This window comes from Rhodnius prolixus, unplaced genomic scaffold, assembly GCF_049639745.1.
Source record: "Rhodnius prolixus isolate KJV_2025 unplaced genomic scaffold, Rpr scaffold_3, whole genome shotgun sequence".
In the NCBI taxonomy this organism is placed as follows: Eukaryota; Metazoa; Arthropoda; class Insecta; order Hemiptera; family Reduviidae; genus Rhodnius; species Rhodnius prolixus.
The window spans coordinates 25,338,090-25,482,268 of NW_027411603.1; the positions used below are offsets into that span (position 1 = coordinate 25,338,090).

The 144,179-nt window shown below is 34.4% G+C and overlaps 2 protein-coding genes and 2 long non-coding RNA genes across 8 annotated transcripts in view; 3 read left to right on the forward strand and 1 right to left on the reverse strand.

Moving 5' to 3' along the window:
* Positions 1 to 8,513, forward strand: part of LOC141453154 (homeotic protein antennapedia-like) — a 1,160,806-nt gene extending 1,152,293 nt beyond the window's left edge. For all 4 annotated transcript variants that reach the window (XM_074125977.1, XM_074125975.1, XM_074125978.1 and 1 more), the window contains one exon: positions 6,679 to 8,513. In XM_074125977.1, coding sequence (XP_073982078.1) covers positions 6,679 to 6,926 — 248 coding nt within the window. In that variant the 3' untranslated portion in view covers positions 6,927 to 8,513. The remainder of the gene's footprint in view (positions 1 to 6,678) is intronic.
* A 6,214-nt stretch (positions 8,514 to 14,727) lies between these two features.
* On the forward strand, positions 14,728 to 115,231 carry LOC141452199 (uncharacterized). The gene is made up of 3 exons (XR_012457269.1): positions 14,728 to 16,880; positions 16,959 to 17,189; positions 113,951 to 115,231. It is a non-coding gene; the product is annotated as an uncharacterized lncRNA (long non-coding RNA).
* On the forward strand, positions 26,540 to 29,085 carry LOC141453223 (uncharacterized). Its single transcript, XM_074126168.1, has one exon. It carries the CDS (start codon positions 26,877 to 26,879, stop codon positions 28,920 to 28,922), a length of 2,046 nt encoding a protein of 681 aa, XP_073982269.1. The 5' UTR covers positions 26,540 to 26,876; the 3' UTR covers positions 28,923 to 29,085.
* LOC141452200 (uncharacterized) lies at positions 41,179 to 108,002 on the reverse strand. Of its 2 annotated transcripts, XR_012457271.1 has the most exons (5): positions 107,859 to 108,002; positions 42,982 to 43,069; positions 42,307 to 42,373; positions 42,170 to 42,229; positions 41,179 to 42,056 (listed from the first exon to the last, which is right to left on the reverse strand). It is a non-coding gene; the product is annotated as an uncharacterized lncRNA (long non-coding RNA). The 2 variants fall into 2 exon arrangements; XR_012457270.1 differs by lacking the exon at positions 42,307 to 42,373.
* Positions 115,232 to 144,179: the final 28,948 nt, after the last annotated feature.

The window sequence follows — 144,179 nt, forward strand, 5'->3', positions numbered from 1 at the left end:
ATCAAAGTTCAAAGTATTAGATTATGAATAGTGAAATTTATGAAATTGAATGAATGAATGATATGAATAGTGAAATTTAGTGAATTTATGTAAAAATTATGTAATTCGAAGGGGGCCGCCACGGTAGCCGAGCGGTGCGAGACCTGCGAAGCTAATGTGTATTGTGGTACTGGTTTCGATTCCCGGTCTTAGGCCTTGGATTTTATTTAATGGTTAATATGAGAAATTTACAGTAAAGTACATTTGCTACTCGCCTCCGTTCACGGCACTTAATTGGTAGTTGGACGTTAAGCCCCGCCTGAAAAAATAGGCGATTACTTTACTTTGCTTACTTTACTTATGTAATTCGAAGTCAAATAGATGTAGTTTTTTTTTTTTTTTTTTTTTTTTTTTTTTTATTTCTGCATGCTCCATACAATGTATAATACATGCTGGTATACAACATTTAACAACAATAATAGTTGATAATACTAACAAAATAATAATATTAAATTAAATGATATAATAAAATAATAAAGAATATTAAAATCATAATAATCAAAACAGAAAGAAAGATAATTATAAGAAAGATAAACAGAAAGAAACAGAGAAAAGAAAGATAATTAAATAAAGAAAGATCACTTTTGGGTCGATTGACTTAATTACAATTTATCAAAATTGATGTTATTTACAAATTTCACAAATAACGGTAGAATTTCGTTATGCAGCAGTGACAAGTGACTCAATTCCAAGTTATTTACCAAAATAGCCTGAATTAAATGAAGGCGAAAATTTTCAAGCAGCCTGCAATCAAAAATAATGTAGTAATATAATAAAAAATAGATGTAGTAATATTGAACATATATAATAAAATCGTATCTTTTAATAATTAATTCAATACCCGTAATGATTATTTATTAATAAAGATTTGTCTCGTTTCTCGTGCAGCACTATCCGTAAAATTTTATAAAAAACAAATAGTTTCCGTAGCTGACAAAGTCAAAATCACTTTGAACGGAGCTATAAAAATCCGAAGTAACATTATAAGTAACATGTGAATGAACATAAAATATTGAATGATACAAAATTGCAAAAAGTCTATTTCTTGGATAATCGCCAATGAAAGCGAAAAAGAAAAATGAGGATCAATTCATTGATATTTTCATTTAGATTCCTCTGATATTGTGTGCGGGTATTATATTATTATTATTATTTTTACTTTCAATCTTTTATTGAAAATTACAAACTGCAACAATTGTTGCAACAAGTGAATGCGGTTAATGATAGCACTTATCAGGATAATTTAGGCTGAGAAGGCAGTAAGTGGTGACACCCCATTATAGTGAACACTTTTTAAAAAGTAATCGCCCATTTTTATACTTTACTAAAAACAATTCATTCTGACAAATAAAGAGTAGTCAAACGCGGGATTCGAACTGGCGATCTCGCACTCACTAAACCACGCTCTTGACCACTAGACCAACACCCGCCCCTTGAACATGTATTATTTTCTGCAGTTACGATAAGAGTAGATCTCGAGGCCATCTTTCTCTTCAATCACCTTGGAGGATTATCTCCAGAAAGAAGATATGTGTTCAATTAAAGGATTAGGATGAGATGCTGTAGAGGAATGAAATTTGAGAAGCCGAGTTTTCGCCAGATCTTTGACGAAATGGGACTCACTAAGCCACGCTCTTGATCACTAAACCAACACCCGCCCCTTGAACATGTATTATTTTCTGCTCTTACGATAAGAGTAGATCTCGAGGCCATCTTTCTCTTCAATCACCTTGGAGGATTATCTCCAGAAAGAAGATATGTGTTCAATTAAAGGATGAGATGCTGTAGAGGAATGAAATTTGAGAAGCCGAGTTTTCGCCAGGTCTTGTTCCGCTTGTAGGATTTCCTAGTTTGATTGCTGTCTGTGTGAGGGAGTATGTCCGTGTGTGCGTGTCTAAGTGTGGAGGAGAGCTACATGATTCTCTCTCTCCGACTACCATGAAGTGATGGCCAATATAACGTCCAAACAGCTCACCTCCATAGTTTGGTATCTACCCAAAAACGACGAAGAATTTTGTTGGGTATCTGCATAGTGTCTTCTTTTGGGCCAACAATGCCTAGAATAAGGCCAGTGAGTCTTCATTCACTTGTCAAACAATGCCCATCAAACTTATTTACGATGTATACAAAACAATGTCTGGAAACAGTTTTTCAACTTAACTTTTCTAAAAGTGAAGAGAATGTAAATAATTATTGACCTGACCCCATTATGGCTTTATGTTTAATAAGGAATGTCAACAACATACTTTGGGTATTTTTAAAGCGATGTATAATATTACTTGAATTAGCAAGATTTGTTTTATTAATAAGAGACCGAAATTGTTTAAATCATTTTTAATTTAGATGCCACTTCACTGCTTCGAGTTTTGAAGTTTATGAATATTTCTTCTAAACATTGCACAAACATTTTCCGTAAAAAATGCAGCTCTAAGGGGAAAGTGGAGTTTAGCTGCCCTCTATAAAGTGCATTTAAATGTAATGAACGACTTCATTTCCCTTATAATATTAATAGATAAACAATATATTGTGCAAATAAAATCAAATTTGTCACAATTCTTTCTCACTTCCTTGTTTGAATGATTCGAACAATTTTTGAAGCGATTTTAGGTAGGCACCTTCCTATTGTATTTTATTACTACTGTCTTTTATTGCTACTGTATTTTTTACTTCCGTTTTATTAAATAATAAATGTTCAAACCTAAAATGGTTACATTTCTTTTTGTTCCTTCTCCAAAAATTGACATACGAGTAAATTAATAATTCGATATCAGTGAAAAGTCAGTTAGGCAACATCCCAGTTTTCTGCATTTACACCCCTCTGTTCGGGGTATAGTTTTATTAAAAACAAAAACATCTATATGGTCTTGAAGCTCAATAAATATACCACTTTTCCCTGTAATTGGGTGACTCCTTAATTCATTAATCATTGAAAAAATAAAGTTGAAAATTAAAGAAAAATTTCATTGTTTATTAGAAACGTTTTTAGGCTCTGGGTTAAGCATTTTTATAGGAAATTTAATGCTCTTTCGTTTGGAATAAGCAGATTTGTTGTAGGATAATGGATAGAAAAGTTATGGCCATTTTTATGATGAAAAAGTTTAAAATGCAAATATCTTGGACATTATTGAGAATCGGGTCAGAGTGAATAGAATATTTTTTTGTTGCATTTGTGCTGCTGAATCACCTACCGAAGTTTCGACCTCTCCTCCACGTATACCCTGTATACTCTTGCCATTTGTATGAAGTGAATAGTATTTTTGAAATCATTGAGGTGCGATTTAAGCACCGGTACGACTTAGGCGACCTCTAAGAACGTTTTACGTTCAGAAAAGTTGTAGCGTGTACTACATTTTTTTTCCTTTTCCTCGTCTATTTTTGGATGTTAGAACGTTTGCATGTATGTATACACACACTTTGTGTAGGTATGTGTGAGAATAGCAAGTGTATCAGTGTTGGTGAGAGGCTTCAGGTACTCCAGTGGGAACGTTAGAGTTGCTGCTGTCAGCTCGTACTACAATCCCCTTCTAAAGCAAGTTCATCCACTCTCCAGACTAGTTTCTCCTTTGTTACTCTTCTCTCTCCCTTACACACACCATTACATGTAAACCTACTATCTCTCTTTTCTTTCTGCTGGTCGCCATTTATCTTCTTCACAGATGACGTGACGTCTAGCTAGAGAATAGAGGATAGCTTCACGTTTCTCCGACCTTGCATCATACACACTTATACACGACGAAGCAACTTCCCCAAAAACCTCATCCTATCCTCGTTATGCATATAAATGAATTGCTGTTGCCTCTGAACCACTTTCCCCTCTGTCTATAACCAGACATTGAAGCTATCCTCTACCCAGTAACAACCACCTCACCATGAAAGAAGGTGGAAGATACTTCTCCTGCCTGCTGGCCAACATACCTTCCTCATATTTACATTATTCATTCGCTCAATTAAATTGAAATAAATTGTGATATAATATTCTACATTCTTCGTGGCTACCTCACTCCTAAACTTCTCTTTAAATTCTTTTCCCAATAAATCAATGATTATTCCTGTTATTGCCTATATGTTTAATGAGTTTTTAAGAATTCTTAACTACTTATTTAAATAACAAACAGATCATTGTGATGGTCATCAAATTATATAGCTTAATCTTCATATGAAGGTTATATATTGGGAAGAGAGCTTAACTACTCGCTACTAAACAACTGAACAAAACCACTTATAAATAACTCAGGGCTCAACTTAGGCAGTTCACTAACCTGGACCTCTCAATCAAAACTTAAAAGAAAGAAACCAAAGACTTCCGAACAACCAAGAAGACTCCTTATGCCCTAGATCTACCATAACAGTACAAAACTCACTGACATTCCACAAAGAAAAAACTTCTTAGACTTATATGGACATACAGAGCCGTATTGTGAGGCTAGAACCAAAGTTTCTGGATATAAATCATCAAATAGAATCCTTAGAATGCAATGTCCCTTATTGTATAGTTAACGCCTCCTTTTAGGACTCCAACAACTACAAGACTTCAATTTTGCTAATGAACATTGACTGGGTAAATTTTCACACAAAAACACAGAGTATGTACAGGAAATTGTTTTGTGTAGATTTTTGGATTTGGAACGCCATAAGTTTGGAATGGCAGAAGAAATTGTCGTAGTTAAGTTATAATTAATTTAGTAAAATAGTAACATCCCCTCGTAACATCTGTCAAGGTGTACGTTTCAACACATACTAAATCCGACTGTTCAACTTTAAATTAATCGCAAGTGCACGTTACCAATGGCTAATTTGCGGTGTACAATAAGGCCAAAAAAAAAAAAAAAAAAAAAAAAAAAAAAAAAAAAAAAAAAAAAAAAAAAAAAAAAAAAAAAAAAAAAAAAAAAAAATAGTAACAGTAATTAAAAAACAGTAAAAACTTCAAAAATCTAGAAATGGCAATTACTTTCTGCTTATTTTATTCAATTTGGAAATTTTGGTTTCGCATATTTAATCCTTACTAAGTGCAATGAATTGATTTTCAATCAACTGCAATTCGGAGGCAAAAGTTTCTAGAATTGAAGTAAAATGTGGAGATTATTTTAAGACAGCCTACTTTAAAATTGACTATTGGTCCCATCTAAAAGAGTTTTCAATGAATTAAACAACTTGATAAACTAACACTGTTGAGTGCTCGTGAACACGTTTTCTTGCAAATCAAACGTAAATTTCTCATACGAAGATAAAAGGAATCCTGGAAAATGATATACCGTTAGAAAACCCATTAGACAAGGAAACTTTTATAAAAAGTGCCAGCACACCTAGGTCTGATAATGATCACGTAAAGGCCTAATGAGTTTCCTTCAAAAATTTCGATTACTTTTATTTTTCCAGCATTCGGAGGAAGATTGAAGCTGTTTGAAGGAATAACTTATGCTTCGAAATGGTATCAATTTTTAGAAAATTTATCTGTCTTTCTAACCGTGTCAACAAGAATCGAATTCGGTCTAAAACTTTCTGAGTAATAACATTTTAATTGCAAAAAAGTAATGATTTAAAAAAAAAAAAATTAAAGTGACGTCACTCAAGAACAATGGAAAATACGAAGTAAGCCAATACGTCATTGAGCTCCACTTTAGACGTACTATACCACGGTAGGCCTATGGACATTAGTTACTGGTTCACCCTGTATATAATTTAAAGTAAAAAGAACAACTACTTAGATACCGCTTACTCTGATAAAATAAACTAGTCATTTTCAACACCTGAAATTAACACTGCAGACAAAGAACATTTAGTAAACTTCTAATTTATTGAATATATAGATATTCAAAGAGCACACGTTTTCACCTACTATTCTAGCTATAGCTTCTGTTATTATAATAAGAATAATTTACAATAATATCGAGTGCGATTAATGATTTATTTATCTGAATAAAAGACTGATGAAGTTGTTCAAAAGGTATACGAATCTATTTTAAAATAGATTCTACATTGGCGATTAATACGAAGTGGGCGAGTTGTGACTGTGCCCAATGTTGGCCACCTGCTAATGCTGGCACTGGATACCAATCGCCGGCACTCCATCTCTCCATAGAGCCACTTTCTCAATCTTTTTTTTTTTTTTTTTTTTTAGGGGCGGTCCCCGAGCGCTAGCTCATACCCGCCCCACGTATACACTCCACCGTTCAACCAAACAACCACAAAATGAGCTCTCAACACTCACAAATCCCGGCCAACAAAGCAACAAAGCCAACAGGCACAGACAATCACAACAACTACAATAACAACACAACACAACACAACAACAACAACAACAACAACAACAACAAATCATCAACAACAATCACACAATTACAATTAAATAAAACAAATAAAATCACACACACACACCCAACACAAACTCGAAAAACACGCACCAAATCAAACTCCCAACAACACCCTCCAGCCAACCAACCAGATCTACTTCATCTACCAACCACCGGAAAGCCACATAAGCAGACGCGTTCTCCAGTAACAAGGGGAAAACGTCTCCAGCCAAGCAGAACGGAAATTTATATTAAATTTATTTAAATTAAAGAATTTATATTATTAACTTTTTTCGCCATCTAGTCTTTATTTTTATATTGTATTTTATTTTGTTCAACTTTTGTTTAGAAAGAAAAAGAGGCCGACAAACCTATACCAGGTATCAAACATTGGAACTGGAGAAGGAGTTCCATTTCAACAGGTACCTGACCAGGCGGCGAAGGATAGAAATAGCGCACGCTTTATGTTTAACCGAAAGGCAAATTAAAATTTGGTTTCAAAATAGGCGAATGAAATGGAAAAAGGAGAATAAAACAAAAGGCGATATTGGCGCGAATGACGGTAGTGACCTTTCGCCGCAGACTTCGCCTCAATGAAACGAAATGTCCACTCCAAACCCCTTCAATTAAATTTGGTCGGTTCTATACAAGAAAATAATAAAATTAAAATAAACATTTACAAACTATACCAACACCGTCCACACATTTTTGAACATAAATAAAACATTTGAAGTCAGTACCGTAAATAGATTGTAATATTTCCGTGCCAACTAATTTATTTTCAATTACTTTTGTTGCTAAAGTAAAATTTTTTTAATTAATTATTATTTTTAGCGAATTTTTACTACAAGTTAATTCGTTTTGTGTTTTTATACATAGTGTATAAATTATTTCATAGGTGTACATTATAGTTTTTAAATATAATTTCTTCTCTTATTTCGTTCAACCAAAGGTTAATTTAAGAGATAAAAGACTCTATATTTTGGTGCTGTCACAGTGAAAAAATAAAAAAAAATTGTGCGCATGTGCAATTCAAATAAAAAAACAAATTGTGTGGTGGATCGACCAGATAAACAATCGATGTTGAAAACATGGGGATTGTGAGTGGTGGGGACAATTAAGTTTTGCTAAACAAAAATTTAAAAATTAAAAAGTAATTTAATAAGAGAAATAATTATTTTGCAATACATTTGCTACCTGTACTTTTTTTTTTCTTTTTTTTTGTATTTTTTAACATGTGTACGTATTTGTTGTAAAAAAAGATGAAGTAAAAAGAGAAAAGTAAACTATTAAAACTGAAAAAAAACCACATTTTTTTAAAGGTTTTGTTTAAGATTTAAACGAGAATTAACGGGTAAAAAGCCCTTAAAATTAATTTATGTATTTCTTTATTTTATATATATTGGCAAAGTTACCAAATAGCTAACAAAACAAGGAGAACAGAAAGTAAAAGAAAAAACAAAATTATGTCTTTATTTTAGGGGCTTAAAAGACAATAGTCGGCTTAGTTATACAGTCTTAAATTTCATTAAAAAAGTAAATATTTCTATTAATGCACATAGTCTGTACAACTGGGCCAAAAAAAATTTTTAAATTAAAATAAATAATATTATTATTCAAGCAGTATGTTGTGTTGATATTTTTCTGATGGTAATCTGGCGTTTAAGATGTGGTGTAAAACTCGATGTTTAACTTTGAGACTGATTTTCAACGAGATTCGAAAGTAGTTTCGTGGACCGTCATCAAAGCTGAGCTTGGGAGGTTAAAGTAACCTTCTTTGATGTGCAATCTCAGTGTTCATTCCAATTAGAAATAACTTCTTTTTTTAAAAGTGAACTCAATTTAAAATTTCTAAAAAAAAGAAGAAAAATCAGTCTTTAAATTTAATGTGATGATTTTTTAAAACATAAAGACACGTTTAAATTAATCTTTTGTGAAAGAGGTTAGTTTAAAGTAGAGAATGTTACTTCAACTAAGTCTCTTAATACTCTTGCTAGGAATGCGCGAGCGAGGAAAATTTATTGCTTCACCTCCAACGCATCACTGCGTATTGCCAGCGCTTCGCGTCAGAGCTGGCTAACCTTCGCGGAGTTGCAACAAGCGCTTCATCAGGCCATTCGGATCGTCCAAACCCGACACCTCGCTAAGTAGCTGCAGGAAGCGTGGAACTCTCAATCCCGGGCTGCGTTTAGTTCGCCAACTGAATCTTTTCCTCGATTCCGAAGGTTTTTTTTGCGGGTTGGCGGGCGCTTAAACGCTGCCTCCCTGCCATACAGGTTCCGTCATCCGATTCTGTTGCCCAAGGATCATCATCTCATCGATGATTCTCATTTCGCTTGCTTCACGCTGGCACCTTAGCCACTCATGCTTTCATCCGTTGCCATCTCATGGTAATAAGTACCTGTATACGCTTCAACAGCGATCCAAGTGGCTTCTCCCTGCTTTTGACATCAAGCTTGGTACCATTGTCATCATCAATGCCAGTGGCCGCTTGGGCGCATTGTTGCCCTCCATCCTGGACGGGATTCGATCAACCGCGTTGCTGACGTGCAAACCCCTTTCTGGCGTCATCCGCCGACCCTTAGTAAAGATGTGTCCCTTGCCCACGCAGTAATCACTGAAGTTGAGGCTTCAGGGCGGGCGGGATGTTAAGCCGCGTGCCGCCCTTTCTTGGCGGTACCGTTTGACAGTTTTCCCTCTATTTCTTTTTCTGTCTCTGCCTCTCTCTCTCTCATTTTTTCCTTTCTCGCACTATGCGTCTTTCGCGCTAATCTTTTCCTTTCTCGTCGCCGCTAAATATTTTATTTTCTACTCTTTTGTAGTTATGTTTATTCTTAGGGTTCCCACGCTATCGAATCCTTCTCTACTTTCTCTTAACCGTAGGGTCTTTCCGTCTGCTGCAAAAACAACTTTACAAAATTATAAATATTAGGCAGTTACCTCACATTAGGCCATAAAATAAGAGGCCTTGAAAGATAGTGAAATAGTAGCAATAATACCGAGGTATTCGCATGAGTGAATAACTATAGCAACTTATATTGTTTTTACAAAGTATAGAATATTGTAGTCCATTAAATAATTATTTTTTTCTCTACATCATAAAAGCGTGCAGCTCAATAATATTCCTACAATGTCATCAGTATAGTGTAAACCGGGGACAATTTAATAGAAGGGCAACCCCAATCCGCAAGCCAAGAGGTACGCCTGTTCGTTACCAAATATCCTGCATTGAATTACTGTATTACCCCCTGTGTAGGCGGTGTTAGTTCAACTTCCTGACAACAGCTGCGAATGTCTACCAAGCTCTTTGAGCTGTTATTAATTTGTGGAGTTTCTTATCGAAAGTTAATAAGTCTTATTTCGTCTGAAAAGCGCAAAAAAAGAAAAAGCACTAGCAAGAAGTAGCCGGCCTGCCTGTACATTACGTATGAAGCATTCTCAAAAAGGCGGCAAGACGTCGATAACCCTTTAAAAACCATGTTCAACAAGTAATTTATTGTAACACAATTCAAAAACTCCATTTACATAAACCTTAATGCTAAGTTTATAAACGTCGATCCAATTCATTATGAAGTTATGATAACCTCCTACGAAATATTTTATTACCTCAATTACAATTTAAGGCATTTAACAAATGCCTTAAATAATTTCCATCCCTTAAAAGAGTCTATAACTGTTACGTGAACATTAATTTTAAATTGTAAAAAAGTTATAGAATTTAGGAATCACTTTGAACACATCTGTTGTTAATAATCTTATCAAATGCTACTCCAATTTACAAAATGTCCAAAATAAGTTTTTTATAACAGTTTAAAATAACAATGGTTCCTTCCTCGTTAAATTTTTCTATTTATTTGATTTTGTGTGTGTTTATTAGAATACCTAATAGTAGCTACGGATTGTTTCCATAAATAATTACTTTGTGGTTACCCAATTAATTGTTGAAAATTAGTTCAAAGTTCAATAGTAACGGAATTTTACGCCAAATCTAGTAGCCAAATTCACTTTAAAATACTGAGCTTTTCAGTTTTATATGATCTGTACATAAAATAAAAATTAAAAGCAAACTGTAAACTTAAATATAAATAATTTATATATTTAAATTTGAGATACGTAAGAGTGCCGTCTTATTATTTGTTCTTATTCATTTTAAGTGTAAATCAGAAGAACAAAAATAAATAAATATTTTAGAATGCTATATTTAAAAAACGAAAAAAAATTATATATAGATCTCTCGAGGAAATTTTTTTTAAAAAGTGAGCTAGCGATTTATTTTTAATTTTTGTAAGAAAGTTTTGGAAAATATTTGAGAGTGAATGAAAATATTTAAAACAAAATCTTCTTTTTTCTTTTGGATTTAGAGCACGAGAGATTTTTTTAAATTAAACTTTAAGCATGTACCTATTTAGATGTTCGTATTTCTATAAAAAAAAAAAGCATAAAAATTTAAAAAAAAAATTACAAAATTTTAAAAAAATTATCCAAAAAAAATGATAACAAAAACAAAATCAACTAAAAATGCTCGTGTTTCGTGTCATCATAAAATAGAATTTAACTGGAAAAAAAATACGTAATATATAAATTTATAGTATATATAAATTATTGAAGAAAAGATGGAGAGAAGTGAAATAAATTTTGACATAAGGTGTTTTTTGTGTTGAGTAAAATAATAATAAAGACTAGGTTTGGAATACTGAAACAAAACTGCAATACGTAAACGAATGCCTTGCTGATGTATACGTAAAATTATAAATAAAAAAAATTATTTTTGATGAGAAGGTTTTAAATTTAACTGTAAACAATTTAAATTAAATTAATAGTTTAATAACTTTAAATTAAACTATTCCCTCTAAAATTATTTTTTATTAAAAGTCCAATCCTTTTTTTTATGAATATATTTTAAGGAATATTAAGGAATCTAAATTTTTTCAAAGCCACGTTATATTAATAATAAAGTGTGCACCTCTTATGTCATTATTTATAAAATGTAAATTAGTATATTTTTGAAATATTTTCGCATATGTGGTGTTATTCGTATTAATTTTTTTTGAAAAATAATTAATTATAAATAGTACATTTCAAATGAAATTTGCTTTTATTTGATGGTGGGATTTGTATGGCTGTGTCCTCTACGAGTTTTTCGAACAAAATAATTGAATTTTTAGCTTTTCTCTTCAATTTATTTAAAAAAAAAGGATTAATTAAACGAAATCCGTTTACCTGTTTTTTTTTTATTCCCTCCAAAAAATATTTTCAAACTGTTTTGAATCGAATCATAAAGTAAATTTTCCCAAAGAACATGTCAGAGGCATCTATTTCCAAAATTGATCTTGTCAAAACTACCTAATTCAAAATAATTGAAAAACAGAGTAATCCTTATTGTGACAGTAGTTTTAAAATTTTATCTATTGACGAAAATTTTAGATATCTCAGAATGTTTTGAAGAATATTTGGCTCTATTACAGTAGCAATTTTATGCATGTTAATTAGTATTAACAAAAAAACGCTCTAACTAACAAAAAAGCTTCTTATTTGAATCAAATTCTTTTACGATCTGTGGGCAAAGAACTGTTTTGGTACCACAACAGCATAAATATGAATCGTTTATAAAATTTAAAGTTTTTTAGAATGAATATTGCTGGGAAAGTGATACTTTTCTTTCTATTTCAGACCGGAAATTTATGGTCAGCCATGTTCACTTTCAGGGAGAGAACTTTGGTTTGTTGCAGCTCTATACCATCAAATGGTTCTTTTCAAGCGATCTGGGCCGCTTTGGTGCTTGTAAAATCTAGTCTGATGGGCAGCAGATGATTATTCTCTAGCCAGACGTGATAATATCTCAATTCCGATATATTTTGGACAAGAAATCTTTTGGAAACTGGAAGGCCTCATAATTTCTTGATCCATGTTCTTTGCGACCGTATCAATTTATCAGTTAACTCACAATAACTCTTTAAGAACAGTGAAGGATCTGCGAATTACAGTATGAATCCAGAATCTTACCCATTAGCAGCTTATGCTTAAAATACGTGGGACATTCAAGAATTTATGAGACAAATTATTGTAGAAATGAAGCAGTTCGTATTTTACGAGAGTTCACCCATTAGTCCGTGCGATGTTAACCAACCGCATGTCACCGAGTAGTTTAGCTATCATTCGTGCCGTTTACAAGTTCTACTGCGGGTGATGGAGGCGAATTATTTTTACAAATTCTTTGCGTTTTTTTAAAGAAATTATTAATGAAATACTTTTAAAATTAAATTCATCATGTAAATTTATTTAAAAATTAAATTCACGACTAAAAGCAAATGGACACAATCATATTTCTACCACCTTTAATAAAAGAAGAAAATCCATTTTCCCACAAACCGTAGAAAAACCAACTTTTCTAACGGAGTAACAATAATAATTTTTTTTAGTACGAATGTGTTGTCTATAATGGGTCAATATTTAATTATTAAGGCCAAATAACAGTTCCTGGATTTAAAAAAAAGAATAAATGTAAAATAAAAATACTAAGTTATTAAACAAAATAAAATGACTGTTTTTAAAGTTTTATATTTGTTTAGTTTGTCGGGTCCTCAAATCTGAATATCTGTGAGTGAGCGTTAATATGGTATATTTTCCAGTAACACATTTTTTGAAAATTCAAAAAAAAAAAAAAAAGAAAAATGTATAGTAACTGATAGAGATATAAAACACAAAATCAAGAAATCAAATACCAAGTCATGTTTGTAATTCAATACTCAATTAAACTTATTTTGTATGGTATTGAATTATTTATATATATATATATATATATATAAATAAATATATATATAGTGTATAATTGTGTATATGTAGAGAATTCTAATTATAGTAAAATAAAAAAAAAAAGGTTCTGATTATTAATTGCCAGTATTGTTATTTTACGAACCTAAACGTTTTGGCCAATGTACAGTTCGGTTAAATTGATTGGATCTGCTATATTTACAATATTTTGAATTTAAATCCTCAGTTTCTTCTTAGAAAAAAGGAAGAATATCATTTTGAATCAACAACTGAAATGTTTAGGTCTTCAACGTGTTGTGGAACCACCGCCATTCGCCTTGATAACCAAATAAAGTTGGTGCTGATCTGAGGTACGATATCTTAGTTAACCTGTTTTCCTCGGTTATAAAAGAGAATGAATCATTTTCCCACACATCTTATTGTCTAGTTGCCTGGGTATTCAGAAGGTAGGCTAGTCGGGATAGTAAGGTTTTCATGGTATCCTCAAAATACTGGAGCCATATTCTGTCGCTGTAAAAGTGCAACTCACCCTTCGGCCCAGAAAAGTTGTATAGGAGAGTTTATTACTTCAACAAGGCCAGAAAGACTAGACTGTGCAATGGGGAAAGACTTGCATCTCATGTGCCTGAAGTGGTTAGCCTTAATAGGCTAGAAACTAGAAGAAACGGCTCCTACTTGGTGTAATATGGCTGATAAACTCATGGCTTTTTGTAGAAGAATCATTTGCGCCTTTAATTTTTAACCAAGAGTTTTTCTGTTGATACTGAAGAGTAATCGTACAGATTGGAATGGAGATGTGGTTCAATTAGAAGGGTGTCACAACAATTTCGTGAGTCGCAGTAATATAAGTTGACTGGCCAACACGCAGAAATCTAACCTAAACTTACCTCCAACTTTTAGATTAGAGAAGTATGTTTAGAACACAATCTACAGTTGGATTCATGTTTCTACACAGTAGGCTTCATGTTTCTATGCAGATGGATTCATGTTTCTATTCAGTAGGATTCATGTTTCTATGCAGATGGATTCATGTTTCTATTCAGTAGGATTCATGTTTCTATGCAAATGGATTCATGTTTCTACACAGTAGGCTTCATGTTTCTATGCAGATGGATTCATGTTTCTATTCAGTAGGATTCATGTTTCTATGCAGATGGATTCATGTTTCTATTCAGTAGGATTCATGTTTCTATGCAGATGGATTCATGTTTCTATTCAGTAGGATTCATGTTTCTATGCAAATGGATTCATGTTTCTATTCAGTAGGATTCATGTTTCTATGCAGATGGATTCATGTTTCTATTCAGTAGGATTCATGTTTCTATGCAAATGGATTCATGTTTCTACACAGTAGGCTTCATGTTTCTACACAGTAGGCTTCATGTTTCTATGCAAATGGATTCATGTTTCTACACAGTAGGCTTCATGTTTCTATGCAGATGGATTCATGTTTCTACACAGTAGGCTTCATGTTTCTATGCAAATGGATTCATGTTTCTACACAGTAGGCTTCATGTTTCTATGCAGATGGATTCATGTTTCTACACAGTAGGCTTCATGTTTCTACACAGTAGGCTTCATGTTTCTATGCAGATGGATTCATGTTTCTACACAGTAGGCTTCATGTTTCTATGCAGATGGATTCATGTTTCTATTCAGTAGGATTCATGTTTCTATGCAGATGGATTCATGTTTCTATTCAGTAGGATTCATGTTTCTATGCAGATGGATTCATGTTTCTATTCAGTAGGATTCATGTTTCTATGCAAATGGATTCATGTTTCTACACAGTAGGCTTCATGTTTCTACACAGTAGGCTTCATGTTTCTATGCAAATGGATTCTTGTTTCTACACAGTAGGCTTCATGTTTCTATGCAGAAGTTTCTATTTGGGTTTCTACCCAAATGGAGGAAAGTTAAACCTTTTTAATCTTGCCTTCAAGCTGGAATTTCCTAAATAAAGTACTTGTTCTATATAACAATTTATAGTACGTTAGAGGAGTGTACAATTCTTGGACCCCGCTGGGTGTACCACTGAAAATATCCAACACGTTTTCAGTCCTCCAATCCAAAAAAATACTTTGCATCAAACCAAACAACATCTCAATGTTTTCTTTGACGATCTTCACGTTAAAAGTGATTGGTGAGATGTTGCTGATATCTTGAAAGCTCCAGCTGATTTGTAGTCGTAGTCTACACCACCGATCGCCAATCTCGGGCCAATGAGGATAGAGAAAAGGTGTCTAATTTAGCAAGGTTATAGGAAATTTTCACTTCGAATGTTTATAAAACGAGACACCAAAGGATGCTTGTGGAATTGCATCAGTCTTTCTAAAACAGATTCTAGATTCAATTGGCCTTATAAGAACCCATGAAATTCGGTCCTCAATACAGGTTAAAACTTCTATTAAACCGAAATTTAGCAAAATTACTATAATGATGGTTTTAGTTTGGGTAGCATCTCCTCTGTCGAATTAATAATAGCAATGAGTCCTCATTGGAAGGTTTAGCGGTCATTTTTGGAGTAGACTTCATCAGGTTATCCGTGACCAAAGTTCACCGCATCTATAGAGCTTCTTTTCATTTTTGTAGCAATTTGTAGCTATAACAATATATTAAATAATCAGTTAGCAGTATTAAGCACATTAAAATGAAATAACAAAAGAATAAAATTACTAACGGAATGTACTTTTTAAACATTTCGCACTATTTGAAATAACGATAAACATATTGCAATGAAAAGTAGTAGAAGCTTGGGCGCGACCAATTTTTTGAGTCTATAAAGAAGTAGATTAATTCGCTGTCTGTTTTATTTAGGGAAAATTAATTCTTTAATTGTACAAAATTATTGTTCGGAAAATTCTAGTTAATATTTTCTAAGAATCGAAAGAAGGATAAAATTTGAAATTGGTGAACTAGAAGTTTTAGGAAAACACCCCTTTAGAGGCGATGGGTTTCAGTGTGGTTCTGTAAGTAGTTCCATTCTCCTGGGAGACTTTCTCCTCGCTTTTTACACTCCCCTTGTTCTGGTAATCTCGGAGAGCGACGCTTAGTGAGACAAACCTTAATTAGGGACACCACTAACAAACGTGCGATGGGATTTAATACTAATTAATCCTTGCGTGTCAGCCGTCCTACTCACTCCGTAGTACATTGTATTTGCAAGTGTGTAGCCCCAGACATTGGTGGTCTTCACAAGCCGTTTTTACCAGCATCTTTTACTCCATTTAGTAAGAGTAATTTACTATAAATAATTAAATATTTTAAACTCGCTAATAATTTTATTGGTTCGTTTACTGTATAAAGAAGATCTATACAAAAATAATAATAATAATAATAATGATAATAATACAATTTTCAGTGTGACATATGATTGGAGAAGCCATCCAACGATAACACTCCAGCGTTTAGATTGTTCAGTCGCCAAATCTTAGGGCACTCTTCTTCTTGTGTTCGATGGGGACTGTAACTAGCCTGTAAATGGTTTATGTTTCTTATTAAATGTCCAGGATTTCTGGAAAGTCGCAGGAAAAGAAGAGATAGTGTCCGGTAGTGGTAGAAGTGTAAGTTCGTAACCAGAGGGCATAGTCTGGAAATCTTCAGAGAGGCGTTTAAAGAGAAACCATCCAATGCTGGAACTCTCTAGATGGGAATGGGGAGTCAGAAATTTGGGAGGTCGCGGAGGAGAGGGCAATGATGTTTAATTCTTAATTTAAGTGAAAATCTCAGCTGAACACTTTGAAAAAGGAGTGACCAAACAACACTTTCAACAACCCGCTCGTAAGTAAACTTTCAGATAGAATATAAAATAATTTCTACAAACTATTCTAATAAACTCGGAATGTTTTTTTTTTCCAGATCTTTTCAACTAATTTCAGAGGTGGATATATATTACAGATCGGTCCGTGTCGCGAGTGTCGTGAATTCGAGTTAAATTCATGAAGAAATGCCGAGGATCTTACTGTGTTTAATGTATAATCGTGGGTGCGCCGATGGTATTATGTGGTGATAGTGGTATGAACAAACAGAGGTTTGTCTTTTTCAAAACTTCTTTGGATTTCAAAACTGCTGTGCATCTTTTCTGAAGTGGTGAGTTTGATTTAGAATACTATTTTATTTTAGTAAAGAAGTGCAATTACATTTTTTGTGATTTTTGTTTTGTTTTAATCTTTTATTGTAATTTACCACTGCAACGGTTGTTGCAACAAGCAAATATGGTACCTGATAAAAAAGAATTCGTGAAAATCACTAGTGGAGAAGGCACCCAGTGGTGATAAGATAAGAGTAGATCACGAGGCCATCTTCTCTTCAATCTCCTTAGTGGATTACCTGGTAATGTGGAGGAAGATAGGTGTTCTATGGGAGGGTTAGGGTGAGCTGCTGTAGAGGAATGAAATTTGAGAAAACGAGTGTTAGCAAGATCTGTAATGAAAGGGATTTTGAGGCCATTATGGATTACATTAGTGGAACATTAGATACATAGAACGTAACATGGGACATAAGTGATCTTAAAATTTTTTATTGAAATCAGTGTCGCTGTAATAGCAATAATGTCTTTACGAGGCTCCCTCGTATAGCGTGTTGGGCTACTTACACATTGCTACCAGAGAACCAGCCACTGTTCACTCGCTTGGCGCTTCTTTCATGATTTTAAAGAATAATGCATCTGAATGTGTACACATCTGACCTACCAACTGACTCAAACACACTGCTCTGCACTTACGCTGACGATACTGCTATTCTCTCTTCAAACTCAGACGCCACTACAGCCTCCTTTCATCTACAATATCATCTAAACAAACTAGAACCCTGGGCCAAAAAGTGGAGAGTCAAATTCAATACTCAAAAGTGCGAACAGATAACTTTTACTCTGCGTCGTAATTCTTGTCCCACTTTAAATTTTAACTCAATTCCTCTTCCTTCTGCTAATTTAGTTCGCTACCTTGGGATGTACATCGACAAAAGACTAACGTGGAATCCGCACACTAAACTGAAAGACTAGAACTCAACCGACGAAACAAATTACTGTTACGTCTAATTGGCAGACAATCCAAACTACCACTGGAACATAAACGACTAATATATATAACAGTGTACTTAAACCGATCTGGACTTACGGACTTGAGCTGTGGGGTTCAACCAAACATTCCAATTCTCAAAGAATACAGTCCTTCCAATCAAAAATTCTCCGACAGATTACAAATTCTCCATTTTATGTGTCTAACTCTACTCTCCATAACGATCTCAAAATCTCATATATAACTGACGAATCTAAATCTAAGTATAGAAAATTCTTTGACTCTCTTCCATTCTGTACCAATCCTCTTGTTCTAAATCTCGCCTCCACAACGATTCCACATCGTCCTCCACGACGATTGAAACGCTGTTGGCCTCGTGACAATCTCCAGTAAAGTAAGAAACTCCAGCGAGAGTGTTGCCGGTGGGCAGCTTCTCTCCTCATGTTGATCCAGTCAGGAAGACTTCCTTTATCGTATTCACTTATTACGAATTCTATTCTTTGTAGATTGTGAATAGCAAATAAATTAACAAAAAAAAAAAAATGCATCTGAAAAATTATAGAGACATGTGCAACTAATTTATATTAACAAGGTTTTGTTAAAGATATTTTTATGGTGAGGTATAACTGAAGTAGGGGATAAGGACAACCACAAATTTGCCTCTCTTCCCCCCAAAAAGTGGGTTTTTTCCCTTGTATTCTTTTACTAAGGAAAACTCAAGGCAAAAGAAGTTACAACCAAAAATATGAATCTGCTGATTGCATCTACAGAGATTTGGAAAGCATTTATTCGCTAATAATTTCAAAATGTTTTTCGACAAAATTCCATTGTATTGTATGTCTTGACTTTTGTTAATTATTAAACAGAATCAAACTATGGCTTGAATTTTGAAATTTTGTAGAAAATCGGCTGAATAATAGGGGGCCACTTACCAAATAGATTTCCAGGTTTCTCTGAGATATTTTCTCACAAATGGATTCTCCGATTTTATATGAACTTTGTATGGCAAATACAGACAAATAACTACAAATTTAGTGGAAACATTTTTCACTAGAATTTAATTAAAGGCAGTTCTGAGTGAATGGGGGCGAGTAGATTCGGATTTTGATGATAAATTGTGCGTTAGAACCTTGAAATAGTTGTGAGAGAATGTCTTGTGTTTTTGTTTTAAGTTGAGAGATGATAATTTTTTTACAGTTAACAACTCCATTTATTTAATATTGTAAATGAAAGAAAGTAATTCATCAATAACAGTACAGTAGATATTTTTCTTAATATGAACTGAATCAAACTCGTATATTTTAAAATAAAAGCAGTGTCTAAAAAACAAGCCTAACATAATAATCCACATGGCGGAATGACAGTTATGTGGCAGACAAAGTAATCTCTGGACAAAGTTTATAATCCAGTTGGAGCGATAAATCTAAGCTCTATCCCCACTCTTAGTTTAACAAATTGTTTATGATAATAAAAACGGATCCAATAGACACCTGTATATTACCTTCGGACCACTGTAATCCGTTTCTAATTTCGTTTTTTTTTACCGTTCAATTTTATTTTAGATTTAGTCCAATTACAGCTCATCGCATTCTAGTTTAGGGCTTGTTTGAGGGCTCATTTTATATATTCAATTTTGTCGATTTTCATCTCGTTCTTCGAGACGTATATTTTATAAATATAAGAAGTGAGAATTGGGTTGATTGCAAGGTGGACAAAGTGAGGCAGGTTGGACAGAAAGAGACTGTGGAGAGATCTGGTTGGTGCAATGGTAAAAGGAAAGCTGGGGCAGGGTATTGTGTTCGCTTGAAGTTGCATGGGTGGAAGAGGTCACAAAGGTAGCGGTGGACGTGGTTTGCACATAAATCTTGTACCGTGCCGAGTTGTGTCGGCACTGCTGGCTCGGTTGGTGTGCTAGTCGCATGCAGAATGGATGTGAACAGGGTGAGAGGGGGTTAGGCCAGTGTGGCGCGCCGGCAGCACAGGTCGATATTCATTTCGCGATTATTCCGGTCCGGAGGCGGCAGACAGGGTGCGGCATATCTGTGTGTGGACAGGGTTAGTAGATGAGGGTGGCGAACACGTCGGCTTACGTTTGACGATGGAAACGGAAACCAAGTGAGGAAGGTTTGGGTAACTATGGCAGTGTTAGTGGGTGAAGGCAAGAAGGGCGTACTAACCGGGTATGGCTATGGAGGCGGGCTGGAGGCGGAAAGAAGAGAATAGAGAATGCGAGAGAGGATGAGTGGTTCTGAGAGCCGTGCGGAAATTTATGGTAGCACCTCTTTATCACTTCCACATCAAGTGAGCCGTTCTACAAGGTGTTGGTATGAGTAGGAGATGCTGAAGGACTCGGCAGAGAGTAAAACCGTTTTGATGAGCTCATGCTTTCCCATCTTCTTTAAAGGAGAGAGAAGCTACGCTCTTGGTAGACTAGGAGAGCGAACGGACTCTCGGATATGGCGTCACTGTACCTTGGTCCACTATTGCAATATATCAATATAACTGGTGTGGAACTAACTCGCCTTATCAACTATGACGACAGATAATTCTGCTTTCTGCCTTCACCTAAATATTACCATGCAAACCGCCTCCTCAAGGTGATAAAATCAAATGTATTTCCACAATATTTTGCGCAGCACCTGGAAAAAAAAAATCTTGTTTAAATTTAATGGTTTGAGATACAAAATGTTAAAAAGAATACTCGACATAACTTAAAAAATCGTACATCCACCGACTTCAAACCTTACAGTCTAAAATGCTGAGAACAATAGTTAACGCTCTCTTCTACGTCTCCAATCACACAATACACTCTGATCTAAATATTCCTCTCGTTACTGAAATAGCCCAATCTAGGTACATAAAACTCTACTCAAATCTACACAGTTATTACCACGCTATGATCCACTACAACACTTCCTTCAAATCCACAGCGCAGACTAAGGCGGCGGTGGCCACGCGATCATCTCAACACATAACGTCGATCTCCTAGGATGGAAGCTTGCCAACCTGACGGAACTAACGGCTTCCATCAATGGATGGTCGTCGTTCACTCCAATCATTTCTCTGGGTGCACATGCTTATGCGCGTGCATTATTATAAGTATATATGCCTGTCTATAGATGTGCGAATGTTTATGCACAATCTCCTTATCTCTCATCTCTTTTGCTTATTGTAAATTGATTACAGTTGCAAAATAAATAAATAAATGAAAAAATTGTATACCTATATTTAACGTTTTGAAATAATAATTCACTTTAGAATTAAAAATTATGCATACGTAAGGTAAAAGGAACTATATAGATTGTAGTGGTTCTTGACCAGTGGTTAATAGTTATTTTCTATGAATCGTGAGTTCTGTACAGTTTTTAGAAGGAACAACTTTAAATTCGCCCAGATAATAGGTTCGATGTAGTTTTTCAGATCAAAACTCCAGAATCCTGGGTCATTTTAAATGATAATTTCATTGATTTGGAATGGTATAAGCACATCCAAAAAGCAATATTCCCGCGAATTTTTTTTATTTAATTTACAACTATCTGGAGCAATCACCTATTGGTGCCTCTCCAGATGCGATATTTCTTTATTGACAATCAGCGCCGCGGCTATCGCGAGGACAGGGCCGATTTAGACGTCAAATTGGGTCGTTGGGAAGTGATAAAAAAGAGAAATCAGAGGTTTGGTATGATAAGAGAGGTGAATTCTTGGTAACAAGTTGATTCTTTGATGAATGCTATATTTAAGCCTTTAAGAATGGTTCTATTGCAGGGAGAATTTTGAACAGCTGGGTTTGAAAGCGATATAAATTTAGACTGCTTAGACTCCCACAACTCGAGAATTGTTTCTTTACTTTGAAATTTACACCTGCATAAAATAAATATTACTAAAGGTATCATTGCATAATTGTCAGTCTCAATATTTTGAGTTTAGGATGCGAATTCCAGGGCAGCGGTTTATTGCCATAGAATCCAAAATATCCTACTGCATCTTCGCAAAGAAGTGCAGTCTGATTTACAAATACAAAACGGCCGGTGGAAAAACATCTAGCATCTTGCACTTTCTTAATTAACTTTGATTCTTTATTTGACGAACCATTGCTCAAGGGGCCAGTAGGTGTTGTTGAAAGCGATGTGTAGAGTTGCACAAGAACAGATTGTGGTGAAAGGATGGCTTCGTGGTCTGCGTAAGGGAAGGTTGTAGTTTGAGAATGTACGGCATGTCGGCAGAGCATGTGATGATTAATATAGGCCTAAGAATTTGATATATGGTAATAATTAAATACTTTAAATTAATTATTGAAGTATTTGCAATTAAAAAAAATAATTATTATTATAATATATGGACAGTTGATCAACCGAAACAAGATGCTAGAGCCGACCGAATGAAAACTTCTTATCAGAATAGCGGAACTCCTCCGGTGTAAGGGCACCTGTCCAGGAAGTGCTTTCAGGGGCTGGTTAGACAGAACAAAGCAATCCCTTTGTAATATTTTCATGCACTTCCTTTATTAAGGATGAAACTGGAAAAAAAATATGTAGTTCATTTAAAAAATGGCTCAAAATGAATGATTTGAATTAGTTCATAGTTTTGACTCGAGGAGCGCTCTTATTTCATATAAATCAATATTAGCACTGGACTCCGTGTCCGCGTGTACCAACCGATTGGTTAGAGTTCATAGTGGCGTTGCACGATATGAGTGTGGGCCCGTTTGCTCGCTTTTCCTTTTTCCCTCTTCGAGCTCAGCCTCCTCCTCCTCCTAACACGAGTTAAATCGCCTCTTTTGTTTCCATAACCAATACACACTGAATATTATCTCTTACGCAAATATCCATGTTTACGGTCCAACATGTTTTGCAGATGAGATACTCTCATTTCCGCTTTGTGGGGGTGCTGTCAAAATTTTGTTTATTCAATTATTTTTTTTCCTTTATATTACAGTAGATGTTTGAAGGAAGAAGAATTTACTTAAATGTTGTTTAACTATAATGAGTAATTTGCCTGCACTGTGAAAAGGATTGCCTTATTCATTTATTGAAATGATTTAAGGCGCGTCAACATCTGCCGCCAGGACCGTTTTTTCAGTGCGCTGCCGTTATAGACAGTCCATCACCAGGACAGTGAGTTGTAAGAAGCTCCTAAGAGAAAATCTAAGGACCAACAGCTGAGATTCGAACCCGGGACCTCCTCGTGGGAACCCAATACGCTAATCGCACAGCTAATCCCTTCTCCGGCATTGCCTTATTAATACAAAGTAACAGGTGTGGCCATTAAATAACGAGACTATTGCTATAAAACATTTTATTTTAAATTTACACATATGTAGTTATTATCACCTTCAATAAACACCCCTCCCCTATCCCTACAACGCTCCATGCGAATTTACCATTGTTCGGAACAGTGCTGGAAGTCTTTTTCTGTGAGCTCCTGCATGACGCGTGCCGCTTTTTCTTTCACAGTTTCAACGGATTGAAATCGTGTTCCTTTTAATGCAGATTTGACTTTGGGGAACAGATAAAAGTCCCAAGGGGTCAGATCAGGCCCTAAAACTGGGATGTTGTACTTGGCTAGAAACGTCTTGACAGACAATGCAGTGTGAGCCGGCGCGTTGTCTTGATGGAGAACCCATGACTTGTTCTTTTACAAATCGGGTCGTTTTTTTTCCTTACTCTTTCACGGAGTTGAGGAAGCACCTCATGGTAGTAATGTTGTTTAATTATAATCGATATTTTCATCCGTTTTGGACGTGGAAGGGCGACCCGGGCGGTCATCATCTCCGACGTCTTCTCGGCCATCTTGGAAACGCTTGGAACCATTCTAAAACTTGCGCACGTGATAAACATTCATTGCCATAAACTTCTTTTAATAAAAGATAAGTTTCAGTAACGGTTTTACCCAGTTTCATTTGAAATTTCACGACAATTCGTTGCTTTACTAACATGTGTAGGTATAATGTTTTCGGCAAAACGAAACTAACAGCTCTTACATAAACGACGGTTCCGGTCAGACAGATTTCTCTACAAACACGTGAGTCGCTGTAATTGAAATAGAAGGCTTTACACTGCACAGCTGTCGGTCGTTAGGATTTGGCGCATGCATAGTTCTTCTGTAGCAGCATCAGTCTCGTTATTTAATAGCCACACCTCGTATTTGTATTTTTCAATTGTCCGAAAGTGTAATTGACTCTCTGTTTTTCAAAAGAGTCTATAAGAGTTTGTAAGCTGTCATCAGCTTTTATAACCTTTTCTTGGGAGGTACATTAAAATGATAACCTTCCAATGTATTGATGTTAATATGTGTTTATTGTTTTTTTATTTTTTTACAAAGCCTAAAGGTAAAATCCAATATTGCCGAAATGTAAACGCTAATTAACACAAAATAATTGCACGACTTTTTTTATTGATAAATAGACGTTGCATTCTAGAATCTCGAAATTTTATCCTCATATTCAATATAATTGTGTAGGTGGTAGAGAGAAGCCCAAATAAAATACCCTTTCTCGTAAACCCTTCAAAAATCTGTTTTCACAAACAAAAAAATATATTCAAGTGAAACTGGTAAACCCTGAAATGTACATATGTTTAACTTACTTTTCGTACTATTGAGTCTAAAGAATTTATAATGAATGGTTTTCGAAAAATGTATTAGTTTTCTGGTTGTTCAAGCCACTGCAAGTTCTGGTGGTCACAATCATAGTTTTAAATTAACTGCCAAGCATGCTATGAGGTCTAATTTCGAGTTCTAAGTACCTAGTTCCTTTTTTCTATTTCAAAACGCACTGCCATCCTCATAGTAAACTATATCATATTGCTGCAATATTTATGACTTCAGTGACTAAATGTTGATAATACAGATTAGAATTTACCTTCAATATTAATTAATTAGTTAAGGTTGTAACCGAAAAATAGTCGTAGGTGGCAGGAGCTGCTACATAAAATAAATTTGCACTTTGGACTACAAGACCAGGTGCTGTTTACAGCCAAGATTCCAAAATAAAAATAAAAAAATTCATTCTCTACCGTGCGTTCGGCCTGGCCAGTGCCTGCTTATGTTATCTATCATCTGGGAGTTCTATATTTTTATTATTATTTTGTATCTAGTATAAGTTTTCCTTTTGTATGATTACTTTCCTTAATTAAAGGTATTTTGTCGTTCGATTCATTAAGCACAAGAGAGAATTTTATTTTACTCCCTATCGCCCCGGGAATTGTCTCTAGGACCCTCCCTCCTCTCACCAGTGAGCTATCCCGCCAGAGGCACCCTTAAGGGTATTTTTCTTTTGAGGCTGGTTAGGGATATCGTCTCTGATAGCTTCGGCTATCTGGCGCCCGCAAGGATACCGTCCCTTTCCCCTGACCGGTCACAAGGTTAAAACAAAAATGTAGGTTAATGTCAAACAAGACGAAAAATAAATAATGTGTCCAGTTTTGTAAAATTTACTGAGCTCGTTCGCGAATTCATAAAAGCTATGTCCATGAATAAATGCAGTTTTAGATATTTTGTGATCACGATAATCCTCCATTCCGGGAGCTCAGATCTCTGGTATATTGACAAGAAGATTTTTTTCCTTTTTTATAGATATGCAGGGACCACTCTTGTCTTTCAAGGTAGCCCATAATACTTGCTTTGGACAAATTTGAATCGATAGCAATTTCTAGCTGTGTAAAAAAAAACGATTACTTTAGAGTAAGATCAGTTCCATTCATTTCATATCGAGGGATTTTTTCACCATACAGCCAGCAACGTCTAGGTGCTTATCACTAGAATATCACTCACTCTCCATTCTTACTTATAAATACATTCGCTTCACACCTTCATCCCTCTACTATACACAACTATTTACATATATCTACTACAACTAATGGATGGATCAGTACTCTATATTCCTGCCATCCTTATAGCTTAACCGAAATTAAAATCATGTAACCCTTCTCTAATCATTTTCTTCCATTCATTCTATAACTTTTAAATACATTCATATTTCATTGCTAGCTCTGCTACAGATTTAAGCACATAGATGTTGGTGGAGAATATTGTGTCTTCGTAGCGAAATGGTGCATCTAAATTCCTGAATATGTCGTCAATGTAGCCGAAGTCCCTCAAGTCATAAACAAATATAGACAACTAAATTGTGCTTGAAATAACATTGAATTAATTGTTATGAGAGTTAAGTATTTAAGCCATAGTAAAATAAGAAATTAAATTTAAAAAAAAAAACTAAATTTGGTAAGCGAGATTCCTAGTGCTGCACGAGACCGAGACGAGGCGAGACTTTATCGTCGGCCTAATTAGCAAACCTCGTAACTCCAATTTTTGTCAGTTTTTACATTTTTATGCCATCTGTTAGTTGAGATGGTTACTAACTTGGTATGAAAACCTCGTATCTCTAATTCAATTCTAAGTTGCTCTTAAAATTAGAATTAGCATACCTGGTAACTCCATCATTGGATATTCCAGTTGGCAAACCTAGTAACTCCTTCTTGCTTTGAATTAGCATACCTCGTAACTCCATCATTGAATATTTCAGTTGGCAAACCTAGTAACTCCTTCCCGCTCTTTTACTTCTTTTTTTTATGGCGCGATATTTACAGGCGGGCAAGTGATATTGCTATAAGTGTTTTGTAAATTTTTGTTGTTCAGCATTTCTACATTTTATCAAGTAGGTAAGTACTGTATATATTTTGAATAATATGTGATTGAAAAACATGCGTCGCACATCATATTACCGGTAAATACGTTTTGTGTAAGATATATTCATTTCAGAATGTCGAGAGGGAAAAAAATGGTTCAAATGGCTTTGGAGGAGCAATTACTTCCACAAAACCAACACATCATCATTGAAGACTATGTTGTAAATGAAGATGGTTCTTTGATCCCAACAGAAAATGAGCATGAGTCCATACCACAGAACCAAGCAATTCAGGAAAATAATTTGATAACCAATGCCGATGAAGGAGAGCTGTTTGAAGATAACCAGTATGCATTACTAACAAATGATGTAAATAATTCTGAAGATGATCCTGACAATTTAATCTCTGAAGAAGAAGAAGAAGAAGAAAAAGAAGAAGTCATTGATGCTGTTCAGAAGAAAAGGAAGAAGAGACACCAGGTAGACAGTGATTCTTGGAAGATTAATGAATTCAAGAAAGCACGTAAATTGGGTCAGAAATATAAAGGGAAACGTAAAGTTTTGGGAAAGTGGAACTATGATGTTGAGAGAGATGAAAGAAAAATAAAAGAAAGGTGTAAATGTAAGAGAGGTGACAAAAAAGCAATTCAATGTTTTTCATTAACCGAGCCCGACAGAAAACAAATTTTTGAAGAATTCTGGAAATTAGAATGGGGAGAGAAAAAGTATTTTGTAAGATCTCTAACAGAGAAGGCTTGCACTAAAAGACATAGAGACAGAATAGATGAAACATCATCTAGAAGACAATTTAGTTATATGTACTTTTTGAAGAAGGATGGAACAAAGATTAGGGTGTGTAAAACAATGTTCCTTAAAACTCTGAGCATTGGTGAGTGGACTGTTTTAAATTGGCTAAGGGAAAGGGTGCAAGAAAATGTGGAAGATAAAGGTAAATCAACTACCACTAAATCTTTACGGAAACCAGAGGAAACGAAAATTAATATACAAGATTTTTTTGCAAGTTTGCCTAAAATGGAATCTCATTATTGTAGATCCACTTCAAAAAAATTATATCTGGAGCCTACATGGACGTCTAAAATGCAACTGTACAATTGCTATAAAGATGATTGGTGCAAAAATAGAAATATTGAACCACTGTCCTCCTGCACATTTTCACAAGTTTTTGAAGACCTCTCCTTAAGTTTGTACAGGCCAAAGAAAGATGAATGTGACACTTGTGCTTCATTCAAAGCAGGAAATTTGTCAGAGTTTGAGTACCAAGTTCATCAGAAAAGGAAAGAAGAAGCCAGAAAAGAAAAAGATGCTGATAAAAAGAATGAAGAATGTGTATATACAATGGATTTACAATCGTTACTTCTGTGTCCAAGATCCATTGTTTCGAGCTTATATTACAAATCAAAACTTGCGGTTCACAATTTTACATTTTTTAATCTTAAAACTAGTGACGGGTTTTGTTTCTTGTGGAATGAGACTGAAGGAGGATTGTCCTGCAATGAATTTTCCACAATAATTACAAGTTTCATTTCCTCTCAGTTGCCTTTGCCTCATAATGCAAATAAATTGATCATTTTGTATAGTGATGGCTGTTGTTACCAAAACAGAAACGTAACACTGTCCAATGCTCTCTTACATTTAGCTGTTTCTGAAAATATTGTCATTGAGCAGAAGTTTCTTGAGAAGGGACACACACAAATGGAGGCCGATTCTATGCACTCTACTATAGAACGCAAACTGAAGAACAAAGAGATCAGTGTGCCAGCGCAATATGTAGATGTTTGCAAAGCTGCTCGAAAGAATCCACGGCCGTACGTGGTCAAATATTTAGATCATACATTCTTCAAAAGGTTTGACCAGCATCATTTTTATGGCTCCATTAGACCTGGGAGAAATACAGGCGATCCTTGTGTCAATAATGTAAAGGCAATTAGATATTCTCCAGAAGGCAACATACAGTACAAACTGTGCTTCCTTGATGAATGGTCCCAACTTCCCCACAGAAAAAATAAACTCATGTCAGCAGTGTCATTGGATCAGTTCCCTCCATTGCATACTAATAGGCTTCCAGTGAAGAAAACAAAATTTGAACATTTGCAATCGCTAAAATCCACAATGAAAGCAGATTATCACACATTTTATGATAACATTCCTTTTTTCAATTAATTTTTTAAACATGTCTCATTTGGCTTTAGGCTATGTTAATTTTTTCTAGACATTCGTCTCATGACAGAGCAGTAAGGGTTTTGAAATTATCTCTTTGTATTGTATTATCAGTTTGTATTGTAATTACCACTTTGTATATAAATAGTGTGTTTTTATGTTAATCTTATTTAAGTTTGTCGATTAAAACTTATAAAATTAAAGAATATACAAATATTATAAAGAATTGGCAAAACATGTAACTCCAATAAACCCAGGACGAAAACCTCGTAACTCCAAAATTAAAAAGAAAAATAACAAAAGTGGCAATATTACTTCATATGACAGTGCAATGTTATAATTAGAGTAATTTATTATAGTTTCATTCATCATTATTACTAACTACGACGAATTAGAACAAAAAATGTTCCTCTTAGAAAATTTTACAATTTGGAGTTACGAGGATTGCTAATTAGGCCGACGTTATGCAGTCTCGATCTCGGTCTCGGTCTCGGTCGCTCAAGTCTCGGTCTCGGTCTCGTCGAGATCTCGGTCTCGTCGAGATCTCGGTCTCGGTTTTTTGAATTTTTGTTTAAGTATTAAAAGCGGTTTGCTATTAATAATCTTTTCAAAAAATGTTATTATTTTCTAATAATTATTTTAATTTATATATTGGTAATGAAAATGTGTGTAAAAGAAGACAACTACTTACACTTCAATGCCTCATATGTTACTGTTACTGTCATATATCTTTATATAATTTCAAAAAGATGTTAAAAACGCGCCAAATGAAAGGCCCAAATAACATATCTGCCTGCTATAACAAGTCGATTCGTGAAATAAAAAATACACCTCCCAACAAACTTCCCGCTCCATTAGTTATGGCTGTTGGTGAAGATAAAAGATTTTGATGATTCACCTTTTGACGACGACGACGACTGCATCAATATTTTTGCACCATTTGCTCAAAAATCAGCAAATATCACCGAAGCATGGAAGGCAGAAATAATTAATTACACCAAATTAGACCAAGCACCAGTAGAGGTTGACATTTTAGATTGGTGGAAAACACTTGAGAATTCCTTCAAAAATTTGTCTAGAATGGCAAAAGATATTTTTAGTATCTGTGCAACTTCAGTGCCATCGGAAAGATTATTTTCGCAAGCTGCGATGATAAGGACCAATAGAAAATCTTCTCTAACTTCTGACTCAGTAAAAGCTCTTTTATGTATCAATGCTTGGGCAAAGTGTATCTTAAAAACGAAAATTTGTGGCAATATTTTTTAGGTGCATAGATAGTCTTTTTTTTTCAAATTCACTAATTCCAAAATTCTAAAATATAATTCAAATAATATCAAAGTTCAAAGTATTAGATTATTAATAGTGAAATTTATGAAATTGAATGAATGAATGATATGAATAGTGAAATTTAGTGAATTTATGTAAAAATTATGTAATTCGAAGGGGGCCGCCACGGTAGCCGAGCGGTGCGAGACCTGCGAAGCTAATGTGTATTGTGGTACTGGGTTCGATTCCCGGTCTTAGGCCTTGGTTTTATTTAATGGTTAATATGAGAAATTTACAGTAAAGTATGTTTGCTAGTCGCCTCCGTCCGCGACACCTAATTGGTAGTTGGACGTAAAGCCCCGCCTGAAAAAATAGGCGATTACTTTACTTTGCTTACTTTACTTATGTAATTCGAAGTCAAATAGATGTAGTAATGTTGAACATATATAATAAAATCGTATCTTTTAATAATTAATTCAATACCCGTAATGATTATTTATCAATAAAGAACACAATTTTATAATTTTGTAGGTAAAAATTAATATTTGAAAAACCGAGACGAGACCGAGATTTGTCTCGTTTCTCGTGCAGCACTAGAGATTCCAAGACAGTAAATGGATTGGGCCGTTTGAGATCATCACCCCACTACTGTGTGCAGCATGCCAGCAGCTAAACAGTAGCAATACTCTATCAAATTGTAAAATAACTACGGAACACAATTTCTTTTTTTAACCAAAGTACTATATATAACATTAATATTTGATAAAATATTATGTATTATTTATCAAACACACAAATACATGCACATTGAACATTTACAAATACCGATTCAAACATGGCATGGAAAATAAAAATACAACTAGTCTTTATGTACGTTCATTTATTTATTTTTGTTTTTTTCAAAATGATATAAATAAGCGAACATCCATTACTATGGCACGCAGGCCGACCACAGCTTCTAAAACACGTCTGACGTCAGTTAAAATAGTTTACGCCTTCTCAGCATTATATTTTCGTGTTATTATTCATCTGAGTGTTTAATTCAATCTACAAGTCTCTACTGTTAACTTGTACACACACACACATATGTATATAATAAACATCTACATCTTTATTTAAGGTTCATCTTTATTGTAGAATCATTTAGTTTCGCTACATCATCAATCTAATTGTAAAATGCACTGCCTTTTCAATATCTTGTACATGCCAAATCTCCACTTTGTAACCACCTACTTGTTTTCTAATTTATTTATTACACCTTTCTAATGACAAATACATATTTTATTTATTTTATTATTTATCTTTTTGTAACATACTTATTGTTTTGATATTTAGAGTTGAGTTTTTAATTGTCTGTGGATCGTTGAAAGCAAAATTCCCCTAGAATTGGTTTCCGTCTTCTATACCAACTAAAAAATAATTAAAAAATTAATATTAATAATTCGAGAGAAGGGATAGTTAAGTCGTTGTCGTATACTGGATTCCAACGAGGAGATGGTGGATTCGAATCCAGCTGCTGGCCCTTAGATTTACTCTTTCTAGGAGCTTCTTACAGTTCACTGTCTGGCGATGCACGCTGTTGGCTATAACGAAAGAATATTGCCCAAAGATCTGCAGTACACTAAAAAAAATATACAGTCGAACCTCTCAACAACGGACACTGGCGGGGAAAAGCAAAGTGGCCGCTGTTTGGAGGTGGTCGTTAGAAGGAGGTTAGCAAGTTTCATAATGAAAAAATATGTTTTTTTTTCCAAACATCTATTTAAAAATTGTTTATTATTAATAGATTTAAACACGTGCATAATTGCATAATTATTTAGCTATATGATATGCATCAAATTTTTCTTAATTATCCAAAAAAATTATCAAAAAACTACATATTATTGACTACATATCTAATCATTTTTGAAAAATCTTCCAACACATTTATTTTCTCTTCTAGAGTTATCCACTTTCGTTTGAGAGACATATCGGAAAAAATAATATTGTACGTACAAAGTAATATTGAAAAATGATTGTATGAGCTTATATAGGAAACTTTAGGAAAAACCAGAAAAAAAAAAAAAAATTGAGAGGGGGTAATTATTTTGATCACCGCGTCAAACGAACTTTTAATAATAAGGTGGTCGTTGGTGGGAGGTGAAACATATAATGCGTTCCCCAAAATGTCCGCGGTCGCTATGTAGAGTGACCGTTAGACGGAGGTTCTTTTATATAGAAAGTGTCTAGGGGTAAAACGGGGAAATCCAAAAACTGTCCGTAAATGGAGGTGGCCGCTAGTAAGAGTGTCCTTTATGGGAGGGCCGACTGTACTCAGATGTTGAAATCTAAAATTTTAGGAATTTTTTAAATAATTTTGTAATTAATAAGAAGATAATAGATTCTTGTAGATGTGCCATTAGTAATTAACACCTACTAAGTTTTAGAAATAAAATAACATTTTTCTGCAACCATGTAGGGAAGTTCTTATTACTCAATTAGAATCAGCTTTGTCATGCCCAACTTCCCACACTAGTGGGGAAAGATTTCCATTAGTGTCACTTTCCTCACTAGTGAGTGGAAAAACTTTGTTGTGCTTCCTTGATATAAGAAGTTTTGTTATTAACATAAATATTTTCTGTAAAATTTTAATAAGCTTATTTAATGTAACTAAATAATTAAAAAACGAATATTATAAAATAAAAATTGAAAGGAATATAGAAATAAAAATAATACTTTAATAAATAATTAGATATTTTTAATTATAACAGTTAAAAAGGTTATAGTGTTACCTTATAGAAATTTAAAATGGATTCTAGTGATGCCTGTTTAGAAAACACTCCTCCATCAATAAAAGAAACAGCAGAAAATGTAATAAGTAATGTAAATACGTAAGTAATGTAAATAATTGTAATATAACAATAAATGTTTATAATAAATAAATTACTTTTTGTAGACTGTAAAAATGAAATTTTTAATTTTATTAGTTAATAAATTGTTGCAGAAAAAATATAATATTTAACTCTAGTGTAAAGTATTTTCCTCACACTCGGCAATTTGCACTTGCACTCGCCTCGCTTCGCTCGCTCGTGCGTGCAAACCCTGCCTCGCGTGAGGAAAAGTACTACTTTCCACACTTGTTAAATAAATAATTATTGTTTTTATTACAACAGATGTGTTAGGAAAGCTGGCTAGAAAGGCGTTTCATTTCTTAATTAATCATTATTCATTAGAACAATAAAAAAAATTGTTTAAGAATACGCGCTTATTAATAAAAGTTTTAAATTAATATAACTTGTGTTTCAAAAAGTAAAAAAATAAAATTAAAATAATTTAATTTTATTTTAAACATTCTATTTTGTTAGAGATTAATTGGAATAGTGGTTTACGGAACAGAAAGAAGGAGGTGTCGAATACAGAATCTAACCAAAGTTTAGGAGGGAGTGATGTAGCAAGAAGAAGGGGAGATTGGACAGTGTACCAGTGTTACCAACAATCAAAGGCACCACTTCTGGACCAGTTTCAAGCAAGAAAAAAGATGAATCGTAATTCATTAGGTTATGTCAGATTCTGCTTCACGCCACGAGAAACCTCGTAAGCATTTGTCAAAACTTGCCTCTCACTTCTCTAGTTTCCGTCTGGTCTCTTACAGAGACTTATTATTCGCTTTTTATGTAAGTTTCTGTTCCTTTGCTATGGCTTATTTGGGTGACTTAGTGTGACCTGTATATCCTTTCTTTATTAAACTCGCAAATATGTATATCGATGCAGTAGTGACTTTTACAACATAATTAGCAATAGATTTCTTTATAAAAACACTAAATTTATTTAATAACGGAAAAATGGTCTGTCAATCTGTCCAAAAAGTAATTCTCAATATATTTACCCCAAGTACTGCAGCATTTAATACAACTTACCATCATTTCCGGAAGCGTAGCTTCCTTTACGGTAACAAACTTTGGTCTTAAGATGAATAGCCTTGTACATTCTTCTGAATAATGGTTGCTATCTAATAGGTGGCCAGAGAATTCGACTACCAATTCACGGTTCCATTGTTCTGACCCAAATTCAGAAATTCCTTTTTATTTTACTAACATTAAAAAAAAGCGAAACCTTAAATATTGTTACCTTGTAATTTATAAAAGAAATTATTATTTTCAATAAATGGTTTTAAATTAAATCTAAATATCCCACGAGGTGCATATTACTCATTCTGTTTACCCTAATCTCACATCGTACCTAACATCAAAAGCCAATTGATTCCATGCTAACTTTAGAACTAACTACGGTGTGGGTAAGGCACTACCATTAATGGGGCCATAGATTTAAGAGCTTCCAATCAGATTCTTTCATATTTTTAGTTGTTATATTACCTTGTCGAATATTTATTTTAGATATTATTGCTTTGTTCATGCAATTGATGTTATTTGTTAAGTGAATTATTTCAGTTGCGATGTTTAGAGTCTTTGGTCAAGAAGAATTAAAACTGTTTCCCCATTTTCGATACTTTTCGGACTGCTGTTTTCCTATTGGCTTTTAATATGATCATCAATAATTTGTTTCAAACCTTTATCGTTTCGTGAACAATACAAAAGATAGTCTATCTGAACAGTAATCTTACATACAATCAAAGTTAAACTGTTATATAAAAGAAAACTCTGGAATTCTATTTAGATCGCATCAGGAGAAGCATTTCAAATGAAAATTCTTTGCTCATTATCATGTGCATCCAGAGTCGTAGCTTCCCAGACTAGACTGCAAGGATGAGTTTACCCAAGAAAATTAATCGGTAACCTGTTACTAAGAAAGCATTATGGGTAACTCAAAAGTCAATTCAAAAAATAATTACCTATACAATTCTATTAGAAAATTGAAACAAAAAATGTTTTCATGGTCTGTAATTTATGATTACAACGAGATAGATCGAGTCCTAGAACCTTTAGAGGGAGGTTTCATTAAAAGAAAATAGATAGATATACTTCCTAGATAAAAATAATAAATAAATAATCTCGGATGACTATTTAATCACGCTACAACTACTGAGTGCCCAACACTTTACATCAGCAGTAGTCTCTTTGGCTTAAATATGGATTAACATCCATTATGAAACAACTGTAACAGGTTGGGCGAGTTTTTAATCAACAAAAACAACACTAAGGAGTATGCACTTCAATTTAACCTGGATGATCGTAGCTGTTAAAATGCAGCCAATTTTGGTACCTATGATATTTGGTTAAAAGTATAATAATGAAAGAATCTAAGTTTGGTTTCTTTGGTACTTTTTGTTGATTTTATTTTCCATATTAAAATTAAATTAATAGACGAAACATGCGTAGTTCAATTAACAAAGTTGCGTAGAATCTGATCTCCTATTTATTTCAAATTATTAGATTAGTATTTGTTAAAAATCAAGTAAAGATTGGTTGACATTTCTATACAGCATGCAGCTTTGCATTCGACCTATTTATATTTTGCATATACGTATTTTGTGAAGTAGATGAACTAAGTACTTTAAAAGTTATTAGGGAAACCAAATTTCCTTTAAAAAAACCCTCAAATTTTTAGCCAATTTTGGAAAAAATTCACTTTTAAAAAGGAAACTAAATTCGCTGCCTGCACTTCTCTTATACAAAAGTTACTGAGGAATTAAAATGTCAACAAATCTGTCAAAAGTTACTGAGGAAGTCGTCTTCACAATACAATAAACTAATAAAAATAATTTAGATCCGTTCTCTTTAAATAGCTTGAAATAGAAAGGTATTTTTAAAACAGTCTCAAGTAAATGTACTGAGTGAACTGAATTTATTTATAGTTCAAGGTATTGACCGATAGATGGTATCAGCAGCCATTTTTCTTTAATAATATGAAAACACAATCATCAATTTGTTACTTAACACTTTCTTTTTGTTTGTTGTTTATTTGTTAATTATGAAAGATATAAGAGAATTTTATAATCTTAGCATTCGAATTTGACTTCTTTAAGACATTTAATAAGCTATTTAGGTTTTTAACTTCTTTTCTTATTTTTGGCAGACAATTTAAAAAATACAAGGTTATTTATCAAACATAAATTATTAGAAGTAAATAATGTAAACCACTAGCCAACTAACGTAAGGTTTGGTAAAACTACTTCTGAGAGCACTGTATTTTAAGAAGGGCTGCATCAATTGGGATAAATTTCAAATGATAATGGTGATAATATAGCTCTTTAATAATTATTTATTTATTCGCTTTTAATTTGAGCTATTTAGTTTAAAAAAATATATAAGTATATGTATTTTAAATATAACCTATTTCTTTGATTTGGAGATTTTGGGCGTGGCTAACTGCAGGAATGCAGCAGGTCTTACGTGCACAGGCCAGACCCTTTTATTATACCTGCGAGAGAAATCTAGGTGCTCTCCCAAATAATTTATTTGCGAGTAATATGGAAGATCGTAAGTATTTTCATCTGTTTTCTTAATTTAGTTTTTCAAACTAATCTCGCTTTATTCATTCGTGGGCAATGAATTTTTTTCCTCCCTAAGCTAAATCTTTCTTATTTTTCAAGAGGCTATTCTTTCAAATTGCTTGGAAATAATTTGGTAATTTCGCTTCAAAAAATGTTTGATCTATTTTCAGTTACACATCTCTTAAAAGTTGGTCAAAACTCACGTTGATTAATGTTCAGAAAATTAATATTAATTTGGCTTCAAATAAGAGAAACCGGAGGTTCGAATCATTGTAAAAAAAAAGCAAAAAAAACACTATATTCGTCCTATCAATAGCTCTTATTTTAGCAAGCACAGAAACAGGAATTTTTCATGGAGACTTGTTTAAAAAGAAACTGTAGCTTTTACTTTAAAAATTGATATTAATATTTAGATTGTAAATTTTACCATTACCAAAAATCACAGGAAATACAAATGTTTTATACCGTTTGGTAAAGTTATTCAACCAGAAATAGGCTATTAAATGAGTCAACACCTCTGAATTTTCCGGAAGATCTCCCCTCTCCTCAAAAAAAAGAAGAATATTAACCAACTGTACACTAGGGCCAATCAACTTTCAGTCTTTGAATAATATTTACTTGATTTTAAAACAATTTTTTGGCGGTGAGATTGCTGGACGGAATCCATGCAAAGTAGCCATTGTTGCCCAATCCTCCACACTTCCAGAGGGCCGCCAGAGCTTAGATGGAAAATCAATCCATCTAGGAAGAGCTGAAGAATTATAGAGTACCATATACTTAGTGAACCGAGCGGCGGGTAAGCCAGGAGACATGGTGGTTCGATCTGTCCGTGCTTCAACGAGCTGTGATAATCTCACTAAGTGAAATTTTGAATCTTCACATACCCAGAGGCAAGGAATCTGGTTTTAGCATATGTGCAACAATCCTCAGTTAATGGCCATATTGCAACCAATGAAAGGGTTCCTGTAGCGCAATTATCTTAGATTTTTTGTGAACTAAGATTTTTATCTTTAATTTAAAAAATTAACTTAATACTCAGATTCTACTTTACTTATTATAATTATAGTGATTAGGTATACTTTTAAAAAAATATATATATAAACTTAAGATAATCTTAATTGAAGTTATTGCAAGCACAAACAGTAAATAGGACTACTTTTTCTATTGAATGTAATTTAATGTAAATGTAGATTAGGATGGCAATGAAAGAGCTGATTTTGTTGCCCAAAAAAGTGATAAAGGACGCAAACCTGCCTGAAAGTTACGACCGTTTTCCGCATTCCATTTTAAAAAGTATTGTCCGGAAACTAATCCTTCAAATTTGGAATCAACATTAGCAGAATTTAGATGAAAACAGCCTGACAAAAAGCTTCTTTCAAAAATAATAATAATAAACAAAAATCAGATTAAAAATCATAAGCTACATTCTCAAGAGTGGAAGATCCATGATAGATTGAACTCATATCTGCATAAACTCAACATGATAAATATTGGCTGCCCATAAATGTCCAGATAACTCTGCTTAAAGAGTGGTTCACCAGTTCTACGGCTTTCACTATTGCTTAGGACTAGATCCAAAACGCATTTTGAAACGCAAAACTCTCTAGTTTCGGACTTGGCCATTCCCGAAAACAAACAAATAACGATTTCTTTCATAATTTCAACAAACTCATTATAAATGCGCTTAAATTGATTGATAATTAATTTCATCAATAATGAAAATCTCAATCTTATATTTATTTGTAATTAATCTATGTTGTCTATTAAATAGACGAATAAACGAATGTTGATGATATTTAAGATAATAAAACGACTGCCTTGTTTCCAACTTAACTGAACAACTACGCGAAGATAGTTCATGGCATAATTATTAGTTATAAAACTTTAAAAAACTAACTGACTAAATAAAACAATAACTTTATCATTTAGAAGTTAATAATTTGGTATTTCCTTATTGTTACAAGGAGATCTGTGCCGAAGGTTCATGCCAAACATGGTGCTTTTCCACCTTTTAAAGTACTTGTTCAGACATATCCTGGCAATTAACACATTGCTTGTTTGGTTTACTTGTTAATAAGATACGAGTAGTGGTGTGACGGTGTTGTTTCATATTATATATTACATCAAAGTGCATTAAACAGTTCCTCTTTTAGAATTGTGAGTGCAATTTACCTAATTACGCTTCAGCAACCGATAAGCTACCGAATTTGAACAGTATTTACATTTAATTTGGTAATTTCAGCAGTAGTTTCCGATCTTCTTAGAATTGTGCAACCTATTTTACTTGATATTTTTCTAGTGGGACACTAGAATACAAAAAATTAAAGAAACTAGATTTTGGAGTGTTGCCGAGCAGTTTAAGAAGCAAATAAAACTAAGTTGCATTGTTACAGTTGCATGAATCTGTTATTAGATAGTTTGTTTATAACAAAAATATTAAGGAGGTCATCTAGTGAATGCAGTTTTCATTCTTCTTTCAATTTTCGTAGGCAATCAGCGTCTCAAGCAATTTTCACATAGTTCAGAAATCCAAAGAAACATAATCATTTTTAGTATGTTCATTCAACATGTAACAGTATGATGGAAATTAATATGCAGTCTTGCTAGAAATCGATATTTGTTCAAATGACAGCTCTGATTGTAAATATGGAGTCAGATAGATAAGAGATGCACTCATCTGCAGTTTTTGATTTCGATGTCTTTGAATGAATAAAATTTTAACTACATTGTATCTATTTGCTGTTTCTATTACCATTTTTTTCAAAGAATATCCGAGGCTGATTCACCAAAGATCTGCGGCATACACTTTGAAAACCACTTGGTTATAGAATTTTATTGAAACTAACACAAGATAGGCTTTCAAGATTTTCAATCCGATTATTATTGTTAAAATCTTTTTTAATTTTCTTTAGCGATGTTCTAATGTTAGAGGTGTTAAGGACTGTTGGAAGTTTGTCGAACGATGGTATTAATCACTTACTTCTCTGTTTAATTATTTCTGATTACATAATAAAATAATTAAGATAAAGATGCAGATATATTCAAGGTTTTCAACACAAAGCATATTATCAGAAAGGCAATCGTAATTTATAAGAATACATTTTTAAAACAATCACATATCTAGAAACAAAGATTAACTAAAAATTAAGTATAAACAGAAAATTGTTATAGATTAATTTTATAATATAAATGGGCAATGAATAAATTTGTATAAATTAAAGCATGTTATGTTTGCAGAAACAATAGTAGGTAATTATATTATCTCTGGGAAATGAACTGGCCAACAATCCTTAGGACAATCACTCTATACAAATTTATTAGAAATCTATTGAATCAAAAGATTGATTACAATCAACAACTAATAAATATTTATTCTGCGATAAATAAAGTTGTTCTTTAATTTTTTTTTTTTCCTGCTAGAAATTGAACTCGTACATTCGATTCGATGAACACCGGACTTACTTGAAATGTTCCAAATATGGCAAAACTGAAATTCTATTGCATTTTATGATATCGTAAATTTAAAAGAGTTGCTTCAGATATCTGTGATTAATTTGTGAACATACATTTCCGAATAACAAAATTTTTAATTCGCTATTTGAACATTGAAGCTTAACCTTGGGAATTAAATGTTTATTACAGTAATCATTATGAAACTGCAATGTCTGAACTCCACAGACTTGTTTGTGTTTTCTATCTTTAGGACTTACAACAACCTGCGGTTCCTAAATTAGATACTTTTATTTCTTCCGCTCACTTGTATGATCAGCTCCTCCCAAATGCACCTAAAGAATCTCTTCAATAAAAAACAGCTACCCTATAAAAATGTTCATCACCAGTCCAACCTTCTAAACAAATGATCTGCCGTATTGTTTTGTCCTGGACTAACCTCCTAAAGTGCCTGGTACATCTGGTTACGTATTTCTGCCTCTCAGATCTTTACTATGCAAATAGGGCGGAGAAAAACTGTCGATTTTAAGCATTCTTTTCAGGTTGCAGCAGCTCTGATGGATCGAAGGAGACCATAGACGCAGATGAGACTCAATCAGAGAAGGTTTCAGTTAAATTGTTGAATTTTTCTCAGTTTTCTACTAATATAATTATTTGAAAATGTTCTTTATAATTATCGTAACAAAAATTTAATTAAATCTATAAAAGTTTATCGGCACGAGTAATGGTATTAACCTTTAAAGATAATTAGTTACTATTTTATTTAATTTTTCGCAAGAATAATTCTGTTTTAGCTCCTCTTAGCTCCAAATCCGGCGAGATAATGAAGGCACTTTACTCTATTACTTTTAAGCTAAAATAATATAAGATGCTACATTTCATAAAGACAATTGATATTATAACAGTAAGATAATTAAATTGCGAATAGATCCCCCAGTACCAATTAGTATAGAGAAAAGTTATTTATTTATGTTTTGAAGATTTATTCCTTTAGATTTGTGATTTAATTAAGTATTATTCAGTTTCCTACTTTCATGTTTTTGCACAATAACATTTTGCAATCTATCTTTTAAACGAAAAAACAAAAAAACTGAGCTGCATTAATTTATTTTTTTTAAAGAAAACTGAAAACTAATTCTCATTTTTCTCTATTTTAATAATCTTCAAAAAACAAAAACTTATTAGTAAAAATGTAAATTATTTAGAGCATAAAATACGAATAACACAATAAAGGCGGATACGCTAAGAGACAGAATTGAGAATTGTATTTTACTATCGAAATCTTTCAAAATTATTCTGACATCTTAACACATCTGTTTAGTAATTGGATAAAAAAGCGCAACTGAAGAAAATGGGCCAAATTTTCTTTATTGTGTCCAGCTTAATGTTCTAATTAATAATGTGAAAAGGTCGGAAATAAATAAGAAGTTTTAAACTTAACTTTATTGATAGAATTCATGGTGACTTTAACGCCTTTGCTGAGAGAAATTGTATGACTTGGAAGCAAAATTGCCTAAGTATTTTCAAGTATTTATAGGAAATAATATTATTTATTTATTAGAATTGAACCCAGTAGGTGGCTACTATTTGCTTTAGTCTACGGAAACATCCTGCTTTCAAAGTTGGCGGGTAGTAGTAGTTTGACGGGCAGGAGAGTGGTGGAAGCCATGATGAGCAAGGCGTGTCGGGGGCGTGTTCCCGGGACCCCATTGGTCAGCTATATTATAAAGGCGGCTCTTTCATGCACGACAGGTGGCACTCCGAGCGGACAAAAATAACAACTTTTACCATTGATGAACACAATTTCTAACTGAAATAATGTTACAGCTTTTGTATATTTAGTTAAAAAAAAAAAATATATATATATATATTTTCTAGACAAATTATGAAAAATTAGTGAAATTAAAGACTTTGCAGTAGTACATTTATTGGCCTAAATTTATGATCAACCGCAAGGACGTATCTCATCTCAGTCTTCAGCACAACCTGTCCTGCAATAAACAATAAAAGTAAAGTTATTCTTTTTAACTTCAAAAGATGTTTATTATTTTGTGATAAAACAATATCCATTCACAATTTAAAAATGAATAAATAAATCATTTACCTGATTCTTTTGTTCAGTGTTATTAAAATAGTTAATTTCAATAGTGTTCCCAATCAGTGTCTGAAAAATAAATTTTTGATTATTGATTTTTGCAACCAACTAAAAGTTAATCAAAATGTTAAAAATCTTAAATTTACTTGAATAATCGCTAACTATTGTTCATCGAATAACAGTCAGCCGACAAAACCTTTTAGATGATCTATTCTAAAAAAACAGTAGAAAGAAAAGATTTTAGTTTATGCTGAAGTATATTCGTTTAGTTTATGCTGAAATTATTCTAAAGCTCTCCGCGTTTTGATTTTAAAATCAATCGATCGTCTCATTAGCATTACTCAATTGATTGTTTTAAATGAATCATTTTTTTTAAATTACTTAGTTTTAGTTGTGTTTTGGAACATTTTGTGTAAAATTAGTTCTAATTTTAAAAATGAAACTGTTTTTTGATAATATTAGCATGCAACTTCTTTTTGTAGTCTTTAAAGCAATAAAACGCTTGAAAATAGAAATATTTGTCCATATTTAATTATAAATGCTTAAAGAAAAACAATAAAATAAAAAGGGCAATTAAAATAACTGTAATTAGTTTAAATAATAATAATATAATGGAATTTAAATGAAGATTGAACGAATAAAAGTTTTTTGCTTTAGTTTCAGTTAATGAACAGTTTTAAGAATAATTCGTGAGAGAAATCAAACATAAAAACTACAAATAAATTTAGAAATAAAGTTGAAATATTATCTAATAAAAAACTGTCATTAAGAAAACTGTTAAAATTAGTTAAAATAAAGTTAAACTTTAAGAGTTTCATTACGGAAGATTGCCAGGTAGATCGTAGAAAGTCCGTAGTTGGTTACTGCCTAAACGTGCCCTCATAATTTTCCGCTAAGTCCCTGAGATTTCTGTAACAAAAATGTTTAGATTTTAAAATAACTATTATATTATGTAAATAAAATATTACAAATTGTAGTGATTTCTGTTTCGAGTTTAAAAGCAAATTTATTGAATAATTGAAATTATTATATTTAGAATGATCACTCAAGTTTTTTTAATTGAATTATTTCAGTTTTGTTTACAGTTTTTCTCACTTTTTTGATCAGTTAAACTTTTTTTTGGAACGAAATAAGAAAAATTATGTTGAACTTCATCTTTAGTTATATTACGTCAGTCTAAAGAGAAATCAAGTATTATTTTCCTTATTTTTTTACCATAATGCTGAAGATGTCACAACAAATCTATGCAATAAACTTAACTAATACTGTAACAATATTAGTCAATATGATACTAATTTCTTGTAAGTACAGTTTATTGTATTTTAGTGAGATTTAAGTAATAAATGTTCTTTTATATGGAAAAAAGGCCTCATAAACTTACATTAATTGTTTGAATACTAAAATAAAACATTGTGACTAATTTCTAAATATTGAGGCGGCTAGAATATGCAGTATTGTTGAAAAAGATCCATACTACTTTATTATTAAGTAATTTCTAATTTGTTCGTAAATTTAAAAAACTTTTAAATTTAAATTTAATAAAAGAGCTCTCAGAAGGAGTTATTACTTTTTGAAGGTACACTCCTCGGCAGATTAATCATTAAAGATTTTATTTTGGGTAAAAATAACAATTTAATTTAAGAATATTTCTTAAAACAGCACAAATATTTTTAATGATTTTTGCAATATCTTAACCAATTTTATAGGCATTTTTTTGCTCGGAAAGTGTAACATCAGATACTTACTGCAAAGAAATAACAGAAGTACTTCTATCTCCGTCAAATCACTGACAATGTTTCGTAGTTGAGTTTTTTTTACCAAAAATAAGTATTGAGTTGGTAAAGGGCACCTGACAAGAAGTGATATCGAACCGGGCTTTACGACCAACTACCAAATTAAGTGTCGCGTACGGAGGCGACTAGCAAACATACTTTACTGTAAAGTTCTTTTATTAAATCATTAAATAAAATCCAAAGCCTAAGACCGGGAATTGAACTCAGTACCACAGTACATATTAACTTTACAGATCTCTCTTGTAACCGCTCGGATACAGTGGCGTCTAGATAACATTAAATTAAAATCCGTAACCCTGAACTGCATCTGGATTAGGTAGAAAAATGTTACGATGGTGATGAAAGCCTTTGACATAAATTTAGCCCTGCAAAGAACTCCATTGAATTTTTGCTCATTTCAAGCATTTTATCTCCCTGGTTACATGTTACTATTATTAACCACAGACTGATGTTAGGTACTTTGAATAATTTGGAAAGTTTCGGGAATCTTAGTTGTTGTTCTCTTTTTACATAAATAACGCTACTAATAAAGAAAAAAACGAACACAGTATCTACACATTCAGCTGCTCTACATATTCTTCTAATTTACCATTCACCATTAATTCTAAATTGTTGCTGAAAATAATTAAGTTGTGTTAAATAAAAAATGCTTAAAATTTAGGAATTCATTCCGTAAATAGATGAACAAAACCATTGGGTTCTTTAGCTGTTTTACAAAAAATGATTATAATGGTTCTCATAACATAACCTCAGATCTTAAGTTAATGATAAATTCTTAAATTTCTAATTAAACCTGCACAGCTTACACAAAAAAAACCTTAAAACACATTCCTATAAAGAAAGACCCTAAATTTTAAGCAATCATGTGTCAACCCTTGGGTAAGTATAGGATTTCAATTTCTGAATCAAAATTAGCTCAATTCTTTTGTTTATAGGCACTCAATAACATAATCTACAAAGTTCGTAGTTACTATTCTAAAATTTTTAACCCACAGTCAGTTATTTTCATCGTAAAATGAAACTTTGAATATTTCGTTAATAGAATAAAAGAGTTAATAGAATCATTACTCATGCAAAAAAAGAACTTTATTATACTTTTTTTTTGTAACGATTTACTGTTTTATTGAATCAATTTGTCACAATTATTGTGTAATAATTTAGATTAATCGATTAATAATAGCTTTAATATTTTTGTTACTTCCTTACTTGATATAAAACTATTTTTTTATTTCTTTTTTTGCTTAACCCATTACGACCTTCAGTTATGTAATTTTTTGTGTTGTTCTAGCAATAATTACAAACCTACCAGATTAATGTTTTCTTATTTGAATGAATGATATCTCAAGGCTATTTTTATAACCAAAGATTAATTACAACAATCTGAAAATTAATGTATTAATAATTTTGTACAATATATTAAAAACTTTAATTCAGTGAGAAGTTATTTTATATAGTTGATTGTATTGTTGAAAATATGAATGATGTTGAATGAATTGTTGTTTTAATTGTTTAATGAGTTGTGAATTCATTAATGTTGATTGGAATTATTTATATTCATTAGATCATTTTTATTATTTATTAGCTTTTGATTTTTTATTAAATGTCTTATATATTTCATGAACTGTGGTTACGAGGGTCGTTTGAAAAGTCCGTGCAAAAATAAAAACTACTTAATTTTTTGGAGTAAACCTTTTTTATTTTTCAACATAGTCTCCTTTTAGGCTTATACACTTCGTCCAACGCTGCTCTAGTTTGTTGATCCCTTCCGAATAATAGGATTTGTCCAAGTCTGAAAAATAGCCATTCGTTTCTGTAATCACCTCCTCGTTTGAATAAAATCTTTTTCCCACCAGCCATTTCTTCATATTGGGGAACAAATAGTAGTCCGAGGGAGCCAAGTCTGGAGAATAGGGGGGATGTGAAACGAGTTGGAACCCTATTTCCATTAATTTTGCAACCACAACTGCTGAGGTGTGAGCTGGTGCGTTGTCGTAATGGAAAAGGAATTTTTTGTGGGCCAATCGTGGGCGTTTTTCTTGCAGCTCGGTTTTCAAACGGTCCAATAACGATGAATAATATGCACCTGTAAATTTTTACCCTTTTCCAGATAGTCGATGAGGATTATTCCTTGCGAATCCCAAAAGACAGTCGCCGAAGGAACGGTCTTCGCCTTTTTTTTGGCGCAGATTCCCCCTTGGTAACCCATTTTTTAGATTGTTCTTTGGTCTCAGGAGTGTAGTGATGTATCCATGTTTCATCCACAGCGACGAAACGACGCTTAAAGTCATGCGGATTCTTCTGGAACAGCTGCAAACCGTCCTTGCAACACTTCACACGATTTCGTTTTTGGTCAAGCGTGAGAAAATCACTCGACTTCCTCGATTCAAACGAATGCCAAACATAAAGAAATAGACCGATCTGGCTGAAACTTGGTGTGTGTTCTTCCAAGAGATGCTACTAACTAAACATAACCTCGATACGCGCCAGTAGTGCTATCTCTCTGACTTTGCACGGACTTTTCAAACGACCCTCGTATAGTCCTTGTTCGAAGAAGGAGAGCGAAATCGTTAGGTTTACTGTTCGTTTTGAATGTATTTTATCTTAGAGCAGATTTGGCGAATGGCCCGTGTACATGGTGGAATTCGGACATGTGCACCATTTTCATTCATTATAATTTTCATGTTTCTTTTAATTTAGGTTTAAACTAGGTTTTTGAGAACTTTATTGTCACTTTCCCTTAAAGAGCTAGAAATAAAGCTACAGTTCTGTATTTTTCTTAAACAGTTCTCTCAATTATTACTTCTAATCCTTCTGATTTATTTTAAATTAGAAATATTTGTAACAAATTTAATACCTACTAATTTTCTACTTAAATGAAAGGACATTTTTACAAGGAAATCATCCTTTTTTGGAAAAACCATCTCCAATCACTTTCCATGGAAATTAGTTTCAAGCAAGAGTGCTAAGTGAGGGAAGAGATTAGCTCATTAGTTAGCATACTGGATTCCCAGCATCCGACAGACCCCGAGTTCGAGTCCAACAGCCGGCCCTTAGCCCTCTCTGCGAGCCGACAGTGATTGAAACAAGCTTTAGCCACCAATTACCTTGGATGTTGACTCGCCTTAATTGAAAAAACAAAAAAGATAAAGTTTTTGGTACTCACATGAAACGGAAGTTGTCAAAAAAATATGCTGACTTATGCCGCGAAAGCGCAAAGTCATGTTATTAATATTATGTAAGTGGTAAGACTATATTTTTATCCTAAATTGACACCTTAGAGGTAGCTTCTTCATCCATCACCTGCATCAATTGTCATAAAATGAATTTTTCTCGAAAAATCTTTTGAATACAAATTATAAAAAAATGTGAATGTACTTGGCGAGTACATAAGATTTAAAGAGAATTTCAGAAGCTGTGTTTTTTAGTACATATATAAGAAAATTAAAAAATGAAGTGGAACATGATAGATGTTAGAAAAAAGCATATTACGCGACTTCTTGCAACGACAATAAGTGATCTTTTAGGTATAAACGTTTTGGATTTGTTTAGTTCAGTTGTTGCAGACAAGGCACACTTTTAGAGAATCCAGTTCTTCAAAATCTACAAAATTCCAGAAAAAGCTAAAAAAAAAAATAAAATCTGCAGATTGCAAAAAAAGTTTTTTTTGGAGAGAGAAACTACTGCTAAAAGAGTGGCACTTGTCTTGTAAGGGGCTATCCTAATTGAAAGACTTGTTATGGGCAGAGTTGGGATTCTCCATTTCTATCTGGACATTTGGATTCTTTGAATGAGGATAGAGGACAAAAGTGGAGGCCATCAGGCGACAGAATGGCGGAGTTAATCGAACGGAACATGACAACACCAAATAACTGAAATTACACTGGCAAGGCTCATTAAGCAATCTGGTTAATTACTATTTCCTGTAAGTAGTACACAGGTATTGATTACAGGCAATGGCGGTATTTTACTAAAGGAAAAGAAACAGGCCGTATTTAACTGCTTTAAGTATATATATTAAAGTATAGTTAGTAAAAACTCTTGTTAATTACTATAGTACAAAATGTATCCGCACAGAACTAAAGACAAGGTACAACGTCTACTTTGTACACAGCTTGTATTTAGCTGTCAGTTTCGCTTAAGCACAATTTTTTATTTTATCTTTATTTTGTTACTATTAAACCCATCCTTGTTATCTAAACACCCTTGCAATTACTTAGCCTACAATTCGATAATTAGTGGAATCATGCTTACTTGAAAACATCAATTTAACGTTTGTACAAAAGGGCAATTTGTAAAAATGTATGTTTACAATTAGTTTGTTGCAGATAACATTACAATTTGGACTTTTTATAAGTTTTTCCACAACATTGCTGCCGAAACTAGGTATAAAATTGAAAAGGAACGCTGAAGAAGACCTGTAGAAATATAATACGCTGAAAAGTAAACTCAATCAGCGTATTTCCTGATCAGTCAGTGCGGATTAATTTCAAATCAGGCTACGAGTTGTACGTTGGGTTGGAGGATATGATCTGCGCGATTAGACAATTAAGGAGCAGTGCACCTGAATAGTCGGAGGACTAGACGAATTGTGTAAGACTAATAGTCTAAGTACTAGACGAATACTTCCTTATTTAAGGTGAATAATTGTTTTTCTATTTTGTTTTTTTGCTACTGACGAGAGAAGTTATTCACTTAATTCTCACAATTTTATTGAAAATTACTTCTTTTTTTACTTCGTTTAATTTGTTCTTAGACAATAGTTTTGAGAAGATAATGAAGCAGTCGTAAATTTTGGTGTTAGAATTCGTCTACTAGTCGAACTAAATGCGTTCAAAACAGTGCCGCCCGCTGAGCTATTTCTGGGCTCGTCCACCAAATTATACTCGTACTATGCAAGATGAAGTTTTATTTTAATCTGTTCAACTAATGTAAAGCTCCTTCCTTTTGTTTCGAAACTACACTTTTATATCGATAAAATCATTATTTATCGCGTAAAACAAATCCAAAATGAATTAACAATATTACTTTAATAAACACTTCGAATTTAAAGTATTTTTATCCAATATTTAATCACTTTAAATTAAACTATTGATTATTTACAAAATTATGGATATCCGTTTATTCTATTTTTATAATTGAGCATAAAAGTGGGTGATTGATGTGGTAATGTGTTAGCATGGTTACGCGCACAATAGGTCAAAAGGTTAATCACTATAACATGTAGGAATGCAGTGCCTTTATGACTGCAAAAGTATGAGAATTAGTTATATTTCATGAAACAATTAGCGAAAAGTTACTTTCAGATTACTTCCGTGTGGAATTATCTTTTTTTTTTCATCTTGCATTGATCGTTACTAAAGTTTTTTGATTTTTGTGCTTTGTTTAGTTTCATTACAAGGTCCTTTTCAGATTTAAAGTGAACTGAGAAGCATTTACTGAAGTGGGTTTTGATTGATTAAACAAAAATTCTATTACTGATTTCCCTAATGGTTTGTACGACTTATCAAGTTTATTCATCCACGGATTTTAGTTTTATTCTGACCATGGATTGAAAATGGGAAATTAATTTCATTTTGTTTTAATTTTTATTTTTAATATTTCGTTTTATTTTATTCTTACCAGAAATATATCCGTTGAACTTGAGCTTTTACGTTTCACAATATTTTTGAAGAAGTCATTTGAATAATTTTACCTCAAAAAAAACTTTATCCATAAAAGTTCATTAAAAAAATTTATTGTAAAACTTATTCGTAAAAATTTTTAAGGAAAAATAATTTAAGAGACGCCAAAATTAAGGTCTAAGGTAAAATCCCAGGAAAAAAAGCCCTACTTTGTCTTATTAAAAAATACAAAAAAGTTCTGGGCCTAATACGAACTTTTTTTTAAATAAACTTTATCGAGAAAACATTTATTTTATAATTTAATTAATTTGTTTTTTAAATATGTTTTTTTGATCAAAATTAAGGACTTTTTTTGAACTCTGATTTTGATTAACACTCCCAAAATGAGAGAGAATGAAATACAAAGATGTACTAAAAAAGTTACTTTCACTCTAGAAATTTTCTAAATACTTTAGAAATCTTCTAAATAGTTTAGAGATCTTCTAAATCAACCTTTTAAATACTTTAAGGATTTCATTTTTGGATTCTATATAAACATGTGAATCTATGATTATTATACTATTGTTTCTAAATGCTCAAGAGATCTAAATATTTAAGGAACCTACTAAATAACTCTAAAGACGTTCTTAATATTTTGTAGAACTTGTAAATTTATTAGACTCCTTTTAAATGCTCCAGAGACCTTCCAAATACTTTAGATGTTTACTAAATATTCTAGAAAATAGTTCATTATAGAATTTAATTTGTTAGTTTCATTCTAAAAAATCTAGAGTCTTCCAAAGATTTTATATTTCTATTTGTTTTAATGATTCTCTAAATTTGGATTGCTGTGAAATATTTAATTCTTAACTCGATTTGTAATAGTTTTTTAGCAACACTTTCAAAAAGAGCATTTCAAAATACGAGTTTGGAGTTTCTTACGATCTAAAGCGTTTGTGCGGAATCATCTTAATTCTTAATAAGTAACAGAATTTTTTTTTTTTAGAAATACTGAAATGGAATTTCTTTCTTTTTTTTTAATTATCAGCAGCTTGTGTTGACTACACGAAGAAGATGAGGGCAAGTGGTCAAGATGTACAATGTTACCAACCGAAATGAAAGCCCAACCTAACCTGTAATTATATTAATATATTTCCTTCAAGTCCTACAGACAGCTTAATATTATGTTAATATAACAAACATATATGTTATTAATGGATTATTCCCTCACTCTCTTCTCCAACAGAATATATTATTAATGTTATTTCCGTTACACCAACAAAAAATTTAATTTAAATAGTTGCATTAATTGTAGAATCGATACGGGATAGTGAGCGGCTGTAAAGATGATGGTAATGCAACGTAAGAGATCCCTTAAATGGTTCCCTTAGGAATCAGCTTCTTTTTAAGTATATGGACAAGAGTACAGATTGTTTGACTGAGTATGTTTGGGATAAGCGAAAATTTGCTTATCTCAGAAAGCTTAACTCTGCAGCTTATCTACAACAACATTGTGCGAGTGTCGGAGATGCGACTATAAGTGTTCTCTGGTCAGGTATGTTGAAGAAGTGTTGTATTGTGTGGTATACTTCTGGTATAACAGTTAATTTTCAAATTTCTGTTATTTTTTGAAAGGTTAATTCAAATTATACCTAATGAAGTCGAGTCTGACCTCTGTGTACAGAATCCTTGCCTTGTTTGTACAACTCTAGGACCAATACAAACAGAGCATTTTCTCTTGTACTATTCTCAACCCTCTAATTAATATATTTTTTTAACATATTTAATTGTATAGTAAAACAGTAACTAAACTGAAACTTCACTTCAGTGTAAATCCTATCCAGTTATTCCTCCGAAGGCCCCAAAACTAATTATCCTTTAAAAAAAAAAAAAAAAACAAAAAAAAACGAGCTTTCATTCTTAAAGGATGTCCCTTCAAACGGAGGCTTTTCACACACTTAAGGTCATATCTTAGGCGGTTAGAAGCGCGGCCTGCAAAGCTTAATATGTATTGTGGAGTACTGGGTACGATTTCCGGTCTTGGCTTTGGATTTTATTTAAAGCTGAAAGAATGTTTGCAATTATTCTCCGTAGACGAGACACCTTAGCTTAAGGAGTTTCTCAACGAGTTCACCATTTGTATTAATTGTACCCGCTTGCTGCGACTTATATATTAATCGAACTTAGATGTGGGACTTAATAATATTGGTAATCATTAGGTATGACTCAAATTTTTGGAAAGTGAAGAAAATTAGCAATTTAGAATTTTGAGACGTTTAGATTTTTATTTTATTTTTAATCTAGTTTTCACGCCAGTAAAGTAGATGCGTTGCTAAATTCTTATTGGGTAAAACATTGAAATAACTGCTGAAAAAGAATGTTTCGGATTTTTTGTTGTATTTGTAATTTATATTTATTTTTTTTATAAATAAATTCGATTGAAGCAAAAGAAAAATGGAAGGTTTATATTTTGAATAAATAAATATTGAAACGGTTGGGTAAGTTGGTGGGAATGTAAAGAGACAAGAGGCAAGACTGAGCTACGTTGACTGATGTGCACCCATTACTCAGGCATTGAGTGCATGTCAGCATCACATTCACCATGTACCGGAGCTCCCTTGCGAACGGAACCAGGTATTCTGTTTGGAAGCCATTCTATTTACTCCTTGCATTCTTTTCCGCATGCAGTGCTTAGAGAATGATGCAAACTTCTAAAAGAGGCAGACTTACTGAGAAATCAAAAGATTCTTAGGTATCCCTCGAAAATGTAATGTACACCTGGTGACAAATAATTTTTCATTTTTTTTTGGGGGGGGCATTGATTTTTTTTACTGTACCAGCATTTTGTAGTTCTATCTGTAATCTGGAAGATGATTTCACTGAAGAGCAAAGTTCATGTGGATTAGAAGAATAAGAGGAAGTACAAAAGTCCCCAACAGCACCCTGATCCATTCTCTTCGACTGAAGAAGTCCATAGGCCAACCTGTTGTCTTTAAAGAGAGATAGATGAGCGTGAAATAATCGAAGATATGAATTTTTGAATGTTAAATGGTCTGAAAACAAGTTGAGGACCAAGAGGTTGTGGTACGCAGGAGCCCCAGAACTTAACTCAGGATGTTCAAAAGAAAAAAAAATCCAGATGAACTTTGCTCTCTTATAAATATAAAAAAAAGAGATCCTACAGCAGTATAAACTTCCTTTCTAGTATTTGTAGTAAACACAAAAGTCCATTTTTCATCCTTCTTTTTATATTCTTCTCTAATTTAGGTATGAAGCGTATCAGTTCACTCTGGAGCAATATTTAATCCACAATTATTCGTATAATAATTATAATTATTTTTTTAAATAAACCATACTTTTAAAAAATAATATACGAGTATATGTAGACATACAATTAGAAAAAATGCACGAACAGGAGAAAACTTAAAATATAAAACATTTAAAAATATTAACCACATATCAATTTAAAAACATAAAATACTTGTTTCAAACCCATTGTTTCATATAGTTTTGTTTTTGTTTTGGTGGAATACAAAATAGTTCTTGGCATGCATACGTAGTTTCGTAAACTGAAGATGGTTCCAGAGTGTATTTCAACGTTTCATATCTAAACATGATTAACCCTCAAACCACAAGATGAATTTTCCCGACACGAACACCAAGGTAGGGTCGGATCCGACCCGATACTATATTTTCTTGCTTACAGTGAAAAACTCAAATATAACTCAAAATAACACATTTATTTCTATATAAAATGTATAATTTTTTTAATAAATTGTATAATTTTATGGCATTAGTCTATTTAGAATGGACTAATAAGTGAAGAAATGAACTTGAAAAAGGAACCTTGTCTCAATAAAAACAAAACAGTTTACAAAATGCTTGAATGAAAATTAAAGTAAAATAGTGGTGTGGTAACAAAATTATCGCATTGTTAAGGAAAAAAAGATCATTTGATTGTTCGCCATTATCAGTGGGAACAAGTAGGACATATTTTCCAATCGTAAGGAGTAATTCCTTTGGAAAACGCTCGTTTTTCAGTCGTTTTTCTTCTAGAGGAAGCGTCAAGGCAAACGCAAGATTCTTGAGAAACGTCGAACGTGCATCTCCAGAGTAACTTTCTTCATTTTTGTTCCACTTGTGCAGGACAAAACGTATAACGTTAATACCAAGGTCGGGTCGGATGCGACCCAGAATCTGACTTACTGAAAGAAATACAAACCTAGAGAGCGGAGAGACCCTTACCGAATCGGCGGAAACAGTGTGGCCTCTTCCTAAGGACTCACAGAAAGGGTATACCGAGTCTAAAAAGCTAAGAGTTAATTGTGGGGGGAACAATGGAAATATGTTTTCGCCTCGGGTCGGATCCGACCCGCATCTTGTGGTTTGAGGGTTAAAAAAAATAAAATAAAAATAAAATAGAGAGACTGAAAAAGTAAGTTTTGTAGTTACCACAAGTGTAAACATTTTTCATCAGTTGGAAATTAACAAATTATATTTAAAAAAAAAATTATTTCGAATGGATCTTCTTTTTGAGTAAGCAATAAAATATTAGTGACACAATAAAAATCCTGAGTCCCACAAAAAGTGGTTCTTAAAGTTTGGTGTGTAAGTTTGTGAGTTTTGATGTGGCTCAGTTGTCTGAGGAATTGTGAGTTTCTATCAAATCTACGGGTTCGAACTTCGTGAATTTCTTTAAAAAGGAAGTCCTGTAAGTTCATGCCAGAGTTTTCTTTTTATTTCATTAGCTCAAGTGGTGCTATCCCCAATCATATTGATCAGTTTTACAGCTTCAGTGAAGAGCCGTCAGCGGATACTGTTTATCCTCATCGAAGTGCCCTTTATAATTTACAAAAATTTGGAAATCTGGAAATATTATTTGAAAATTTCTACTAAATTAATAGAAACCAATAGCGAGATGGTTGGAATATTACTACAAATAGTTTGAAGAAGGAAGTCTAGTTTTTGGATCACTTCGTCATCATAAAAGCAATAGAGGTCCAAGATGTCGCCTTGCCCGTACCCTCTATTATTAGAGGCTTGTATCTTATAAACGTAAATATTGGAAATATTACCATTTTTACAAGCTGGAGCGCATGTTGACGATCAATTTTCATTATTTTTTAAAAAGTCATTCTCTCTTTGCCCGATATTTTTGAAAAATTACTCTTTTTTTTTTAAATACTGATACTTGGATAAGCTAGAAATTCAGTGTGCAACATCCAATGCCATTAGTATTATCTATATTAACGATTTCTTGGTGGGAAAAGTAGTTGGACGAGACATGCAATGGTGGATAAGTTTGGGTTTACCTCATCCTAAAGCAACCAACAAACTGTAAGAGGTTTGCAGGAACTGCTTTTTTTTTGAAGGATGATCAGCTTGTGAGTAGACTGCACTATCAGGGGGTTTGGCCTGGATTACAACCACTCTATCCAGCCTTGGTCGCAAGGGGGCGGCAGAAGAGGCGGCAGCGCGGTATCATATTGACAGTGCCACAGCGTGCAGCCTTGCCACAGCTCTTCTACTTTCTTTCTTCCATGTTCCCTTCACCAAACCAACCTTCAGCATACAAAGTTGTGCTACCCACCACTGCCGGTATGAGAATGTTCCTAATCCCTAGTGGAGGCGGGTCCGTCTATCTACTAAAGGACATGACCCACCTACTAAGAAGCAGGCCTGGGTAAAGCCTTGTGACGCTCGCTCACTTTCTTTCCTCTTTGCAGACAAACTCACTTCCTCTAAGGGTTACATCTACTCTCCTCTTGATACTGATCGACTTCCCTAATCCCTGCAAACTGTATTGTCATTCTCTTCTCATATTGTAATCCCTTATATTTAGCGTTACTTAAGCCTTGATTTCTTACGAGTACAACTTTAACTAGTGTATCTCTGATTATTGCAGTTTATTTCCTCTACGACATCTTCACTTGTCTTGGCAGTAAAACTTCAAATTAAGTACTTAGTTCCTGATGATTCTCCTCAATTAAAAGGATTGAACAAAAGAAAGGATATTTTGTTTCTGTTCTTTTAATACACCCACATCAATTGTTATTATTTACATTACTGAATTAATGTTACCAAACAATAAGAAACAAATTTAAACCTAAAATCCATCCGCCAGCATACAGTACTCTCTCTTCCTCAAGGAGAGGGTATTGTAATCGTGCCGATTTTTTTTTATTTTGAGTTTTTACCGTAAATATTCATTTTGAAATCTCCTGAGTCTGAAAAAAACAGGGTTTTGGGAGGCAAATTGGTCTCTACATCACCTGAAACTCAAAAATGAAAGACTCCCGGTAAGTTCAAATTTGATATTTTGATCAAGGGACAGAGCACTATCAAGAGATCAGCGCCACTATAATGTAACTATAGTTATGGTTATAGTTTAACTATAATTAAAACCGGTACACCGGTATTTAACCACTTTATTAAATCAATTTTTCAACTTTTTAGATTTTTTTTCCCCAAAAACGACTCCTAAAGTTTCCTTTAAACTATCCTAGTTCCATTATATTTCAATATTAAATTTTTATTGGATACTGTATTCCATAAAAATTCGATTAATGATCGGAGAGAAGTGTGATAGACATCTCTCTATCATGTGCCTTTACTTTTAGATGTACTGTCTTGTTACCTACATAATACAATATTAATAAGTCTCAATTTAGTACATAATTTCCAAATTTAAAAGAAATTAGCTTAACGAAAGTAATACTAAATAGATTTTTATGATATTAGTTTTAGTGATTAGGTTTTCCAGTATTTTGAGATTATTTCTTAAGCGGTACCTACGATTTTATTGAGATATCTTGTTCGTAATGATTAAAACAAATAAATGTACTCTTTGAATAAGAAAACGTCATGTGAATGTTCAACCATCTTTTCTATTAAATCAGGAAATCTTTAAAACAATAAAATATTAATTTTGATCATTATTGATTTTTACTTTCTAAACAGATCATTGCGCCATGTTGAATGTTCGGAATTGAGTTTTCGTCCTCAATATCCTTTTGTAAATTTTTTTAAAAAACGGAAAAATCTAAAGAAGTTTTCTAACGCGGAGTAGTAAGGGAAAATCTAATAGCCATCCGAATCTGAGATCTCCGCATGGAAGTGCAATGCACTAAGCACAGTGTATGCATTAACCTCCATTAATATTCATTTATTAGAGATTAATAGTGACCATTTTCAATTATGATTTATAGTCACTTAATGTTCTTCTAAATGACTTTATTAATTTTTAGTTCCCAAACTAATTTATTTGCTAAATTATAAAATAGAATTTTACGTATTCATTTTATTCACTGGCGATCAATGGCCGGTATGGGGTGGCGAACCGGATGAAGCAAAAACCACACCAACTTTCCTTCAACCCCTTGGGCATTGTATTGCCTTTGGCCGATTTGACAATCCCACCCTTTACAATATCCCACCCATTGTCTCATACCAAGTTGGGAAACTCCAACCCTCTTAACAGGGTGCATTGTGTGTGTATGTGGTTTTGTATTATGTATTTGTATGGATGTATCTGTGTGCGTTTGTGGATAAAAAAAAAAAGAACACACACAGAAGACGGATGAGAACAACCACGATCCTTCCAGCTCGGCCACAATTACTAGTAACAGTTCCATCTACTTTCCAGACCTGGCACACACAAAAGCCGGGGGTATCAAGGCTGCTCAAAAGAAAGATTAAGCTCCCTCTCACTACGTTTTTGGGTACTTCAAGGTCTTGAGTGTTGGGTGGTAGTGAAGCGTGTGGGGTGAAAGGTTTGAGATTGTAGTCTGAAAGAAGGATGAAGAATTGGGTAAAGTGTGAGTGTATAGGTTAGGGAGTGAACTAATGGATCAGAGGGAGTACATTCTGCAATAGAGAGAGCAGGAGAGATAGTGTTCATTTGGTCTAAGGAAAGAGAAGGCCGAACAGGATCTTAATGAGCTAACGATCGCTGTTCAATCCATCTGAACGCCCTCTTAGAACCTTACTCCAGAAATCCATCCCTGCTGCCAGATAATCTACTAGCTCAGGGAAAGAAAAAGAGAGACGTGAATGGAAGGAGAAACAGTTTGGCCCAAGGAGAGGGAAAGAAAATTAGAAAAAGGAATTTACATTGCTTCGAGGGGGAATTCAGTTGGAAACGATAATGGGAAATCTGAATGTGATTACGCAGCATCTTGTTGCCATGACTCACAATAATAACTTGGACGCATTACTCTATTTTGCTTTCGGTTAGAGTGGACATAACACTTTCATAATCAATCAAACAATTTTCCGGCCACTTATCGCTCTCCATATATTATTGTTATTATTAATTAGGAGCGTAATGAGGCGGAGCCTTTAAAGAAAATATTTAGCTGAAACTCATATTACTTATCCTTTCTTCAGTTTATCCTCGAATTTAATGCTGACGTATTGCAACCTTTTAACTTACACTCCAAAATTCCCTAAACGAATTCCCTATCACAAAAATTATAGATATAAGGAGAATTGTATCCGCCTTCCCTGCAAAAAAAAAAATCTTTAAAAAGTGAGAAATCCTTTCAATAATGTGGTTGGTACTCCTGTTTTTGCATTCATTTACAAAAATAGAAATTTTATCGAAGATATTGTATAATAACACCACTTTATTGATATTCGAGCCGTAATTTTAGAGGAAACAAGACCAACCCCCTAAATTCCATTATTTTATTAAACAAATTGTTCTAGTAAATGTAGACCAGCGTTTCCCAATTTTTTTTGGCTCGCGTACCACTTGGTAGTCCATCGTGCTATATTGTACCACTTCTTAAAACTGATTACAAATGGATTCAAATTCATGTTCACTTTATAAACTTTGTAAAGTGTAAGATCTTACTTTTAAAACTTTTTTTTTAAATAATTAAAAATTGCGTACATATTTTTCTCTTCAAAATTATTAATTAATTTACAAAGTTCTTCTTTAGGATTATTATATTTGTGCCCAAATCTTCTAAATTAATTTCTTTTAAGCATTCAACTACCTGTAAGTACCAATTAAATTTAATGTTGCTTGGATAGAGCTTACTCATTACAGTCTCTTTAAGCAGATTTTTACATAGTTATCATTTAAGTTCTGTCACATGATAATTCTATTAAATTGCCTTTTCTTTTATTGATAATGATGTAGCTTTTCCTAAATTTTCTTTACAGAAGGGGTTTGAAAGCCAATTATCATTTGTGTTTTCGGGTTTTGGAAAATACTCCATGAAAGACAATTTTAATCCTGTTAAATGTGCTATTATATATTTTCTCGTATATCTTGAGACAGACTAACCTTATTACTGTACATATAAACAACTTTACTGTATAATATTATTAATTTAAATAATTTTTATGTATTATAGGAAAAAACGTTTCTATGATATTTTTATGATTTAATTTTTTCTATATTTTTTATGTCCGCCATTATTAATTATTTTTCGCGTACCACCAACCAGCAACTCGCGTACTATAGGTTGGGAAACGCTGTTGTAGACCAATATTAATGCAATGAGGTTTAAAAGCCTAAAGGAAATAGAGGGATCTATCATTTGTGAAAAAACTCAAAAAATGAAAAGTCTATTTAGTAAATTTTATTTTACTTTATTTGGTTGAATAATTTTTTTTCAAAACTCGGCAATTTAGAAAAACATTCAACACTTTTAGGATAGAAAACCGTACATTTCACTGAAATGGTATCGCTCCAAGAAGTGCTCTTAATAAAAATTAATTTCAAATAGAAGTTATACATTATTATAATGAGCATGAAAGTGTATCTATAGTTTAAAACAAAATCGTTGGGATCTCAAAAAATAAAAAATTGGCCTCAGGGTATCTCAAAACAGGGTATCTCAAAACAGGGTATCTCAAAACAGGGTATCTCAATCAACTGGGTGCTTCCAGTTGATTGAAATCGAAAAAAAAAAATTTGATTGCGACAATTTTCTGGCATAGTACGAGTGAAAGAAATTCACCTCAAATTTTACTCAAAGTCTGAGCTTGAGTCGGGCTGTGTCAATGCAGAATTCATGAACAAGATTGTCTTCTCTTAATATCTGATCAATGTCAAATATCCTTTTCCAGGCATTCAAGAAACGAGAACATTGTTTCATACAGTGTAACACCAAGTAGAGTTAGCGTTGGTCTCCTTTCGATGGTACCAGCCACATTTCTGATCATTACTGCCAACTGAACTCCTAATTCCTTCTACTCCATATCCAACTATTACCTAGTTGTGGTCGAATATTATTTATTAATATTATCGCGACTAACGTTCTAAGTGCTCGCTTAATCTTTAAAAACAGCAACAATTTAAAAGCAACATCTTTATACTTATTTATAATTAATATTTTCATTTAAACAGTAGTCACAACTGTAATAGAAATGATAAACATATGTTTAGGAATAGATCGAACATAAAAAAAGATCTTTGTAACTAAAGAATATGAAGGTAATTAGTAAAGCGTAGAGCCGATTAGTTTCGGAGCTAAATAGAAACTGGTAATTAAGGACTTGAATATAAAGAAATAATATTTAGTCAAACATTTTAGTTTTGTGTGTTTGGAATCTATAACAAGGTTTGCATTATTTTTGTAATATTATGGTTGTTTGTTATGTAACTTAGTAGCTTATTGTAACTATTTATAGTTACAATAGTGGACAATGACGCACGTTTCAACTATTAAGAAAAAAACATTTCAGCTTCCGGCCATCTTAATTTAAAGATTACCTCCCACATGTGGACAATATTTCCATGGATAGGTTTTCAACAATTTTTTAAGTTATTATTATTGTGATTACAACTGAGAATTTATTTTCAGTTTTTAACTGAAGTTAACCAATTTACATTTCAACTATTTTACGCGAAGTTTCAGCAGCCTTCAGAAGATTACATTATCAAGATTACTGGCATGTCATCCCAGTAGAACTCTTCCAGAGAACTATCTCATGGATTTAGTATTATCTGATTTTTCTAAAATTTAAATAATTCTTAGATATATTTTACAACAAATTAAAAAAATTATAATTAACTTGAAAACAACGTAATTATTTTTATATTTTTCAAAACGCAGGATTATTTCTATTCATAGCTTTTCCTGTAGATAGATAAGGTATTTAAGATGTTTTTGTTCAAAGCTTAGTGTATCTTCAATACTACAAGGGATAGCGGAAAGTCTCTAATCAGGGTTACCGGAGTCTCTAATCAGGGTTACCGGAGTCTCTAATCAGGGTTACCGGAGTCTCTAATGAAACTGACTTATTCCGTTTATTATTATTAAAATTAATGAAAGTTAACACGTTACAGCAGTGGAGAGTGGGCAGGGGGGCACCTTTGAACAGTTTTAATTTCTCGCCAAATATTTAAAATATTTATGATTGGTAATTTTCTCCATATGTTGTGGTAGACCTGTTGTATAATTGACAGAGTTTCCCTTCGTTTTCATTGTTCGGTAAAGTCAGAATTGAGGAATGTTATATTTTGTAAGGTGGAAGCAAAATTTTTGTTGCAGCTTCGGAAGTGTATTGTGAAGATTTTAGTGGACAAGGTGTAAGTATTGTTAGTCCATATTAACATTTGGAATTCGTATTTTTAAATCTAGTATTTACAAAAGTCTATTTGCTTGCAAAAAGTGTTGGATATTTTATTTTCTTTTATGGAAGGAGAGGGGGACACATTTCAAAATCACAGTTAAAATGTGCCCTACCGACCTGCAAGTTTGTGACTTTTTTTGGGTTTAATCGCAGAGAAGGGGAAAGTGGTCCGAACCTACATTAAGAAGCGCAACAGACCGAATATTTTGTTCAAACTTCCTAAACCCATCACACTTCGGGTACAACATCCCGAACTGAGTCATTCTTGATTTTTGAACTAGATTTCAGTGGTTTAAAAGAGAAAGTAATGTAGTAGTGAGAGAAATAACTGATAGAAGGTAGATTCAGAGTAAAGTAATATCATTTCTTTCTATTTTATATTGTGTTCAAAGGTACCCCACCAGTGGGGCAGATATTAACATTTGGCACAACATTTTTAAATTAAAAAAATATAGATATGTATGTAAAGTACCAACTGTTTATTGATATAGATCTCTTAAGAAGACTTGAAAGTTGTAGAAAACAAAACGAAAAGGTTCAATAATACGATTCTGGTGCACTCTGTGACAGAAAATACAACCTACAACAGTCAATTGTAGCACTTTGTTTTATCCATATCTGAGCGAACATCAAGAATAAAAATTCTTTTAAGTTTAAGAGAAACCTCTTTGGTATCACGCAACATCTTAATCTGAAAGAAGGATGTTGCAAAAAATAAAAATGCAATACCTAATACTATAGAGTGTGAATAATTATTATTTATTAACAATAATTTTTTATTATTTGCATATCGTACCTTTAATATATCGAACTGTAACTGTTGATATTTTCATTTCATTAATATTGATTACGCTTTATTATGATAAACTACCTGTAATTAAGGTAGCAATTAAAATATTAGAATTTATCGTTTTTTTACTTAGATAACGTAAAGTATGTAGATGAACTTGCTCCCTTGATCTACTCACCAATTATCGTTTCTTGATTATAATTTACGTAGCACTTGTAGAGTTTATGTTTTAATTCTGGCAGATGATGCCCAAAACAAATACAATGAGTCCTTAAAGATCTATTGAGACACATTTAAGTGATTTTATGCATGTGTGCAAATTGTAGGCGTCTAGAAAAAAAAAAAAGAATTAGGAGTTTGCAAATACCAAATAGTTGCACAAATTAACAATCTCTGCAGGCACTTGGTGTATAAATCACTGAATTAGTGACTTCGTCTTGATCCTCGACTAATTTAATCAAACACTTTTAGAATAAAACACGATAACTGGGAATGATCTAAGGAGTCCTGGGTTTTGAAAATGCTACTGGCTTCGCGATGCTGGATAATTTTATTATCATTTATCATTGTTTGTACTCTTTCTGGAACGTTTTCTGATTTTAATCCCTTCCAACTTAATTTATCAATTGGAGGTAGAGATTCTAACTTACGCTTACAATGCTTCTGCCACAAAAATTAGCAAGTTTTGAACCAGAGTTCTTCTTAAGCTGATTTTTTATCCATTCTTTATTTATTTATTTATTTCTGAAGAAGATGAACTACGCTACAATAAACCAACGGTTTTAACCCTTAGTTAGCGTAACGAAATTATCTATTCCACTAACAAAAATTACCCGAATTGTCCCCTCGCTTTGCTATGCCTTCACCATTAGTCATGGCCGTCTGTCTAGTTCTACTCCCCTTATAGTTTGGTTTTTCCAGACTGCTGTCCACATTTCTACTACGTACAGCTGTTCTACAACTTCTGGGTAACCTTACAGCTGTAACCACGAGCAATCATCATCTTTCCTTGTAATTTTCTTTCTTTATTCACGATATTTTCATATTATTAGGCAATTAATTATATATATAGGTGCCTAATCTACTCTCTAATTATATGGCACTCATATTTATATATTAAAACATGTCGTTATATATATTTTATTCCAAATGAATAATAATTTTCTTTCAAAATTTTTAGTGATAATTATTAAAATAATTTGCATATAATAAATAATTAGAAGGGGATTGAAGGGAAGAGGGATAAACCCGCTCTAATTAAAGTAAAATATTCCCTAATATTCTGTTTAATTTTCTTGTAATTATCTAATAGTGTAGCTCTAATTATTGCTTGGAATTTTTAAGTAAAATTTCAAAGTTTTTATAAAAAATAAAAATTAACAAAAGAATAAGCTCAAAATACTACTAATAATAATACAAAAATTCTTTTTCAAAACTGAATTGATCAACCTAATGGCTGCCTACGAAAAGGTGAAAATTAAATAATATGAAAGCTTAAAAACGGTTGATTAATATTAATAAAAAAACTAAAAAAAGTCTGATGCGACATAAATTTCCTTTATTGTATGTAATTTTATTTAAACTATTTTTTGCTAAAAACTTGCCAAAAACTATAATATAAAGACTTTTAGCTCAACAGATTTTCTTCAATTTCGGAAGTTCAACTTAAACTTAAATCATTATTATTGTTGAAAGACGCACATTATACTTAAAAAAAAAAAAAGTCATTTCAGAAGAAAGCTTGACTCTACCTCTCCTCCAGAACTGCTTTAAAAACCTGAATTTTTTTGCGAAAATGCTACAAATCAAAAGTTTCAGATCTTCACATGTACCATGAGTAAAGGAATTGTTTGAAAAGAATCTTTAAACCCGCTTTTGAGCAAATTAAAGGGGAAAAAATTCCACAAATTGACTCGGTGTGGCTATCCCAGTTGGCAGATTTGCCCAAAAGCTGACTATTATGTTCCGAAATGCCACCGAATTCGTTATATTAAATTTCCATTATTGCTTATCTCCCGCAGTACGAAAATTCAAATGTACAATACGTGCTTATATACGACTCCGAAGCATGGACCTGTCAAAGGTAGATGAGCGGTCCTTGGCGGTATTCGAGCGGAAGATTCTCCGTTGAATTCATGGCTCTGTACGTGATGGACAGAGTTGGAGGCTCCGTTCAAAAAACCGGATATCGCCAAAATTATAAAACGCAAGACTGCGATGGGCAGGGCTCGTGGTGTGGATGGGCGATGAAGAAGTACCCAAAACAATTATGGAGGGCAGCGAACAAGGTCCCAAAAGGGCAGCAAGACCAAGGAAGAACGCGATGGCAGGACTGTGTGGCAAGAGATGCTTTGGCAATGCTTGGATTCTGTAACTAGAGGGCGGCTGCGCAGGAAAGAGATGCCTGGCAGGCACGTCTTGAGGAGGCCAAGACTCTTCATGGGTTGTAGCGCCATTTAAGTAGAAAAAGAAGAAATTTCCATTATTGCAGTTTTCCTTTCTTGAATTATGTTCCTTAAAAACGTTCCATTCTCAGGGTACCTCAAATCGATATTTCCGATAAACCCAAAATAAGAAATCTGCTCGAATTGAAGAGAAATTTCTACCATACACATGGACAAAATATTAACAATCCTATTTTACTTGGAACCCTACCTATTATTTTTTATTTAAATTCGTCCTTTTTTAGAGGGGTTTTTGTTTTAGACAAAAAAAATAAATTATTTAATCAAGTCCAGCGGGGTAAAATTGCTGGATATGTGAAATGAACAATACTCCTGGTATATGTAATGTGGGTAGCAGGCCGTCATACGACATGATAGATGGGTTCTTTATAAACGTACGCATCTATCATCGCACATAACAGGTATTATATGCGTTTGAAGATTTAATACACTCTGAAAATGACAGTTTGTCGTATATATATATTCAAAGGAGGCATTATTTTGTAAATAAACATTCTCATACATTGCGAATTAATTTTTTAACTAAATAATTGTCAAGAAAAATGTTAAAATCGATTAAATGTTTTAATGGATGCCTTTCCAATTTGATTAACCAACTTGTGAGGTTGGTTAGCTGCTTGAGAAAAATTCGTTATAGAATTCTCTTAGTTGCGTTGTACTCTGTCAGCTTTTTAGGGCATTTATCGCTATTTTCCATGTACAATTATTATAAACGATGTAATTTTCTTTAATAAATTTCTTGTTGTTTGCATCGCCTTACATTTTGGCCATCCTAGCCAATTATGTCTTCAAATGTTAATACAAAGTTTTAATTGAACTTATCTTTGCATAAAAATATTTGATATTAATTTGATTTCAAAACACAATATTTATATAATTCTATTGTACAAAAGTGCAGTATTATCAGCATACCATTTTGAATTTGTAATATAGATTGAAGTGTTTCTATACTTTGAACGATCAACCCTTATACAACTGTCCTATTGAGCAGTATTAAATTATCTTCAAGATACGATACATTATTGTTTTTTAGAATCATATTTCAATTTTTCTCATTTTTTGTTTTGTATTTCCTTCGCCAAGATTGTTCATTTTCTAATAGCCTTCTCTATTTATTTGCCTCCCGCTTTTGTTTTTAAGTATTTTTAGTCACCTACGCTCATCTGTAAATATATTGGTTTTAAGTTATTAAATTTGTATTTATTTAATATTTCATTAAATATTACTATTATTATTTGAATGATTATCCTGTATACGAGGGTCGTTTGAAAAGTCCGTGCAAAAATAAAAACTACTTAATTTTGGGGGGTAAACCTTTTTTATTTTTCAACATAGTCTCCTTTTAGGCTTATACACTTCGTCCAACGCTGCTCTAGTTTGTTGATCCCTTCCGAATAATAGGATTTGTCCAAGTCTGAAAAATAGCCATTCGTTTCTGCAATCACCTCCTCGTTTGAATAAAATCATTTCCCGCCAGCCATTTCTTCATATTGGGCAACAAACAGTAGTCCGAGGGAGCCAAGTCTGGAGAATAGGGGGGATGTGAAACGAGTTGGAACCCTATTTCCATTAATTTTGCGACCACAACTGCTGAGGTGTGAGCTGGTGCATTGTCGTGGTGGAAAAGGACTTTTTTGTGGTCCAATCATGGGCGTTTTTCTTGCAGCTCGGTTTTCAAACGGTCCAATAACGATGAATAATATGCACCTGTAATAGTTTTACCCTTTTCCAGATAGTCGATGAGGATTATTCCTTGCGAATCCCAAAAGACAGCCGCCATAATCTTTCCGGCCGAAGGAACGGTCTTCGCCTTTTTTGGCTCAGATTCCCCCTTGGTAACCCATTGTTTAGATTGTTCCTTTGGTCTCAGGAGTGTAGTGATGTATCCATGTTTCATCCACAGTGACGAAACGACGCTTAAAGTCCTGCGGATTCTTCTGGAACAGCTGCGAACCGTCCTTACACGATTTCGTTTTTGGTCAAGCGTGAGCAATCGCGGCACCCATCTTGCGGATAGCTTTGTCATGTCCAAATGTTGATGCAAAATATTATGTACCCGTTCATTCGAGATGCCCACAGCACTAGCAATCTCACGCACCTTCACTCTTCTGTCATCCATCACCATATCATGGATTTTATCAATGATTTCTGGAGTAGTAACCTCAACAGGGCGTCCAGAACGTTCTGCGTCACTTGTGCCCATATGGCCACTCCGAAAATTTTGAAACCACTAATAAACTGTTCTAATCGAAGGTGCAGAGTCACCATAATGTTTATCAAGCTTCTCTTTAGTCTTCTGAGGCGTTTTGCCTTTCATAAAGTAGTGTTTAATCAACATACGAAATTCTTTTTCGTCCATTTTTTGAAAATCACTCGACTTGCTCGATTCAAACGAATGCCAAACCCAAAGAAATAGACCGATCTGGCTGAAACTTGGTGTGTGTTCTTCCAAGAGATGCTACTAACTAAACATAACCTCGATACGCGCCAGTGGTGCTATCTCTCTGACTTTGCACGGACTTTTCAAACGACCCCCTGTAGGTTGATGTCTTGTTGTTTTCCATTGATGGTTGAAATTAAGCAATTTTAGAAGTATTTCACTCTTATCTTCTTGAGAAGTCGCCAATTATTTACTATAGTCATTAGGGTGTTTCAAAAAATGTTGACTTTTAAATTTTAAAGAGCGTCGGGCGGAAAATCAAAGTTCATTTAAAAACAAAAAAGTTTCGTCCGTAGTAGATCGAAATCGATTAATATTTAGAGGTCGCTACCATTGATCAAAAGATTTTTGTTTTGCCTTTTTTTTATGTAAAAAATCTTAACTAAATGTTTTGTATCTTATAAAATTATTAGCAAAACATGTAATCGTACAAAGATTATTTAAATATAATTTGCTATAAAGACAATGCAGTTGGAATCATTTTAATGGCCATTTTACTTTTAAAGTTATGAATAATTAAAGATACATTAAAAAAATAAAAATATTAAGAATAATATAGATTTTTGAAAAATTTCGATTAATTAACGTTAAAATCACTTCATTTTTTATGTGTTTCGTACAGAATTTAAAAAACAAATAATTTTTGTTACTTAAACTTTCTAAATTAGGGAATATTTTGTATTTATTGTTATAATTTGAAATTGATTGATTGATAGTAAATTTAATTAAAATTTTTTTGATCAATGGTAGCGACCTCTAAATATTAATCGATTTTGCTCTACTAAGAACGAAACTTTTTGTTATTAAATGAATTTAGCGTTTTTTGGTTAACTTATTTGATGCATTGAATTATTATATTCAATTATTTAATTCATTTTAGTTATTTTTTGTAACAAGCCGTGACTTGTTTTTTCTTTTATTAATTAATAATTTTGTAAATATTTCTCAATTACAAAGTTAAACTTTACTTTTGAAATGACCAAATTTCTAGACAGTTTTCTGAGGCGATTAATTTTTTGTTTCCTAATTTGTTATAAATTTATATTTTGATCTTTTTTATTATTATTAGGATTGAACTGTATTTCATTAGTTGATTTGTTTGAAGAAGTAATATTGTGTTTAATAAACATTATACTACTAGCACTTATACTTCAAAATTTAACATTGTTCAAAAAAAATCCTTATCAATTACTTCCCAGATTAGTAAAGCATCGCTAAATTGGACTTGTGTCATATAAATGGACGTTAAACTAAAGCGGTAATGTGTACGTTAATTAGGCGATTCAGTGAGCTTTTTGTAAACAGTCATTTGGTTATAGAAAGTAAACTTGACAAATAACAAGAACGACTGACGCCGCATGCTTCTAAAGCAATTATACATCCGATTACTTGGGATGTATTCAATTCCCCTTTTAACTGGTTAGTCGGTATTACTGGCAATAGTGATGCCGAGCAAGGTACCATGGTCAAAACAAGCAAACCTTCGAAAGGGGTAAAGGAAGGACGAGCTGGCGGTGTGTTGAGGCTAATCTAAGGGTATATCAAGAATAGAGAAAGCGACTGTTGTGCACATTCAGACCACATAGTGAAGGAAGCGCGTGTGGTAGTGCAAGGCTACAGGAAGTTGCCGGCCGTGTGTGAGTACCATGATTGATACCCAGAGGCGGCCATGTTGGGCCCTGCCTGAACAATGATTAACGATCCACCCTGCTTGGCTCTTCTTCTGCCGCCGCTCACCCTGGCGAGAGAGAATCTTCCCTCAGTGCTGCCTCCTCGACAGGAGAGCAACAACACTGGCTCTACCATCTCTCATGCTCTCTAACGTTGCTCCTGCTGCTGCCTTCTCGCTGAACTAGCTCTACACTATCTTCTTCAAACTACACTTACTACCCCCTCTAAATCCTTTCTTCATTTAATCTTCTCCAAATGGAAACACAGAAAACAAAATAAACATTATTGAGCTTTACGGTAATAATAATTTCAAATTAAGAAAAAAGATATTGTGTGAACAGACACACGACTTATCTTACCACAATTCTCAACTTAAATTGTCTTCAAACACGTATTTGTTAACACCAACACTATATAATTCATAACCATAAATTATACAGAAGCGTAATCTTAAAGAAAAGCCCATCCCAAACCATTAACCGAAGACTGCTCTAAAACGTAATGTTCTAGAGAGAAATAATAATTATTAAATTTTTAAGTTCATTAACTATCCTATATGTTATTATATACGCAGCAGCCATACCAATCCATCCTGAAACTGTCCTTCTAACTTATGCAGATGATACCGCTATACTTTCTCCTCACATTGATCCGGTAACTTCACACAGAAACCTTCAAACTTATTTCTTTTCTCTTGAGGAATGGTTTAAAAAATGGAAAATCAAGTTAAATGAAACAAAATCACAAAATATTACTTTCACTCTCCGCCGCGTCACTCTTCCTCCGATCAATTCCAATTCCCCCTGCCAATGTTGTCCGTTATCTTGGAATGTATTAGGCAAAAGACTGACTTGGAACACGCACACACGACTTAAACGAACTGAAGTTAACAGGCATTAGCGACTACTTAAAAGACTACTAGACTAACGTTCAATACTTTCACTTGATAACAAACGGCTGACTTACAATTCCATACTAAAACCCGCCTGGACGTACGGTATTGAACTGTGGTGTTCAACGAAATGCTCCAATCTTCAACGAATTCAATCTCTTCAGTCTAAAATTCTCCGCACTACAATCGTTAAAGCTCCATTTTACGTTTCAAATCTAAACTATCCACACAGACCTGGAAATTCCGTTCGTAGGTCCAGATTGCACGAACTCGTTATAAAAGTTTTCATCAGAACTTGCACTCTCATTCCAATCCTCTTGTTCGCCATTTATCATCTCATCACCATCCAGATCATCCTCCCAGACGATTAAAACGCCAGTGGCCTCGCGATTTTCTCTCTTCTGAGGAGAGTAGCTAATCCTGGAGACGACTTAGGTAGTGTTATCACAGGGTAACTTCTCCCCTCAATTAGTGAGTTTGTAGTGGTCAGTTATTGTCATTGTTACTCAGGGCGTATCTAGGCGCTGGTGTAACTTAACAAATAAATTTTTAAAAAAAGAAAAAGTTCATTAAATGGTTGTCCATATGGAAGTTCACCACGCCCTCAATCTGAGTAATTCCCAATAGCCCGCCCGATTGACGGTTTTTTGAAAAAAAAGTAATAATACAAATACGTCCTGTTAAATTTATAATCTAATACAAATATTTGGTGGAAAAGTAAATAAATAAAATTAGGAGATGTTAATACGTTTTTATTAACTGTTTAAGTTAAATATCCCGTCGGATAGAAAGAAATGTGACTCTAGATTTTTATCAAAATACGAGAAACAAAAAGAATGTGTAAGAAAGCAGACGGTCGCTATCTGCTAGCTGGTTTAGACAACCGGAGAACCCTAAGACTGCGACTGCAACCTTAGTTGTTGATGCTTGAATTGATGCCTTTACACCAGCATAATCTACTGGTATTCTGTACTAAAATTTTACACTTTTCGCTTTCAGCATTAATTCGATAATAATTAGGTGTTCAATCAGACTTCTTTAATTGTATTTCCTAACTCGGTTTACAAATACTTTCAACATCTGAATTATGAATGCATTCAATCGTCATCCTTAACATTATTGCAAATTTTTGAACTAATTGCATAACTCTTACTTACTGTAACTTATATAAATACGCAATAATTTGGGTAAAAGAGTAGCATAGCATCCTGTTATAGCTCCAAAACCTCAGTCTGACCGAAATATTTTCTCTGATAATATAAATTTTTTTAGAGCTAAGCAATCTACTAAACATTTGAATCCAAATGTTCATGAACTATACTGCTAGCTGATAGTCTGTTGATGGAAAGTGATGTTTGTAACGAGAGAACCATGTTCTTTGCTAAAAATCTTCGGTAGCCAATCACCATAAAAAGAAAAAGAAAAAAAAAGAAGCTTTTGGCCACTCATATGAATATTTCGATCAAAATCTGTCAAATAATATGCGCCGAATTAAATTTTGTTGGTGTAAATTTAAGACAAATAGCTTGAGTTTGAGATTTTGGTCAGATAAATGTTTTTAAGCAGTTCCAGTTGGACTTACAGGTTTCAAAAATGATATAGATTTGTATTATCGAATATATCGAATAATATTATTAGTATTCTCGCATAATATTGAAAACAAGTTTGAATAAATGCTTCAACTAAGATGCAGTGTGAAAAAGTCGTAACTGGTACAAACTAGTTTAATTTTTTTTTTTAAATAGCGCTAAGAAAACACATTGCCGCAAGGTGTTGGCCAATACATCACTCATTTTTTTAGTATTCTGTCATGTTTTTTTAGTAGTTGGTATGACTGATTAATGGCTCAAGAAAGGTGAACGTGGGCGAACGGTGAGGGAAGGTTGCTCTAATGTTTTACCACTGAATGCAGGGTGTGTAGCACATTGGTGCAGATTAATTAGCAGCTAGAGAAATCAATTAACAGTTCTTGTCACATTGGAGTCCCCGGCTCGAGTGCTAACACAATCTCAACTCTAATCCACTTTATCATGTAACTTGGTATTGCACATGCACATAAGCGCACGGAGAATTTTCTTTTTTAATGCGGATAGTAGTTACTTAGATTGGAAAATAAATGCAATACTTTTGAAACGTCAATATCTTTAAATAGAACGTGCTTTATGACAACTGAGTCTAAAAATAACTCAAAGTAATACTCAAAGAATCAGACGAATAAGTTCATTATAAGATCCCGGGTTTCTTACAATAATAATTAATCGAACAATAAAGGGTGCCTATTAACTGACCGTAGGTTTCCCAAAAAGGCCAGTGATCGTAGTTAGTACAGCTACGGTTGGCCCATTTTAGGAGTACAAGTTTGGAAAAATGCATCTAAGAATGGAAATTACCTTTAGCTTAACCAGGGTTAATCAGTTTTCTCGCTTTAACATTCTAGTTCTAGATCAGCGTTTCCCAACCTGTGGTACGCGAAAAATAATCAATAATGGCGGACATAAAATTAAGAAAAAATTAAATCATAAAAATATCATAGAAACGTTTTTTCCTATACTTCATAAAAATTATTTTAATTAATAATATTATAACAGTAAAGTTGTTAACATGTACAGTAATAAGGTTAGTCTTGTCTCAAGATATACGAGAAAATATAATAAATTGTCTTGCATGTAGTATTTTCCAAAACACAAATGATTATTGGGTTTCAAACCCCTTCTATAAAGAAAGTTTAGGAAAAGCTACATCATTATCAATAAAAGATAAAGCAAATTTCATAGAATTATCATGTGACAGTGAAATAATTGATAACTATGTAAAGATCTGCTTAAAGAGACTGATTGTAATGAGTAAGCTCTATCCAAGCAACATTAAATTTAATTGGTACTTACAGGTAGGTGAATGCTTAAACGAAATTAATTTAGAAAATTTGGACACAAATATAATAATCCTAAAGAAGAACTTTGTAAATTAATTAATAATCTTAAAGAGAAAAATATGTACGCAGTTTTTAATTATTTAAAAAAAAGTTTTAAAACTAAGATCTTACACTTTACAAAGTTTAATAAAGTGAACATGAACTTGTACTCCTTTGTAACAGATACATTGTATCTCTATACAAATAAAGATAATAATAATTATAGTAAAATAACACACTTAGAATAACAAGTTTCACGAAACACAACCATTTTTACGAAGTGATACAATTTAGCATGATGTACTAACTACCAAGTGGTACGTGAGCCAAAAAAAGTTTGGGAAACGCAGTTCTAGATCGTTGGTTGTTAGTACAAATAGGGTTAACCAGTTTTGGAAGTGCAAGTGAGAAAAATTGTGGATATTTGAATTTCTTTGAATAATTGTTGAAATTTTGACCATTTTAGCATTTTTGACGGTTTTTTATTTTAATTTTAAGATTTTTACTTTTTGATATAGAGGATTATTTATTTAGTAATTGAAATGTAAATAAAACAGAATTAATACGGTGCGTTGACAAAGAACTATTGTCGATCTTCCTTTTAAGAGTTTAAAAACCCCTTTAGAAAGAATAATCTTGTTTCCTGTAATTAAGACACATAGATAACGTTGACAAGGACACGTTTAACAATTAATGTCGTAAATAACAAATTTCTCTACAAATCACTCAATTTTCCTAGATTAATAATGGGTAGATAAAGGCATTGTTGAGAAGGAGATGGGATCCTTCTCGGTATATAACGCATGCCTCCTTTATCATAAATTTTAACACACAAGATTATATTGGTGTAGAAGGCAACTCTATGACAAGGGTTAGCAAACTGAAAGGGAGTGTAAACAGCATGTTACCATGAGGCTGTCTCACTCTTCTTTAAGAGGGCCGAAGTAAGAAAGGACGAGGAAGGAGATGATGCTGTGGTTGTCATTTTCAAGAAGGGCCCTGGTGCAGTAGGGAAGTTGTGTCTCTTTGCGCGCCCGCCTTACAGCCCTGAGTGGTGGGTCGTCTTAATAAGGATGAACATGCAACGGGTCTACCCACAATCTTCATGGGAATTTATACTGTCAAGACAGTCTTCAACCGTTATAATTTTCACATTTGCATTTTAATTTCAATAAAATAATCAGTTAGCTTTGCAAATTAAATTTTACATCATGATGGTACATAGTGAACTTCATCAGAATTTGTCCATGTGGTTGCCTGCAATTTCTCGAATTCTACACAAAAAATAACACTACGTACCGTTTTTATATGTTGTAAGACAGTGGTGTAACACTCAACTAAACCTCTCAGGAAGTAGAAATCAGATATTCTAGGATATCAACAGAAGAAACGAACAAATTTTCAATCAAGATAGATTGCTACATCCCTCTATTGTACATATAAATTTCATAAAAATCAGAAAAAGTTATACAGAATTTAGAAGACTCTATCTGTCGTAACACTTACGTTTGTTTCTATTTCTGATCGGTTTCGGATTTACATCCACCATTAGTGACTGATTCAAAAAGAATTTGACTTTCAACTATTTTTTGTCATACTCCGCACTTGTTGAGTAAAGCTTCTGATCTTTGAAGATGCATAATAATCTGAAATTGGTGAGGAATAAAAAAAAATACTTGCGTGCTACGAGATATAAAATCAGTGATATCATTGCACTGCGGAGCTAACCACATTTTCAGCAGTATCGATGTTCTGGAAATGGTATAGTATTTTTATTTTTAATCATGTATGTTATATCTAGCTGATATGGGATTTGATTTCTTCTTTTCTTGGGTAAGAAAAGAGTTTAAATTAGGGTAAATTTTCGAAATAACTGTCTTAAAGTTCCCAGAATCCGAAAAATTGATTTTTAGAAAATTAAATATCTTTAAAAAAAATTAAATCGACTAAAAAAAAGTCGATTGAATCTTAGCGGCCAAAATTCTTCTTATAAAATTACCACTTTTACTGAATGGATTTGTCTATATTTTAATGAGATTTTGTTTCAAAACAGAGCAATAGGTTTTTTTAAAATAAAAACAGTAAAAATTTTTTACTTTAAACCCTTTTTTTCTTTCGAAAATTTGATTAAGAAAGCGATTCTGGTAGAGAGAGCTATTGTTGAATTCTCTTAAATGATAAAAGTTTACAAATAAAAGTGTAAAATATTCATAAAAAATAAATTCATTAGAATCTATCACCTTGAATTTCATTAATACTTCCCAAAGTTTAGTTGTGATTAAAAGTTATACATTTTGAATCTTATTTAACTTATTCATACTGATTAATGGTGCACACAATAAGAAATGATGAGGGCGACATTATAGTTTGTATTCTGTAAGTCTGTCCCTACTAAGTTCTATTTAATAGAAGAGTTAGTCTGTGGGCTACAACTCGGACACAATGTGTGTGACAATCGCTATATTTTGATTAATCGATAGGTTCTTCTTTTTTTTTTATTTCATCCCCAAAAAATCTATCAGTACATTTAAAAATAATAATTAATTGTGAAGGAAACACGACTTATTTTTTTTATTAAATTCAGTTCTTGTTCAAAGCTTGGTAGTTTTGCTTTGCATGTAGCCAGCAAATTCACAAGTTATAAATGTGGAACATCTCAAGCGAGACTCTGCATAAACTATGCCATCGTCTGTAAAATAAAAAAAATTAGACCCTTAATGCAACGGGAGTTTGAATGGCTTCAGTAGTGTGGAATCGCCGTATATGTTGCTACGATTCCGAGTTTGAATGGCTTCAGTAGTCTGCCATCACCTGTTGGAATTGCTACGATTCCGAGTTTGAATGGCTTCAGTAGTGTGGAATCGCCGTATATGTTGCTACGATTCCGAGTTTGAATGGCTTCAGTAGTGTGGAATCGCCGTATATTGCTACGATTCCGAGTTTGAATGGCTTCAGTAGTGTGGAATCGCCGTATATTGCTACGATTCCGAGTTGGAAGAAGATTCCAGGCCTCAAGGCATCATTCTACTGAAAGGATTGCTTGCTCACTATCCTGTGACGTTACTGAATGTGCCATCTACTATTGTCTTTAAACTGAGTGTACACCAATAACGTTTATTATTATCATTGTTCTTTTAAAAAAATCATCTTTTTATGGAACTTTGAAGTGTCATTAGGTGTAATTGGCAGTTTTGTGACCTAAGTAATATTAATAACAATTGAATAAGTTTTAAAATTCAAAGTTTTGAAGTAAATCTCCCGAGTAAGTTGTATGTTTGCTTACAATTGATTTTTTTTAATTAAACAGAAGGGTCAGATTGAAAATTGTATAGCATAAGTTATGTACAAGATTGGTTAAAATATGACCACGCCAACGACAATATCAGATAGGAGATCGGTGGCTAGTAAATGGCCTATTTGCTACTTAATCTGGTGGCATACCACCGCCTCCCACTAGATTAACCTCCATTCCACCTCATCCATGCGCTCATTCTACAACCTTAATTACTTTTATATAAATCTTTATCAAGACAATTAACAGGTTGGTCTCCCTCTCCGTCCGCTTCAACCTGAACTGCCCGCCCATAATTACCGTATAATTATTTAAATTAGAGGCCTATTTTATTAAAGGGGAAAGCATTTACTTGCTAGGGATATATCTTTCTCCGCGCGATATACTTACTAATCGAATTATATATAAATATTAATTTCTAAAAATTAAGTATTAAATTATTTTTTAATTAATTCTGTATTGAATTAACATTTAACCACTAGTAGAATTAATGATGATTTTTTCGTTAGGATTAGAGTCTAACAAAGTATTTTTATCTATTTTATTATTAAACAGGAACACAAGACATCCTTGGAAAACTCTTTAAAGGAAAACCAATCTCATTGGACGGCGTCTAAAAGTCAGTTTATACTCACTGAACAAAGTCAAAAAAGAAGGACATTCTAACCTGAATCTGAACAAGATTAAGGCAATTTAAGGCTAGGAGTTTCCTCTGAATGGTCATTTTAATGAAATAATTTTTGCCGTATCGTTTTACACAGACGATAAAATCTAGAGGAAGGATACATAGATCTAAAAGTAGCGCCAAGATTTTTTTATTTTCCCATTTAGAGTGTAACTTTCTTTTATACTTTATTTTCATGATCATGATGGCACTGTAGTTATTAAACAATTTTAACTGAAACTTTGTGTACTAGATCGGCTATATACAGTCGACTCTCGATAATTCGAATTTTTCGATAATTCGAACTCTACAGCTGTTAACTTCGGTAAATCGAAAAAATTTATTGTATTTAGATACGCTCGATAATTCGAAATCCTTTTCTTAACAACAGGGAGAGAGAAGGCTCTATAATTCGAACGAGGCCGCTTCCCCACTTTATAATTCGAATTTTCCTTAGTAATGTTTACTTCTCATTTTCCGCTTATTGTTCATTTCCTGCGTAATGTTTCCTTCGTTTCAGCCCAGCTTAACTTTCCGATTCTCTTTCTTAGATTGTCACGATGGGAAGTACGTCTCCCTTACTGTGTCCCACAAAAAAAAATTATCGCGGCCGTGAAAAGTGGTTTGAAAAGAAAAGATATCGCCAAAACTCTCAATATTCTACCATCAACGCTTTCTACAATTCTAAGTCACTTGACTAAGTCAAGCTACATTGAAACAAAAAACTGTTCTTCATTTTTTTAATTAGGTACATATGTATATAATTATTTATTGAAATGTTAATACATATGTAATTTTTTTGTTCTTTTTTGTCGTTTTCATTATTTTTACTTGTTTACTTGAGGCTATATATGTCTAAAACTTAGGTAAGCTCATACGTATTTTCAATATACGTATGTACATACATATATACATAATAAAAACTCTTAATAATTCGAATTTTTTCCCCCTTCTTGATAATTCGAAGTCTCGATAATTCGAATTTTTCTTGTAGTCCCTTGGATTTCGATTTATCGAGAGTCGACTGTATATCTCTTTTCCTTGTGAATCTTTATAGAAGGTATCCCGAGAATTGTTTTAAATTTATTTATCGGCAAATCTGTAATAAATTTAAATTTTTTTTTTTTGCGTTTATTTTTGCTACAATCAGCGCGTTAGCGCTATAAGTAACAGTGATAACAGGGTAACAACAAATAACAGAAGAATACGAGTGGAGAAGTTACCCAGTGGTAACACTCCAAAACAGGCTATTAGTCGCTCTCTTCACTTGAGAGGAGATCACGAGGCCACTGTCTTTTAAGACGTCTTGTCGGGTTGTCAGGAAGAGTTCTATAAGAAAGATTTTTAGCTAGAGGATTTATATGAGATTGCAGGCTGAAGTGGAGTTTTCGGTATCTTGTTTTAGCGACTTGTGTGACAAAAGGAATGTTAAGGTCAGTGTGTATAGTCAATTTGGAGACATAAAAAGGAGCGTTTACAATAGTTCGAAGAATTTTAGATTGTAGAGATTGAATCCTTTGAAGATTGGAGCGTTTGGTTGAACCCCACAGCTCTATTCCATACGCCCAGATGGGTTTTAAAATAGCTGTATAAATTAGTCTTTTGTTGTCCAGAGAGAGTTTTGATCTGTTGTCTAAGAGTCTTTTAAGTAGTCGATAGCGTCTGTTCAGTTCTGTTCTTTTAAGTCTAGTGTGGGGGTTCCAAGAAAGTCTTCGGTCTAAGTAAAGCCCAAGGTAGCGGGCAACGTTTACTACTGGTAGAGGTGTTAGGTTATAGATGACTGGAGGAAGAGTAATGCGACGAAGAGTAAAGGTGATATTTTGAGACTTGGTTTCATTAAGTTTAATAGCCCATCTCTTGAACCACTGTTCTAAGGAGGAGAGATGTGACTGCAGATTTCTGTGAGCAAGTACAGGATCATGATTAGTGGACAGTAAGGCGGTGTCATCTGCGTATGTGAGAAGTGTAGTGTTAGTATCTGTTGGTATGTCTGAAGTGTAAATGGAGTAGAGAATAGGACCCAGAATGCTGCCCTGTGGAACTCCAGCGTCGATATGCTTAAGTGGGGAGAAAGAAGATCCTATTTGCACTCTGAAGTACCTGTCGGACAAGTAAGATTTTATGATTAAATAAAACGTGGCAGGTAAAATATTTTTAAGCTTCCACAAGAGGCCAGTGTGCCATACTCTATCGAAGGCCTGCTGCACATCAAGGAAAGCCCCTGAACAACATTCTTTCTTTTCAAGAGAGGATGCAATTATGTCCACTACTCGATGACATTGCTGAATAGTAGAGTGGTTACGTCTAAATCCAAACTGACTTTAAAAAAAATTAATTTACTATATTCTGAATATAACTGGTCAGATCTGATTAATAATCTTGACTTTCAAAGATCGTTATTTCATCAAATAACAAAACATTGATATTTTCAGCAAGCTTGCGCGTAAAGCTTGCTGTTTAATTCAAAGTTTAGATTGAACGAGCTTCAAACAGCTCCCTCAGGTATCATTCAGCCTTATTCCCATTTGCATTATAAAGTGCGGCTTGCTTACTAACTGAACTGTAATATAGTTAATCTTCAGTGCTGCAAAAATTTTCTTATCATTTACTGAATTTTTTTATTAAATTTTATAAGTATTAAATTTTTTCCTGTTCTATTTGAAAATTATTACTAATTTTATAAAAGTTACCTAATTATTACTAATCTTATTTAGAATTTAACTAGCCACCCTTGAAATTTAAGCCGCAGTAGATTTTTTTTAAAAAAAAAAAAAAAAAAAACATTTTTTCTGACTCAAAATGAACATCTTTACCTTGTTATTGGCCTCTTGAGCTATCAAATCAGCCATTTAAATTCTTCCTTCGAAGCTTCTTTAGTATTTTGAATATTTACAGAGTTATCTTGTTGTTTTTTATGAACTCAAAGAGGTTTGTGTAATGTTGCCATCATCAGCTGCCAGAATAGTATTTATATTGGCAGGTAACAGACATCCATTCGCTATCAAAGCCCTCCACAATCGTTCTCTTCCTTTAGGATTGTTAGCACTATCCAGGATTAGATGGCTGGCGTCTGCTATTATTCCAGAAGTACTCGAACACTTGTGCGTTGTTTCCACACTAATCCCTGGCTAGATGGTGCGGCGATTTAATTGTGATTAAACCGCATTCTAATAAGTGTGCTAATAAACTACCTATTGTTGTTCTTATATCTGTAAAACTAAGGTCTTTTGGGGACACTAGATTGTATGGCTGTGTAAAAATTGGCCTTTTCTCGCCTTTGACAATTCGTATATCCGCTGCCATTCGGTTATAGCACTCCGCTTTTGCATAATTTTTAATATCAGAGACTTACCATTGAGTATAACGCTGTATGTTGTTAGGAGATCGCATCCTTGGCTTTACGATCCATGATATCATTTCCTCTCAGACCTGTGTGGCCCTTAATCCAGATTAAATGTACCGATTTGCCTTTTCTTAGAATACTATTTAATAATTGGGAAGTTTCTAAGATTAAAGAGGGTGCATTATTTCTGAAATTTTGTAGTTTTTGGGGAACACTTTTGTTGTCAGTGAGAATTAAAACAAGGGATTGGTCTATTGAATCTACATACTTTAAACATTGATAAACTGCAAATAATTCGGCTCTGAATATGGAAGCGAATTTATTTAATTTGAATAAAACTGGTGAAACTATTTTTTTTTTTTTTTTATTTGAAATGGAATGTTGAGGTCTGTGTGTATGGAGTGGTTACTGACATAAAAGGGAGCGTTTACAATGCGGCGGAGTATTTTAGATTGGAGTGTTTGTAATCTGTTGATGTTAGATCGTTTAGATGTCCCGTAAAGTTCAAGTCCATAAGTCCATATTGGAGCAAGAAGGGAAGTGTACAGTCGACGCTTGTTCTGTAATGTTAGTTTTGAGCGTTTGTCCAGTAGTCTAGCAAGGAGTTTGTATCGTTTGTGTAATTCAGCCCGTTTAAGTCTCGTATGAGGGTTCCAAGTTAGTCTTTTGTCTAGGTACAGTCCAAGGTACCGCACATGGTCGGCTGGTGGGATAGGAGTGTTATATAAGAAGACAGGTCCAAGAGTTGTTCGTTTGAGTGTGAAGACTATGTGTTTGGATTTGTTTGGGTTGATTTTTATTCGCCATTTTTGTAGCCAGGGTTCTAGTGAGTGAAGGTGAGATTGTAGAGAGCGGATAGCGAAGACAGGATCAGTATGTGTGGAGAGAATGGCAGTGTCGTCAGCGAAGGTGTATATGGAGGTGTTGGGATTTGAAGGTAAGTCGGCTGTAAAGATTGTGTAGAGAAGAGGAGCTAAGACGCTACCTTGTGGTACACCAGCAAGGACAGGAAAAATAGATGATCGAGAAGAGCCTTGAGTTACTAGGAAGAATCGGTCGGAGAGATAGGATTTGAGTATAAGATAGTATGTGCTTGGTAGAATACCCTTAAGCTTCCATAGCAAACCCTTGTGCCATACTCGGTCAAAGGCCTGTGAGACATCCAAGAATACTCCAGCGCAGAAATGTTTAAGCTCCAGTGATGTAGCGATGGTGTCCACAACGCGATGGGCCTGCTGGATTGTAGAGTGGCAACTGCGAAAATGGTGAAACTTAAAATTGAAAAAAATCCAGGCGGTAACCATTTGTAGAGGCAGGAAAAGAAAGAAACAAAATGGTCAAATTTAACCACTTCCTAACAATTATTCTTTGGTACCCAGTTTTACATACCAAAAAACCAAGACATTTCTACCGCTACCTATTCTTACGTGAGTATTAGTTACGGTAAGCAGTATGTTTTAAAGTTATTCGTTTATGTAAATGTCAGTTACGTAATAATGCGACTATCACTTTGTACCTACGTCAGTTTCACTCCCACATTACGTCAACAATGAAACCAAGCAAGCAAGGTAAAATGCACAGGTAGAAACCAGTTGTTACCCTAATTACCATGGTTTGCTACCGACCAGTAACAAAGACGGGGAATGTAAAAACTATTTCGTTTTTTCGCCTAAATTTTGAAATTAAAAAAAAATCAAACGTTGGTAGATTTGAAGTGGTTTTCACTTTCCTGTATTAATATTATTTATATAATTTTTTGTTCGATAGTCGCTAATTTTTGCTTTAAAATTCAATTATAATTTAAAATAGTTTTGTTTGAATCTAAAATAACATTAACCAACATTGGTTGATGTTTATTGGAAATTGGTTGTATATAAACCTCCTTACAGAGTGCTTATTTTGGTGTCTATGTACGAGGGTCGTTTGAAAAATCCGTGCAAAGTCAGAGAGATAGCACCACTGGCGCGTATCGAGGTTATGTTTAGTTAGTAGCATCTCTTGGAAGAGCACACACCAAGTTTCAGCCAGATCGGTCTATTTTTTTGTGTTTGGCATTCGTTTGAATCGAGGAAGTCGAGTGATTTTCAAAAAAAGGACGAAAAAGAATTTCGTGTTTTGATTAAACACTACTTTATGAAAGGCAAAACGCCTCAGGAGACTAAAGAGAAGCTTGATAAACATTATGGTGACTCTGCACCTTCGATTAGAACAGTTTATAAGTGGTTTCAAACTTGGCCATATGGGCACAAGTGACGCTGAACGTTCTGGACGCCCTGTTGAGGTTACTACTCCAGAAATCATTGATAAAATCCATGATATGGTGATGGATGACAGAAGAGTGAAGGTGCGTGAGATTGCTAGTGCTGTGGGCATCTCGAATGAACGGGTACATAATATTTTGCATCAACATTTGGACATGACAAAGCTATCCACAAGATGGGTGCCGCGATTGCTCACGCTTGACCAAAAACGAAATCGTGTAAGGACGGTTCGCAGCTGTTCCAGAAGAATCCGCAGGACTTTAAGCGTCGTTTCGTCACTGTGGATGAAACATGGATACATCACTACACTCCTGAGACCAAAGAACAATCTAAACAATGGGTTACCAAGGGGGAATCTGCGCCAAAAAAGGCGAAGACCGTTCCTTCGGCCGGAAAGATTATGGCGACTGTCTTTTGGGATTCACAAGGAATAATCCTCATCGACTATCTGGAAAAGGGTAAAACTATTACAGGTGCATATTATTCATCGTTATTGGACCGTTTGAAAACCGAGCTGCAAGAAAAACGCCCACGATTGGCCCACAAAAAAGTCCTTTTCCATCACGACAACGCACCAGCTCACACCTCAGCAGTTGTGGTCGCAAAATTAATGGAAATAAGGTTCCAACTCGTTTCACATCCCCCCTATTCTCCAGACTTGGCTCCCTCGGACTACTATTTGTTCCCCAATATGAAGAAATGGCTGGCTGGAAAAATGTTTTATTCAAATGAGGAGGTGATTGCAGAAACGAATGGCTATTTTTCAGACTTGGACAAATCCTATTATTCGGAAGGGATCAACAAACTAGAGGAGCGTTGGACGAAGTGTACAAGCCTAAAAGGAGACTATGTTGAAAAATAAAAAAGGTTTACCCCAAAAAATTAAGTAGTTTTTATTTTTGCACGGACTTTTCAAACGACCCTCGTATATTATATAGAGCGAAACGTTTGGACATGTCGGACTCTCCCTAAGGGAGTCTATGTATGCCCGAAACGAAACTTAAATAATATATTTAAATTTAAAATTAAATAAAACAATGTAACATAAATATAACTAAGTAGGTGCCACGGTAGCCGAGCGGTTAGAGGCGAGACCTGTAAAGCTAATATGTATTGTGGTACTGAGTTCGATTCCCAGTCATAGGCCTTGGATTTTATTTAATGGTTAATAAAAGAAATTTACAGTAAAGTATGTTTGCTAGTCGCCTCTGTCTACAACCTAATTGGTAGTTGGATGTAAAGCTCGCCTGAAAAAAATAGGCAATTACTTTACTTTACTTACTTTACTTATTGGAAATTTTGTTCTGAAGTTGGACTTCACTACGCTAGAAATAGTTATGTTTAAGTAAGATATGATTTCTTTTTCCATTCCACTTATGTTTGTTATTCCATAGACCATGTTACAATATTTTAAAGCAATTCGATTATGTCTGTTAGAGCAGTATTGTAAACAGCAAAATTGTATCTTTGATTTTATCTATCTAGGCATGTTTATTGGATCCCTGACCAGTTTGGGACTATCATTCACCATCATTAGGGTGGTGCGAGACGGTGACGTAAGTGAAGTCGAAATCTCTAGGTCAGCCTGATTAATTAACCTATGTTGATGAAATCAAAGATATTAACCAGCACTGCGAACCTAATCACATTTTCATCAGTGAAATTGTTGTTTCATAAAACTAACAATGACTGTTGTTATTGATGTTTTCCATGGAAATCCAGGACGTTAGCGATGGAGTTTATGTAGGAGGAATGGTTGTACGGTAGCGGCGCCATAGCTATGTCAGTATGATGCTATTCAAAGAGAAATATAAAATACAAACTGGATTCTGCAGTTTGGAAAACGACACAGAGTACCCGAAGCACAACCGATGAGACGAGACTCGTCGTTGGTAGAAGCCGAGGGGGAATGTTACTAATTTCTGGTTTAAACCAGCCACGGGCCTTGTTGTGTGATTATTCGCAATGAATAACAGCGGTGATTAATTAACGGTAGTGTGTGGAACTGAGGGAATGGAGGCGGAATGGAGGCGGTGGAACTGTTTTGGAGGGTGGAAAAGTGGCAGGTGAGGGGGTGGTATGCGAAGCAGAGAATGGGTTAGTGCGTGTGTGCGTGTGTAAACGTGGTGATGTTGGCTAGGTGTAGTGGTGTATTCTGTTGAATACAATCAAATGATATACGACGCTATTGTCTGTATGGCAGAGGTTCGCCCCCACTCCTAGCTAGCAGTCCGTCCAAGGTCTAGTGAGGCGGCCGTTGCAAGCTCTTCAGTCTCACCCTGTACCAAAGAGGACAACTGGAAGCTTGTTCTACGTGTGCACAAGAGGTCCTAAGTTCACGCAGCCCTCCATGTCGCCACAATCCCCTCGTCCGGCTACCCCTGACGACCAGAAGACACAAAGGGTTAGGACCTCTTTATCTTCTTCCTTTCTATCTCGCCTCACTCATCCACTTCCTAAGCGCAGCTATACACACCACGAATAATATCCTTGAGCAATCCTTTGTTCCCATTCTAACGAGTAATAATTATTCATCAACTTTGTGCGTTTTTTTTTTTTTTAATTTCATTTTCACGAACACTGCTCGAAAATAAGTTATATCCTTCGCAATCATTTTATTAGAGCTATAACATTAATCGAGTTCTTTTCAATAAAAATAGCTGCAACATATTGAAATTACTAAATTAGTCGAAATCGACGACATAAATCTGATCAAAATTTCAGATTTTCAATTTTTGTAGAGTTTTTAGAGGAACTGACGGTTACCTTCCACATAAATTTAGTTTTAATAAGATGAGTTTACTCTCATCTGGTGAAGAGAGGTGGAGTCTTTGGAAGTCCGACACAACTGTTCGGATTTTTTTTTTTAGCGCAAGGAAAACAAAAAAAAATTAAGGCACAAGTGGATTGAGTTGTTTTAGCGAAAGAAAGCAAGTGGATTGATTACAAGAAGATGGTGATTGAGGAAGCCATTAGGTGATTCTACTGTTTTACCCCTACCTCTCTCTTGCCCATGCCGCTTTTCCTTTTTCAGGATTCTTTTTCTCTTTCCAATGCGCCCTCATCCCCTTTCTCGGCCTATAGGAAACCTATTCGGCAATTCTTGATTTACTTGTCATTTAACTTCCTGTGAAAATAACTTATTTACCCGGGCAGACAAGATCATCAGCTATGTATCTTTCTGTTACCAAATCACAGCTGCCTCTGCATACTTTAATCCCTTCTTAACCGGCATTATCGTAGCATGTAAATTGGGCCATTCTTGAATATGACACAGGATAAGCTATGAGTTTATTGGCTCAGAGCGAAGGAAAGTCCGGAGAAGTCAATGATAGTTCTACCTGGTTCATTGTTCTAGAAACTGTGGCCGATGGCCATTTATGTCTAAGAACACTTTTCAGTTTTACACAATGAGTGTTTTTAAAAAAGTCTAGGAAACTATCAAAGTTTCTAAACAAATCAAATTTAAGATGTAGCATAATTGAACGAAACAAAATGTCTCAAAACATTACCTTCACTCTTCGACGCATCATTCTTCCTCCAATCTTTTACAATTTAATTCCTTTACCAGTTGTCAATGTAGTCCGCTACCTTGGGCTTTACCTTGGCAGAAGACTTACATGGAACCCTCATACTCGACTTAAGAGAACAGAACTCAACAGACGCTTCCGACAACTGAAAAGACTACTCGAGAACAGATCAAAACTCACTCTGGACAACAAAAGACTTATATATCTAAGTATATTAAAGCCAGTCTGGGCTTATGGCATCGAACTGTGGGGTTGAACCAAACGCTCAAATCTGCAAAGGATCCAGTCCTTGCAGTCTAAAATTCTTCGCTCTATAGTTTGACGCTCCTTTCTACGTCACCCATCAAACCATTCACACAGACTTGAACATTCCTTTCGTCACACAAGTTACAAAAACACGATACAGAAAATTCCATCTTAACATTCAAACACATCACAATCCTCTTGTACAACATCTATCTTCAAGAACATTTCCAGACAACACTTCCAGACGTCTTAAAAGACAGTGGCCTCGCGATCTCCTCTCTGATGAAGAGAGAGTCAGTAGAATTTAGAATGTTTTTTGGAGTGTTACCGCTGGGTAACTTCTCCACTCTGGTATATGTGAATGTTATTTATTGTTATCATTGTTGCTTATAACGCAAAATGTGTTGATTGTAACTAAATACAAATTGAAAAAAAAAAGATGTAGCATTATTCTGAACAACTAGGCAGATTATTTGTAAGCAGAATTTCATATATGTTAACTGAAGCGAACAGTGATTCTCAGTGCCTATTATGTCTAAACTGGCAATGCAAAGCGTCTAGACGTTCGCGCTTCGCTAAATGATGTTCAACAATTCAATGATGTGTCTTTTGTAAACCCTTCTAAAAATACTGCTGTTGCAGACCCGTTTATACTAGGTAATTTTTAATTATTCTAAATTAAATTTTACCACAAGCCAAATTCCTTCCTCTTTAATGTCGAATAATTCATTTTTATTATTGTCAGCTATAGCGCCACATGCAGATTGTGGCTCATATAAATTTAAAATAATTTTTTAAGGCCTTGTTTCTATAGGCATCATGTACAAAGTTTATGTACTGTGTTACGTTAATTTGTATTTTCTTTTCTTTTGAAGAGCTTTAGTAAAACTTCATATTTGTTCAAAATTGCTCAGGTACCTTTTTGCCTTGTACCGCGTCAATATGCTGTTGACAAACATCAATCTTATATATACAGGGTGTCCCAAGCTATATGGATAACGACTTTTTCTCGGAAACTAAGATAGCTAGAAAAAAACTAAAAAATACGTGTTCCCTTAGTTTTTTGTTAGGAATCCAAATTTAATTTGTAAATTTTTTTCGGTGCCTCCAGAAGCGAGATACAGACACCAACTTCATTTTTTCAAATGGGAAGGTGCGGTTTTTATTTCAGAAATAGATTCCTCTATTTTTTTAAAGAAAAATTTACTCGAACGGTTTTTTTCTGCGAGCGATATTTTACATGTTATGAATGAAAACATGAATCTTATAAGAAATGTCAAAATGATAATATTATAACGGTTTTTTGATTGAATAAGAAGAAAAGTACTATTTTATTATAAATTTTACTCCTCATTAATATTACAGATCATGCTCGAAATGGCTTCCACCATTAGAGATGCATAGACATGCACTTTCCTGCCAATTGCCCCTTACGTAGCTGTTATTCTCTGCTTTAGTTCATCTACAGATGCAATTCCGGCTTGATTCTGATGCACCTAGATTTAGAAATGCTTTTAGGTAAGCAGAAATAAGGAAAGAAAGAAAAAAGTTATCAATAATCACCTTGTTTTTCAGGGATACCCAAAGGAAATAGTCCATAGGTGTCAAATCCGGTGAGAGAGGTATCACTGAATCGCCCCCCGAGTTGATATAATACGCCCATCAAATTGCCTATCGAAAAATCTCTTTACATGCCTGGTGGTGTTTATCGACACAGGGGGCGATTCAGTGGCCACTTCTAAATTTAGGTGCATCAGAATCAAGCCGGAATTGCATCTGTAGATGAACTAAAGCAGAGAATAATAGATACGTGTAAGTCGGTTAAAGCCGAATCTATTTCTTTGGCAGTAAGGGACAATTGGCAGGAAAGAGCATGTCTATGCATCTCTAATGGTGGAGGCCAGTTCGAGCATGATTTGTAATATTAATGAGGAGTAAAATTTATGATAAAATAGTACTTTTCTTCTTATTCAATCAAAAAACCGTTATAATATTATCATTTTGACATTTCTTAGTCAACCCTTATACAACTGTCCTACCGGACAGTTTTAATAAGATTCATGTTTTCATTCATAACTTCTAAAATATCGCTCACAGAAAAAAACCGTTCAAGTAAATTTTTCTTTTAAAAAATAGAAAAATCTATTTCTGAAATAAAAACCGCACCTTCCCATTTGAAAAAATGAAGTTGGTGCCTGTATCTCGCTTCTGGAAGCACCGAAAAAATTTACAAAGTAAATTTGGATTCCTAACAAAAAACTAAGGGAACACGTATTTTTTAGTTTTTTTTTAGCTATCTTAGTTTCCGAGAAAAAGTCGTTATCCATATAGCTTGGGACACCCTGTTATATCTGTATCTATTCTCCAGTTCTGGCTCTTAGTTTTCTGTAACTCAACCAACCCGCATTATTTATTGTATTTTATTTATTTATATTTTAAACTGTGTTTCAATTCTCTAAATTGTTTGTATTTTTGTATTTGTAATATCCAGGCCCTGAAGAAGACAATATATTTGTCGAAACGTTAACAAAAAAACGAGTTTTTATTTGGACCGATACCTCGCCAATTTGAATCCTTAATGTAATCAGTCTTATCTTTTCACTCACATCATGATCTCTATTTATTTGGAATCTCTGCACCCCCTTGCTCGCTTCTATCTTCTGTCCCACACCAAAGCGAGGGCACCTTCGGATTATCTGCGTTGGAATCCAGTTTGCTAATTGCTGAAATAATCCCTTCTCTATTTTCTATTATAATGAAGTGATAAGAATTGATAATTTAAATGAAAGTGGTAATGTTGAGTATTATTGCATGAAGGCAATTATCTATCTATCTTCAGTCGAAGTCGATCAACTGGAGTCCAACACTCCACATCCGAGAATCTTAGAAGAAAAACATCCCTGGTGGACAACCTAGAGTTACAGGCTTCAGATTATCGTGTAATCGCTCCAGAAAATAAGCTGTTCGTTTCTTTATTATTATAAAAAAAAGTGTCCATATTGTGAAATGTACTTTGTATGTGTAGGCACAGTGCCCACTCTCCATGTTGGAGTAGTTGGGATGCGCGCCCGCGCGCGTACGAGTGCCAGCACAGATGACGCAACTCTTGAGGCACCTTGGCGCACCTTTCTAACGTCCCATGTCACCATATAAACATGGCTTTCATGCAGTCTGTCTCACTCTAGGCCGCTTATCGCCATGACTGATGTCTAGTATAGTGCTGGCGACGTTTCTACATGGACGTCTTCATCAGAGGGACGGCAGTAACATGGTCACACTTCACGTTCACCCACTCATCATCTCCGACAATCTAACACAACTAAAATACAAACACCTACTTATTATTTTGTGTAGGCTGCGAGAATTCACGCAGCACGCCATATACTACCATTATTAATTACATACATAAAATTCCTTTTACATATATAAAAGTGAACATAGCTGAAAATATCTGCTTTCCTGTACACCGACTTAAAAGGAACCGCCTGAAAATTGTAGCCTTATATAGCTTTTTGTTTTTTTTTGTGTCAATCTTTATCATGTTCTCAGCATTTTATTTTTTAGCCAACATTCACATTATTTACTATTTTCTTATTTAAAACTTTTCTTTTACATTCTAATTTCAAAACGTAAAAGTGGATGGATGGCCTCCGAGAAAGCCTCCAAAGACTGAGAGAAGATAATATCCGAAATAGATCCAGTTGGAAGCTGTAATTGAAGAGCTTGGTGCAAAAAGGAGTTATCTACATTTTTTTCAGAAAATGTGTTTAGTGGCGCCCCCTATTGTAATGTTCAATTCTACATCTTTTGGTGCATAAACGAGTCTTTATGCAGACTCGTTTATTATTACTTATTCTCTAACCGAGGTTAGATTTGGAGCAAAAATGAGCTTACTGCTGCAGATAACATTCTTTTGCTCCAAACAGAAAAAATGACGCAATCAATCAAACAAAAATTTTTATATTAGGTTTATTTAATGTTTATATTAGGTAGATATTATTATTTTTCTTTTTCACAGGCATAATAATATATCTAACATTCACTTCGACAAGACACAAAATGCCACATAAAAGCTCAAAAACAAGAAATCTGTGGACTAAAGTACTTAATATGTACTCAAGTATTACTGAAAATTATGATTTTGGTGCAAGAGTTAGCTGCAAAATAACTTTTGCTTATATCAAGCTTAAAAAATGCCCTAGAAAGTTCAAATTGAGCCCCAAATGACCCCATCACAATATATTAACTAATCCTTACAGCAGACACAACATAAGGAATACATCTTAAAGCATATTTAGTTTTTTGTCCCTACTAAAACTTTTTAAAAAACTGTAGATAACTCCTTTTTGCACCAAGCTCTCCAATTAAAAGAAATATTTGGTTGAGGAAAACCGCAGTATTGGAGGAACTTCTAAAAAGTTCATTTATACTCAGTCAAGGCAAGTTTAATGCTTTGAAGCTTTGTAAGCAGAAATCAAACGCTACACTACTAATGATGGAAGATGGTTCGTAAACGTACAGAAATAAGGACAATCTGGGTGCTGGAAGTACAGTTCCAGTAAATTATTCGCACCCTGTATTATATTATAAAGTATTATAGTATAAAGATGCTCATATCCGAGTTGAAAGAAATTTCCACAACCTTTTGGATCATTGGATTTTTCACTTTTTCTTATAAACAAAGATTTTTCTTTAAGAAAAAAGCCAAATATATCTCTGCATTCAAAGTTTAAGCCAATACATTATTACAATTCACAAACTATATACCAAACATCGTACACCAAACAAGTTACACTGTAAGAGCAGGATCTAATACGCTATAGACTATAGTTTACTAAAAATAATAGGCAAATGACGTATTATTACTGTTTACACTCATCTTATTTCTTGTAACAAGAGGCCAATCATGGCGTACAACACTCTACAATTTCATTAAAAGATGTCCGATACTGTTGTTTTGAGAAAGGATTTCACGTTAACAATAGTCTGTAATAAGAAGGTGTCCAGCTTGCTTACTACACTTATTACGTTGTGATATAAGTTGCTTTGATTATGGTATTTCATCGACTATTATTTTTACTGATTGCCTTTTTCGATAAAATTTTTGTGAAATTTATGTGGATGAGCGTTCAGAAAGGAACAAAAATATTTGAGAGTATAACGCTGGAAAAGATTTCAATTAGAGATAAACCAGAAAACAGGTGCATTTGATAGTATTTAACAAAATGTAAAAATTTAAGCATTTTTTTTTCTTGAAAAATAATGAAAATTCAGGCATTCGTTTGACTTTTCACGAATTATTTATCTTGTTACCTCAGTTCATTTGAATAATGGCGTTCCGCTTGATACAGTGTAAGAATCAAATGAAGTTACTGATTCCGATTCCCTGATTTTGGAATTTTGCTCTGCATTGTTTTCAAAGGTCACACCCCTTTTCTGTTCAGAACAGATGTTCGCGCTACTTCAAATATTTTTTAAAACTGTTTACTATTATTAATGCTATTCTTTATATTACAACTAATTTGCTCCTAATAGTTGTTTTGTAAGTTAGGCATATATTTCTCAGAAAGTATAACCTTCCTTCTATAACCTTCATCTCTCAAAGTTCCTCGCTAATTTAATGGCCTATTGCGGCACCGAACTTATATTTTACAACTAAGTACCTTGTTTCTTATTAAAAATATTTTCGGTGACATTCTTGGCATTCTATTTCGTAAATTAGATTTGATTGTCTTTTTCAAAATTCAAGATTTTGGTTGTGAATATTTTTTGAAGGTAATAGTTTTTTTTTTCAGTTTTATTAATGTTGTTAATTAGTTTGAGACGGGCTGATCCATATTAATTACTTATTAATTATTAATTTCAATTTAATTGCTTTGAAGTTTTCTTTAATTAGGCTGGGAAAGATAATTTTCTTTTATTTACTAGCAAACAAAAAATCCTAGAAAAATGAGTTACCTCTTGTTACCCAATAATATAAATATTTGTGAAGTGTCATGTTAACTCAGCTAAAATTATTTATTTATTTACTGTGAAACTCTGTAATCAATGCCTTTCATTGATGGCTGAATTATCTTGTAGCGAACTATCGGATGTTATAAGAGGTGCATTCAAGTTATAGCACCTCCGAATTTTTTTCTCAGAACTGTTTCCAGATAAAAACATGCAGTTTGTATTAAAATAAGCGGGCACTCTTTGTTAATGCGTAACAGAGCTTCCGAAGTTGACATTTCCGTGGGATCTGCGCACACAATCCTTCATGATGACCTGAAAATGCGAAAAGTGTCCTCCAGGTGGGTGCCACGAATGAAGACTTTGAAGTGATTGCTCATGCTCCCTACTCGCTTGATCTTGCTCTTAGCGACTTTTGGCTCTTTCCAACAATGAAAGACACTCTCCGTGGCCGCACATTCACCAGCCGGGCCGCTATTGCATCAGCGATTTTCCAGTGTTCAAAACAGACTCCTAAAGGAGCATTCGCAGCGGCCATGGAAACATGGCGGCGACGTTGTGAAAAATGTGTGAGGCTACTTGGGGATTACGTCAAGAAGTGACAAAAGTTTCAAATTTTTGGTGTGATTGGTTAATGAGAAAAAAATTCGGAGGCGTTATAACTTGAATGCACCTCGTAGTTATGGAATTTCGTGTCAGATAAGTACGTTGGAATTGATGACATTCCTTGCATTCGCAAATTGCAAGTTGAGGGAACAGCGAACTTTTTTTAAAATGGTCGTTTAGCTCTCTACTTCTGTCTTGAGGTAAGTGTATCTGCCAATCTATCGAACTTGTCAAAAATCAGCTTTTCAGCATCAGTCAGTTTCGAGTCAATGGTTGTTAGGTTGCTAGCTCAGTTTAATAGAAAATTAGCATTAAAACAGTTCTCGTGTTGGAAACATTGGCCTCTAGATAAATAGTGCAACCGCTTTATAAGTCAGCCAACATCTCAATTAATGTATAACTTGGAGGTAAGCTTTCATGGGAAATTTCCCAACAAATGGAGACTTTTCACGTACTTAAGTTCACAGTTTATGTTATGGAGTCAGCTTGGTATTACTCAATAGAGAAAGAAACTAATATTGCTGAATTCCCTTTGAAGATCCTGGATCCTTGGTGCTTGGACAGGAATAAGGATCAATAATAATGGAGATATTTGGAGATAAATGTGCAAATATTCTCTGAAAGACTGTTTATTAAGGCCAGCTATAGTGTTATTATTATTGGTACATCCACGCATGTGAGAAAACGCTGAGCAAAAAGTGCATTATTATTATTTTTTTTTTTTTTTTGCCGGCGCATCGACGTCTATGGCCATTAGCGCCATTATTATTATTATAATTATTATTACCGGGATGTTCTTATTAGTCTGCGATGGCAGTATCAACTGTAAGAAAATATCGCAAACAAGTTTGTGCTTCAGATTTGGGAATTTTTCTGTTATAGGCCTAAGTATTTATAAATTTTGAATACAGTGTATTTGTGATAGACAGCTGGATGTAAAGTCTGTCCATATCAGATTACCGGATGTAAAGCCTGTCCATGTTAGGTACCTGGATGTAAAAATCTGTCCTTTATTGTTGCAAGATACCTGGATTTTTAGTTTGACTTTCAAATATAGCTGGATAGAAAGCCTGCCTTTGATAAATAATAGAGTTTGTTTTTGATTTGGTACCTAGGTAGCTGAATTTAAATTCTGCCCATGATTCATAACCGAATGCAAAACCCTACTCTTACTGCAACAACAGAAAACAAATTATACAACTTTTACTCGTATTGTTGTAGCAAGAACCAAAATTGTGCTATCTAAAGCGAATCTGGCTCCACAGAACTACTTTTAAAAAAAAACAAAAATAAGTGCAAATCGAGTTAAAATCAAACTCCAGAAAACGTAATTAGGTTCAAAGAGGTTGTAAAAAAGGTAACGAAAGAAACAGGATTTTTTAATAATAATTAAATGGACCAATTGGTGGCAAAGGAAGCCACCAATAGTGGAGAAATGGCTAACTATAAATTACCACAAACCGATATCAAGTGTATAATTGCAAAAGCAACACTACAAAAAATGGCAGACAGATTACAGTAATGGTAATAAAGGGAGATTCTAGAAAACTATAGCAGATCAGTTACCTAGACAACCATGGTTTAAGGGAACTGTCACTAATAAATGGGTTGTTACGACAATAAGCAGGCTGAAAGAGCGAACCACGCGGTGTGTGGATCCGTATCTTCACAGAATCAACAAAAGGTCCTCTCCTCTTTGCGTAGATTGCAATGAGGAGGAGGATTTCAAACATGTAATAATGATATGTCCACGTTATGTGGTAGAAAGGAAACGAATGCTTGACGACATATACAGGTATTTACGAGGGTCGTTTGAAAAGTCGTGCAAAGTCAGAGACATAGCACCACTGGCGCGTATCGAGGTTATGTTTAGTTAGTAGCATCTCTTGGAAGAACACACCCCAAGTTTCAGCCAGATCGGTCTATTTCTTTGTGTTTGGCATTCGTTTGAATCGAGGAAGTCGAGTGACTTTCAAAAAATGGACGAAAAAGTATTTCGTGTGTTGATTAAACACTACTTTATGAAAGGCAAAACGCCTTTCGAGGAGCTTGATAAACATTATGGTGACTCTGCACCTTCGATTAGAACAGTTTATAAGTGGTTTCAAAATTTTCGGAGTGGCCATATGGGCACAAGAGACGCTGAACGTTCTGGACGCCCTGTTGAGGTTACTACTCCAGAAATCATTGATAAAATCCATGATATGGTGATGGATGACAGAAGAGTGAAGGTGCGTGAAATTGCTAGTGCTGTGGGCATCTCGAATGAACAGGTACATAATATTTTGCATCAACATTTGGACATGACAAAGCTATCCGCAATATGGGTGCTGCGATTGCTCACGCTTGACCAAAAACGAAATCGTGTGAAGTGTTGCAAGGACGGTTTGCAGCTGTTCCAGAAGAATCCGCAGGACTTTAAGCGTCGTTTCGTCACTGTGGATAAAACATGGATACATCACTACACTCCTGAGACCAAAGAACAATCTAAACAATGTGTTACCAAGGGGGAATCTGCGCCAAAAAAGGCGAAGACCATTCCATCGGCCGGAAAGATTATGGCGACTGTCTTTTGGGATTCGCAAGGAATAATCCTCATCGACTATCTGGGAAAGGGTAAAACTATTACAAGTGCATATTATTCATCGTTATTGGACCGTTTGAAAACCGAGCTGCAAGAAAAACGCCCACGATTGGCCCACAAAAAAGTCCTTTTCCATCACGACAACGCACCAGCTCACACCTCAGCAGTTGTGGTCGCAAAATTAATGGAAATAGGGTTCCAACTCGTTTCACATCCCCCCTATTCTCCAGACTTGGCTCCCTCGGACTACTATTTGTTCCCCAATATGAAGAAATGGCTGGCGGGAAAAAGATTTTATTCAAACGAGGAGGTGATTGCAGAAACGAATGGCTATTTTTCAGACTTGGACAAATCCTATTATTCGGAAGGGATCAACAAACTAGAGCAGCGTTGGACGAAGTGTATAAGCCTAAAAGGAGACTATGTTGAAAAATAAAAAAGGTTTACCCCAAAAAATTAAGTAGTTTTTATTTTTGCACGGACTTTTCAAACGACCCTCGTAGATGCACCATTTCGCTACGAAGACACAATATTCTCCACCAACATATATGTGCTTAAATCTGTAGCAGAGCTAGCAATGAAATATGAATGTATTTAAAAGTTATAGAATGAATGCAAGAAAATGATTAGAGAAGGATTACGTGATTTTAATTTCGGTTAAGCTATAAGGATGGCAGGAATATAGAGTAATGATCCATCCATTAGTTGTAGTATATGTAAATAGTTGTATATAGTAGAGGGATGAATGTGTAAAGCGAATGTATTTGTAGGTAAGAACGGAGAGTGAGTGATATTCTAGTGATAAGCACCTAGACGATGCTGGCTGTATGGCGGAAGCCAATGCCAAAAAAAAAAAAACAATTTTTTTTGTTAATTGATGTTAATAAAAGAGGTGAAAGAGATGAAAGATACATCGGATACAAAAATGATTCTTTGAATAGAGACTACATCTTTTTGAAGTGTAATTTGAATAGAAGGAACTATATTTACTCTAGAGAAAGGATGGTCTTAGTTTTTATATTTCCGTTTTGGGTGGAAGATGTTTGCATATTTCTTTACTTTCGGTTTACCTAAAAGTGTAATACACAACAATGCTCTTACAATTTTAATGTAAACCACGCTGCGTTAGGAATACTATGTTTATTACATTGTGAAAATGGGAAAGAAACAAAAGTTTGGGGCAAAAAAATAAAAGGTTAGACTAAAAGAAACGGAAAAGAATCTGGTTTAAAAGAATGGGCAAAAATAAATGTAATAAAAGAATAAAATAAAGAAAGGAAAGAGTACAAAAGAAGTTGGTAGATAGAGGGAGATGTGATATGAGGGGTTGAAGAGAGACACGGTGAGTGGGTAGATGTATGTATGAGTAAAGGATAGAGATATTTGTAGTGGGGATGATGTTAGAGCGGTGGAACAGGATGAAATGGAAAGAGTCTGTATGAGAATGAGAGGGTATGGCGGATTGAGAGAGAGGTGAACACTGAAGAAGGAGAGGAAGAGGAATGAAAGTGGAGGAAAAAAGCAGAGGGTTGGGGAGAATGCTAGGGGCTGAGCCATTAATAAAAGTGTCCATAGTGTCAGCAAACTAATGTCTGTAATCAATTTCTCAAGTCTATCTCTCGAGGGTGCCTGGCTGCCTGCAAAACTAAGAAGTGCAGAGTGGGGATGTCTTGCCCCACCACTGACGGGGCTCAGTGCGCCGTCGCTGATGCTGTTCGCATTCTGCCAAACATGCCCTCCAACCCCTCTTCAAACCATGCCCTAGCACCATCAAAGAGCAAACCATCAAAATGGAGCTAAAAAAAAATATAAACAAGTCCATAATTTTGATAATGGGAAATTTTCATATTTGTCAAAAACTATCACTACCAGTTGCAGCATTTTTAGTCAATCCAAACCCAGAAATATTCTTCGTCAGTCCATTGAAGAGCTTGGTGCAAAAAGGAGTTATCTACAGTTTTTTAAAAATTTTAGTACAGACAAAAACTAAATATGCTTTAAGATGTATTCCTTATGTCTACTGTAAAGATTAGTTAATATATTGTGATGGGGTCAATTGGGGCTCAATTTGAACTTTCTAGGGCATTTTTTAAGCTTGCTATGAGCAAAAGTTATTTTGCAGCTAACTCTTGCACCAAAATCATAATTTTCAATAATACTTGAGTACATATTAAGTACTTTAGTCCACAGATTTCTTGTTTTTGAGCTTTTATGTGGCATTTTGTGTCTTGTCGAAGTGAATGTTAGATATATTATTATGCCTGTCAAAAAGAAAAATAATAATATCTACGTAATATAAACATTAAATAAACCTAATATATATCTTTTCTGTTTGGAGAAAAAGAAAGTTATCTGCAGTAGAAAACTCATTTTTGCACCAAATCTATCCTAGGTTAGAGAATAAGTAACAATAAACGAGTCTGCATAAAGACACGTTTATGCACCAGAAGATGTAGAATTGAACATACAATAGGGGGCGCCACTAAAGACATTTTCTGAAAAAAATGTAGATAACTCCTTTTTGCACCAAACTCTTCAATTATTTTTAAAAAAAAACTGGGAAATTTAAGTGCCTGCTAACCTTGGGAAGTGAGCCTTAATTGGTTTTTAATGGCTCGGAATGTCTCAAACGAAGATTTGCCCTAGACACCATTGAGTCCTTAAAACTCAGCTGTGTATTAGAGTATATTTTGCACGTTTTGCTTGGAAATGGCTGTAAAGATTCCTTTTATTTGCTTAGCACAGATCAATAATGGAAGTTTGGCATATTTATTTGAAAGATTTTTCGAAAAGAACTAATCACTGCGTGGCTCTTAGGAGTCACAGTACCAGGCTTTACACAAAATATTAGTTTTGTTCATTTTGATCCGTCTTTTTATCAATAAGGTACCAAGATTTATGGAATTTCCAGTATATTTTTAATAGTTTATTGATTTTGTAATATATTAATATTGTAATGATTTAATACATGTATGTATTTTATTATACGTATAATAGTTTTTAAAAGTTATTTTTTATAGCTGTTCATTATTTTTGTAGTGACTGATTCATAGTTTCAATAGGATGAAAAAATAAATGCCAGTTTTCAGTCGTGATACATTTATTCTGCCGAGCTTTTGACCTAGGGACTAGGTCATCTTCAGGGCTAGTTTACAAAGTAATATTTTACATTATAGGGTTGGTGTGTCTGAAGATGACCTAGTCCCTAGGTCGAAAACTCGGCAGAATAAATGTATCACGACTGAAAACTGGCATTTATTTTTTCATCCTATTGTTATTTTTTATGTTTCTAGCATGTAGTTTAAAAACAAAGTTCAGCAGAGGTTAGAATTTGCAGTTCTTGTGCTTTTTTGGGGATTTCCCCTGAAACGATCAATAATTTTCTATAAATTTGCCAATCTCTCAGATGTAAGGGTATCGTTAAATATTTTGGGAAGAATACCGAAGTTGGCAAAAAAATACTTCAGCAGGCAGATAGATCAATCAAATAAATTTAATTCTTTATCTCCCAAGTTTACAGTCACCAACAACTACATTTATGATGTCAGATCTTTCGGTTTTTTAAAAAAAATCTTAATTAGAATTACGTAAGAATTGCGCTAATTGAAAGTGGTGAGGAAGTTCGGAAATTGAAAATATTCTCGCTGAATTCACAATATTTGTACACCAGTAGTATTAACTGCATTATATTCAGAATTAGTTTGTTATTATTACGAAAAACTACCATCATTCATTAATTTTTGAGATAATATATAAATTATTTTTCATTGATAATCTTATTACAATGATTTTGAGAGAAATAGGCTTAAATAGGACATTAGAGTATTAGGCAGCCTTCGACAAATATGCACTAAACCTTAAAACTTCCAAAATAAATGCATCGCTGGCTTTGACATTCCAAATCTTCTCCATTCTGTTCAATTAAATACGTCAGTTCTTTGATGCAATTCGGATAAGAGTATTTGTTGAGTCCTCAAGGAATTTAATTTAAATCCTGCTGATTTGAATTTTTTTGAGGCCTGTAGGATGGCTATAGTGGGGAGAGAAACCGTAAGTTGAGCAAAATCCCTTTGGGTCAATGTAGCCACCCAAAATAAAAATCAAATCGAACGAGTACCAACTCTCCGTCAACTTATTCTGACCTAAGATCCTTCACCTCCCGCACTCTGGACAAATCGTCACAAGAAGGATGGGGGATTTCCTTGTCAGCCTCACAATACCTACAGAAGAGATGGGGCATGAGCCTCTCTATACGTAGTCTTCTTAATTTACAACGTCCAGTGGGGAAAGCAACTAGATAGAAGTCCGTTGAAGACCTGAATACATCTCATAAACGACTCCAGACGATCCTGAATTAACAAAGCCAACCAACCCGACTTACCGATAAGTGGGGAATAAGGCTACCGATTTGGTTAGCTAGTCTATCTTCTTGTTACCCGAAAGCCCCAGAATACGAAACATCTTTGACAGCAACCAGCTCTTCCTGTCTTCTAGAATATTCTAACACTACTAAGGAAGTGAAAACACAAAAAATTGAGCACCTCTCTGGCGGTCCCAAATTCTTCTGTACTCTTTCTTCTGTCTCAGGTGCGGTTATCTCAAGATTTTGTGTTAATTATCGTTATTATCGGGATGGTAAAAGCGCATTTATCAGGACATTTAAAAAAAAAAAACAGGAAAATGTTGTATTTAATATTGTAAGGTAAACAACTGATTTGGCGTTACTCTTTTGGGTATGACATTCTGGTATCAGGTTTAGTAAACCCTCTGTATGAGGAGCGAAAGGGTACAGATACTGAAGGCAGTTTACAGCGGCAATGTAGTAATGCGTGTGCGGTTATGACGTCATTGTAACCGCTACTCTGTGGTCAGAGTTTTAGACATGCTGCTGACGATGCCAAGTTGGTGGTGATTAACAGTTGCTAACAAATCAATAGCCCAGCTTGGTTTACATTCTCCTAACATAGGAAGTTCACCTTCAAAATATTCTCAACTAGTTAAAACCGCAATGTACTTTTATTTTATTTTATTTTTTTTTTTGTATTTAGCACAATTTTTCAAATTTAGTAGCACATCCTGCGGCTAATTCTGACATTTAGGAAGTTGACAGACCAAGGATTTCATTTCCTAATTTTTTTTTTAAAAAAAGATTGGAATAATTATCTTTTCATGTACTGATACGCAGAAACGGTTCTCAAACTTTTTAGAATGGCGGAACATATTTCACTTGATACTTTTGTTGTGGAACTCTAACGAACCAAAATTTAAAGATATATTTATTGGAGCAATTGTAGAATAATTTAGGTATTTAGATGTATTGTTACAGATTCATTACATTACAATTATTATATTTAAAGGTTCATTTGCAATGAATTAGTACTTGTAATAAAGTAATCAATTTAATATGAAACATCTGCTTGATATTTCTCAAAATTTGCTGGGATTTTCGGCTGATAAAGCGGCAACGCTACTCTAATTTTCTACGATAAGTTTTCAAGTTGTTCGTGTTTTATTGTTTCATCTCCACTAACATCAAAAAAGCGTAATTTAAGGTCAGTAACACATGTATATTACTTTTTTTAGGATTTCTGAACTGTTTTATCTACAAATCGAAAAACCAAGTTAATACTCTCATTCTTTAGATCGTAGACTACAATTAAACATTTGAAAAATTGTAGTCTGCGATCCGAGAAAAATGAGGTATTAATTCGTCTTTCAATTTTGTAAGAAAAAGTACTTAACGCAAATTTTTATTATAGTTAAGGAATTCTGAAGAACATGATTTATTCTCTCTCCCTCTCCTATTCTTTTCGTTCAACATGAAACAAATGGAATGGACATCAACATATGAGGTCGTTGGTGCCCGAAGCATTTTTTCAGAGTACGTACAGTGAGCTGAATGGAGCACCTACTAGGAAGAGAAAATCTAAGGGTTGGCCAGCAGCAGGTTTTGAACACGAGATCTCCTATTGGAATCTAGACGCTGACCAAAGAGCTAATTCTTTCTACTTGAAACTTATTATATCAGTTTTAAGACGGTAAAACACACACAAATGACACTTTTGACCACAACCACTCTGCCATAAATGTCCTCGAATTCCTCTGGTAAAATTTTTCAAGTCCACAAACGGCAAAATATCTCATGTGACCAAATCTCAACGGAAACACAACAGGTTATGAAAAGCCTGGCATAGTCTATAGAGAGGTTGCCAGGAAAAATAAAGCCACTCTGTGATATTTTATAAACCTAAAAGTGCTCTGTAAGGAGGCTGCTAGTCATCAAGATAACCAGCTTGATAGAAAGTTCCTTTAAAGTTTAAAAGGGATAAAAAATTTTTTTTTTTTTTTTTCACTTTATTTGTGTATTTACAACTGCAACAATTGTTGCACCAAGTAAACATGATCTTACTGGTTCAGTTCACTTGTTATGACATGATTAGAGCAATCACCCACTGGTGAAACTCTTTCGCAATGATTTAGTCACAACAGATCTCTAGGCCATTTTCGCTTCAAGCGTCGAGGAGGATTGTCGGGAAGGTGAGGAGAGGAGAGTTGTTGGACAAGAGGATTAGGATGGAGAGCTAGGAGGCTGTGAAAGTTGCGGTAGCGAGACTTTATTAGGTTAGTGACAAAAGGGATGTGTAGGTCAGTGTGTATGGTAAGGTTAGAAATGTAATAAAGAGCATTCAGGATTTTCCTTAGGATTTTGGATTGTAATGTCTGTAGGCGTTTGGAGTTAGAGGGTTTGGTTGAGCCCCACACTTCTGCTCCGTATGTCCATATGGGTCTTAACAGGGTCTTGTAAATAGTCAGTTTGTGATTCACGTCAAGTTTGGATCTGCGGTCAAGTAGTCTACTAAGTAGCTTGTAGCGTCTGTTCACGTCTTGTTGTTTTAGTCGAGTATGCGGGTTCCAGGTTAGTCTCTTGTCAATGTAGGGATAAAATTAAAGCGAAAAATTTATTCATAAAGTGGTAACTTCTGAATTTGATCGAAACCTTTTTGGCACGTCCCCTTGAAGGCACCTAAGAGAAAAATAAAATTTGAATTTTCTGCTTTTCCCTTCCTTGCCATGTGCCCTGAACTCAGAGGGAGTACAGAGTAAGATGGTTTAACAAGGCTGAGTTGACCACTGACGAGGCTATTAGTTATTTAAAGGGAAAGGGCGATTGGTACCCATTATATTCATTGATATAGACCGCCTCCATCGCACAATATAACGGATAATTTTATCTTATTTTTCAATTGTTTAATTTTATTTCTTTTATTCTATTTGTGTTTTATTTATGATACATTTGGTATCTTGAATCCCACTCTAATTAATTTACTACTTAAGTACGCCATTTTTGTTTTACTATTTTTTTTTGTTAAAAATAAAGTGTAATTATTATTTAATTCATTAATAAAAAGTAGAATTAGGAGTAAATATTTTCAGTTCTATAAGGTTAACTTGGCAGACGGACAAATGTCCAAATTTTTGTTTGGATTTTTTAATTTTGTAAATAAAAACACTATTTATCTATCTATCTGCCTTATAGCCTTATTTGATCGAAACCTTATTGTCATGTCCCCTTGAAGGCACCTTAAAGCGAAAAATAAAAATAGAATTTTCGGCCAATTTTCCTTTGTGTTACTTAGAAACGCGCACAGAACAATTCGTAGCACATTTTCCAACTAAAAATGGATTTTTCCAATGAAAACACAAAGTTGGAAGTCTGCAAAACTTGTATTCTTGCGACTTGCAAGAAAAAGTAAAAAAAAAAAAAAATTAGATTAGGGTCACGTGATGTATGACGATTACTTTTTATTATAAAGTAATAAAATCAATGACTCGTTTTAAATCTAAAATTAGATCAAGAAAAATAGATATTGTAGCACATTATTAATCCCCGTTTAAAAGAAGCAAAATAAACTGTTTTGATAAGGTTAAGATTAAGGAGTAAATAAAACAAAAGAGCAAAAGTGAAATTAATGTGAATGATTATAAGTAGTAAGGATGCACTAAGTAAGGATGAAGCAGGAAGAGAGAAATAGAGAGCAGCGCCACAGGTTGGAACATAAACATAAATGGTGTCAATGATCCTGTGATGGCAGAGTGTATGGTGTCTGGAGGAGCGGCTCTTTACGGCCGACATAGAACATGATGCCGTTGAACACCGGCTCGGCCTTGACAATTTATGGCCAGCAGTTATGGGGCCGCGAGCCCTCACACTCTTCATTAGACTTATTTATGGCTGTAATCAGCAGTTCTAGTGGAGCCTCCATGACCATCTCAACGCTAACTCCCTCTCCGTGCTGCCGGCTACATGCATAATACACACCGCTTCTTAACAATTATTATTTCTTTTATTAATTAGCCTTATTAATTTATTAATTTTAATAGTTAGAGGGTATTAAATACTAGTAGGACAATTGTTAACACGTAATCTCTTCCACAAAGAACGTGTTGCAGCTTCTGATTCTTAAATCGCGTATACTCCAAGCGAGCGAACACAAGATCTATGAGTCGAAACCTCTAATTATCTCTTACTGCGAGCATTCTCGAAAATAAATTTAACTGCTCACTCGGTTGCTGTAAACAGATGTGATAAAGAACTGTGTTCTCCGAATATTCTTCCTAATTGCCCTCCAAGACCTTAAAGAATGTTTTAAGCCAGTTGTTAATTATATATATATATATTTTTGGCCAACATTAGCTTTAAAGATTTTCATTAAACTTGGTTCCCAGACTTTTCTTTTTATTTAATTTTAAGAAGATCGGAACTGTAAGAGCCTGGAATCGCAGGAGGTCTTATCTGCAGGATATTGGGAGTGCTGCCATCGTTTCGAGGTCTCCTTAGTCCAAAATTAGGGGAAGAAAACAGCTTATCTACTGGCCAGGAACGGAGCTAACACTCCTTTTATTAGCCCGAAACCAGTCCTGGGGATCACCAAGGGTGCAGATTGTGTGGATCTGGGGAAAGAATGAACATGAACTCAGTTATATGTCCTGGGGTCAAACACAGTAAGAGTATGATGCCTTGGCTGAGTAAGAGACTCTATGCTTGGGTAGGAATCAGTTTACTCTGAACACAGGCCAATTCAGCAGGTTCAGGAAGCATCTGCACAAGGTGGGGCTGTATTAGCTCGGAACTGTTGTGCAGATTGGGTCAAGAAACGGCTGATCTTACTTGCTGTTCGATTACGTTGCAATCGATGGGTTGCGCTATGAAACCTTTGCTTCTTTGAGCCGAAAGGAGATAGCGCAAAAAGAACTAGTAAGGAAAGCCCTCAACCTCTTTAGTAGGGGAGGTTTCGTCAACTACATCCAAAAAAAGGGGAAGACACAATAAGTCTCTTGTGGCTGCGGTGCCGTGGGGCGTAGGTTCCGTCCCGTTTTCTAATTCTAATTAATTCTACACCATAAACGTGTTTATGATCATTAAAAACAATAACGCAAGAAACCCAGATTTTGTATACTTCATTGAGATACAACCATAAGACCTGTGGCAGAGTTAAGAATAAAAAAATTCTTAACGAATGTACCATTTTACTTAATGGTATTTTTCGATTATTGGAGTTTTTGTCGAAAATCGCTTCAATCGATTTTTCATGAACTTGGTATCCAAATTGTACAAATGAAGGTAATTTTATTTGAAATATTTTCCAGGATAATTTGGTTGAGAGCACTTCCGGTTCAGGAGATTTCTAGGCTTATTATTATTTGGAATATCTTGGTCATTTATTCACCCTTCCAAATCTTGTTAAATCTAAAAATGGTTCTTGTGTCAACTTTATAAATTTTTTCTCACTAATTCATACAAAAAGCTTCATTTGTCTTTAACTCAGAACTTAGAGATCTATTGCGCTGAATAAGAGATGTATTTGTTATCCAAGTTTTCATCTAGAAATTCCATTTATTTTTGAGAGACGCAGAATTCTAGGTAAGTTGCCAAGACTTAAAATTATTCAAAATTTCCCATTTGTTGAAAGAGTTTTTGTTATTGAACGGTTGTTATTCAACAGAAGATAATATTTGTTCATTTGGAATTGTCCAAAGGGAATTGTTTGAAGGGCTAGCAACCCTGCTGGGAATTGTAGGGGTCAGTCTATCCTGTTTCCTTTTCAATTGTTTGAAGTTTGAGTGTTGATTAAAAAGTGTTTTCTGAAAGGGCGAGCTGGTAGAATGAAGAGAGAGATGATCCCACAGGATGTGGAGCCAGAGGCGAGAGGCAGGTATACAGAAGATTTGTCATGACCGTCTCTTTTTGTTTGCATTGTGTATCAGTGTGCGTGTTTGCGCACCGAGCGTGCGCCCGTCCGTATGGCTCTCTATGATCGATAGGCAGCTCCGGGAGAAGCGGGCCTTGTACTATCTGGGCCTTTGCTCTCACTGTTCTCCTCTCTGCCACGGTTCTTGCCTCCCTTGAGAAGGGCTTGAAGAGAAAAAAAACCGTATTAGTCCACGTCCGAACATCCTCTTTCTCTTTGCTCACTATCCTGCTTTCTCTATCCGCCGGAGGCAGCACCGCCCCCGGGGGAAGAGAGAGATCAAGAGTAGGTGGCTCCCTTGTGAAAAATGGTGCAGATGCATCAAAACCCTAGATGGTTGGGTCTACAAGGAGGGGGGGTGGAGCAGCTTGTCTAGAACAGAGAATGAGTAGCAAGTAGAAAGAGAACACTCCTGGGTATTGAAGAAGGAGAGAGCGAGAGGAAGCGAGTGCAGTGGAGTAACCGTCAGCCAGGCTGACGAGCTGGGTTTGGAATGGTGGGTCGGTTTGAAGGGTACAGCCGACCATAAGGGAGGGAGTAGGGACATCCATCTTGAGAACGATGAATCATGCCAGTGACGGAACACCGATCCATACACAACCTACCCTACCCCCCACCTACAAGGCCACCCCCTCCAAGTCCACCCCTTGTGACGCCATCATTTTTTCTTCCTCTTCTTCTTACAACCTTCTCACAGAGAGTGTTTGTGCCGAGCACATCCCTTAGACGTTCATCCACGCACTCTAACCCTCATTCCAGTGATGACCTAATAATGGAACAGGACGGAAGTTGACAGTTATGTAATACTTACCATTAACTGTATTGAATGTTTGTAGACATGCATTTGTCAATTCTTCTTTCCTCCATTACATCTAATATAAATTTAAGTGATATCGAAAGGGAATAGTTCCCTTTGTTATGATAAAAATTAATTGCTTATCAAGTATTATAATTTATAAAATAAACACAAGAAGATGAAGTAATGGGCTACGCCTTGAAAGCAAATGCAAAATTAAATCCTCAACTGTATAGCTGTGAAACTGTATAGAACAGTTTTATAAGGGCTGGATATTAAAAGTAATTAAATGTAACAGTAGAATTACGGAATTTGGCAGCAGCGCCATTATAGAATATCGAGTTTTCTTATGATTTTTGAATTCTTTTTTTGCTATCCACTAAAAAGCCGTATTGTTCTGTGGTTTTATTAATAATTATAACTTATTAGTGGCTATCCAAAGCACTTAACAGACATAGTTACTCAAAAGAAAAATAAAATCAGACTGAGTCTAGGCGAAAATCAAGTCATAAGCCTGAGCCACCTAAGAATCCAGCTCTCCGGACTAATCAAGTAATCGCCTTAAGCCTAAACTGTCTAAGCTTCTCCACTACCAACCTATTTCGACCAAAAATTCTAAACCCAACTCCCTCATACCTAAAAACAATCTGTAATTGGATGGATGGATTTCCGTTTCAAAAACTTTATAGAAGAGATCGGATAAACGTTCCTCTACGTAGAGTGGTCCAGAATTACCAGAATTGCCAGTGAGGTGTGTCTGAAAGAGATTTAGTGAAAGGCCTTTCTCAATTAACCCCAGACGATCCTCAGATCAAGAACTTAAACGGTTGACAGCCTAAAAAGCTCATCCTTCAGTATGAATGCTGCGGAGCTTGCTTGTACATGATGTACATGATATGAATGTCAACCGATGTTAAGAATTGTTAACAGCGAATAAGGCTCAAAATTTAGACCTTGTCTGTCTTACCTCCTTACCAGAAATCCCCATATATCACAGTATCTACACTAGATCCTGACAGCGACCAGTTCTTCCAGTCTCCTAGAACATTCTAAACACCCGTTTGGAAGTGATATCATATCCATTCTGCTCCTTTAACGAAATATATCTGTCCGAGCAGATGCCAATCACTTTCACTAAGGAGTTGCGAATCCCCTAGTCCGAAATACAACAAAGAATAGCGTAAACCTCGGCGTGGATAACAGTGTAAACACTCTCCAAGAGGCTTAAAATAGACCGCCACATTATAAACCGTTCTAACAGTAGAGTATCCTTAATAGCAGAAAAGATTAACCAAAATCAGCCTAACGGACTTACGACTGTACACATCAGCTTGTTTGGCTCGTTTGTAAGTTTATAAGCAGTGATAGAAAGGTTCATTTACCTGTATAATAAATATTAAGAATCAAATGTGAGGTTTAATTTCTACATTTACTGAACATTGGCTGTCTAGAAGCGCCTGTTAGAACTGGATAGAAGTTTCTATATTTTAAGATATCTCGGGAACGGTTCCTATGAGTTTATTTAAATGTTGTACAAACAATTAATCGTAAACGTTTAATTAAAACATTTTTTCCGAAAATTCGATGTAGATGGAACCTTTTTAAAATGATAATAAAATTGACTAACTTAAAAGTTCAAAATTTGAATAAAAATTAGTAGTCATTCTAGACATTTTTGTTTTGTAAAATAAAATTTTTCTAAACTTAAAAATAGATATTTGGTGATTAAAGCGTGAATCTTTGTTCTATTGATTATGACAGAAGAATCAAATGAGTAGGTATTTAATAACAGAAAACTTTGAAGCCTAACTGGAGGAAGGAGCCGAAACAGATGACGTACAAGTAGAACAAGTATTTTAAGAGACCCACATGACTAGAAGATTTGATTTATTGATGCCTAAGAGACTCCCTTCCACCTTCTTCAGTTCCCTCGTTGTCTGAGTGCTACACTTTTGGAAATAGTTAATTAAAGACAAACATCTCAATAAAAGGGAATGCACGTTGAAGAAGGTTAACTTACCCCTATATGAGGAACACATGTTAGTGTGGCAAGGTTTCCTTCATTAAGTAAGGCTCTCTCGTTGCAGCGCGGCTTTCCTTTTTACTGCAGCTTTCGTAGGCGCAGAGGTTAATTGCAACTGCAAAGTAGATTTTGCTTCTGCTCTTTGCCCTGCAACAACGAATTTAAAGAAAGAAACGCTTCAGATAATGAGAATTTTTGACTACTTCACACACTTCTAAAAAAAAAAAGGCAAGAATAATTTAATTATATTCTTTTCTTCTGAAATACAGCGGAAATGAACTTTATAAGTTTCCGGGGGTTCGAGAGTAATGTTTTTAATGGATGGCCTCACTCAACGGTTCTTCGAAATCTTTCAATAGAGTTTCTTTTTTAAAAAATGGCAACGATTTTCAATTTCTGAACCCATTACATGACAGTTCAGGTCCTTTAACTTGCTAATACCGTTTATGGTGAATAATTTTAGATATCCTAATTTGTATTTATAAAATGTTTTCAAGTATAATGACCTCTAAGAGAAAAATATGTTGGAAAAATTAGTTAATTTCTTTGTTTTTAATTTATAGAGCTTGCATTTATTAATTTTATTAAGGACTATTTGGTTGACAATATTGTCTTTATTTTAAATCAGGGTATAATAGTCAGAATAAGTTTATTTTCTGTTAATTTTTTGTGATAACAGAAATTCTACTTAGTATTTCGTTAGTGCCTTACTATTGGATTGCAGGCATCTAATGCTAGTAGATTTGGTTATCTTGCCAGAAATAAAACAATAAATGTTTCTTCCTTTTATCACTTTCAGTATGATAGAGAATCGTGCAATCATGCACATTTTTTATTTTGAGTTTAATCTAGAAATAACCAGATAATTTGTGATTTACCACATTAACTGTTGTTCAGCATGATTCTAAAATGAGAAGTCAAGATAAGTACAAATTGATAAATGGGTTTTGGGGACAACAAGAGACGAAAACTAATTGTTTAGACGTATAATTAGTATTATTAGCACCATTGCCTCATGAACTGCTTGATAAGATTTATTTTCAGCATTTCCAGAGACTCTCGCATTTCGCACTGCTACGATGAGTTGAAGTGGCTTTTTCCTGTCTATCGCCGCCAATATTTTTTTTGCTTCTTTCCTTTTTCAAGTCAACCAGTCTCAAAGGCCTTCCTATATTTTTCAACTCCTTAAGTTAAAATCCTCGATCCATTCCCGTAATACCAGATCTCGCTCATCTGATCTCTATATTCCCTCTCTCCGTACCTCATCCTTTGACAAGTCCTTCCTAATACGAGCTACCTCTCTCTAGAACTCCTTGCCTTCATCTGTCCGCCATGCTCCTACCCTACCCTATCTTTAAATCCCGTCTATTCAGTTATCTCCTTTCTATTCAGCTTCCTCCGAAATTCTAATTGTTTTAATTTATTTCCTTAATTTCTGCTGTTATTTTTATTTTCACTTTTTGTAAATACTTATTTATTTATTTATTTTCTGTTTAATCACAGGCCAAACTGTTGAGGCCTCTATTTGTTCCTGTATTTATTCTTAGGGGACAATTGTCCCAGAATAATAAATTTCGTTTCTATTTCTATTTCTATAATGGCAATCGAAATTGCCACTTTACTGGAATTTTGACAGTTTTATGGAATTTTATCAAAAACTATTGCAATTTTATGTATTTTTTTAATGCTTTTGTCATTGAGTATTGAGTATTATTAGCATCTTACAGCCCGATTCGATTCCACTAATTTAACGTGTCGAAATTGGTGACAATTGTCGAGCGATGAGGCATCGACTTTAGTGTCCATGTTCTCGTGTTGATAGAGCCATCAAATTGGCCTCATGACTTCCTCTGCTCTGCCCTGCACTCTAAACTAGGTTTCTGATTCAGCTCTCTTCTTTTTCTTTTTTTTTACATACTATTATCTAGTAAGAATTACCTCATTTATATTCCTAACTTCATATTTAACTAGAACTAGTGACTAGTTTGTTGTAAACTATTTATTTATTTTTTTAAATATCAAATTTATACTTGGTTTTTGGTAATCATTCTCTATAAAATAGTTCCACAGCCTTGGAGTACATCTTTCCTAGAACGAAAGCTTAAAGAACCAGTCTCCAAAAAGGATGAACTGTATTCTGCAAAGTGATAAGTGATAAGAACAACTGTTGATTTCTTTTATCACAAAAACAAATTCCAAAAAGAAATAAAATATAATTATGGCTAGCTGGGTTGAAAATTAAGTTAAAACTAGCGACAATGCACGTAAACATGCAATGAGTTACACCAAATTCCGGAAGATGTATTGCTTTGATAGTCTACCACCTTTAAATTTATTTATGGTAAACAGTGAAATATCTTTTAAATGGTTGGGGGGTGGATAGTGTTTTGCTACAATAGTCTAGCTAGTAGTGACGGGGGGCGGTCTTGATTATTCCTGACGGAGGCGGTGAGTTATCACTTTTAATTTCCGGTTGGTAAGAGGCAGTAGGAGGTAAAGGAGCAATCGTAGCGGCTAGTAAACTATAAGCCAAGAAGGAGAGAGGAATGATCAGGAGAGGGTATATAACATTAGTAGGGTGCCTTGACCAGACTGAAAGACGTGACGTGACTAAGATCCAAGTGGAGTAGCGACTTTGCAGCTAGAAGTTAAGTTTAGAAGATTCAACCCAATGGTGAAGATTTCAGCCTAACACCGAGACAGACATCTTTTCAACTCATTCAGCTTGTCAAGAACAGGAGACTGTAATTATATTTATGTCACCCTTCTCCTTTTAACCCTGTTACCACTTTATACACCCTTTATACAGAAACTGGAATGAGGAGCACGAAAGAGTAAAAGCCAAGGGTGGTCGAAGATGGAATACGTTAAACAATGATTTACATTTGGTGGTGAGGGAGAACTCATTCTGTACAAGGTTATGAAATCCCTCAACTTTAAGGGGGAGCGAAAGTATTGTTTGTAAATCCTATTCCCCTCTTCACTCACACACTAACATCACAAATATCAACATATAAATCTTAAAATGATTCCACAGCTCGTGACTAAAAGAAAATATTATGAAATCAAATCTTCAGTTACTTAACCTTCAAGTATTTTTTTTAAATTTTACTAAAAATTACAACTGCTGGTGGGATTTCTCCTGTGACAAAGTAAATCTAGAAAAGATACAATAAGAAATGGGCATCATATCTTATTATATATTATATACTCATCCATTAGTGACTCTCCAATGAATCAATTATTGCCGCCAAGTGAGTCCACGAGTCCCGCCGAAGGTTTAGGGTTGTCTTGAAGAATTAAAGATGAAAGCTGATCAATAAGAGGTTTGGGATGTATGGACTGGCGAGAATGAAATTCCTTGTACCGCTTGGTGATTAAATCTTGAATAAAAGGTACTTTTAGATCGGAGTAATGGTTCTGTTAATAGACTTGGTATAGAGCATTGGTAATACGGTGTAGAATATTTGACTGTAGTTCTTTGAGGCAATAGTTATGAAAATGCTTAGGAGAACTCCACAACCCAAGGTTGGGTAAAAACGAAGTTTTTCGGTCACTTTTACCGAGAGGTTCTTGAAAAACTTCGCAAAAGGGTCATTCGTTTGAGACCAAACATCAAGACCAAGTGGATGTTGCATCACGATAATGTTCCTTGTCACACAGCAATTTCAATAAACGAGTTTTTGGCCAGTAAATACATTCCTGTGGCTCCTCAGCCTCCTTATTCGCCTGACTTGAGTCCTTGTGACTTTTTTCTCTTCCTGAAGTTGAAAAAATCACCTCAAGGGAACTCATTTTGGGACAGTCGAAAAACATTCAAACGGCTGTAATCGACCAGCTGAAGGCTATTCCAGTATCGGAGTTCGAGCACTGCTATGAGGAGTGGAAGAAACGTCTCCAGCGCTGTGTGGCTTCAGAAGGAAGTTATTTTGGAGGTGACAATATAGAATTGTAATTCTTTTTGAGTAGAATTTTTTTAAAAAATTAGTCTCATTACTTAATTTACAGATCTCAGTCATTGTCTCTACTTTACTCTCAGTCATTTTGATGAATTTTGTCAGCAATCACTTCTGGTGTCATTGAAGATGAATATCATTGAAGTAATGAATATCTAGGTTTCGTGACTGTAAATTATTGAACTAAGGATTCAAGATTGGCGAGGAATCGGTCAAATGAAAACAACAACTCGTCTTTTTGCCAACGTTTCGACAAATATATTGTCAAAAACAGTTTTCTGTAACTCAACCAACCCACATAGCCAAGCCGTGAAGAAGACAATATATCGAGTTGTTATTATTTGACAGATTCCTCGCCAATCTTGAATCCTTATAAGAAGTAATTATCCGTAGTTATTAAATTTTTGGCTTTAAGATTCCAAAGATAAATCTACATGTCCTGTTATCATCTCATTCAAAAATAAATCCAAGCTTTGTGGCTTGTTTAGCAATTATAATGAAAGCAAGTCTATTTCCTCTATACGAGCATTTCCGGCTTCCACTTGAGGACAACTGACTTCAAAAATTCTGCAGTTAAGAGAATTCTTAACTGAGAGAAGTTAGGGTAATGGATACCCTGCGGAGATCCAGATACGAATCCAGCTGATGGCCCTTAGATTTTTTTCTTCCAAGGACCTTCTTACAGCTTACTATCCTATTGTAAATAAGGAAAAAAGAATAATAATAAGTCTGAAAACTGCTCCAAAGCTTTGAAAAACCTAATCTATCTTGTATGCAGCACACAAACAAGTACGTACAATGAGTTAGAGGTATTAAACCAAGTTATTAGAAGTTGCTGGTCTCAGATAATAAGAAAATGCTCTTTAGCATAACTGAAACTAAAATGAAACTTCTTAGAATTTGTCAGAGAACTTTAATTTTGCCAGTGCCACATTAATCGCCTGTGTAAGCGGTTAGAACTTAAAGTAGGTCTCTCCCTGAAGAATGATTCTCCTTGTAAAAGTTGTTATTGGTAAATTAAAGTTATATTGTTTGCATTATGACCGTCACAGCTGTTTGCAGCTAAATTCTCTTTAGCAATTTGATCATCCTCTTTCAGACAATTATACAAATCGCTTCCTTAAGCTTCCTCCAGTACTGGGTTTAGTGTAACGGTAAGTGATGCGGGACGCGGCTCGTCAGTGCAGTCATGCTGGAACTGGCGAAAGGATGGCGGTTTGGTGTTCTAAAAGTAACGAGGTACAATTATTATAATTATAGCCGAACTAGGGTAGGGAGGAGCTGTTGGAGAAGTGAGGGATGAATCAGGGAGCGCTTAGAGGTGATGGCGACCATTAGAAGCTGTGGAGAGAAACTTGGTTCAGTTCGCTCAACCTTCTACACAGAACTTGGCCCACCATCCTCAAACTCCACCCACTCTGCAGCATTCTAGCACCTTCCACTTTGCCAGAAAGCTTTACCGCCACAGATAACCATTCACATTATTAACCTCTTTATACAGGCTCTTGTTTCGCACTACGCAATGATGAATTTGTTTATTCTACGACACTAAAATTGTAATAATTGAAAAGAACAATGGACCGCAACTAGGCACATTCAATTAATAGCTTCTTAAACCGAAGAGGATAAAACATGTGTGATTTGTAAATGTACACTTCGTCATTTATTTGTTTTTTGTTTTTTAAGGCACGTCACCGTGATCATTGGCGACAGGAGCTTTTTTCAGTGCATTGCGTGTTCTCTCGTTATGAACAATACTGTCTACTACGGGAAAGTGAGCTGTAAGAAGCTCACAGGAAATCTAAGGTCCAACAGTTGGATTCGGACCCGAGGTATCCGCGTTAAATCCGCAAACAACCGAATTAATCCCTTCCCAGACAACTATTTGTTATTGTTAACGTAATATCTTTTTACTTTTTCCAATTTGAGCTTAATATTTTCTTACTAAATATTATTTTCCAATACCTACTGCGTTTTTATCCGAATAATTTTTGGTTGAACGGAATCTGCTTATAAATCTCTACTAATAAAGGCCATCTACAGCACACCAATATCCTTTTTATTATTAATAGATTTGAGTTTGTAAAATAAATAAAATTTTTATGTAAAATGTGAAACTTTTTTTATTTTCAGATGGCCCTTGGTTGAACGACCTAAGAATGGAAGTAAAAGATCTTCAGTTGACATGAACGGAAATGATTACTCTGCAAACCACTTTGAAGATCGTCTCGGCTTGTAGCTGTCGGTTAGAAAAAAAGAGAATTTAGCGAAAAAGAGGAACCTAAGTTGTCAAAACAGCAACTGGCTCAAAGAACCAATTTATCTATAACTTCATTCGTTTAATGTAATTTTTCTTCATCATTAGAAGCTTGGAAATGTGTTAACTGCAGTAATCGTTGATTGTTGTGAAATAGAAACCAATCAGACATTAATCTTAAAAGACTTTCTCAAGGTTCTGACACACAGATTTTTTAAAAAAAAAAAAACCCGTGAATTATAATCATATTTGATTTTACTAAGGTTTTACCCATTGTGAAACCCCAAATTGCTTGGATATGTCACTTAAAGGAACCCTAGCTCTAAAGCGGTCTAGAGGAAATCTTGGGCATTATTTTCCGAAAATAAATATCAAAAAAAGTCAAAATTCTCCAATTTAAGTGGTAAATTTGTTTGAAGAATTTTATTTAAACTAATAAGGCCAGTATAATTTAAACTTCTTTAATAGTATTTTAAATATATAATCGCACATCACACAAAAATGGTACATTAATGGAATGGACGTCTGCTCTCTGTTACAAATGTGCCCTAAATCGATTTAATAAGTAAATATTTCAAATAAAGATTGTAGATTTCTGTGTTTGTAATCTGTATAAAATGTTCAAATAAATTATTTTACTTTATTTATTTTTATTATGGGACACCAAATGTATTTTATTATTCATTCATTCAAATAGAAACAAATCACGAGAGAGGTTTTTGAGAAAATTAATTGAGTGAAGAGGCCATTTTGGTCAGCCATTTTCTTTTTTCTTCAAATTGAAGAAACTTTGAAGAAACCCGAAGACTTTACAGTGCACTGCTGGCCTCCCTTATGGTCAACACTTTTTATTACCAAACAGTGAGCTGTAAGGGGCTTGTAGGAGAGAAAAAATCTAAGTGCTGGATTCGAAACCTAGTTCTCCATTTGGGTTTCCAACTCTTCTAATCACTGAGTTCTTCCATTCCCACAAAAAACAATTTTTATTATTAATTGCTAGGTGTACAATATTTGGAAATGGTAGTCTGTTTGTCATACGGTGGCAATTCAAAACCGCCTTAACCTGCTTTTCTTGGACTACTTTACTTAAATTTCAGTTTGAAGTTCGAAACATTTATTTCAGCGCCTAATGGAGAAAACAAAACTTACTTAACCACAAAGCTTCCCAACCAAGCAATGGCCAAAACTTTTTACTGACTGCTCCGGGTATTCTAGTTCATTTTGTTTCGAAATGACGAACAGAATTGATTATCAGCAGTGATTAAGAAAGTGTTAATTCCAAGGAATGATTCATGAAAATCCTGCGTTCATGGATTTAGGCTCTGCTTTGTTTATAAAGAAGAAAAAAATAAATAAATAAAACTCAATCCAAAATGTCGATTTTTGCCCAATTTTTTGGCGTCGTTTTTCTCAAAATCTATTTGATCCGCGTTGATACAAAAAAAAATCCAGATACAAACAAGGATACGCCCTTCATTTTAGAGAAAATTAGGGAATATTTACTTTTAATGGAAAAGAGAACAAAATTGCCCAAGTTGGGTGCTTTTCAATATCACGCTTTTTGAATCAGTTTTTGATTCAAGATGGATAGATAGTACAAATTTTGAAAACAATAAAAACACTTTTATAAGGATGCATACAGAGTAGATTGCATCTTTCATCGCTTAACGAATGCAATTTCATTGCAGCTATTAAAGTCAGATTAATGAGAACAGATATTAAGTGCAGAAAACGAGCGACCAGTTAGTTTGTATCAACCAAGTCATTCGGTTGTAGGACCGCTTTTAAGTGATGGGAAAAGTTTTCTTGCCTCTAAGAAAGGTAGTACGTCAGCGTTTTCTCTCCAACAGCTGTTTGGAGTGGCCCCTTAACAAACACTACTGTCACGCCCTCTTCTTCTAGAAAGGGACAAATAATAATGGCGGAATCGATTCTTGCTATTTTTCTGTTTGCCCTTTCTATCATTGTCTCACCTATTTATGGTAATATTTAATTACTCTAGCATTAGCGTGGTAAAAAAAGAATAAACGATATTCTCGTAGGAAAGGATGGCACTTTGAACTTAATGATTTAAAAATGGTACAATTTTTTGTTTATGGTTTTATAGCTAATCGTATATAATCGAACATGATTAGTATTTATGTATTTATATTTACTAGATACTCATCCCATGTATTATATAAAAAAGGTACATATTACAGAAATGTCCAACCTCTCTCTAGCACAGAAATGCCTTCAATCCAATATCCTTGGTTAAAAATAAAGAAATCAAAGTTGTATCTCAAATATCAAAAAAATGCAAAAACAGAAATGGTAAAGTATCGCTTCAATAAGCTATTTTTGTCCAATAACCTAATTATTATTAGTAATTAGGCCTGATCATGCCACCCAAAATTTCACATACAGATAGATATAATATAGGTAGATTAATTTCTGAAAAGCACTATTTGGGACTTTTTGAAACAGGGTGGTAAGCAGGCGTTAGCCTACTTATTGTTTAACTTAGCTTTGGAGTGGGTTATCAGAAAATCCGAAATACGAACAACCGGAACTATATTTCATAAGTCTGTAGAGCTCTTCGCGTATGCTGACGATATCAACATTATAAGAAGATCTGCCGATGCTGTAAGAACGGCTTTTGTGGAGATAGAAAAGGCTGTCAGAAGTATGGACCTTTTAACTAACGATCAAAGGTTTGAAGGCCTCCCTTAGAGTCGGCGGCTACTCATTTGTTAAAGTCGACAGCTTTGTGTACCTGCTAGCAGTGACGTCTCGAGCGAGATCAGCAGGAGGATCATATCCGCGAATAAGTAGCTACTTCGGCCTTTACAGGCTCATGAGAAGTAAGTTGTTGGACAGGGCAACCAAGCTAAGCATTTATAAAACTCTTATTCACCCTGTCCTGGTATATGCCTCCAGAAACCTAGGCAAACACGAAAGCAGATGAACAACGCCTTTTAATGTACGAAAGGAAAATACTGCGTAAGATCTTCGGCCCAAAATACGTGAGAACACGACTTGGCGTCGCAGAACAAAAGAGACGAATATTATAGCGTTAATTAAGCTAATCAGACTTCGATGGGCCGGACATGTTGCAAGAATGACCCATGAAGAGACCCTGTACAAACTTCTACAAGAAGTCCCTGACTGCAAAAGGAGAGTTGGGAGATCAAAGCTAAGATGGTCTGACAGTGTGATGCAGGATGTCAGGCAGCTATTGCGAACTAGATGGTGGCTGCAAGAGAGAGGGAACGACTGGCGGAGTAAGATCAAGGAGGCCAGGACCCAACTAACTGGGATGTAGTGCCATTGAGAGAGAGAAAGACTATTTGGGACTTTGAGGACTTCGAAATAGATAGTAGGTAAATTAGTAAAGTAATCGCCTATTATTTCAGGCGGAGCTTAAGATCCAACTACCAATTAGGTGTCGTAGACGGAGGCGGAAGCTCATACTTTACTATAAACAACTTTTTCTAACACATAAAAAGTAGTGATACGCGGGATTCGAACTTGGGATCTCCCGCATACAAAGCCAGTCCAACTCCCGCCCTTCTCAAAGCGGATATTTGCGCGGAAAACTTGTTATGTTGGCACGATCGCAATACTTCCCCTTACCTAGTATTGCAAGAGAAAGTTAAAATTTTGAAATTCCTAACATTTAGAAGGCTAGATATCGCTATGAATAACCATAACGTTAAACCAAAATGTTTTCTTCAACTCCTTTACCATTATAATTATTATTACGAAATAACTAAATGAAACTGTTGCATTAAAGTAGGTAGAGTATAATTTTAAGGTGGACCTAAAGAGGCCGGCCCGAAAGTGTTCGTGCCTAATCTCGTACATAATTTGTGGAAATAAAAATAAATATGAAGCCAGGGCTCTTTATAGTAAATTCCCTCAATTAAGTTATTATATTTTTAAATTATACGAATAGTTATGTATAATTTTAGATTGTAGCCGGAGTGTGCAAGCTGAAGAGATGGAGGGGACTTGATCTCTTTATTTCTCACATTCCTTGGCTCGGATGTGCTTCGATTTAAATTGAATCAATCATAAGCAAAACAAGACATATTTTTTTTTGTTTTGAGTCCCATGGTTTCCATTTAAACTCGGCCATTATAGAAACTTGGATAGTCTTAATGTAAAAAGAATAACTTTCTCTAAATTGCTTGCGATAATTGTACAGGTTTTTATATTATTTTAGTTCCCCACCACTGAATGAGAAAATTGGCCAATCAAGTTTAGTGTACGCTTTACACTATTTCATTAATCATTATGAATTATTGAACTCCATCTTCATTACGATATGATCCTGCGGAATAAAAATAATAGCCATAATAAGTCACCAAACATGGAGAATTGGGAGAGTACAAATAAATTGTTAACGATCTCAGTTATACAATTAAAAATGAATCAATAAATAACGTTAGATGATAAGTGATAGGTGGAGCATCCATATTGTGTTTAGATAATTTAATTTTATGAGACAATTCTGCTCGAAATTTGTAAAAGTATCTGATACTCTCTAGAGCTATAAAATATTCTTATTTCTACAAAAAAAAAAAAAGTAACTGAACTGATACTTCGATATGTTACAATATCAATAAAGATCTATTTCGTACCTATTATACTCACAGTTTTTAGGGAACATTTCTGTAAATGATTAACGAATTCTTTAATTTACAATTCAATTCTTTAACTTACAAAGCAGATCGTTAGAATGGGATGTTAAGTAATGCGATTTTTTGTTATCTTCATTATATGAATCAGGATTAGATGGTGAATTAGTGACAACAAATGGGTACCAACAATCATAAGATTAAAGAGTATCGGAGAGGTCGAAGGTTAAAACAACTTCTGGCTACAAAACAATGATTTCCAAAATCTTCATCAATGTCTCAATTTTGAGGTTAATCAATTTGGAATCTGTGTTTTAGATAATTTTGGTGGAAATAAATTATTGGTGATCATTATGCAATTTTCACAAAGTAGAGAGTGCATTTCGTTTCCCAACCCGAGTGCCCAACTGGCGTTGTTTTAATAAAATTGCATTAAATATGAAGGACAATGTTTATTAAATGAATGCGAGTGGGGTCTTCAAATAAATTATGCTAGTTATGATGGGCGTTATTAGAACATTAAGTAAATGGTTTGCCGCCATTTGGTGATTTTTATAGTAAAAGAATTTAACTTTAAGTATTAAGCTTTACCTTGACAAAAGACATACATTGGAATCCTCATACTCGACTTAACAGAACAGAACTCAACAGACGCTTCTGACAACTGAAAAGACTATTCAACAACAGATCAAAACTCACTCTGGACAACAGAAGCCTTATATATGAAAGTATATATTAAAGCCAGTCTGGGCTTATGGCATCGAACTGTGGGGTTCAACCAAATGCTCAAATCTGCAAAGGATCCAGTCCATCAAAATTCTTCGGTCTATAGTAAACGCTCCTTTTTACGTCACCAAACAAACCATTCACACAGATTTGAACATTCTTTTCGTCACACAAGTTGCAAAAACACGTTACAGTAAATTCCATCTTAACATTCAATCTCATCACAATCCACTTGTACAACAACTATCTTCCAGAACATTTCCAGACAACACTTCTAGACGTCTTAAAAGACAGTGGGCCTCGCGATCTCCTCTCTGATGAAGAGAGTCAGTAGTAGGGAACGGATTCGTATGTATTTACATATTTTTTTCTAGGCAATTTACAGACGTTTTTCAACTAGAAGTATTCATACTGACACTTTTTAAGCCGTTTGAGTCTACTTTTATTTCACATATTTCCACATATTTGGATGTTATCGCATATTTATACATATTTGATTAAAATAAATAAATATTTCTACATATTTAATCAAAATATGTACATATTTTTCATTTTGGGCATATTTTCATAATTGGGAGGTGGTTGACAGGAACTGTGAACCAGACTGTAGCTGTGAATCACAGTAGGTACAATGGTTATTGTAATTTACACAGAATGCTGCTAAACAGTGACGGGCACTTTGAAGTTGTCTGACGTTGTCTGTTCTTTCAGCTCGTTCGTTGAAGTGTCCAATTCATTTCGTTCGGTCACTTAGTGTATTTTTTTTGGGGTAAAATGCCACGAACATCGGCCTCAAACAAACAACTGGTTGCTAAATATCTTCGCGAGTTTCCAGCAGAACTTTTTCGAAGTGATGGAGACATTTTGTACTGCACAGCTTGTGACAAGCGTTTCTTGCTCTCAACGTTCCCAAGTCACCCAACATATTGCCACCGGATCGCACATAGAGAATAAAAACAGAAAGAAAGAGAGGACGTCCTATCAAGCCTTCCTTACATCTCCATCATCAAGTAAGTCTACTCTGAGTACAGATCTGTGTCGGGCTTTGGTTAGAGCAGATATCCCTTTCCACAAACTTAAAAATCCTCATTTCAAAGGATTTTAGTCGTTACAAGTCCATCTTACGCCCAGATCGTCGTCACTTTACGTTCCAACATTTGAAATTTCATGTGGTTGCAAACAATTTCGAAGAGTGAAGTTTTCAAAATTGAAAATTTAACACATCTTTTTATAAATAGTAAAAATGTTCTTTGTTGTATAAATCATTATAACTTGTAAAAACAAATTATTTTGTTCCTAATAAATTATTATAAATTGTAAAAATGTTCTTTTCTTGTATAAATAATTATAACTTGCCCCCCCAAAAAAAATTTCCACTTTCATAAAAAAAATGTCCATTTTACTTAAATATTCCAGAAAATATTTTAAGAAAATCACATATTTTCCACATAATTGACGAAAATAAATGCATATTTTAATTAAATATTTGGCATTTTTAAATACATAAAAATCCGTTCCTTAGTCAGTAGAATTTAGAATGTATAGTGTTACCGCTGGATAACTTCTCCACTCTGATATGTGTGAATGTTGCTTATTGTTACCCTTGTTGCTTACAACGCAATGCGTTGATTGTCACTTAATAAATGATTTAAAAAAAAGTACTATTTTCTTCCTATCGATTTTGATTAAATATGAATTAAACTGCATTAATTAATGTTATTTTATTTCAGTTTTATTTTTTAGGATTAGAATAATCATGATATTTTCCTCAATTTTGTTACGTAAAGAAACCTAAAAACTAAAATTGTGATTATAACGAACGGTTTGTAAACCATCTCCAGTCGGGCTTATTTCTGAAAATATTTTGCTTTTTTATTAAAGTAGAAATTCTCGAATTTTTCTGTTTTTTTTGTGTACAATTTTTTTCGTAAAATTATTTAACATTTATTCGAGTTCTTATTTTTGAAATAGTTTTATTGAATGAATTTTTTGTAGAGCAAGAAATACTTTGCTAAAATCATTTCAAGCTTGCGGTTAATAAAGAAGAAAACTTCATTTTTTCGAACTTGAACGATCTATCTAATTTTAGAAATTTAAAGAAATATTTACCCACACTAACAACTCTACCACACAAATGAAAATTATTGGTTCAATAATAATATATATGTCACACACATATAATTAATTGATAAAACATTGTACAAATATAGAACAATCCATGCAGCAAATGTTACCTTTGGATGAATTCCAAAGGATATAGGTAGTGATAAACTGCAACGGAAATGGGTTTCAAGGGAACTAAGCTGGGCGTGCATAAAATCATTCTTAATGTTTTATCAATAATTCATTTCCGGCAAGAAGAAGAAATAATATTAATAGAAAAGAGGTTCGTTTTACCATTTTAAAAGATAATTTGTAAAAAAGGACGGATAAATTTTAGTGCTAGTTATTTTTTACGTTCAATAGACTCTTGTTTCTGAATGTTTAATGATTGATTTAAATTTACAAAATCATTAAAACTGCCAAATTTGGTAATTGTCTTTTCTTTTTATTTTTTTTAACACTTAAAAGAGAGATGTGATACGTGAAAATTTAGACCTTACCGACTTTACGGCGAAACAATTTTTAAACATATTTAAACCTTTCAATTGAAGAAATGGCTTCCTACAAGGCTAGAACTAAATAACCCAACGATGGTGACACCTAGACAACATTGACCGCCAATGGGACTGAATGTACCATTCAGTTTAACCACCAAGGCTACCCAAAAGATGTTTCGAAAAAATTAAGTATTCCTTTTATTTAATTTTGATCAATATTTCAACAAACTAATGGCCATTTTTATAAATAAACAACTCGTTTTAAATTTTGAGCACAATGAATAAATGAACTTTAAAGAAGTGCAAAGATGGGTACCTACTGTACTTGCGCAGATCAACACTTTAATTATGATTATTGCCTTAACTGTATGCGAAAATACAATCTCCGTGTTTCTACATACACTAAACAAACAAAACTAAAGAACTTAGTCGAAATCTCTCTTACAAAACATTGGACGGAGAACCATCGTTCTCATGTTCTGCATTTTATAACCACTTCACAGATAAGTCCGATATTCGAAGGAGTTCATTCGGAGACGTTTTACTGATATGAAATTGAGACACCACGGTAGAAATTCGCATAGCTGAGATTTGCTGTGGTACTGGGTTCGATTCCCGGTCTAGGATCTTTAAATTTTATTTAATATTTAATATGAAAAATTTGCAGTAAAGTGTGGTTTGCTCCATCGCCTCCGTCCAAGACACCTAATTTCCATCTGTCGTCTGTCTAAAGCCCGCCTGAAAAAAAATGGACGCTACTTTTCTTTTACTTTATTTATTTTTATTTTTTACTAATATTTTTTGTGCGTTTATTCGTGCTACAATCACCGCGTTGGCGCTATAAGTAACAGTGATAACAGAAGCAATGAAGCATTACCCAGTGGTAACACTCCAAAAAAATTAGACTGTTAGTCACTCTCTTCACTTGAGAGGAGATCACGAGGCCACTGTCTCTTAAGGCGTCTTGTCCGGGTTATCAGGAAGAGTTCTAGAAAAAAGATTTTGAGCTAGAGGATTTATATCAGATTGCAGGCTGAAGTGGAGTTATCTGTATCGTGTTTTAGCAACTTGGGTGATAAAAGGAATGTTAAAGTCAGTGGATATAGTCAGGATGGAGACATAAAATGGAGCGTTTACGTAGTCCGAAGTATTTTAGATTGAAGAGATTGAATCCCATTGGAATTTGGAGATTGGAGCGTTTGCTTGAACCCCACAGCTCTATTCCATAAGCCCAGATGGGTTTTAAAATTACTGATATAAAATTGGAGTTTTATCCAATTGCAGCACATCAAGACAAAATGACAAAATGAACGCTTGAAGCCGCTATATTCAAATCTCTTCAGAGAATCTGTACCCGTAGAAGGTTTAGGTCTTCCGAAACCCTTTCTTTATGTTTCATGTTCAGATTATGGTATGGGAGCTGCCATTTAATGCAACTTGTACAGTTATTCGCCCACTAATACTGAAAACAGATTAGAATGAATACAAATGCTGTAAGAGATACTTATTTATAAACTACAAAAAGAGAAGCACTATTCTGGCCCAAATGAAATCATAATAAAGAGAACCAGTTGAATTAACAACCATTTTAATTGTCATATAATTGCAATCCATCCGAGAGCCAGCTCCTCGCCCCATGATAGTTAACTTCATGTCTTCTTCCTCGCTCACCCACAATCTGTTCTTCACCGCTATTGTGGTGAGTATACCCACGGCCACTCTGATGAGTATATAATCTTCTTCTTTTTTTTTCCTTGAATTCATCGGTTTGTTCGCTGTTATGTGCGGTAGGTGATTCTATGTGTTCCTAATTGCCTTTTTAATTATCCCCTCTTCTTACACAAACAACTCTAACTGTGACAGTCTAAATAAGGCAAATTCTATGTCACAATCATCAAGGTTATGTACACCAATTTTTGTTTTCAACTGTAGACTATTTAATTTTACACAAATACCAACTTCATTCAAAATGCTGAAGACACTCGGAGATTTTGTCCTGAATAGCCTGCTTTATTTAAATATTCATGAGCGGCTATCGGCAAACGTCAATTTTCAGCTTAATCTAGATAGTGTGATAAGGGCATATCAATAGCAAAAATTACGCCCTGTACTATTAGGAATCTGATTGTGACAGTACACTATCCGTGAATGGCATTGCTTTACATCTGATTTGATTTGAACCTGAAGATGAACAAAGTCGCTAAGCTGGGTAACGATCTCTTCAATAAACAATTTTCCTATTTGGTATTTTTTATTAATATTTATCCTTTTAATGTAATTTACACCTGTACCTACAGGGTACAATAAGTAAATGTGATGAATGTATATAAATAGCGTGGCAGACTTGAATGACGGTCATCCAGTGATGGCCGCCATTAGTCACCCAGTTGGTCACGGGGCCAACGGCGCCTCAGCCGTCTTCGAGGATTGGAGGGTAGCGTAGTTGAAGAGAAGTTTGCAGCTAAAGGGTTGGGATGAAATGAGAGTTTTTGATGAAAATTTTTATATTCGGATTTTGGCAAGTTCGGAGATGAGTGGAATTTGGAGATCTGTATGTATTGTGTGGTTGCTAACATAGAATGGAGCGTCTACTATGCGGCGGAGTATTTTGGATTGGAGTGTTTGCAGTCTATTGATGCTTGATTTTGAGCTGTTCCGTAAAGTTCGAGTCCGTAAGTCCATATTGGTGTGAAAAGAGCTGTATAGAGTCGTCGTTTGTTCTGTAGTGAGAGTTTTGAGCGTTTTCGAGTAGTCTGGCTAGAAGTTTGTATAGTTTGTTTAGTTCGGTACGTTTAAGTCTCGTATGGGGATTCCAGGTAAGTCTCTTGTCTAGGTACATTCCAAGGTACTGCACATGGTCGGCTGGTGGGATAGGTGTATGATGTAAGAAGACAGGTGGTGGAGTTTGACGTTTAGTGTGAAGACTATGTATTTAGACTTAGTTGGGTTAATTTTTATACGCCAGTTTTCTAACCAAGGTTCTATTGAGTGAAGGTGGGACTGTAGTGAGCGTACTGCAAGGATAGGGTCAGAGTGTGTGGAGAGAATGGCAGTGTCGTCAGCGAAGGTGTAAATAGAGGTATTCTATTTGGTAATTAGATGCAATTTTAAATAATTTTTATTGCGTTACTATTCACTTTAAAGAGTTTAAAATTTTAACCACAAAACCATTGTAATGCAATCATCAGGGGTTAGTGTACTGGATTTTCACGTGGATAACGTTTCGAATCCAGCTGCTGGCTAGAATTTCTCATCCTGGAAGCTACTTATAACTCATTGTCCGGTGATAGACAGTTTGTCTTTTAAAAACGCTACAGGTACCTATGATCTCAGATATTGTGATGAGCCCTACTTTAAAAAGTATATTATATATATGAGTGTTGTATAAATCAATTAATACCATTCTACCACATTACGGTTTTAGTCTACAGCCGAGATCCAATTTTCAGCTAAGAATCAAATAAGTAGAGTTGCCGCTGTTTTGTACCAACCCATTAATACAAGTCACAAGAGGTGTAAGAGAAGATTTAAGAGAAGATGTTGGAAATTTGTTTCTAAAAAGGTGTGTACCATTTTATTGAAGTCATCATTCTCTGGATGATGCCGTAGCTATAATAGTCTTCAAACTGTAGGAATTAGTGAAGAAGTGGGGTACTAACTGGAGATCGTCCTTTTGGATAGATATACAGTCCTTAATCATGCAACTAATGCGCGCTGTGGCGGTTTTATTTTGCTTCGCATTTACTTGCTAAATGTTTTCTACACGCGTTCATCTTTCTTTGCGGTCACTAATGGCTTCCTTAATCGCTTTATAAAAGGAGTCTAACCTCTCATCTTGGTTTCTTATGTATGTGCCGGATCCTCTTCTTTGTTTTTTTCATCTTGTAGTAGATGTAGTTTTTTGTTTACTGTTTCAAATGTTGTAGATATTTACAGTTTTTGGTTTATTAGCTTACATTTCTTCTAGAAAGATGAAGTTGCAATTTGTAATGGCGGCACTATTAATGTATTTAGGTTAATAATGTTTTAATTATACAGAGTAAAGTGTTTTGACGGCTCAGCTAGGAGAGCTGTTACTCCGAGGTATTCCATACCGGTAGGTTCTAGTATCGGACTATATCGCTCTAATTGAAAGCAAAATATAGGAACAAAATTGGAATCAGAAATGACATGTCATCACTGCCAATAAATTAAAAGATGTAAAAAATGATTTCACCAACTTAAACACCAGCGCAAACGTCGAAAAGACGCGATACTGAGCAGCCTTCGTATTGGACATACAAGACTCATATTTGATGGTTCATGAGCTTAACTTGCCAATCGTGCGGTGTCACACCAATCAAACACATTTTTACTGACTGAATGTCTTACGATTCAATAGAACTTCATACAGAACGCTTTACAAAGAGATCTAACTTCTATACGATGACGCCAGCCATATTGTAATATTTGTTTTTCTTGGAATCAGTTAACCTCTACAAAATAGTGTAACGGACGAACTGACATGATACAGTCTGGCGATTGACATCTTAAATGAAAAAAAAAAGAGAAGTGTTTTCATTATTAAATTCACCAATATTTATTCATTCCATTACAGAAATAACATCCTCCATTGTTTTATTTATTTTAACTCATAAGGCACAATAAGTCTCTTGAGGCTGCGGTGCCGTGCCTTATGGGTCCCGTCCCTTTTCTAATTCTATTTTAACTCATGCATGATGCGTGATCTTTTCCTTAGATTTATTAGTAACTTAATCTCATTATAATTCACATCCTTTTTTATTATTTCATCCACATCTCATAGAAACATTTCAGCAACCAATCAACCAATCTACACTTAATTTGATAGTCGGATGTTAAGCCACGCCTGAAAAGTTAGCGATTATTTTATTTTATTCGAATCAGTACCCGTACTAATCGATTATTTGCCTTTCTGTGAATGATTTTATTTGTATAAAATTGTTTAAAATGAATATTTTGTGAGGAAGCGCCTTAATTATTTTGGAAAACGTAAACAGTCCAGTCAATTATACTCTAGCTTTTCCTTTATTTTACTCAGAAATTAGGTGCGACAAAACCTGCTCATTATTATCGCGCAAGAAATGAGCTCGATTCAGCTTCCTTTATCGTAACTTCTAAATAACAAAGAAATGAAAATAAATTCTGCGAGGAACTGCTTTTTTCTTTTTAATTTATAATTTTCTGAAGAGGATATTATAAAACTCTATTCTCCAGAATATCTCCTATAATACGTATCTCCTTTGAAAAAAAAAGGTAGATTCAGATGACCCTAATTAGCTGTAAAAATTGTAGAATTACTGCAATTCATTTCTCTAAGTTGTTGTTGGAGGTCATATGGCTTTCTTCACAAATATTACTTAATATTGTATGCTTTTTTGTGAATAACTTTTTATTTGATTCATCAAAAATTTGGAAACACTTTGAAACATTAAACATTACCGTCAAGGAACGTCTCTGGAGACCACAAGAAGAGATCTATGGTGGCCACCATCATGGAACACCCCCTGGGATGGTGACTTATCCAATCATTGAACCTGCGGCACACCCCCTCTAGTGTAACCATTGTGCACCTCTTAAGGCCATGGAGTTACTATCAGCTAGTAACGAATTCATCTTCTTTGTGCATTTAAATTTTTGTTTACCCAAAGCGCAAACAATAATAATTTTTATATTTTCTTTGAAATTACTTTCCTATATCACATTTTTTTTGTATTTTTTTTAATGTATATTTATTAACGCCCATGAACGAAATACTGTTTGCTATTTTGTCCGCCCAATCTTTCTCTTTGCAAAAAAATTACTTAAAAATAGTTTCACTTAACTAATATATTATTATTTTTTTTTGGGGGGGGCGCATCAACAGCTGAGGTTATTAGCGCCCGGAGCTTTTTCCAGTGCACTGCCGGCCTCCGGACAGTGTTCTCTCGTTACAGACAACACTGTCCATCACCGGACAGTGAGCTGTAAGAAGCTCCTAGGAAGAGAAAATCTAAGGGTCAGCTGCTGGATTCGAACCCGGGACCTCCGCGTGGGAGTCCAGTATGCTAACCTCATAGCTAATCCCTTCCCTATTATTATTATTATTTAATTTTTCAGAAATATTAATTCTTTTTAAAAAAAATTAAGAGATAAGAAAACATCAGGTTATAAATTCTAATAATTTGTCATTCCATAACATCAAACGAATTTTAAATTGAATTTAATTTCTTTGATTAAAAATAACAATTTTTTTTAAATTTTTATGTCTTTTTAAAATAAATAGTATCGTAATTTCTCACTAAGAACAACAAATCAATGACAATTTATGGCAATTTTCTGGCGATTTGATTGAAGAGTTTACAATAAATCTATGTCTTGTTTTCCATTTTACTTGGTAACTTGTTTCATCTAACATAACTTATTTTAAGTAATTATTAACAACTTTTTGATTATTGATTAGTTATTGATTGCTAGTGAGGTCACCTCAAGGAATGAAACAAAATATTAAGTTATCGCTTCCAACGATTTCTGTTTTGAGATAGTTTTATTCACCCCCAGAATAAAAGAGGAACGAAAAACGGAAATTTCTATGAATATTTAAAACTAAAATGTAATTATCTTTGCTCATAGAAATGATAAACTTAGTGATACCATGCTGAACTGGCCAATTACCTAGTTTGAGACAAATTAGGATGGGTCACACTACCAAGGAACCTCTACAGCTCGCTGATCAGAAGTACCAGTCTTTTCCAAAGCACTGCCATCATTTCAACAAAGTATTTTTTTTTTTTACCCCTCAAAGTATTTAGGCCACTACTTTGCCCTCGTCAAAAGTTTCCACAGGTAAAAAAAAAAAAAGTCAGCTAGTGCTTTTACACTTTCTAAAAATAGAAATTGCGTGGGGGCAGGAAACCCTGAGAGGAGAGACCAGTCAGTGAGGAGAAAAAAGGAGTCCACCGGCGGCACCATCTTGCGCATTGTTACGCAATAAGTACTTTGGCTATTATCGATTATCACGCTCCTAGAACTTTCTTTTCTTTTGCAGAAGAATCTTTTACTTTTAGAAATGTCTTTTTTCTTTTTATTTACCAACATAGATCTGCATAGAAACTGCAATAAATCACCTTCAATCTCCTACCGTATGGGAATCTTTTTTTAAAAATTTATTTGTTAAGTTACACCAGCGTCTAGATACGCCATAAGTAACAATGACAATAACTGACACCACTACAAACTCACTAATTGAGGGGAAAAGTTACCCAGGGATAACACTCCCTAAGTCGTCTAGCAGGATTAGCTACTCTCTTCAGAAGAGAGAAAATCGCGAGGCCACTGGCGTTTTAATCGCCTGGGAGGATGATCTGAAAGGTGATGAGAAGATAAATGGCGGACGAGAGGATTGAAATGAGAGTGCAAGTTCTGATGAAAATTGAGAATCTTAACTACGAGAATGATGTGAATTCAAAATGCCACAAATGTGCATTCTCTTACTGCATTTTAATGGAGCAGAATTTCGATTTCGATTTTTTCCCCCCAAAAAAAACTTATTTCCAATTTATGTATAATCCTGGACTGAGGGACCATTAGGTTGGGTAGCAAACAGATTATTCTGGAAACTGACCTTCTTTCAGGTCACTATAGGTACAGGGAACATTACTGCAGTAATCAGGGAGGGATTATTTTTAACCTCTGAATAAACTGTCTGGAGGAGATGAATTCTCACATCCTGTTTGATTGAGTTGGTGTCGCGAGGTTGCGGTATGAGCTAATAACTGGTACTCTGCGGCCAAAAAAGATCATAATGTAACTTAGAAGAAGATCCTTAGGCTATTCAGGGGTTGGTACAATAAGCCTTCAACCTGCCTTAGCAAAACTGTCCAGTAATGTAAGCGGTTAGCATAACTCAAAAACAGACTATTGCTGCAAGTTAAAATTAGATATTTTTTGTTTTATTTATTTATTTATTTTTTTGCCTGTGTACATAAATACAATATAAAAGGCACGTCAAACATAAGAAAAACAATAACAACTATATGCCACTAATCTAGAATAACGGACTTCACACTGTGTATTAAAACTAGCTTTATATTATACAGGGTGTTCAGCATAAGACTACGGTAACTTCGGGAGGCGATTCTGGGCATCATTTGCAACAAAAAATTCCATATAAACTATGGCTCGATTCGGCTCCGTTTTATAGATATTTTTAATTTTATGTTTTTTCAAGGTGTTACTACTTTTTAGCAAAAAGCTGTCTATATTTCTCAAACTATTAAAGCTACAGCTATTTTAATAAGCTCATTAGAAAGAACGTTAAATTTCCTTTTAAATGAGCTAATTTGTATTCCAAAATAATAATATTAAGTATTTTACTTTGTGGCCCAAACATAAGAAATAGCAAGTTTCTAATTTTTTCCAAAAACTTTGACTTCATTTTTCTCAAAAACATTTTATATGAAAAAACCGTGCACTATTCAGGAAAAACATCTACATACGATCACCTTTCGAACGGTATACAATAATTGGGGTTATGTTAAAAATTGATGCAGAAATCTGTGATTAATTGCAAAAAAGTGGGCCTCAAAACAGTGTCGGCATTATGAAAGGAACTTACTTATCGCTCTAATCGCCAAGTTAAAAACTGATATGTTTTATCCTAATACGGCTTATAAAAACAAATAAATACAAGAAGAAGAAAAGATAGTTTAAAGTCTACATTTTCATTAGATATTTAGTTGTCATTTTGCTATCATTATGCCAGCGTATTCGAATATTGAATATCGCGATATGTTATACATTACGGTTTCGTAGATCGGAATAGTGGAGAAGCTAGGCAGGAGTGTTCTAGATGTTTTCCTGATAGGGTGTTCCGAACGCTAAGACGATCGTGGAGGTGTACTGGCGGTTCGGTGAAGTATTCCATCCACTATTATTTAATTTGGGGATCAGAGCGAGTAATAAGTTCTTGGCTTATTCATTAGTTCTCCACAATCTCCTGTGTTCGGCTTATTCATTAGCTCTTCACAACCTGTTAATTCCAAAACTTTATTGAGTAGTTCAAAATGATGATTTATTCACATTATTTAGTATATTTCTTTAATTAACTAAAGAATAACACACAGATCTAAACTCGTTATTAAGTGAATATCCTTTCTTTCGAAATTGGTACCTAACACTCATTTAACATCAAATTCATTTTTCTTCTTTTTATTTTATTTTATTATTTATAATGTAAATTTTATATTTTTGAATATAGTTCTTAAATTAATTAATTATTAAATTACACGTTTGCAAAAAATCGTACTGGATTTGATGATTCTGATCAGTTATATTCTTATGGTAGGTGAGAATTCCTTTCATAATGCCGACGCTGTTTTGACGCCTACTTTTTTGCAATTAATCGCAGATTTCTGCATCAATTTTTAACATAACCCCAATTATTGTATACCGTTCGAAAGGTGATTGTATGTAGATGTTTTTCCTGAATAGTGCACGGTTTTTTCATATAAAATGTTTTTGAGAAAAATGAAGTCAAAGTTTTTGGAAAAAATTAGAAACTTGCTATTTCTTATGTTTGGGCTACAAAGTAAAATACTTAATATTATTATTTTGGAATACAAATTAGCTTATTTAAAAGGAAATTTAATCTTCTTTCTAATGAGCTTATTAAAATAGCTGTAGCTTTAATAGTTTGAGAAATATAGACAGCTTTTTGCTAAAAAGTAGTAACACCTTGAAAAAACATAAAATTAAAAATATCTATAAAACGGAGCCGAATCGAGCCATAGTTTATATGGAATTTTTTGTTGCAAATGATGCCCAGAATCGCCTCCCGAAGTTACCGTAGTCTTATGCTGAACACCCTGTATATTAAAACTTTCAGTCTTGTTTGAAATGTTCATCACTCCACTCTGCGTTTATAAATTCTTTTATATCATAAAAGCAGTTCCTCATCAAAAAACGGGTGATGGTTCGTTTGAAGTGATTCTCACTTAACCGTCTTACACTTAAGGGAATTTTATTAAATACTCTCGCCGACATGACACTGCAAAGTTGATTGGACATCACTAGTCGTTTGTAAGGTATGCATATATCATCTTTATTACGTAGATCGTGATTATGCTTATCACCTCTAGATTCAATTGAAGGCTCTTTTTTCTTATACAGTGCTTGTTTCAAAATGAATACTGAGGGTAGCGTCAATATATTTAATTCTTTGAAGAGAGGCGTGCAGCTGACTCGAGCTCTCTTCTGAAGTTTAAATACAATGGAAGCTTCGGAGATTCCACCCCATAGCTCAATACCATATACCATTCTGGAGTGAAATAGACCATAGTAGGCAGTCTTTATAACCTCAGCTGGAACTTCTTCACGCAGTTTTCTCAATAAAAAATTTATTTTCGATAACTGGTTACTCAAGGTATGTACATGACTTCCAAGTAAGCCTGCAATCTATTGTGACCCCCAGAAATGCTATAGTTTCTTCTTTTTCTTTTTTTCAATCAGGCTAAATATTAGATATTAGATATTTCAAATCGGTGCCACCAAGAATGCCGGTAATAGAGCTTTTGGAAACAACTTTTGAATTTTGACGAAAACAACTCAAGCCGGAAAATGCTCCTTAACGCAGGTTCTGCGGTAAAGTTGGGATCCGCTTCTCTCTCAAAACTGTCCTTCAAGTATAATGAGCGCCCTTACTCTTTTATGAGAAAGAAATATGTAAGCCAAATTCCAAATTGCACGGAATTTGATGTTTTTATCTCAAAAAATGGGGTTAATTTTACTACGTAAAGTTAGCTTAGAAAGTAATTTTGTATCCATAATTTATAAATATTATATTAGAAATTTCTCATGAGTATGTTTCACATCAAAAATGTAATTTAAATTCAATATTTAAGTAGAAAATATTTTATTCTCGTTTAGTTGAAATAAGAATTGAAAAATAAAAAAGTTTGCTTTATTTACTTCGCAAACCAATGTCTAATATTTAAACAATGCAATTTAGGATTTAGTTTAGTCAAAAGACCAACTGGAATTTTGGGTAAAAATGAGGTCAACCAATCTTAAAATTTAATAATAGCTAGATATAAAGGTCACATTGTTAGTGCAGAACTAACTTTGTAAAAAAAATATGCCTAAATCTTTGTGAATATAAAGATTAGTTTAGTTAATTAAACAAATCCGTTAAATTTATTTAGATTTTCGGCGGCCTACGTTAGCCCAGTTTAAAGAGATGCCGGTGAAAGTGGAAGGTTATGGTGCCATGAATCTTGATATAAGGTGCTGCCAGGTTATTAAAAGGTGGCAGCCAGCATGTCCCGCTAGTGGGCCGCTAACTTCTAAATCATCTAATTACAACTAATTAGACAGATATACTAAATGAAAATATATTACTCGCTGTCTGGCGGAACTGTTTAAAACCTCTCTCGCTAGGGCATGTAGCTTGCGAACCTCCCTCTTCTTCCTCGCTAATGTATATATCTACATACTGACTATACCTTTTTATCTTGTCTTAGCTTTCAAATTACAAAAACAAAAGCAAATTTTGAAGTAAAATTTGAATCATTAACGCAGTGATTTTTTAAACAACGTAAAGGATCATTTAAGTTGTAATCAAGGATTTCTCTGACCGCAATGATCTTTTATTTATTTAATTTATAAACGGGTTCATTCAAGTAAATATTAGATGTGATTTGCCACCAATGAGGTGTGATCAAGGTTTTAATGACAGCAAAAATCATAGCTTTTATTTAATTCATTTGTGAAAGTAAAAAAAATTACCACCGAACCATTAAGTAATCTAGTTGTGTACAACGTTTTCTGCAATCCTATAATTTGTTAAAATCAGAAATTGTTATTCAACAAAAAATAATAATCAATTTTTGTACGACTAGAAGTAGTTTAATACCAAAATGTTCGTCTTGCACATCCAATAACCATTTCAGTCAGGGTTCGTCCCGAGGCTTGCTTCCTATAGGATGCCCATACAAACACAACCTCAGACCTATCCGTTTCCTACAACTGGTTCAAATGTCATACCAGCCACCGCTATCTACCAGTATTTATAGTTTCTACTACATCTGGCTCACTGAACAGTCTTCAACACTAACTTCTTGGTTCGCTTCCAGTTCAAACATGTAACATGAATTTTTCTTTCCCACCTTTGTTTTGCAGCAATGGTCAACACACATACTTTCGAACTGTAGCCGACTATAGACCGCTACTTCATTTATTATACAGTTCGAGATAAACATTTACTCCCAAACATGGCCGCAACGCCTATTAGCAATAGTTTTTCTTCATCTCAGTCTTCACTAATACATTAAAAAGATGAAAATATGGTTAGCTCCGCAGTGTTGGTTAATATTTTGGATTTAATCCGTCATAAGTCGCAAATTTATTGTTTCCCAGTTCGCTTTAGGACTTATCATCCATTCAACAAAAGTAGATTAAACCGTTTGATGTAGAGATTTTGATTTCAAATCTTTCCGTTTTGCACTACACATGCTGACTGCTATAAGTGGCTAAAATTGTCCCTCTTAACTCCTTTAAAACAAAACACCCTTCATAAAGTTTCCGGAATTAACCCAAACTCAGGAGAATGAATACAGTTGCAAAATATATAAAACAGTAAATTATAATGAGAGAGAATCTGTAAACTTACAAATTTGTCAAAGAAATGGATAACTTTAGTAGATAATATTACAAATTTAACAGTTTTAGTTAAAAAATGAAAAAGAAGAATAATTACCAAACGTAACCACTAAAACATTGAAACATATACCACTTATAGAGCTTACTATTCTCTACAACTTGGTAAAGAATTCATTGAATTCCAAACAGTACGAAAAGAGATATAAAAGTTTGAAATTTGAACGTATTTGCAAACCTCCAAAATTCAACCTTACATATCTCATTAACTATTACGACTGACATATTGACACATATACCAGTTATAGAGCTTACTATTCTCTACAACTCGGTAATGAAATCATAGAATTCCAAACACTACGAAGGGATATATAAAAGTTTGAAATTTGAACGTATTTGCAAACCTCCAAAATTCAACCTTACATATCTCATTAACTATTACGACTGACATATTGACACATATACCAGTTATAGAGCTTACTATTCTCTACAACTCGGTAATGAAATCATAGAATTCCAAACACTACGAAGGGATATATAAAAGTTTGAAATTTGAACGTATTTGCAAACCTCCAAAATTCAACCTTACATATCTCATTAACTATTACGACTGACATATTGACACATATACCAGTTATAGAGCTTACTATTCTCTACAACTCGGTAATGAAATCATAGAATTCCAAACACTACGAAGGGATATATAAAAGTTTGAAATTTGAACGTATTTGCAAACCTCCAAAATTCAACCTTACATATCTCATTAACTATTACCACTAAAACATTGAAACATTTACCAGTTATAGAGCTTACTATTCTTTACAACTCGGTAAAGAATTCATTGAATTCCAAACAGTACGAAGAGAGATATAAAGGTTTCAAATTTGAACTTATTTGCAACCGCTTCATTCTGTCTGACTTTATTAATTTCGGGATGAGATTTACAGAGTTATTAGCCACAATAATTTTGGATGGGGCCTTATATACATGGAAATTGGTTCGCGCGTTTAGGCGCTACGTTGTTTGCAGAAAAAGTAACAAAAAGAAGAAGAAGAAGAAGAAGAAGAAGAAGAACAAGAACAAGAACAAGAACAAGAACAAGAACGTTTTTTGAATAATTCGTTTTTGCTCATTTTCAGCAACTTTTTCTCCAAAATTTATTGATCTGTGTTGTTGCAATAAAATCGCCGTTATAAAGGAGGATATGCCCTATATTATATAGAAAATTTGGGAGTATTATCTTTTATAGAAATAAGAGAAATCAATTGTCTAAGTTGGGTGTTTTTGAACGTTACGCTTTTTCGTGCAGTTTTTGACGATCAACCCTTATACTACAGTCGTACAAGACAGTTTTAATTAATTTTATTACGTAGTTTTATTCAGTGGAGATGGGCCAATACATCTTTTGAGATACTAGTTGGCACCATTACATACCAACTACAAACAGTGTCGGCCTACACAGCAGCAGTGGTACAGAGGCTGGCGTTTAAATAGACGCGACGTTTAATCATAAGAAGTTCCGCATTATTCAACGCACCCACTCCACCACCAGCCGATGCTTTCTGTTCTATGAGCTAGGTGGGATAGTCTACCTCAATATTGTCGCAGCACCTCCATTTGCAATATGAATTGGCGTCGTTCCATTTACCGTACCCTTCTCTTTTACAACCGCACAGTCTCAGGTTCTCCCTTACCCTTCCTCACGCCATCTTATCGCATATTCTCTTGGTTAAAGTGTATTTCCACCCCTCGTTTTCCCTCACACTTTTACACAATACACATTTACGCACACACAGAACTATAGCGATGATTAATGTTTCCTTTTGTGGATAGAAAAATTAAACACTCCCTTTAAAACAATATTTTGATAGCTTTTATTCCTTAATTGCGCATTTTCTTTCGTCAAACGTCAGTAATAAAATAATTAATGTTTCTAAATTAATTTAGCAGCGCTTTAATGATTTAAGGCGCGTCAAGATCTAAGGTTATTGGCGCCCGGAGCTTTTTTCCGTGCACTGCCGGCCTCCGGACAGTATTCTCCCGTTACAGACAACACTGTCCATCACCAGATAGTGAGCTGTAAGAAGCTCCTAGAAAGAGAAAATCTAAGGGCCAAGCAGTTGGATTCGAATCCGGGACGTCCGCATAGGAGGAATCCAATATGCTAACCGCAGAGCTGCTAATATCCATTTTTTTTCGTTCTACAAAATATTGTAATAAAAAAAGATTTGCCAAAAGTTCTTCAAGGTATTGGTCTAGTGGTCAGGAGTGTGGTTTTGTAAGTAGGAGATCCCCAGTTCAATCCCTCCAATGGCTACTTATTACTTGTTAGGAATAAATGTTGATGGTAAATTATGTGCTTCCGCCCCATTTGGGAAAATTGGCGATTACTATTTTAAAATTAAGAACATAGTTGGATATTTAGGCACCACGGTAGCCGAGCGGGTTAAGAGGCGAGACCTGTAAAGCTAATATGTATTGTGGTACTGGGTTCGATTCCCGGTCTTAGGCCTTGGATTTTATTTAATGGTTAATAAAAGAAATTTACAGTAAAGCATGTTTGCTAGTCGCCTCCGTTTACGACACCTAATTTGTAGTTGGACGTTAAGCCCTGCCTGAAAAAATAGGCGATTACTTTACTTAGTTGGATATTTAAAAAATAAAAATTAAGTAACACATCTGACACTCTCTCTTGGTTAATTGATTGATTCTGAGAAAAGCTGTTAAATCAAACAAATTCATCAGCCAGAATACCATTATAATATTAATACCCCAAAATTATGAATGATTTTTGGTTTTTTTCCTTTATTATTTAATTCGCAACTGCGTAATTCATAAACCAACAAGCAATTATGATTACTTATAAGTACATCATAAATGTAAAATAAAAAATAATAAAATAAAGTAATATGTAAAGTAAAAACAAAATAAAATAATAAATAAGTAAATAAAATAGATCACTGGAAGGGCTTGAATGAGGGCCATCCAACGATGACCATCATAAGTCGGTTAAAGTAAAATACGGTATGGATTGAAGAAGAAGGATGTCCATTTTATCGTTCGACCAAGTGATCGCGAGTCCATCGGTGCCTCATTCTGCGAGGAGGATTTGACGGGAGGTTAGTGCAGGACAAGTTGCTGATTAAGGGATTATGAAGTAGGTAAAGTTTGGAGTGGAATTTGATGTAGTGGGACTGGGCAAGGTCAGAAACAAGATGCGAGTCGCAGGTCGGTGTGGATGGTATGGTTGCTCACGTAGAAGAGTGGATCCTGGACTGAAGGATTTGGATCCTGTTTAGGTTCGAACGCTTAGCTGTTCCGTACAGTTCAAGTCCGTAGGTCCAGATAGGAGCGAGTAGGGCTGTGTACAGTCCTTTCTTGACTGTAAGAGTCAGTATTGACCGTTTGTCAAGTAAGTCTTTTGAACATTCGGTATCTCTGGTTTAGTTCAAGTCGTTTGAATCTTGAGGATTCCACGTGAGTCGCTTGTCAAGATATATTCCAAGATAACGAACGGTATCTGCTACAGGAATCAGAATGTGATCCAGGTATACTGGAAGGAGTATCAAGTTTTGTTTAAATTCGTTTTTTTTTGAAGAAAAGAAGGTGGATATCGTTTGGAGATTTGCAGTATTAGAACTATTTCAACTTCGTGCATTTTTTAAATTTTCAAGCTTTATTGTTCTTTCTCTGTCGTACTCACTTATATCCGCACCCGACCGCTTTCACGTTAAAATAAGTCGATTTACTTCATTTTTAGGCGTCTTGAGTGGATAACGCAAAAATACATTTACTTTTAATTAGAATAAAATGGTGAACCCAATTTTATTAAAACCACGATACCTGGTGCTCCCAAAGTTCCCTAGCAAACTAATTCATCAACCAACTGGGCTAGGACAAATTGTTAGGTTTCACATTCATTAAGATCAAGAGAGAGGTTAGATGGAAAGGGACAGCACCAACTGTAATATTGTATATCATAAATATGTTAGTGTTGGTGAAACATGTCGTAAATTTTAACCATCCCGGCACCCTCCTCAGACTCAGAGGACTTCTTCACCCTGCAATGGCACGCGTCCTTTAGAACTCTATTAATTATATCCATATCTCTTACTCTTCGTTGTTTACGCTTAGTAAGCACCAACACTTCTAGCTTGGTGATTAGTTTATAGATTAGTGATGAAATAATTACATTGTCATCAACGAAAAGTTTTTGCGTTACGATAACTTGGAAAGAGTTTAGATTTCTTGCGTGATAAACTTGATTTTTAATAAACAATTGTTATCTTACTCTTGATTCAAGAAATACGATTTAAACGAAGCAGAGTAGCTAAATATTGAAAGGTAATTCACATAAATTAGCTTTGGAGATTACTAAACTGAAATCCTTGTAACCACTCGCTCCAAAATTTCTTCAGAATCATTATAGAGGTAATGTCTAGCATTCTCTGCCCAACAGGATGATGCCAGTAGAGAAAAGAATAATTATTAAATAAATTCCATTTCTGAAAATGGAGAACGTTACTTTCGATCAAGATGATTCAGAGGATCTTAATACGAATCTTATGTTTTATTCCATCATTTATACCTTCGACAGATTTACTTATTATGTTTATTTATAGATAGATTTTAAATAGCTAAATTTTATTTTTTAAATTTATTTTGTAATTTACAATCTGTTTACATAGTATACAATAAGTAAATATGGAGAGAATGATGAACTGGTGCGGGAGGAGAGCAGGAGGAGAGAAACTACCCAGCGGTAGCACTCTCTGTAGGAGAGAAGAGAATGTGAGGAGGAGAATACGAGGAGGAGAGAGGAGAGATAGGAGAATAATGGCGTTTAGGCCTTTAGGCTACAAGATAGTCGCGGGGCCACTGGCGATTCAGTCGGCGAGGAGTATTAGGGATGTCAGAGGAAGCGAGAGACAGTACAAGAGGATTAGAGCTAGTCGAGAGAGTAGTATGGTATTTAGTCTTAGCTAGTTGGTCTATGAAGGGAATGTTGAGGTCGGTGTGAAGAGTGAGGTTAGTCACCGTAGAAAGGAGCGTCAGCTATCTGTCGGAGGAGTTTTGACTGAAATGTCTGTACAGTCCGTATGTTTTGTAGGTTTGACTGAACCCCACAGCTCTAGTCCGTAAGTCCACATAGGTTTGAGAATAGTGTTGCATGCTAAGCGTTTGAGTTCAGTGGATAATTTGGAGCATCGTCCAAGTAGTCTGTAAAGCAGTTTCGCACGTTTCGCCATTGCTTGTCCTTTTAAGTCTAGTGTGTGGGTTCCACGTGAGTCGTTTGTCTATAGCCCAAGGTAGCGCACCAGATCTGTACAAGGAAGAGGATTGCTGTTGAAGAGGACCAGGTGGACAGGAGCCCCGCCGTAGAGTAAACGAGGCATGCTGGGTTCATTTTAATCCGCCACTTCTTTGCCCAGGATTCTATTTTATGTAAGTGTGTCTGTAACTTGTATGAAGCTGATGAAGGATGTGTACTTGTGGCTAATACGGCTGTGTGGTCTGCATATGTACAGAGTAGTGTAGAGGGTTGTACAGGTATGTCTGGTGTGTACACTGTGTAGAGAACGGGGCCATGTATACTCCCCTGTGAATTTTACACACTGTGAGCTAAATAAATAAATTTTAAAAAAAGTCAAGACTACTGAGAGATCGTTGTAAGTTTACATGTAACCTAAAAAAGACGAAGAAAAGTCAACTTCTTCTAAAGCGGTGGTTTCCCATTAATTTAAATCAAGAAAAAGAACGAACCTTGCGCGAGATGGAAGGCTATAAAAGCAAAAAGATCACCAAAGCGACCTGTCAACATATGCCTCTTAAAAAACTTTACACTTTTTTAATCAACTCTACAGCTTTATTTCGAAGTGATCTTTTGTCAAGTTAAATGATTCATTTTTTATGAAATACTTTAAAAAAATATTTAAAATAGTTCTCACCTACCTTTCAACAGATGGATAATATATTCTGAATTCTTAACTATCTACTGTTTTCAAGCCAGCGAATAGAGAAGTATTGAAGAAATATATTCTAATAAACTTAATTTAATAAATATTCTCGGATAAATGGAAATAATTATCTCGGTTTACAGAACACTAATTTATATGCAAGACTGTTCACTTGGCAGATATAAAGCAAACTGAATTCTACTGCTGCTCACATCACGGAGTATTGCTGTAGAACTAATTTGCAAAACTTACCTTGAACCCTTTCATTTACCTGTGAATAGGTTTATGACGTTTGTTTTGCAAACAAGATCTATAGGTGTATTATGGGGAACACACATAGAAATAAAGTTTGCAGGTAACCCTTTCACAATTGGCAACCTGCTGTCCTAAGTTACCTTCACTTTTCATTTCATCCCAACTATGTTCTAAATTGGTCAGGTATATATTTCTTAAAATATTTGTTTTTCTTTCGTAATTTTTCACTTTCGTTCTGCGTACACCTTTTTAGCATATATACCCATTTTAAATGATTTAAAGATGTAAGTGTTTTTCAAAAAGCTTTTATTGAAAACGAACTACGAATTGGTTCGTTCAACCCTGTTTACTCTTTCTTGAGATTCTTTTTCCATAAAAACCAAAATTAGTTACGGTTCTTTGTTCGCACCTGAGTTCGCATAATTTTTCTACAGAGTACAGGCAAGGTTTGCTAAATTTTAAGATTTGTCTTGTTTTCTTTAAATACCCAAGACTATTTCTGTTTTTTCAGTATATTTCAGTTTTCGTCTCACCAAATAAAGAAGGTTCTATTAGTTGGAAAATAATAATAATAATAATAATGAGGCGCTAATGGCCACAGACGTCGATGCGCCAAAAAAAAAAAAAAAAAAAATAATAATAATAATAATAATAATGAAAAAATTAAATAATTTTATTAAAATTCGTTTCTAACGCGTTATCCTCTACATTTCCAATGTTTCCTGCTATTACATTATTACGGGAGGCCCCGTAATCCTACTCGATCTTTCAGGGGCTCCTATCTCCTCTTAGAATTCCAATCAACTCTTGGATCGCTGTTTCTATACAGATTTGTATTATTTTTTTTTTAGCTAGCAATCACTGTTTATATCTATGTGGATAAAGGTATCAAGGCAAATGTGCTTATATAGTATAATATATCGAGGAGCTTATGTATTATTGTGACCGGCCACGGACCTTCATTTAGATTGCGTACGCTTTTCATGGCCTCCAGAACATATACGAGGGTCGTTTGAAAAGTCCGTGCAAAGTCAGAGAGATAGCACCACTGGCGCGTATCAAGGTTATGTTTAGTTAGTAGCATCTCTTGGAACAACACACTCCAAGTTTCAGCCAGATCGGTCTATTTCTTTGTGTTTGGCATTCGTTTGAATCGAGGAAGTCGAGTGATTTTCAAAAAATGGACGAAAAAGAATTTCGTGTGTTAATTAAACACTACTTTATGAAAGGCAAAACGCCTCAGGAGACTAAAGAGAAGCTTGATAAACATTATGGTGACTTTGCACCTTCGATTAGAACAGTTTATAAGTGGTTTCAAAATATGCCATATGGGCACAAGTGACGCTGAACGTTCTGGACGCCCTGTTGAGGTTACTACTCCAGAAATCATTGATAAAATCCATGATATGGTGATGGATGACAGAAGAGTGAAGGTGCGTGAGATTGCTAGTGCTGTGGGCATCTCGAATGAACGGGTACATAATATTTTGCATCAACATTTGGACATGACAAAGTTATCAGCAAGATGGGTGCCGCGATTGCTCACGCTTGACCAAAAACGAAATCGTGTGAAGTGTTGCAAGGACGGTTTGCAGCTGTTCCAGAAGAATCCGCAGGACTTTAAGCGTCGTTTCGCCACTGTGGATGAAACATGGATACATCACTACACTCCTGAGACCAAAGAACAATCTAAACAATGGGTTACCAAGGGGGAATCTGCGCCAAAAAAGGCGAAAACCGTTCCTTCGGCCGGAAAGATTATGGCGACTGTCTTTTGGGATTCGCAAGGAATAATCCTCATCGACTATCTGGAAAAGGGTAAAACTATTACAGGTGCATATTTTTCATCGTTATTGGACCGTTTGAAAACCGAGCTGCAAGAAAAACGCGCACAAAAAAGTCCTTTTCCATCACGACAACGCACCAGCTCACACCTCAGCAGTTGTGGTCGCAAAATTAATGGAAATAGGGTTCCAACTCGTTTCACATCCCCCTATTCTCCAGACTTGGCTCCCTCGGACTACTATTTGTTCCCCAATATGAAGAAATGGCTGGCGGGAAAAAGATTTTATTGAAACGAGGAGGTGATTGCAGAAACGAATGGCTATTTTTCAGACTTGGACAAATCCTATTATTCGGAAGGGATCAACAAACTAGAGCAGCGTTGGACGAAGTGTATAAGCCTAAAAGGAGACTATGTTGAAAAATAAAAAAGGTTTACCCCAAAAAATTAAGTAGTTTTTATTTTTGCACGGACTTTTCAAACGACCCTCGTAAAGCAAGGTCCTGCATAAATCCGACACTTAATACTCAGCGATAATACCCGACTATGAAGCTATCCTATCTCAGTGCGTTTCGAAGTTACATTATTTTTATTTTTTTTAGAAAAATCTTGATCTAGCGTCATTTCATTGTACTTTCTGAGTTTATAGTGCGCCTGTATCAATTTTAAATCGTAAGTTCAAATTCAATATTAAATTGCTTGTATTATAAACCTTTTTTTTCGAAAATGTGGTGGATAATGATGTTGACTTCGTTTTTTTCGTGTCTCCTTTGTAACTCCTAAAAATAGTAAATTCGTCAAATTCTATATGAGCAGTCTGCTGTTAGGTGGAAATCTTCAAGAAAAGGAACTTCATTATAATAACAGACAAGGACAAAAGAAAACTGAGTAAGGGCCTTCAAGAACTTGAAAAGGAATCCCTGTTATTAAAGTAACGTATACAGTTGAGGACTTTGAATAATGTTGAGAGCAGAGAGCAGCTTTGGGCTGAAGAAAGAGAAAGAAGTTTTGGCAATGTGTCTGTAATGTCTTCCCCACCATCCTCGCCGACCATTGTTCATCCTGGGCATAATTCAGTGATTTTTCTTCCATACAAGAGTACGAAATCGTTGCGCTTTTATAACTAGATGGCTTTCTTTCTCTAAGTTCATCCCACTAAGTTTTTCTTACTCAGTTACTTCAATGTATTGCAAACTGGTGAAGGTTACCAAGCATTAGTATTCGCATCTAATTAACGAAGTTGGACTGCAATGCCGAAGAAATGTAGCATGGAGTTCTGAAGAGAAAAAGTCTACAAATATTAGACAATAAATATAAAGAGATTCTATAAATCATTCAGAATATTTACGTTAATTCAACGCTTGCATCCCTAAATTTTAGGTTCGTTTGGGTTAGTTTAAAATCATTTGATTAATTGTTGAAGATATTCTTAGACACTCCAATCAATATTGTTAGGCTGATTGTTTGCGCATCGAAGAAAGCAGGATATCAGAAGCGAGTTAAGGTAGAAA

Bases quoted from the DNA above. Each gene is read 5' to 3' on its own strand.
- LOC141453223 (XM_074126168.1), top strand. From the start codon at position 26,877: ATGTCGAGAGGGAAAAAAATGGTTCAAATGGCTTTGGAGGAGCAATTA.